This window comes from Oncorhynchus tshawytscha, linkage group LG09 (assembly GCF_018296145.1).
Source record: "Oncorhynchus tshawytscha isolate Ot180627B linkage group LG09, Otsh_v2.0, whole genome shotgun sequence".
Classification (NCBI taxonomy): Eukaryota; Metazoa; Chordata; class Actinopteri; order Salmoniformes; family Salmonidae; genus Oncorhynchus; species Oncorhynchus tshawytscha.
Window position 1 is genome coordinate 29,740,762 of NC_056437.1, and position 144,179 is coordinate 29,884,940.

General features: G+C 41.4%; 2 protein-coding genes across 4 annotated transcripts; both read right to left on the reverse strand.

Moving 5' to 3' along the window:
- Nucleotides 1–2,247: 2,247 nt before the first annotated feature.
- prps1a (phosphoribosyl pyrophosphate synthetase 1A) lies at nt 2,248–18,939 on the reverse strand. Of its 3 annotated transcripts, none has more exons than XM_024431583.2 (7): nt 18,509–18,939; nt 16,424–16,607; nt 11,492–11,590; nt 11,138–11,262; nt 10,628–10,801; nt 10,238–10,397; nt 2,248–4,347 (listed from the first exon to the last, which is right to left on the reverse strand). In XM_024431583.2, exons 1-7 carry the CDS (start codon nt 18,628–18,630, stop codon nt 4,255–4,257), a joined length of 957 nt encoding a protein of 318 aa, XP_024287351.1. In that variant the 5' UTR covers nt 18,631–18,939; the 3' UTR covers nt 2,248–4,254. The 3 variants fall into 3 exon arrangements, with proteins under 3 accessions (XP_024287351.1, XP_024287349.1, XP_024287352.1); XM_024431581.2 differs by having other exon boundaries at nt 16,418–16,607; XM_024431584.2 differs by lacking the exon at nt 16,424–16,607 and having other exon boundaries at nt 18,509–18,644.
- A 17,691-nt stretch (nt 18,940–36,630) lies between these two features.
- On the reverse strand, nt 36,631–118,610 carry LOC112257758 (neurite extension and migration factor). The gene is made up of 3 exons (XM_024431585.1): nt 118,199–118,610; nt 44,298–44,422; nt 36,631–43,301 (listed from the first exon to the last, which is right to left on the reverse strand). Exons 2-3 carry the CDS (start codon nt 44,371–44,373, stop codon nt 39,304–39,306), a joined length of 4,074 nt encoding a protein of 1,357 aa, XP_024287353.1. The 5' UTR covers nt 44,374–44,422; nt 118,199–118,610; the 3' UTR covers nt 36,631–39,303.
- Nucleotides 118,611–144,179: the final 25,569 nt, after the last annotated feature.

Consider the following 144,179-nt stretch of genomic DNA (forward strand, 5'->3'; position numbering starts at 1 on the left):
AGTGGTCTGTGGTCCCCACCTGCAGAACCACTCCTTTATGGGGGGTGTCTTGCTAATTGCCTATAATTGCCACCTGTTGTCTATTCCATTTGCACAACAGCATGTGAAATTTATTGTCAGTCAGTGTTGCTTCCTAAGTGGACAGTTTGATTTCACAGAAGTGTGATTGACTTGGAGTTACATTGTGTTGTTTAAGTGTTCCCTTTATTTTTTTGAGCAGTGTATATATATATATTACACACACTCAGCAAAAAAAGAAACGTCCTCTCACTGTCAACTGCATTTATTTTCAGCAAACTTAACATGTGTAAATATTTGTGTGAACATAACAAGACTCAACAACTAGGACATGAACTGAACAAGTTCCACAGACATGTGACTAACAGAAATTGAATGTGTCCCTGAACAAAGGGGGGGTGGGGGGTCAAAATCAAAAGTAACAGTCAGTATCTGGTGTGGTCACCAGCTGCATTAAGTACTGCAGTGCACCTCCTCCTCATGGATTGCACCAGATTTGCCAGTTCTTGCTGTGAGATGTTACCCCACTCTTCCGCCAAGGCACCTGCAAGTTCCCAGACATTTCTGGGGGGAATGGCCCTAGCCCTCACCCTCCGATCCAACAGGTCCTAGACGTGCTCAAAGGAATTGAGATCTGGGCTCTTTGCTGGCCATGGCAAAACACTGACATTCCTGTCTTGCAGGAAATCACGCACAGAACGAGCAGTATGGCTGATGGAATTGTCATGCTGGAGGGTCATGTCAGGATGAGCCTGCAGGAAGGGTACCACATGAGGGTAGAGGATGTCTTCCCTGTAACGCACAGCGTTGAGATTGCCTGCAATGACAACAAGCTCAGTCCGATGATGCTGTGATTGCAATTCCAATACCTTGACTTTGTTGTCCTTAAACCATTTTGCCACAACTTTGGAAGTATGCTTGGGGTCATTGTCCATTTGGAAGACCCATTTGTGACCATCTATTTTGTGAAGTGCACCAGTCTCTCTTGCAGCAAGCACCCCCACAACATCATCCTGCCACCCCTGTGCTTCACGGTTGGGATGGTGTTCTTCAGCTTACAAGCGTCCCCCTTTCCCCTCTAAACATAACGATGGTCATTATCCCTTTTTCCTCCAAACATTATGGCCAAACAGTTCTATTTGTGTTTCATCAGACCAGAGGACATTTCTCCCCAAAAAATACGATCTTTGTCCCCATGTGCAGTTGCAAACCGTCGTCTGCCTTTTTTATGGCGGTTTTGGAGCAGTGGCTTCTTCAATCTCTAGGAGACAGAATGAGTGTCCTTCCTGAGCGGTATGACGGCTGCGTGGTCCCATGGTGTTTATACTTGCGTACTATTGTTTGTACAGATGAACGTGGTACCTTCAGGCATTTGAAAATTGCTCCCAGGGATGAATCAGACTTCTGGGATGTCCAATATTTTTTGAGGTCTTGGCTGATTTCCCCATGATGTCAAGCAAAGAGGCACTGAGTTTGAAGGTAGGCCTTGAAATACAACCACAGGTACACCTCCAACCGACTCAAATGATGTCAATTAGCCTATCAGAAGCTTCTAAAGCCATAGCATCCTTTTTCTGTAATTTTCCAAGCAGTTAAAAAAAAAGGCACAGTCATAGTGTATGTAAACTTCTGACCCACTGGAATTGTGAAATAATCTGTCTGTAAAAAAATTGTTGGAAAAATTACTTGGGCCATGCAAAAAGTAGATATCCTAACCAACTTGCCAAAACTGTAGTTTGATAACAAGAAATTTGTGGAGTGGTTGGAAAAACTAATTTTAAATGATGCCAACATAACCATGTAAACTTCGGACTTCAACTGTAATTAATATATACACACACACACACACACACACACCTCTCCTATTCTAACAATAGAAATTGCTAGCTACACATTTTATGTATAACAATCAAATATATGGCACCATTAGTAAAAACAGTGTTTTTGTTTGATAGCCATTATTTGATACTCCTCACCACACAAGACCAGTTGATAACAATAGACAACCTGAGTCAGCCAACCGCCAAAGTCCCCCCCCCTCACCCTTACAGATTGTTCCATTTTTGTGTGATGCATATACCCCAAAATAAATGGTTTAATTACAGCAAAGGAATATAATGCATACATAGAAAAACAGCAACTTTAGACTGATCTCTGCTGACTGACAAGTTCCCCAATCATAGTTTCACTTTGAATTGCATAGATAAAAAACATAAATAATGAAAACGATTCAAACTTACAGATATCATTTTATTGTTCCAAGATCATAACCCAATAAATCCATTTCAAGTATCCATGTTGTGGAGGGCAGGATCTCTCATATCATGGAAGCAATGTTAAATCCTGCACATTTTCCACGTAAGGCAACAAGGATCCTCAAATCAATCTGCAGATGTCTTTCTTAGAGTTGACTGGGTTTTAAAGGGAGTTCGTTTCAGCTCAAAAATCAGACAAATTTAAACAGTAAAAACATCATAAAGATTTGATTCTGGGGTATAACGGCCTTGCAGTGTATTGCGCTTACCAGTTATTAAAGCAGATAGTTGTGTTTGAGAGTTATATAGCTGACAACACTTTATAAATCAATCAAAAAGAGAAAATATTAGGCCTTACACATACGCAGGATTTTGAGCTGCTCAAGCAGTCGTTTTCTAAATGGACGAAGACTAAACTGAAGTTGAAGGGGCGCATGCTACCCCAAGCGGCGACTGCCCGAAGGATTCCCGAGTTTGAGCGCTGAAGTTCCTTTAATAATTTGAACTTTCCAATACCTCGCAAAACCACTTGGGTTAGTAAAGCTAAATTAATGTGACAGCAACATTAGAAGCTCCATGCATTAAAGGCCTTATTGCTTGACGAATAAAAGATGGCAGATGTGCAAGAGACATTGAATCACATTCATTAGGTATACACGGTGTACAAAATCCTTCCATGACAGACTAGGGGGTTTCAAATTGATTCCACGGAGAGCCTAGTGTCCGCAGGTTTACTGTTTCCTTTCAATTAATCCCTAGATAACCAGGTGTGGGAAGTTTCTTGCCAATTAGTGACCTTAATTCATCAATCAAGTACAAGGGACAAGCGAAAACCAGCAGACACTTTGCCCTCATGGAATGAGTTTGACACCTGTGACATACTTGCCAGGTGAAAGCTAGCTCTTATTGAGATCACCTGTTAAATCCACTTTAAATCAGTGTAGCTGAAGGGAGGACACAGGTTCATGGATTTTTAAGCCTTGAGACATGGCTTGTGTGCCATTCAGAGGGTGATTGGGCAAGACCAAAATATTTTAGTACCATTGAATGGGGTATGGTAGTAGGTGCCAGATGCACCGGTTTGAGTCATGAACTGCAACGCTGCTGCGTTTTTCACTTAGCAGCGTCCCGTGTGTATCAAGAATAGTCCACCACCCGAAGAACATCCAGCCAAACTTCACACATGGGCCAGCATGCCTGTGGAACACTTCACACCTTGTAGTACAGTCCACACCCAGACAAATTGACTTCAAAAGGTGTTCCTAATGTTTTATACACAGTGTGTTCGCACCGCAAGTGATGCTTTGATTACAATTACATAAAACCATGCAACTAAATATTTAAATCATGGTATCAACATGCCAAGGCATAGAATTAAGGACACTTTAACGGAATTCTGAACAGCAAGCGCTTCCTAGAATATTGCATGAAAAACAAGCTTATTTAGCATAAAGACAACTGAAGACTAGCTTAACTAAAGCAAGGATGTAAACAATACACACTGCTTTATTCTTGAACAACTGTGCCAAAAGCACCTTCGTCGTAAAATTAAAAATACTGTCTAGGAAATGCAAGTGGGTAGCTTCACATTTCAAGTCCCCCCATATAAAAAAATAGTGACAAAAAACAAACAAGCTCATAAAACAGAACTAGCCATCTTGGAGCATTTCTCTCAAACTAGGGCGTCAGCAGCAATGTAAACTACGACTTTCAATCTTACAATAGACAATGCTTATATGTAACAACAACCTGGCATATTATTACACCAAGTAACTCAAATCTGCATTTGACAAGTCAAAAAGGTCAAACCTGTAGATAGCCAGTGCAATAACAGAATATTGGACAAAGTAGCCTACCCCACGGTAGGAATATTTACTAACTACTTCCATCCCTTGTCTTGACATGGGAAATGAATGAATGGGCTGTGATTGTGGTGCTCCAGACATCCCTCCTTTGGTACAGGTTCACCAGGTTCACCTTGTTACAAGGGAACATGGCTGAAGAGATACGACACAGACTCCCCGTTGTGTGTCCGGCGAATAGCCTCTGCCAAGATCATGGAGATGTCAATAACCTGAAATGAGAAAACTAATTAACAAACCAGAATCTCACTCAAGACTTCTTGAATATTGCCTCACGGATAACTTCAAACCGCCAAAGAAAACAATTGGTCAACTAAACACCAGTATGTGTGTAATATATCAGTGCATTTGGAAATTATTCAGACCACTTGACTTTCCCCCCATTTTGTTATGTTACAGCCTTACTCTAAAATGGATAACAAATAGTCCCCCCCATTAAAATCTACACACAATACCCCATAATGACAAAGCAAAAATAGGTTGAAATTGTTGCATAGTAAACCTGATATATCATATTTACATAAGTATTCAGACTCTTTACTCAGTACTTTGTTGAAGCACCTTTGGCAAAGATTACAGCCTCAAGTATTTTGGGGTATGACGCTACAAGCTTGGCACACCTGTATTTGGGCAGTTTCTCCCATTATTCTGTGCAGATCCTCTCAAGCTCGGTCAGGTTGGATGGGGAGAATTGCTGCACAGCTATTTTCAGGTCTCTCCAGAGATGTTTGATCAGGTTCAAGCCCAGGCTACTCAAGGACATTCAGAGACTTGTCCCAAAGCCACTCCTGCGTGGCTATGTGCTTAGGGTCGTTGTCCTATTGGAAGATGAACCTCCACCCCAGTCTGAGGTCCTGAGCACTCTGGAGTAGGTTTTCATCAAGGATCTCTGTACTTTGCTCCATTCACCTTTGCCTCGAGCCTGACGAGTCTCCCAGTCTCTGCCACTGAATAACATCCCCACAGCATCCTGCCATAACCACGGGGATGGTGCCAGGTTTCCTCCAGACGCTTGGCATTCAGGCCAAAGAGTTCAATCTTGGTTTCATCAGACCAGAGAATCTTGTTTCTTATGGTCAGAGTGTCTTTAGGTTCCTTTTGGCAAACTCCAAGCGGGATGTCATGTGCCTTTTACTGAGGAGTGGCTTCCGTCTGGCCACTACCATAAAGGCCTGATTGGTGGAGTGCTGCATAGATGGTTGTCCTTCTGGAAAGTTTTTGCTCTGATATGCACTGTGGGACCTTATATAGACAGGCGTGTGCCTTTCCAAATGATGTCCAGTCAATTGAATTTACCACATGTGGACCAATCAAGTTGTAGAAACAAAGGATGATCAATGTAAACAGGATGTACCGGAGCTCAATTTCAAATCTCATAGCAAAGGGTCTGAAAACAAAGTTCTGTTTGTAATTTTAATACATTTCTAAAAACCTGTTGTTTCGCTTTGTCATTATGGGGTATTGTGTGTAGATAATTATTTCAATCCTATTTTAGAATAAGGCTGTAACGTAACAAAACGTGGAAAAGGTCAAGGGGTCGGAGAACTTTCTGAAGACACTGTAGCATAGTTTCAACACAGTAAAGAGACGAGGACAATGCAATACACAGTAAGAATTCATCAAGCAGATACTGTAGTTAAGGCAACATGCTGAGCCATGGAAATGAAGATTGACAGCCTGCTGCTTAGATAATCATTGGACATTGTTTAAAAGAGGTTGCTATGGAGTGGAGGGAGGTTGGTATGTGTGCTCTGTACTGGTGTCATGTGATCTGCTATTTGTGAAAGCAAAACATTTGTCCAAACTTCAGCCACTTTCAGTGAATTTCTTACAGTTCAGAAAATGAACTACAATTAAATTATTTTAGAAAATATTATGTTCAAATTCCCGAAGTGACCTAAACCCTGCAACAACAAGTAAAGCGTTAGGTGCTGAGGCAGGGATTCACACCTAGGGCTGGGCGATTTATCAAATTAATTATGTTTTAGCGCGATATTCCAAACGCCTACGTCACAAGAATCTCTATAAAAAATGTTCTATGTATAAGCGCTTAAGCCCACTTGTTCTTATGTCTATATGGTCTTGTCGCTTTCACTTCTGCGATGGTGCACATTCCTGTTATCACACACAAACAAATATGAAAGAAAACCACTTGTCAGAGAAAGTTTCAATTTGCATTTGAGGTTTGGTCCAACAATCGGTCATATGGACACCGAAACACATTGAGAAATTATTTTACTGTAATAGACAAGAACTTAAAAAGGGTAACATTGGAAAGGTTGTCTCTCAACTCCTCAAATTCCTCGATGAGCAGACACAGGAAAAACAGGAGTATCAATGAATATTGAGTCTGGAAAATGAATGCTCAGTTTGTCAAGTGCGGGTTACCCCTAGCAGCATTTTAGCCAGACTTATTTTCTAAAATGTGCAATGAGCATAAACAACAATTATATAAGGAATTGGCAACTCGTTCTCATTCTGAGAAATAAGGTAGGCCACTTGAATTCAACATCTGAAAAAAGTGGATAGTCTGTCATGCTGTTAAAACAGTTGGAGACTGACAGAAGGGTGTGTTAATTATTCAACTGTTCTACCTTGTTAGCAAGCAAATTGATCCATTAGCTAGACTTTAAATATAAAGATTAGCTGGCTACTCCCTAGCACATGGACTTGTGCTTGAGAGATGTTTATGAGGCCAGTGTTCATTTTCTATATTGCCTGCTAAGTTGGTCATTATTAGTGAATGTGCATAGTTCTGGTTAAATTTGTAACCAAAATTAATCAAAAGAAATCAGCCAAGATCTCAGAAAAAAACATTGTAGACCTCCACAAGTCTGGTTCATACTTGGGAGGAATTTCCAAACACCTGAAGGTACCACGTTCATCTGTACAAACAATAGTACACAAGTATAAACACCATGGGACCACGCAGCCATCATACTGCTCAGGAAGGAGACGCATACTGTCTCCTAGAGATGAACGTACTTTGGTCCGAAATGTGCAAATGACTCCCAGAGTAACAGTAAAGGACCTTGTGAAGATGCTGGAGGAAACGGGTACAAAGGTATCTATATCCACAGTAAAACAAGTCCTATATCAACATAACCTGAACGGCCGCTCAGCAAGGAAGAAGCCACTACTCCAAAACCGCCATAAAAAAAAAGCCACACTACGGTTTGCAACTGTACATGGGGACAAAGATCATACGTTTTGGAGAAACGTCCTCTGGTCTGATGAAACAAATAGAACTGTTTGACCATAATGACCATCATTATGTTTGGAGGGAAAAGGGGGAAGCTTGCAAACCAACCGTGAAGCACGGGGCTGGCAGGATCATGTTGTGGGGTTGCTCTGCTGCAGGAGGGACTGGCACACGTCACAAAATAGATGGCATCATGAGGTAGGAAAATGATGTGGGTATATTGAAGCAACATCTCAAGACATCAGTCAGGAAGTTAAAGCTTGTTTGCAAATGGGTCTTCCAAATGGACAATGACCCCAAGCATACATCCAAAGATGTGGCAAAATGGCTTAAGAACAACAAAGTCAAGGTATTGGAGTGGCCATCACAAAGCCCTGACCTCAATCCTATAGAAATGTGTGGGCAGAACTGAAAAAGCGTGTGCGAGCAAGGAGGCCTACAAGCCTGAATCAGTTACACCAGCTCTGTCAGGAGGAACGGGCCAAAATGTACCCAACTTATTGTGGGAAGCTTGTGGAAGGCTAAACAATTTAAAGGCAATACACTCAATTAGTATTTGGTAGCATGTAAACTTCTGACCCACTGGGAATGTGATGAAAGAAAGAAATAATTCTCTACTATTATTCTGACATTTCACATTCTTAAAATAAAGTTGTGATCCTAACTGACCTAAAACAGGGAATTTTTACTAGGATTAAATGTCAGGAATTGTGAAAAACTGAGTTAAATGTATTTGGCTAAGGTGTATGTAAACTTTGACTTCAACTGTATATATTTGTAATAATGACAATTACAACAAAACTTAATGAATACTTATTTTATCTTAATACATAAAATCCATTTAATATAATCAAACGTTCAATTTGGTTTAAATAATGCAAAAACAAGTGCAAAAAGTAATATAATATAATAATACAAAAAGTAAAAGTGCAATATGTACCATTTGAAAAAGCTAACGTTTAAATTCCTTGCTCAGAACATATGAAAGCTTTTTCACGAGTCTTCAATATTCCCTGTTAAGAAGTTTTAAGTTGTAGTTATTATAGGACAATTTCTCTCTATGCCATTTGTGTTTCATAGACCTTTGACTATTCGATGTTCTTATAGGCACTATAGTATTGCCAGCCTAATCTCGGGAGATGATAGGCTTGAAGTCATAAACAGCACTGTGCTTCAAAAGCATTGCAAAACGCTGCTGGCAAACGGAGGAAAGTGCGGTTTGAATGAATGCATACGAGCCTTGCCGCTGCCTACCACCGCCTCAGTCAGACTGCTCTATCAAATCAGACTTAATTATAATATAATAAACACATAGAAACATGAGCCGTGGGTCATTAATATGGTCAAATCCGTAAACTATCATTTCGAAAACAAAACGTTCATCCATTCAGTGAAATACGGAACCGTTACGTATTTTACGGAACGGGTAGCAACCCTTAGTCTAAATATTGCTGTTACATTGCACAACCTTCAATGTTATGTCATAATTATGTACAATTCTGGCAAATGAATTACGGTCTTTGTTAGGAAGAAATGGTCTTCACACAGTTCGCAACGAACCAAACTGCTGCATATACCCGGACTCTGCTTACAATGAACGCAAGAGAAGTGACACAATTTCAGGCACTGCATTGGTTATATGTAACACAGGACAAGCTAGTTAAACTAGTAATATCATCAACATGTGTAGTTAACTAGTGATTATGTTAAGATCGATTTTTTAAAAACATTTTATATAAGATAAGTTTAAATGCAAGCTAGCAACTTACCACGGCTCCTTGCTGCCTGCACTTGCATAACAGGTGGTCAGCCTGCCACGCAGTCTCCTCGTGGATTGCAATATAATTGGCCATAATCGGCATCCAAAAACGCTGATTACCGATTGTTATGAAAACTTGAAATCGGCCCGAATTAAAATCGGCCATTCCGATTAATTGGTCGACCTCCAGTTGACACGGTCATTGATTTTTTTAGAATTCAAAGCACACTTAACCAGCATGGCTACCACAGCGATACGCCACCCCATCTGGTTTGCACTTAGTGGGACTATCATTTGTTTTTCAACAAAACAATAACCCAACACATCTCCAGGCAGTGTAAGGGCTATCTGACCAAGAAGGAGAGTGATGGAGTGCTGCATCAGATGACCTGGCCTCCACAATCCCCCAACCTCAACCCAATTGAGATGGTTTGGAATGACTTGGACCGCAGAGTAAAGGAAAAGCAGCCAACAAGTGCTCAGCTTGTGGGAACTCCTTCAAGACTGTTGGAAAAGCATTCCAGGTGAAGCTGGTTGAGAGAATACCAAGAGTGTGCAAAGCTTTCATCAAGGCAACGGGTGGTTATTTTGAATAATCTAAAATATTTAAACACTTTTTGGTTACTACTTGATTCCATGTGTTATTTCATAGTTTTGATGTCTTCACTATCATTGTACAATGTAGAAAATAGTCCAAATAGAGAAAAACCTTTGAATGAGGTGTGTCCAAACTTTTGACTGGTACTGTATGTAGAATATTGGCCTGTTGGAAATTACAAACTCCCTACTACATCACAGTTCAGGATGGGATCTGAATTATCTGTAGAGAAACTGTGCAATGTGCGTGCGCCTTGAGCTCAGAAGAAAAAAAAAAAAAAATGAAACTCAAACAAATTGAGTCAACTTCTGTCAGTTGTTTAAAAAACAAACAAAAAAATAATCTACATTTCAGTTAGTCGCTGAGCACTAATTATTAGTGGGTCTTATGGTTGTGGAAGGCTTATATTTTAGCCTAAGTATAATTTCACAAGCCCTGAATTCATTAGATTATTGCTGACTGTTTGACATGCAGTGTATTTTACCTTTAATTGTACAAAAAATATATATTGCGAATCTCCATATCGCCAAGCTCCAATCTGACCTGTATTTTTGAACAGTGTTTCATCTTGTCCTCCTGTGGGATGGTATTCGTCACAACCACAGCCTCAAAACAGGCATTGTTAATGCGGGTGATGGCAGGGCCTGAAAAGATCCCATGGGTTAGGATAGCGTAGACCTTTGTAGCTCCAGCAGAGACGAGCCTGGATGTCCAGAAGGAAAAAAAAGACAAACAAAAAAGTAAACTAAAATTAAAATAGGTTGAATTCACCCCCCTTTGTTTGTAAACAACCTTGCTATCCAATTGATATTTTCAGAGACTGTTCCCTAAACAAATGTAATAGTTTGTCAGTATCGGTTGTACATTTAAAGATTTTATATTCAGTCTCTGCTCTGTAAAGATCTATGCAGCTAAAACACAGTAGTGACTCACTTATCTGCAGCATGGCAGATGGTGCCGCAGGTGTCTGCCATGTCATCAACTAAGATGGCCACTCTGTCCTTCACGTCCCCCACCAGGACCATGCGGTCCACCTCGTTAGCCTTCTTTCGCTCTTTGTGGATGAGAGCGAAGTCCACATTCAGCCTGTCTGCTATAGAGGTGACCCTGCAAGGGGAATCCACAGATTGGCGAGGTTATGGTACTACAGATGATGTCAATTATTCCACAGAGTTACATCACATTACAATTAACATAGAATTATAAACCAGTTTCTTACTATATGATAAATCGCAAATTACAAACACATGCACTGATGACAGTATCAAAAAGTTTGTTGCCTAATTACAACTAAATGGTTGTAATAATGAACGAGGTGAAAGTAACAAACACCTTAATGAATTGATCCACAATCATCCTTTCAACATGCTGATATTTCTAACAACTAAAATCTGTCCCTTGGAATTGATGAAGCATCTGTAGGCCCATTGGTACCCGCTTTACCTTTTTGCTCCTCCGGCATCAGGAGACACAATGGTGCAATTCTTCCACTCATTGATGTTCTCTTTTATCCATTTCAGCACAGCTGGCTCAGCGTATAGATTGTCCACAGGGATATCAAAGAACCCCTACAGAGGCGTACAGAGAGCAAAATCATGATAAGATACAGGATCATTAGTCAGTGTCCTCAAACTTCCTTACTTGCAACAGCTTTTTGGAGAAAATGTAATGTGGCTCATTATAGTATGTAACACAAGTATAGTCTAATGAATATTTTGTACATCTTACTTGTGAATCCTACACCAGTGACTGCAATATACTGATGAAATGAGACAACTAATGTGCCAGATTGCTCACCTGTATCTGCGAGGCATGCAGGTCCATGGTGATAATGTGATTGGCTCCTGACACTGACAACATGTTGGCCACCAGCTTTGCAGAGATGGGTGCCCGACTCTGTGAAGAAGAACATTGTATAAGCATAGAGGTTAACAATGCCTGAAGGACCATTGAGCCACAATTATATATTTTTAAAATATTAAAAAGGAGGAATACCCATCTCTTTTCTGAATTAGCTTTGTCAGTAGGGGTGTAAAGGGTCCGAAACTTTCCGGTTAATTTCCAGAAATTTCTCATGGGGAAGTTAAGCCCTGGAATTTTGGAAATGTTGCTTAAATTCATCAAAATAATTAGCTTATAACAGTGAACCATTTTTTGTGCAGCATATTTTGGTTAAACTATCCCCAATTCAATGGAATTGTAACCCTCTGCATGCACAGTGCACTCTTCCATCACATGTACAGCTGATTCTCAAGATCTTGCACACTAATGAGATGCTATTTAGCCCACACTATTACACTGTCTGAGCCAAGGACTTACATTCTTTCTGGTCAGTTCTGATTACAATACTGGGTGGGGTGAATATATTTTATATCACATTTTTTGTTAACAAGTAAATAGTAGCCTACAGCAAAGTGTTAAAATAATTTCTAACTTGCTAAATTCTGCTAGTTAGTTTTTTCTACCATGGTTTTAGCTTGCTTGAGCCTGCTGACTGAAGTGTTAATTAACCTGTTTCCATACATGCTTCATTCAAAAAAAATATCTTAGAAAGGAGTTGTTTAATCTAACTGCTAAACTATTTCTGTACATCGAGTTATGACTTTTTTGCTCATTTTTTTTCTAATCTTTACAGGAAAATGCCACGGGCACTATCTGATGTGTGGAGACTTTTCACTGCAGCTAATGTAGAAGGAAAAGCTGTGTACATTTGCAAATACTGAGCCAAATCATGAAGAATGCAACAAAGATGCAGAATCATCTGGCCATGTGCATAAAGTTCCCTCAGCTCTCACAACCTCTGACAAGAGTCCCTCTACTTCTATTCGAGGTGAAAATTATAAATCAGACACCGTATCGATAACAGCTCATGGTCCTCCTGGAATCAGAAGTTTTTTGGACTCCATGGAGGAACGTAGTCAGAAATGCTGATGAATGTCTTATTCGAGCTGCGTATGCAACTGGTTCACTTCTGATGCTCACAGGCAATGTGTATTGGAAGAGATTTCTGAATGTTCTTCGCCCAGCATACACCCCTCCAACCAGACATGCTTTATCTACTCATTTTCTGGATGCAGAGTTCAAGTGAAGGTCAAGCAAATCATAGAGAAAGCAGACTTTTGCAATCATCTCTGATGGGTGGTCAAATGTTCGTGGGGAAGGAATAATTAACTACAATAATTAAATGTTTGACAGTCTCCTGGAGGGGAAGGAGTCTCTCCAAGAAATGGCCTTATCACAGTCTGCCATCAAGAGGATCCCCCTGGATGATGTATTTTGGGAGAGAGTGGTAAGCAACCTGAAACCTATAGCAGTTAGCCATTGAACAGATTGAGGGAGACAATGCCATACTGTCTCATGTTCAGACTTTACTTGCAGGTGTAAGAGAAGAAATCCGTACTGCCCTGCCCACTTCACTGTTGCTCCAAGCAGAGGAAACTGCAGTTCTGAGATACATCAAAAAGCGTGAAGACTTCTGCCTGAAGCCCATACACGCCGCAACGTACATGTTGGACCCCAAGTATGCTGGCAAGAGCATCCTGTCTGGTGCAGAGATCAACAAGGCCTATGGTGTCATCACTACTGTGTCTCTCCACCTTGGCCTGGATGAGGGCAAGGTTCTTGGCAGTCTGGCGAAGTACACTTCCAAGCAAGGGCTTTTGGATGGAGATGCAATATAGCAGTCGTGCCAACATATCTCATCAGCCATCTGGTGGAAGGGCTTTTGTGGATCGGAGGCTCTTCCCCTGTTGCCTCCATCATCCTCCAAATCACACCAACATCAGAGAGCAACTGGTTCTTGTTTGGGAACACACACACCAAAGCACGCACCTGGTTGACCAATACAAGGATAGAAAAATTGGTAGCCATCCAGGCAAATTTGAGCCAGATAATGAGCCATTCTCAAAGAGGATGGAAAGTGACAGTGAAGATGAGGCCTCAGAGTCTGATGTTCAAGAGTTGGACATTGAGGAGGTCCAGGGAGAAGACATGGAAGCCTCAGAGGAAGACAGTAAAAACTAAAGTTTTGGTTTTCATTTTACAGATGCACATTGAAAACGTTTTTGGGAGATGCGATGAATCATTTGGATCATTCAATATTCCCTTTCTTTTGATGTTCAGTGAAATCATCCCATGTGAAGAGTCAACTCATTTAATTAAAGTTCAATTCATAGCATTTTTTTTTCTATTGGAATGATTTAATAATTTGCAATTATGTCTACTTATGATAAACCTTTTACCTTATGTTTCTGTTTCCATATAATAATGGTAAATGTATGCAATGCAAAAAACACCTAAATGTTATTAATAATTTGCATATATTTCCGTTAATTCCCATAGAAAGTTTCCACCTCAATATTCCCCAAAATGTGCAACCCTAGTTAGTCCATTCAACCAAAGTGGTTCGTCCAACAGGGCATTTTTGAAAAGCAGTCAAATATTTGCTGAGATCAATCAAATCAAATCACTGACTGATTGATATTGATAGTGCAGAGCAGCGGTTCCCAAACTAGGGGTTACGAGCCCCATTTGCGGTCTCCTGATATTAAAAATGGGGTCGCGGGAGAATTTCATTCCCACTGTGAATTGCTAGGCCCGCTACGCTACGCCATATGAAACCACACACTATTGCAGAGACATTCATGTCACAGGACGCAATTGATATAGTGAAAACAATGTGTTGGGAGGCAGAGGTGCAGAAACTCACATCAATACCTTTGTCAAATAACACAGCTAAACTAAGAATTAATGCGATTGCTAGCAATCAAAAGAAAACTGACAATGACAAACTCCCCAGCTTATGCTCTCCAAATGGACATTAGCTGTGAGGGCCGAGATGCCCACGCATTGACTTTTGTTCTCTATACACGTCAGGGAATGCTATTTACCAGGACCGATTGCTCAGTCTCACGATTCAAGAGCATAAAACGGCAGAAGAGATGTTCAGTTTGCTGCGTGGCCATATTGACGAAAAACAAATTCCATGGGCTCAAACGGTGGACTTTTGCACAGATGGGGCTCAATCTATGGCGGGGCAGGGCAAGCCTCTGCACTCTAGTTATGAATGTCTCCCTCTCCCATATGGATATACTGAGAGCAACTGGCAGCAAAAGAGCTGAGCACAGAACACTGAGAAATTGCAGCAGGTAACTTTGATTGTATAAACTACATCCACTGCACACACACACCTGTTCGCAAAACTATGTGGAGATATGGGATCAGAGCATGACAATGTTCAATTTCACACCAAGGCGTGGCAGTTATCGAGAGGGAGTGTTGGAAAGATTTTTTCGCATTGAGAGATGAACGGTTGTCATGTAACAGACATATTTGGGAAACTGAACGCAAGCATGGAGGGGAAATACAAAAACATGTTACAGATGAGTGAATCAGTGGATTCAGAGGATAGAATTCTTATTGGAGAGTCCAAAGTGAACCATGACACCTTTCCTCAGCTGTGCATGTTTCTAACAGAAAACAGAATCAGTAAGTGTCCCACACGATTGATGGCTGCTCACCTCCAACACTTGGAAGAGCACTTTCTGACCTACTTCCCAATCCTGACTCAGTTGACATGCCGGTAAGTGAAATCAAACAGCTGATCAAGCAGTCATATGACCGAATGCTGCAGACAACGGAGGCGTTTTTGTTCCCGACTCAAAGGGAATTACCTGCAGTCTCCCTCTAAGCATTACAACTCATGGTACCCTTGGTACCCTTCGCCAGCTCCAGCAGGTGTATCTCACTGATCATCCCTAAAGCCAACACCTCATTTGGCTGCCTTTCGTTTCAGTTCTCTGCTGCCTGTGACTGGAACGAATTGCAAAAATCGCTGAAGTTGGAGACTTTTATCTCCCTCACCAACTTCAAACATCTGCTATCTGAGCAGCTAACTGATCGCTGCAGCTGTACATAGTCTATCGGTAAATAGCCCACCCATTTTTACCTACCTCATCCCCATACTGTTTTAATTTATTTACTTTTCTGCTCTTTTGCACACCAATATCTCTACCTGTACATGACCATCTGATCATTTATCACTCCAGTGTTAATCTGCAAAATTGTAATTATTCACCTACCTCCTCATGCCTTTTGCACACAATGTATATAGGCTCCCTTTTTTTCTACTGTGTTATTGACTTGTTAATTGTTTACTCCATGTGTAACTCTGTGTTGTCTGTTCACACTGCTATGCTTTATCTTGGCCAGGTCGCAGTTGCAAATGAGAACTTGTTCTCAACTAGCCTAACTGGTTAAATAAAGGTGAAATAAAAAAAATCTGTGTGAAGCTGCATTCAGTGATCTTGTCTGCATTAAAACCAAATATAGATCCAGGTTGGATGTGACAGCAGAGATTAGGTGCACACTTTTGACCACACCCCCTGACGCAACATGCATCAAGCACACCCATCTCATTAGTGGCAGTGAGAAGAGACATCAGACTAATTTGCAAATTACTGTCATAGCCCCATATTAAAAGTATGTGATAAGTTGAGAAGACAATCAGAAATAGTATTAGAATGTTTTTCAATTGACTGCCATTGCCCCAAATAAAATAAAAAGTTAACGTTGGCAGTTAATTACAACAAAAATGTCCACATGGTTGGGTCCGTGAGAATTTTTAGACATCAAAATGGGGTCGTGGGCCAAAAAAGTTTGGGAACCCCTGGTGTAGTGTGTTGGTGATGTGAATAAAGAACAAACGATTTAAGTTTCCCTCACCCCCACCTTGTCCTTCTTGTCTTGTCTTGCATATGGGAAACAGGGGATGACAGCCGTGACTCGTGAGGCAGAGGCAATCTTACAGGCATTGATCATGATGAGGAGCTCCATTAAGTTATCGTTAATCTCACCACAACCACTCTGGACAATGTAGACATCCTCTCCTCTGACACTCTCCCCAATCTCCACGCTGCAGGAGTAAATCATGTGGTGTCAGACAGTAGACTATCCATGGTGACAGGCCCATAACAGGTAGAGAACAATAAGATCATAGAATCATGGGCTTCCAGGTCAATGGATACAACTCAACGAATGAATGTTCTGTATATTCACAGTTATACATTTCTGCTCTACCAACTATTCTGTGATCTAACATTATACCAACATAACTTGAAAAAGAAACAGAGGATATTGAAGAACCCTATGGATGTCAACACTCAGGATGAGGGCTATTATTACAAACCTCCAGGTAAACAATATTCTTAAGCTTTTCACATGTCAAAGGCACCTGCTACTTATACCCTGCAACAAGCAAGCAAGTCCCATGTCTACTGTCAAACAGGATCATTTTACAACACTAGTAAAAACACAGTACAACTCAGAAGTACTAATATGGTTATATGAAAATAATTTCAATTGGTTTGATAAGACTGAACTCCTGTGATGGATGGAAAATAATTTGTTGCAAGAGTACATCGCCTACCAACTTCACCTACTGCTAGAGGGTCAGTGTGAGTGCTAGCATTAAAAGGAAGTAGAGTAATACAATTATAAGCTTTTAGCATGACAAATTGGCTAGAAGTCAATTAAGCAAAAAAAGATTCCCACTACTGGGAGGATGTAAAATTAGCTAGCCAAATGCCGCTTTCAAAACATCTGGGACCTCGGAAATCTACGACTTCAGAGCATTCAAGACAACTGGAACTCGGAAAACTGGGGGGAAATCGTTTAAAGGTAATTCTAATCGGAAACGCTGGCCTCTTGCCGTGTTCAACACTGGGAACTCGGAAAAAAACGATTTTAACGTTCATCCAACTCGGAAACTATTTGCAGAGCTCTGAATTTCCGACATGAAGATCACTGACGTCATGATAAACCTCGTATTTTTCCGAATTTACAGTTGTTTTGAACGTGGCATCTTTCTAGAGTTCCTACTTTCCGTCCTGAAGTACGAGTTCACAGTTGTCTTGAAACACCAACAGTCAACCTGAATAAAGGTGATGATGCCATGATCTCGTGCAGCGTTCAAGTAGTAGTCGGAACTAAAAAAAAAAAACTCGGAAATGTCAGACGAGCTAACTGGCTGTAGTTATACACGTGCTGCAAGTTAACAAACCATACATTTCTGAGTTCCGAATAGCACGTGAACGCGGCATCCATGCAGAAGTAGCGCATACTATTCACACGTGAGGGACAATTAATGGTATGTGATTCACTGTGAATGGTTTAACTAGCCCGCTCTGCTTGCTAGCCATTTATACATGTAAAGGGCCACGAAGGGGTTTCCACTAGATAGCAGCCACAACGTCAAAATCGGGTATATCGTAAAAAATGACATCGTAAAATGTTAACATTTGCTGTTTGGTCTTAATGTAAGGTTAGGCATAACGTTAAGTTTAGGTTTGAAATCACATTTGATTACGTATTTTAGAAATAGGCGGGGTTTGACATTGTGGCAACAAGTGACGATCCCATGAAAGGTCATTGAAATGACATCCCCACGACTACAATCCAAACGGTTTTTGGGAGTTGAAGTTCGAGGCCTCCTTCCCTTACCCGGTCTCATTTGATGGTAAATCTAAAATTGCCAACAACTAGTTAACTAGATACAAACCTGTACCAGTAGTAGATGCCAACCGCCGTTAAACTCCAATGCCCGGTTTGTGGTAAACTAATCGTAGCTACTATAGCTAGCAACAACGACCACTCACTCGCACTTTCAATTGGCCATGTGGGCTAATTTTAAACTCACCGTTATCTAACATTGGCAAACAATTACTACAAAATTCACACATTTGTCAAAAATAACTAACGTTTGCTTGCAATATAACTGGTATTCGGTAAAATCTCAATTGCTTAGACACAACCTACCATGTCTCCTGATTGCTGAATTTTTTAGTCACAACCTTCCCCAGTTCAAGTCCCAGGCGGTCCGCAATTTTCTGACCAAGGTCCGGATGAGAGCTGCCGCTGAATATCTTTATGTTAGGCATTTTGGACCTACGAGGGATACGATTGAAGTAGCCAAACACCCGTAATTACATAAATTCACGGCTAACAAGAAAAAAAACATACATAAATGCTAGCTAGATTCTCTTTAGCTAACCCACCAACAGCCAAGGAGGAGCGCTTGGGATGGTGAATGATTTTTTTTTGTCTATAGGTTGGCTGGGTTACTCTTACTATACGGTGCCCAAATTGATGACGGGGAAAGCTTGTGTGGTGTGAACTCGATCGGTTGAAATACTATAGGAGCGTTTACTTCAGAGAGCGCTCCGTAAACCACGCCCCAGTGGACAGAGCTAAACATGTTGCACCGGGACACGTTTTATAGCCTGTAATTTTGCTATGGGTCCGCGGTGGTTCTGTGTAAACTAGTTATGCTAGTATATTTGAGACCAATGTATTGCAGTTAATTTCGTTTCTGACCTAAGTAAAATATCTGAGTAGTAGTCCTAAATAGGGAAACAACGAGTCCCAAACAGTTCGCAACAGAACATACCAGAGGGGGCATCGTTTACTACCAGAATTATTGGGATCATTTGGTTACAACCTGTGTTTGGAATACATTAGAAATACAAATAAAGATGTCATTAAATTTGCTTTGAAATGACGGGCCTGCCTGAGAATAACATTCAGTTTTCTGCCTGAGTGTGGCGCTGTTAACAGCAATGTTTTAAGTCCATAATTAACCTATACTCGGCATCCATTATCTTACATACTACTGCAACAAATTGTCAGTTATTTGCCCTTTTATAGAATACCCTTTTTTGTATCTTTACTAATGACTCAAAGTTGTGTCAGCATTAACATTGGCTGCATATCCATTGTCCTTCTCCCAAAGTGTGGACTTGCACATTTCTTCTCATCTCAGGGATTTAATAATGGTATAAAGTATCTCAAGCCAATACTTACACCTGTCCAATGCTTGGATATCCACGAGGAGAAGGATAGACAATTGATATGCAGCCATTGACTTCATGTGGCTTCATCAACAGATGGACTGGACTGTGTCCCAAATGGCACCCTATTCCCTATACATAGTGCACTAATTTGTTTCAAGGGCCATAGGGCTGTGGTCAAACAGAGTGCATTATACAGGGAAAAGGATACCCATTGGGATGCATTGAACCTGTTGAGTCCCACCCTGCCTATAGTAAACCATTTCTCCATCCCATTCCCCAAATTAAGCAAATGAGGGGGAGAGGCTGCTACTATAAGTGATGTAGTAAATTACTTTTCCTGTCAATGACTTTGATTGATAAACTTCCATGATTGTGTTGGTGTGTGTCCCTTTTGAAGGTTTAATAAAACATTCTGTTAGAGCTGATATAGACATATGTATAAAAGACAGAACATTCAGAGCACCGTGTGTGTAAATATATGAATGTATATGTTGAAATATTAGGTACGTACCTTTCTGATTTATATTTACCTGATTGAGATATATTCCTTTTGTTAATAGTGTAACTTAGATTTGGTCTCCCCCCTTTTCCCATTCATTGTACTGTGGTAAGTGTGTTAGTGATAGGATAAAAGCAGGAAGTTGGGCCTTCGGGGGTGTGGAGTTCCAGCTAGACACTGGAGCGGTATAGGCTTTTGACCATACATATCTACATATATATTCAAGACTGAACAGTCATGAACCAATGAGATGAATTAGTTGCTTTGCAGTTGTTGCCATTCAGCCCCATCTAGCCTTGATATGGAGTAACTGATAACTGACTAAATACTTCAGTCTTAGGAAGTCATTGGAGAAAGATGTCACACTTCCAGTTTGTTGACACTAGTGGAAGGCATAGGAACTGCAATTTGAGTCCTAAATCAATGGATACTGTAATGGCATTGAATAGAAAACTACAACAACAACAATCCTACTTCCTGAATGGATTTTTCTCAGGTTTTCGCCTGCCAAATCAGTTCTGTTATACTCACAGACATTATTTTAACAGTTTTGGAAACTTTAGAGTGTTTTCTATCAAAATCTACAAATTATATGCATACCCTATCTTCTGGGCCTGAGTAGAAGGCAGTTTAACATGGGCCTGCTTTTCATCCAAAATTCCAAATGCTGCCCCCTACCCTAGAGAAGTTAACAGAAAAAACTAACCTAGTGTTTATTCGCATTGCTGCGCTAGTATTGTAACTGACATGTTTCATCCCCTCTTGACTGAGGTAGATGAATAACCTACACTAGTGAGTAGCTACCACAGCCAGGTCAGCTCTAGCCTCTAGTAATCTGTCAGATAGCTATATGTAGCGTTAAAGAGAGTTGGCCAAAAGTTGGCTCATTAGCTCTTGTTTTTGCCTCGATCAAACTACATCCGAATCAAATGATGAAAAACCATCGGCCAAACGATTGAAGATTGATATTCCGGCGTTTTTTCAGTGCAATGGGAGTTCTATTAGTCAGTATGTCAATGTAACGTTATTGATCTGTCAGTTTACCTAGCTAATTCCCTACTTTTCCCACTGACACAATAATAAACAGCTCTAAAGTGTTACAGGCTTCACTGTCATTGTGCACAGTAGAGGTCTGCCCTGGACCGATTTCTTCATCCCTCCGACTCCCACCTGCTGCAAGGACTGGTCCCAAACCCAACCGCATTCCTGCAATGTTATTTTAGGCGTATGTGACGCAGCTCACTTGCCAGCCATGGTCCCAGCTTTTTTGCGCCCTATAGGCAAATACAAATCCGCAAAGATAACTTAAGAAATAGGGTAAATTACCAGAGATTCTCACATGGCCCTTACATTGTATTACAGGGCTATATCTGCCAATATGCTAGATGTGCAGATTGAAGAGAGCAGAGTTGGAGAGACTTGCACTTTCTATATTTATAGCCTACTTTTTAGAAGTGGGAAGATTTTCAGAAATATGGGTAATCAATATTTAGGCCTATTTCTAGGCAATGTAGTAAACTATATCATAATCATAGGCCTATTTAGGAAGCACATTTCCTTGGAAAGATAAAACTGTCCCGTGCTTCTCAGCCCATGTATACATAGGCTAGCCTAATCTATTTAATTGAGACCACACGTGCACCTGATGTCGCAGGTATGGCTACTTAACTGGAGGCAGCAAGAAGTTGGTTGAGTGCCCTCCACTTCTTTTCATGATCAATATTTATTTACAGACACATATTGAAGTTAACTGCCAAGTGATTCTCTGCCCATGTAAGCAGCCTACTCTATTTCAATCAGACCACTATACTAGGCGAAATTGAACTCTCACGCCCAACTAGGAGAGGTTGGCTAAAGTGATGCAGCGAATTGTGAAAAATGCGAAACGTGATTTTAATACAATAGGTAATCTAACGCATACAAAGCAGAAAGAGGACCATTTCGAAAATAATCTGTGGGACAACAAAAAATATTGTAATCCCAAAATCGTCAGTCTGACCCCTGCTCCCAGCATGAAACAGTCTGGGATCTGAGAATAATGGTTGTTTCAATTATTGAACCATTGATTCTATTATTGGATAATATAATGTATAAATGTACACCAAGTTAATTATTTGTCATGTCTCATTTTAGGAGGATCAGATGGTGACAGGGGTCTCAGAGTCAGGCAGCCAGGGAAGACCAGTCTGACAGGTGAGGTGAATTTTTGAAAATACAACACTTTATTCCTGCCAGATGCTATTTTAAGGCAGTCTGGAGGTTTGTCAAAGTTGATTTCCAAACTGTATCAAGGGTTGAGACGCAGCTTCAGACGCAATCGTTAGGCAAGTGTAATTTCAGTGTAGGAAAGGATGTAACAGTGTCTGTTCCACCAGTAAGTACAGATAGTAACGTTAGTACAAATCCCCTAGCACGGTCCCCACAGCCGGACAACTTTCTCATGGCTTCTGGAGGGAAATGCTGTAGGAATGCTCAACCGGTGTCGCTCATTCAGCCGACAGAAACTTTCAACCGACAGAAACTTTCAACCGGTTTTCCCCATTAAAAGCGAGTCGGAGTCTGAGGCCGAGCCTTCTCTGGTCTCTACTCCTCCCGTTACGGGGTCTGAGACGCCGAAGCTTCCCACCATTAGCTCTGACAAATTGAAAACCCTAGTCATTGGCGACTCCATTACCCGCAGTATTAGACTTAAAACGAATCATCCAGCGATCATACACTGTTTACCAGGGGGCAGGGCTACCGACGTTAAGGCTAATATGAAGATGGTGTTGGCTAAAGCTAAAACTGGTGAGTGTAGAGAGTAGAGATATTGTTATCCACGTCGGCACCAGCGATGTTAGGATGAAACAGGCAGAGGTCACCAAGCGCAACATAGCTCCAGCCTGTAAATCAGCTAGAAAGATGTGTTGGCATCGAGTAATTGTCTCTGGCCCCCTCCCAGTTAGGGGGAGCGATGAGCTCTACATCAGAGTCTCACAACTCATTCGCTGGTTGAGAACTGTTTTCTGCCCCTCCCAAAAGATAGAATTTGTAGATAATTGGCCCTCTTTCTGGGACTCACCAAGCCTCGCTTGTTGAGGAGTGACGGACTCCATCCTAGCTGGAGGGGTGCTCTCATTTTATCTACCAACATAGACAGGGCTCTAGCTCCACAATGAAATAGGGTGCAGGCCAGCCTGCCAGTTTAGTGGAGTCTGCCACTAGCACAGTCAGTGTAGTCAGCTCAGCTATTCCCATTGAGACCGTGTCTGTGCCTCGACCTAGGTTGGGCAAAACTAAACACGGCGGTGTTCGCCTTAGCAATCTTACTAGGATAAAGACCTCCTCCATTCCTGCCATTATTGAAAGAGATCGTGAAATAGGGCTACTTAATGTTAGATCCTCACTTTAAAGGCAGTTATAGTCAATGAACGAATCACTGATCATAATCTTGATGTGATTGGCCTGACTGAAACATGGCTTAAGCCTGATGAATTTACTGTGTTAAATGAGGCCTCACCTCCTGGTTACACTAGTGACCATATCCCCTGTGCATCCTGCAAAGGCGGAGGTGTTGCTAACATTTACGATAGCAAATTTCAATTTACAAAAAAAAAAAAAGACATTTTCGTCTTTTGAGCTTCTAGTCATGAAATCTATGCAACCTACTCAATCACTTTTTATAGCTACTGTTTACAGGCCTCCTGGGCCATATACAGCGTTCCTCATTGAGTTCCCTGAATTCCTATCGGACCTTGTAGTCATAGCAGATAATATTCTCATTTTTGGTGACTTTAATATTCACATGGAAAAGTCCACAGACACACTCCAAAAGGCTTTCGGAGCCATCATCGACTCAGTGGGTTTTGTCCAACATGTCTCTGGACCTACTCACTGTCACAGTCATACTCTGGACCTAGTTTTGTCCCATGGAATAAATGTTGTGGATCTTAATGTTTTTCCTCATAATCCTGGACTATCGGACCACCATTTTATTACGTTTGCAATTGCAACAAATAATCTGCTCAGACCCCAACCAAGGAGCATCAAAAGTCGTGCTATAAATTCACAGACAACACAAAGATTCCTTGATGCCTTTCCAGACTCCCTCTGCCTACCCAAGGATGTCAGAGGACAAAAATCAGTTAACCACCTAACTGAGGAACTCAATTTAACCTTGCGCAATAGCCTAGATGCAGTTGCACCCCTAAAAACTAATAACATTTCTCATAAGAAATTAGCTACATTTTCTACATTGTAGAATAATAGTGAAGACATCAAAACTGACAGCTTTGCACACTAGCGGCATTCTCTTAACCAGCTTCATGAGGTAGTCACCTGAAATGCATTTCAATTAACAGGTGTGCCTTGTTAAAAGTTCATTTGTGAAATTCCTTTCCTTCTTAATGTGTTTGATCCAATCAGTTGTGTTGTGACAAGGTAGGGCTGGTATACAGCAGATAGCCCTATTTGGTAAAAGACCAAGTCCATATTATGGCAAGAAAAGCTCAAATAAGCAGAGTGAAATGACAGTCCATCATTACTTTAAGACATGAAGGTCAGTCAAAAGGAAAATGGCAAGAACTTTGAAAGGCCTTCATGGTTGAATTGCTGCAAAGAAACCACTACTAAAGGACACCAATAATAAGAAGAGACTTGCTTGGGCCAAGAAACACGAGCAGTGGACATTAGACCGGTGAAAATCTTTCCTTTGGTCTGGAGTACAAATTGGAGATTTTTGGTTCCAACCGCCGTGTCTTTGTGAGACGCAGAGTAGGTGAACGGATGATCTCCACATGTGTGGTTTCTACCATGAAGCATGGAGGAAGAGGTGTGATGTGGTGGGGGTGCTTTGCTGGTGACACGGTCAGTGATTTATTTAGAATTCAAGGCACACACCAGCATGGCTACCACAGAATTCTGCAGCGATACGCAGTGGTGGAAAAAGTATTACATTTTCATACTTGTGTTAAAGTAAAGATACCTTAATCTAAAATTTCTCAAGTAAAAGTGAAAGTCACCTTGTAAAATACTACTTGAGTAAAAGTCTAAAAGTATTTGGTTTTAAATATACTTAAGCATCAAAAGTAAATGTGACAATGGTCCAACCGCCTTGATTCAGGGTTATGTAGCAAAATTTGAAATGTTTTTTATTTTTATGTTGGATAAAAGCAGAGACACAGAGCTACAAAATTGTATTTCATACACTGCATTTGAGGAACAATGGGAAAGTAATTCTGCTTTGAAAGTTGATAAACTTGTAACCTAACTTTTGAGAAAATGGCTTTTGAATGTTTTGGTACCAACTGGAGAGCTCCTCTTTGTCTACACCCATTCAGCATAATTCACACCTTCTTAAGCTTTAGCCCAACCCATCTCTTCAAGGGTTGATCTGAGCGTTCTGTACCAGCAACAGCAGTCAAGCACCCAATCTAACTAGTCTCAACGTCAACAGTGAAGATTCGACTCCAGGATGCTGACCTTCTAGGCAAAGCTGCAAAGAAAAAGCCATATCTCAGACTGGCAAATAAAAGGACAAGATTAAGTAAGATGGGCAAAAGAACACGGGCACTGGACAGAGGAACTCTGCCTAGAAGGCCAGCATCCCGAAGTCGCCTCTTCACTGTTGACATTGAGACTGGTGTTTTGCGGGTACTATTTAATGAAGCTGCCAGTTGAGGACTTGTGAGGCATCTGTTTCTCAAACTAGACACTAATGTACTTGTCCTCTTGCTCAGTTGTGCACCGGGCCTAACACTCCTCTTTCTATTCTGGTTAGGGCCAGTTTGCTCTGTTCTGTGAAGGGAGTAGTACACAGCGTTGTACAAGATCTTTAGTTTCTTGGCAATTTCTCACATGGAATAGCCTTCATTTCTCAGAACAATAATAGACTGACGAGTTTCATAAGAAAGTTGTTTGTTTCTGGCCATTTTGAGCCTGTAATCGAACCCACAAATGCTGATGCTCCAGATACTCAACCAGTCTAAAGGCCAGTTTTATTGCTTCTTTAATCAGAACAATAGTTTTCAGCAGTGCTAACATAATTGCAAAAGGGTTTTCGAATGATCAATTAGCCTTTTTAAAATTATAAACTTGAATTAGCTAACACAACGTGCCATTGGAACACAGGTTGCTGATAATGGTTGCTGATAATGGGCCTCTGTACGCCTATGTAGATATTCAATTAAAATCAGCTGTTTCCAGCTACAATAGTCATTTACAACATTAACAATGTCTGCACTGTATTTCTGATCAATTTGATGTTATTTTAATGGACAAAAAAATTTGCTTCTCTTTGAAAAACAAAGACATTTCTAAGTGGCCCCAAACTTTTGAACGGTAGTGGACATATTACCTCAACTAACCGGTGCCCCCGCACTTTGACTCTGTACTGGTACCCCCTGCATATAGCCTTGCTTGTTATTTTACTGCTGCTGTTTAATTATTTGTTACTTTTATTTTCTTTGTAAAAAAAATGTACTTCTTAAAGCTTTGTTGGTTAAGGGCTTGTAAGCAAGCATTTCACAGTAAGGTTTACACACCTGTTCAAATGGCTCTCGTGTGAAGTAGTGACCTGCGACATATGCCTTGTTTCCTGAAATGGGTCACAAATGTCATTTCTAAAATATAAAGTAAAAGTATAAATCATTTCACATTCATTATATTAAGCATACCAGATGGCATGATTTTCTTGTTTTTTTAATATACAGATAGCCAGGGGCACACTCCAACACTCAGACATAATTTACAAACATAACATTTGTGTTTAATGAGTCTGCCAGATAAGAGGCAGTAGGGATGATCAGGGATGTTCTCTTGATGTGTGTGAATTTGACAATTATCCTGAATTATCCAATTATACTTTGTGTGCCAGGGAAAATGTAAGGAGTAAAAATAATATTATTTTCTTTAGGAATGTAGTGAAGTAAAAGGTGTCAAAAATAGAACGAGTAAAGTAAAGTACAAATACCTAAAAATACTACTTAAGTAGTCATATTTTTACTTAAGTACTTTACACCACTGGTGATACGTCAATCCCATCTGGTTTGCGCTTAGTGGGACTATAATTTGTTTTTCAACAGGACAATGACCCAACACACCTCCAGGCTATGTACGGGCTATTTGACCAATAATGAGAGTGATGGAGTCCTGCATCAGATGATCTGGCCTCCACAATCGCCCAACCTCAACCCAATTGAGATAGTTTGGGATGAGTTGGACCGCAGAGTGAAGGAAAGCAGCCAACAAGTGCTCAGCATATGTGGGAACTCCTTCAAGACTGTTGGAAAAGCATTCCAGATTAAGCTGGTTGAGAGAATGCCAAGATTGAAGAATCTCACATATAAAATATATTTTGATTTGTTTAACACTTTTTTGTTACTACATGATTCCATATGTGTTATTATATAGTTTTGATGTCTTCACTATTATTCTATAATATAGAAAATAGTCCAAATAAAGAAAAACCCATTAATGAGTAGGTGTGTCCAAACTTATGACTGGTACTGTATATCACGACAAGAGAGACACCATAACACTACATAGAGACCTAAGACAATAACATAATATGGCAGGACCACATGACAACACGGCATGGTAGCAACACAACATGACAACAACACAGTAGCAACACAACATGGGAGCAGCACAAACATGGTACAAACATTATTAACAGCACGATGGGCAAAAAGCTAGAGACAACTATACTCAGTAGAGTGTCCACCGAATGTAGAGGGAGATAAAACTGTCCAGTTTGAGTGTTTTTTGCAGCTTTTTCCAGTCGTTAGCTGCAGCGAACTGAAATGAGGAGCGACCCAGGGATGTGTGTGCTTTGGGGACACTAGAACCGCTAAAGCAGTCATTTTGACTGCTCGTGGTTAAACATTTTTATTACTCTGTCATTTTTTAAGTCATGCCCCCCTCCATCCTTGACTTTTCCAAAATAAGTCTATGTAACACACTGTTGGTGTTAGAATCTTAATCTCACAAACAGAACTGGTGATATAACCAGTTTTAGGAGGGCATGTCATTTTTTATGGTTTCCCCCTTTTTTGAACCTTTATTTAACTAGGCAAGTCAGTTAAGAACAAATTCTTATTTACAATGATGGCCTACCCAGTTGCCCCTCCTTCTCCGGACAATAGGGCCTGCTCTGCTCCTTCTTCCTACAGTTGAAAGTGCAGTGCTCAGCTGATAATCACCCTGATAATTGCCTCGAAACTGAACATAAACTATAGCAAAACCAATTTCACACATAACAGATTAAATACATTCAGTAAATTATGATGAGGAGAATGGGTGAATTGATGAGCGAGGAGAATCAAACAATGCATACCAGTAATTATGTAATCACCAGTTGTGAATGAAGAACAGGGCAGGCCATTCTATTGTATTGATCCATTCTAATTATAATCTTAAAATGTTGTGTACCCTATATCAGTCCAGCAAATCAAAGCAGTCGTATCCGTCTACTCTGGCCTACTTGGGGTACTGTAAGCTTCACAGTTAGAGTGTGCATAATTGTAGATGCTGAACGGATTTCAATAGCTGGGGGAAAAAAACGACAAAATCTACATCTGGCAGCAGGCGAGAGTGTCAGAGAATGTGGTGATGAAACTTGTGGAACAAGGGGAGAAATGTCATCATGGACAATTTCTGTACTTCAATGTCATTGGCAAGCAAGTTGCTTTCAAAGAGAACAAGTCTAGCCAGCACCATGAACAAAGTGAGACGGAAGCTCACTCCCTCCGCGCAAAATAAGGCACCTGCACAGCCTTTGTACTCCACAACGGTGCTGAAGAATGACAATATTACTCACTAAAACCAATCAAAGGTACGTCAAGGCGTGTCAAGCTGGTGAAAATCACTATTCACTATTCACCTCTCCTTCAACGGAAGAAAACCGTTACAGTAAGTTCATCTCCAGGAGACCGAACGCGTCTCCTTCCTGAGTGGTATGACGGCTGTGTGGTCCCATGGTGTTTATACTTGCGTACTATTTTTTGCACAGATGAAAGTGGAACCTTCAGGTGTTTGGAAATTGCTCCCAAGGATGAACCAGACTTGTGGAGGTCTACAATTTATTTTCTTAGGTCTTGGCTGATTTCTTTTGATTTTCCCATGATGTCAAGCAAAGAGGCAATGCGTTTGAAGGTAGACCTTGAAATACATCCACATGTACACCTCCAATTGACTCAAATGATGTCAATTAGCCTATCAGAAGCTTCTAAAGCCATGACATCATTTTCTGGAATTTCCCAAGCTGTTTAAAGGCACAGTGTATGTTAACTTCTGACCCACTGGAATTGTGATACAGTGAAGTATTGTCACGCCCTGACCATAGTAAGTTGTTTATTCTCTGTGCTGTTTGGGGCGTGATAGGGACTTGGGTGGGTCATCTAGGTGAAATGTATGTCTATGGTGGCCTGATATGGTTCCCAATCAGAGGCAGCTGTTTATCGTTGTCTCTGATTGGGGATCATATTTAGGTAGCCATTTCCCCATTATTATTCGTGGGATCTGGTCTACAGTTAGTTGCCTGTGTGCACACCAGTAGCTTCACGTTTCGTTTGTGCTTTTTTTTTTTGATTGAGTTTCAATTTATTAAAAATACAGTGCCTTGCGAAAGTATTCGGCCCCTTTGAACTTTGCGACCTTTTGCCACATTTCAGGCTTCAAACATAAAGATATAAAACTGTATTTTTTTGTGAAGAATCAACAACAAGTGGGACACAATCATGAAGTGGAACGACATTTATTGGATATTTCAAAAAATTTTAACAAATCAAAAACTGAAAAATTGGGCGTGCAAAATTATTCTACGGTCCGGAACCTCCAGCGACGGTCTACAGTCCGGAACCTCCAGCGATGGTTTGCAGTCCGGAGCCTCCAGCGACGGTCGGCGGTCCGGGGCCTCCAGCGACGGTTGGCAAACCAGAGCCTCCAGCAATGGTCTGCAGTTCAGAGTCTTCAGCAATGGTCTGCAGTTCAGAGTCTTCAGCAGTGGTTCTCAGTCCAGAGCCTCCTGCGACGATCTACGGTCCAAGTCCTCCGGCGACGATCCACGATCCGTTGCCTCCAGCGACGACCCATGGTCCGGAGCTTCCGGCGATGTGCCCCGCACCGGAGCCGCCGCCGACGCACCCTGTCATTTATCATAGTTGCCCACCCAGACCCTCCCCTACTGTGTCAGGTTTTGCTGTCGGAGTTTTTGCTGGGGGGTGGGGGGGTATTGTCACGTCCTGACCATAGTAAGCTGTTTATTCTCTGTGTTGGTTGGGGCATGATAGTGACTTGGGTGGGTCATCTAGGTGAAATGTATGTCTATGGTGGCCTGATATGGTTCCCAATAGAAGGCAGCTGTTTATCATTGTCTCTGATTGGGGATCATATTTAGGTAGCCATTTCCCCATTATTATTCATGGGATCTTGTCTACAGTTAGTTGTCTGTGTGCACACCACTAGCGTCACGTTTCGTTTGTGCTTTATTGTTTTTGTTAGAATTAGTTTCGATCTATTAAGAATATGTGGAACTCTACGCACGCTGAGCCTTGGTCTACTCATTACGACGAACGTGACAATTATAAGTGAAATAATCTGTCTGTAAACAATTGTTGGAAAAATTACTTGTGTCATGCACAAAGTAGATTTCCTAACTGACTATAGCCGGTTAGGACATCCAAAAACTATAGTTTGTGTTTGTGTGTTTGAAAAACGAGTTTTAATGACTCATGAGTCAGGAGTAGAATTTTAGCTAAAGAGACAGGTACTAGTAAAGCCAAAGATATTTCTAACTAACCCCTTGTGTCTGTAATAAAACCGTGACTTCATATCTGAATTCTGATATCTTTATGCACCTTCACCGTTGGAGTGAATGGCAGTAGAGGCATAATCCTGATTTTACTTATGCTGGAAAATAACAGTAAGGCATGTGATATATCTGAAATTGTGTAATGGAATTATAGTCAACCTAAAATAATTTCATATAATTATATGTACAGTTTATACAGGTTTTACACCAATTTTCTGTAGAAATAGCCTCTAAAATATATGTAAACAGACCATAAATGTCTAAATTGTGTTTTCCTGGAAAGCTGTGAATGGTATTATATGATACAATATCAGTACTTGTTGTAGTTAAAACTTGTCTACGTCCTATCTGCAAATTATTTCAGACAGTTTATGGCTGTAAATTGACTACATTATTTCAATGGAATGTTGGCATATTGACAGTTAATTAGAAACATTTATGGAATCATTCCTCTAAAATTGTCTGGCTGGCTAGCTTTTTTATTATTGATGAAAATTGAATTGAATGGCCTCTGAAGGTACATTTAGACGTATCCCAAACAATAAGGTTATACTATACTGGAAAAAATCAGTTATAAATGATTTTGTCTTAGTTAAAAATAAGTTGTCCTCCAGTAAACTTTGATTAAATATCCAATATCCCCGTCCACGTGGAAATTATATAAGAGTTATGTGATGGACAATTAGATGATAATCTGATCGCATTCTGTCTCCTATTAAAACTTTTTAAACCTTTGACGCAAGAGAGAAAGAGACAAGAAAGTAGTCAAGACGACTAGCTTGATTAAGTCTTCTCCATGTATATCTCACTAGGTCAGGGGTTTTTAGTCTCCAAATATCCACTATTTCTAATGTGTCCATAATATATTTGCATTCCTTGGTGATGATAGTATGGAGAGTGATTTCCTTTACGGTCCATTGAGGTACTTAACACTGTGTTATAGTCTCCTACCATAATGATTTGACCATTTGTTGCCTGTAAGTTCAATAAATGGGTATAAATATTTTCGAAGAAGTATAGATCATCCTGATTTGGACCATATAGATTAATGAGCCAAATCTCTTTCTCGTCCACTTTCATATTCAAAAAGATCCACCTTCCTTGCGATTCCTGACTATTTGCACATTCAGATTGACATTTTTGTTAATTAATATCATCATATCTTTTGAGTTCCTGTGTCCATGACAGAAAAATGTTTCACCACCCTATTTCATTTTCCACACAACTTAATCTAAGGATATAGAGTGAGTTTCCTGTAAACAGCATATGTTATATTCCTTTTCTTTTAGTCACATAATCACTGATCTTCTTTTTTTATAATCTGCTAAACCGTTACAATTATAACTGGCTATACTTATTTCACCCCTTACCTTAACTAGATACTATTCTCAGTCTAAACGGACCATAATTGGTGCTTGTAAAGTTACTGCCATCAGAGGTATTATGACAGTCAAAAGTAGAGCTTTCAAATGTCTGATATTTAAAATTCAAGAAATAGGTTCTAGCAATATTTGTTTTATTCCCTTGCCTGTTTGCCTGTGAGCCAATGCCACAGATGTTAGAAAATTCAGAAAATATATTATATGTGTAGTAAATCTAAGTAGGTTGGTTGATGTGCATGATATTGGATGTGATTTAGTGAGAGTGTGTACGATGTCTGTATAAGAGTAAGACTATAATGTGTGCTGTCCAAATAAATAATAACCCTGCCAATTCTCATGGTTGAGTGTCTATGTGTGTAACATGTAGTGCGTATAGCCTTAATATTCATGATGATAATTGTAATCCATATTGTATCACCGTCATAGTTGCATCATAATTACCTTTAACATCATTGAAAAACACATCCCAGCATTTCCATAGCAATTGATGTTTCACATGATCATGAAAGAGACCTTGCATTACTATAGAGATGCCTTCATTACAGTACAAATGTATTCTGTACAATATGTTATTATTCACCAATGCCCCTATTCTGATATCTTCCCCTTGCTTGTTGTAAACATATATAAACTTGTAGACAAATACATAACAAAGATAGACAAACAAGAAACATATTAAATTATTAAACAGTTCTCGGCAATAGAGAGTGGTGAGAGAGGGAGAGAAGAGAAGAGAGAGTGAGAGAAGAGAGCGAGATTAGGTGTGTGTGTGTGTGTGTAAGCGAGCATGTAATTGAGTACGTGTGTGTTCATATCCACTTCATAGTGTTCAGATATTTTTACAGTTCCCAAACATCTTTTTTTTGTAACCTGATGTCCCGGTATAATTTAGTACAGCCATGGTGTTATGGAGCTCTCTTGGAATAGCTGTCCATCTATAAAGAGTTTGTCCACAATGAGAAAGGCACGTTTACCTTTCTCCCTCTGTTGTCTCTGTACCGGATACAGTCTCTTAGGACGTTTGTTTATCTCCCTTGGAAATTGGTCATTGAGACTGAATTTGGTCCCTTTAAGCTCCCTTCCCCTGCTTTTGATCAGCTCCTTTTGATGTTAGTGTTCAAATTTTGCGATGATCGGTCGGGGACCCTTGGTCTTGTCGCGCCGATCTCCAAGTCTGTGTATTCGGTGGAAGCCACCTTGGTTACAGTCTCAATAGGAAGTTTCAAGGCAGATTGCATGAATTCTCTGATTGCATCATTTGGATTATTGAATGCATCTTCAGGAATCCCAGAAAAATATAGATTTTCACACATGCTACGACCTTGTATGTCTAGTAGCGACTCCTTCATCACCCTGTTTTCCCTGAGTAGAATCATGGATTTTAACCTTTGCTGTGAGTGCCTTGTTCTCTCCTTGGAGAGTGAGAATTTCACTCTGGCTAAACTCCAAACTCCCCCTCAGCCCTGTTACCTCCTCACACAACTTTTCCAGTGTTGCATGGATTCCAGCCAGAGCACTAGCCTCTACTTCAATGGTAAGTAAATCGTCCATGTCTGTAGATGAATCTGTTTTTCTTTTTTTGTCAGGTTAAAGTTATTTTGTGAGGTAGTCGGATCTTTCCATGATGGAGTATGTTGTTCCTCCGTAGAGTAAAGCTGTTGGTACTTGTCGATTTCCCTCAGGATCTCCTTAGTATCCTGGTCGGCTCTTTACTGCAAACAGTTTTTTACGAAAAGATAACAATGAGTCTTTCCCACGACAAAAACAGGTTTCTGTAATACAGCCAGCTAACACTCGCAGAATCCACGCTACTGGAGCAGCTGGCATGCAACTAGACCTTGTGTCAAACTCATTCCATGGAAGATAAGGAGATAGAAAACCCCTCTCAATGTGAAGCCCTTGGCGTAGAAGTGTATTGATCTGCATAGGCCAAAATGCTTTCGCCAGAAGCTGTCTAATCACTAGATTCCAAGTGAAATTATCTATTATTATTATCTCTGCATAGTCACTTTAAAAGCTCTACCTACATGTACATATTACCTCAATTACCTCAACACCTGTACCCCCAATATAAAGCCCCACTATTGTTATTTACTGCTGCTCTTTAATAATTTGTTATTATTTCTTATCTCGTACTTTTTAAGGTATTTTCTTAAAACTGCATTGTTGGTTAAGGGCTTTTCACCGTAAGGTCTGCACCTGTTGTATTCGGCGCATGTGACAAATACAATTTGATTTGAAAACCCTTGTTTGCACATATTATATCTCCTCCATCCATGCCTCCTAGTGGAAACGTTCTCTATGTGTAAGTCTCTCTTTTCCTTTGTGACTTGTCCACCCCTCCTTACCTTGAGGGAAAAGGAAGGATACAACTAGTTGTAGAATGCACCCTGTGTATTTCCATAGCTGTGTTTTTTTTCACCTCTTCCCCAGGTTACATTTAATAAATATTCAGTTGTCTTCCCCTCAGTGGTAGACATTCTTACTCCTCTCACTCAATTACTGAGCATGCTGACCTTGGGTTATGCTGTTACCGTAAACAATAGATACACAACATAATATTTTTGAATTTGGTTGGAATATTGTTGTTACATGCAACATTCACACACATTCCTATTTATCTGTTATTTAATTAAAATGTGTTCAGCAGTGGATAAGAAAAGTATATGAACATACCTATTGTGCAAATTATAATCCATGCAAACCATGTGTTACAAGACAATACACCAGGATAGTCTGAACTAATTCTCATAAAGAGAAAACGATTGAATGGTGCCATCTGCTGGACTAAGAGCTCTATCAGTTGCACTTCCTTGTGCCAAACCACTAAACATAACATAGGAATAGTTTACGCCATAAAGGATTTAAAAATTGTCTGGCCTACTAATTTATCCAGATAATTCAGACTAAACAGTTTTCACTAAAACTTGATGATAATTAGGCCACTAGTTTGACCGGTCCATGCAAGACTTCTAGAATCTAGAGTAGATTGGTGCGTGGGTAAAATCACTAGGGAAGCCAAGCCAGGGAAAAAAGCCATATTACAACATAAGTGTTGTGATAATTGTGTTGTTTGCTCTATAACCTGTTAATTCTTATACCTCGTTGCCACCGTGATATATAAGCCTAAGGCCGAGACAATAAGAAGACTCAGTGGCAGAACAAATTCAACCACACCTTTGTTTCATCACAAAACCAGAGATCAACCTCTGTCCGGTGGAGTCCACAAAGCATATTGCATGTAAAAAACAGTTGGTCAATGAAGTTGATGTTTCCATCACTACTAAACAACTATTGATTTAGAACACCGGAGTTGCTGCAAGTCACCAAGAAATCAGGAGCTGCCTCCACTATTCCAGGATCATTTCAACTTAAACATGTCAACATTATCAAATTACCTATGCTTAATCTAATTCAAGGACAACTAAAAGATTCCAAAAACAACAATGTAGTCCAATCAACGTAAACTAAATATCATGTGGCTTTCCATGGTACTGATTTCTGTGTGTGTGTGTGTGTGTGTGTGTGTGTGTGTTTATGTATGTAAGTAGAAAAAAACATGTTGACTCACCCTAATGCCATTGCCATCCTCCTCTCTTTCATGGATCAGAATCGCCATTGTAATCATTGGCCAGTACGGAGAATTAAGTAAAACCACAAGTTCAAATCCATAACTCCATCCATGGCTAATTTAGGACAGGGTCAATTTTAGCTAGCTAGCTAGTCACCAGAGGACAACAACACAACAAAATTTCTGTCTATGACTTTTGGCTATTGATGTGATGTAATTGGTGTGAAGCCAAATCCAAACTGGCTTCCCGTGACACTTTTTTTTGGTGCACTAGGACCATTCACAGTTGAGTTCACTCAGTTTGTTGATTGGCTATTATTTTATACATTTTTCTATCAAGGGAGGCCAAATTCTCACTTGCTTCCCTTGCATTCAATGACCAGACATCATCAGCTAGATGGGCTACACATACAGAAACAGAGGGGAGCTGTTTTGCACGCTCAGATGCTTTCTCCGGTGAGACACATTCAACCTCTTGTGAATTGAAGAAAAATAATGAAACACAAGAGAGAGAAAATATTTTATGTTTTTTTTGTGTTTTTGTAAATTTTTGGGGAAGCCATCCATGAATATATGCCACTGGAGTAGATAGATTGTAGTCTCTCTAAACATGTGCCTATTCATCAAAGCAAATATCTGAAAATAAAAATTATTTGAAGTAACATGTTTAGCATTTTGTGGAGTCCTGGGAATGCATCTATTTTCAGACATGCAAACACATGCACAGACTACAATAAATATTTTAACATTTCTTGAAATCTTCGAGATGCATGCAACATAAGGACTGTATACATTTTCAGGAAGAGGTCAATACAGTCCCTACATTGAAGAAAATGGAGACCTCATCTGAAAGCAGCAATCAAAAGCTAATTTTTATTTTATATTTATTCCATAAACATTATTACAAAACTCAGCAAGTTACCAATATTACATTGTCACCATACAGGCTTGTCCACAAATATTTAAACCTTTGCAACAGTTACAACAAAACAAAATAATACTAGAATGATTTACATGAAAATCTATAAAACAGCAATAAAATCACAAACATGTCTTTATTTCAGTTTTTCTTTTTGTTTTATCATACTTTTTACACAGTAGCACTACACTCCCACAACAAGATTGGTCTGATTACAAAACTTCCAACAAAATGTTACAACTTTTTTCCCAGTGTTTTACCCTCTTCTTTTTTGGAGTTTTTTTGTTGTCATGTTTGTTATTTTGGTTTTTAAAACCAGAGGCATGTCATTATGCATCCCTTTCACTGCCTGTAAAGGTGAAAAAAGAGTATCCACACTCACAAATACTTCACAGCACTTTCTAAGAAAAATATACACTTAGAAAATATTTTACAAATCGGCACACTGAAAAATATACAAGATTCATCGAGGACGTCAAGAGTTCTTCTGGAATCCCTCTGACAACAACTCTGACAATATTTATAAAGCTCAATATTCTTTTCAACAAAAAAAAAGGCAAAACATAATTTCAATTCATGTCAAAATCATGGCAGAATTAGGCTACATCAAACATAACAGTATCTAATACATTCATAAATAGGGCACAGAGGATTTCTTCATCCTTTTTTCAATGACCTGTAAATGAATTTGCTTTCAAGCACCTTTCACAGGCAGCTCAACAGTGGTACATCATATACAACTCTTGTTGGAGAGGAAGTACAGTACATTCAATTGACAATGGGCAGGGATGATATAAGGCAGTCTACTCCACACCACCTGGTGGTGACACTTGTCGTGATCCCACATCTAAATGACTAGCCTGGCAACTTGGAGAATATGGAGGGGAAGGGGGGTTGCGAGAGACAAAGGTCTTCACAATAAATATTGAGCTCTGATGGATAATATCAATTTATGTCAATTGAAATAAATTGTAGAAATGTAATATAGAGCTCCATGTTGGTGCAGTGGTAGGTGAATGCATGAGATTACATTAATCTGTGTGTTAATCTTGAGTATAGTACAAATGCAAACCTCAAGATTTTGAGCGCTTGGGACTATAAGGTTCTATCTGCAAAAATATGATTCTGAGATAATTGGCTTTAAAGTTCCGAACCCTCATTGGTTTCAATGGTGTCAGCAATATTTATCTTCTATTCTTTTGAACTTAACAACATGAATTGGTGTATTTACAGTACTATATAGGTAGAGAACATTGAACAGATCAAGGCTATGCCAATAACTACATTTTGACAAAAATGCAGATAGAACCTTGTAGTCCGATGATCTCGATTTAATTAACCTGTTAGAGCATATTTAATCCCCTTCTCTGTATCTCCATGCTGGCTGTTGATTTTGAGTTCAGATGGCAATCATTTCAGAAGAATGTATGAAAGAAAAGACAGTCATTTGCATTTTGGTAAAATGTGTATCACTGTCAGCTGCAGGTGCTTGGCAAACGGAATAGATCCCAAGTGTAAGATCTCTGGAATGTCGACCGGCCACCATAGTCCAGAACCCCCACCGCACAACCGTAACAAAAAGAACATGAAACAGCCAATATACATACAGATAGAAAATGTTTATACAGGTACTTGATCAACGTTTGGCACATTAATTCCATTTTCAACATTATAATTATTGTCATATTCTGCAAATAGTGCATATGTCTCTGTACAATAGCATTAACAAATTGCAATTTTGGGTACTTACTCCACTTACCCTCCCACCAACTCTCCCCAAACCATGGAAATAAGCCAATGACAAATAATACCATTTAAAGATATTAATACAATTAGGACAGTTTGATAAATTTGTCTTATTGTTAATACAAAAAGAGTCCCTTTTTTAATTCTGAAAAGTCTGGTTCCCAGCAGAACAGTGATACAGTTCTCCAACACCAGCGAAACATCCACAACTGGAATGGCAGGGTGATATCAGTAATGATAGGATAGGCCTACTGTAACTGTTCACTTATGACTCACTCCACTCTCTCTTCTTACACTGAAGAAAACCACTGTCTGAATGTAAGGACGGACAACCTTTGAACTGGGATTTTATTTTGTGGAGAGCCACAGACAGAATTTTGACATTATTAAGATGGGGCAAGCTGTTCTGCTGAAATGGAGAGATGAAAACACAAAGCAAACCACTAAGTATCACAAAAAAATATTTTCAAAGCAGTTTCAAGGCAATCTTTCTTATTATACAAAAGTAAAACCAAAAGTAACAAAAAACAAAACAATCTAAAGACCAAGAAAGGTGAATCAAGCAGCAGTCAGAAACAAAATGGAGCCACGGTAGTTTGAAAACCCAGTCAAGCTGAAGACAATCAATCACTCAATAGGTAGCTTCTCAGGAACAAATAAAATCTTACATGCAAGTTATTTCGGCTCTATTTAGGGTAAAATAAGCAGGTGGGGTAGTCAAGGTTAATGTCTTTGCCATGCAACACTTGGATTTAAGTCAAAAAGGGAGAGCAGTAAGGGAACCCAGGGAACTGAGCAAGGGGCAGGAGGAAATAGAGTGAGTGGGACATATTTTGCAGCCACCGGTACAAAATATTACCTCAGTTTCTCATAAGAGGCCATCAGAGCTACGTTCTTGCTCGAGTCCCGCTTCCCTGTATTGTTTTCGTCTCGAGCAAATTTTGCACCGGTTTTGTGACGATACATTTTCTTGTGTGCGGGTCCACAGATGCCAGGTATACCGAGGCTGGACTTGTTAAACATGTTGCAGTCCAGCATGAGAGGGGGGAAGAAGGGGTTTGAAGGAATTAACTTGGCTTGGTTTTTGGCTCCCATGCCCGTTGCCTTCCTGCCCCTTCCTGCCACAGGGGAGGTGGTATAACCACCCTTTTTCCTGGCATTAGCTGTTGTTCCCGCCAGAATTTTAAGTGTCTTAGTTTTAAGGCTGTTGGCATCTGGTGGCTGACAGAGTCCAGACATGGGGTCCCACAGTGGCTCGATTGACACCTTCATAAACCTCTGGACCTCTGCCATCCCAGAGGCTATGTTGGACAGGATGTTGGAGGGCTCTTCAAACTCTCGCTGGTCGTCATCCACAGGACTGTTGTTGTTGCCGTCTGCCCAGCCCCCACCATGCTCCTCCAGTAAAGGCCAGTCTTCTGACAGTCCAGCAAGGCCTTCACTTTCTTCACCTTTTGCATTTGCCTTTGCATCAAGCAGGGCTTTTAGCTTTTTGGATGAACTAGAATTCTGTCTAGGGGCTTTGTTCTTCTCTGTCTTGGGGGCCCTTGGAGCCTTGGTTTTCTGTTTACTGGTTGCTTTCCTTTTTGACTTGGGACCTTTAATTCGACCTCCGATGGATTCGGGCTGCTCATCAAAGACGTTGGGGCCATCAACCTTACATGTGCCGTCATTATCATTGAAAGTATGGAACTGGAACTGATGATTGTTTATTGCTCTGCCATCATGGTTTTGTGTTGGCAGGACATTACAGTCCCACTTAGTCCCATCAGGTGTAGTTGAGAGAGTCATGTCTCCTGTCTCTCCCTGAAACTCCCTGGCCTTTCCTAGGCTTTCCCTCATTTCTGTCCCCATCACCTGTGGGGAGAGATTTGGTGTGTCGGGTGGTGACATCTCTGACAACGGCGAGTGCCTGAACTTATCGGGGGTGAAGTTGGAGATGTCCAGTAGGTCTGTAGACTCCCTGAGGGGAGTGATTTCATCGGTACTTTGCTGGATCACCAGTTTGGGACTGCAGTGGGCCAGGAAGTTCTCGTTCACATCCTCTTCACTCTCCTTTTCACAGGACTTGAGACTCATAGAGCTGTAGTTGCTGGAGGTGGCAGACAGTGAACTCATAGAGTCATAGCTGGCCAGCCTGCCGTTCTCTGTGTTTAGAGTGACTCTATGGAACTGCACCTGTTCCTCTTCAGCTGACCGGCTGACTTGTAGGCCTGAGTCTAGTCCTGGTGGCTCCTCAGGTAAATATGCCTTATCATACAGCAGTCTGTTGCCATCTACATTGACTTGACTATATCCTGACAATGGCAAGTTGTTTGTCATTGGCAAAGAAATGGTGCTGGAAAAGACAGAAGGTTCAGGTTTAATATCAGGTGTAAATGATAAATGTTTACCTTCAGACTGCCATGATGTGTGAGTGAAGTTTGGCTCCATTTGATTGGAGCAGTTAGAGGGAGATTGTTGGAGCTCAGACTCTGAGGGTGGGGATAGAACACAGCTCTGGGCCAGCTGTAGGTTAGTGAATGGATTCTCCTCCTGGGAGAGGCCATGACGAAACTGCTGTCGGGGATGCTGCTGATGCTGCTGTGAGTAATATGTCAGCCCAGTGTTACTGGATGAGTCAGAGGCCTCTAGTAATGTCTGCAGGTAGCCTCCAGGGATGACATGTAGACCACTATTCACATTTACAGGATGGGTCATTGTACTGGAAGGGGAGCAGGGGGCTGGTGTAAAAGGGGACTTTTCATTGGGGTCGACACTGACAGTGGAGTCATCACAAAGCTGGGGGCTGCCTGCAGTGGAGTAAACTATGTCAGGGTGCTGATTTGGGGATAGTGGGCCAACCTCTTGTAGCTGTATCACAGTTTTACCATCCTCCCGCTGAGCCTCGTTCATTTTTTTCAACCTCAGTCTGGCCTCGCTTTTAAATTTCCTTATTTGCACAGTCTTATTCCCAAGTCTTTTCCCCTCCCTCTCTAGCGATCTGCTTTTTCCTGTCACACTGCCTTGGTCTAATCTAGCAGCACAGTCAGAGGTCGTTGTTGTTATAGATTCCATATCTGTACAGGCAGCTTCATCCTCAGCTGCGCCCACCTCTTGCTTGTGATCGGTGAGGTTTGGCGAGAGCTTTACAGAGTGAATTCTTTGAATCCGGACTCTATTTGCAATCCTGTATTTTCTTTTTGTCAGGCTCGAATTAAGGGAACGCCTGCAGCCATTTGGAAATGTGTTTTTATCACCAGCAGCCAGCATGCGCTGCTCCTGCATTTCCTGGCGCCTCTTTTGCCAGTAGTCTTTCAGAGGAGCCATTCTCTGGTACTTATGAACTAAGTCCTTACTTAAGCTTACTGTTGTCTCTGATGTGTCAATTTTGCCAAGCTTTAATAACATGTGCTTCTCCCCTTTAAATCGGTTTATGATGATGTATTTGATTATCACCGGAGGCTCTTTTCGTGAGGATTTTCTCCTCTTCTTTGGACACCAGTCGTCATCCTCCTCTTTTTTTGTACCCACCGTCTGCTTGTCTTTTTTCTCTGTGTTCCTCTCACTCTCTATAGAATCCACGTCGTACAGATAGTCGTCGCTGTATCTGACTTTCCTCTTGGACCTCAGCCCATAGCTCAGCTGGCTGGAGGAGCTGGAGTTCTCCCTGGAGAGGAAGCAGTGTTTCTGTTTGGTCTGGCAGGTGTCAAGGGAGGATCCAGTACAGGAGCTGTCATCGCTGTACTCTCCAGAGTCCACTGTGGAATTGTTGAAGTCAAACAGGTAGCTGCTCTCTGGACTGACATTCGGTGTCACCTCAGCAGAGCTGCTGCTGTTGTTTTTGTCAACCTTTTCTCCAGCCGCCCAGACTTCAACTATCTCTCCCTTCACCTGTGCCCCTTCAGCTCCCTTCTTCACTGTTCCCTCACTCTCCTTTTTGGCCACGACACTTGGGAAGAAGTTGAACTGGGTTTCCTCCTGAATGGGGTTGGTCTTTTCTCGGACGTTGTCCTGGAAGGACTCGTAGCGGATCTTCAGCGAGCACACGTCACTGCCCAGGGTGGAGTCCTCGTCCTCATCATCAAACATGTAGTTGTCTACGTCCTCTTCTGAGAAGAGGTTGACAGAGAGCTCGTTCTTAGAGCAGAGGTCCAGCAGCTCGATCTTACTCTCGCTGATAAAGGACTCAAAGCAGCCCCAGTCCTGGCTGGAGTTGGCCAGTAGAGCCTCCTCACCATTGCACTTGTCCAGGAGCAGGCCTTCGTAGATACTCTTCGACGTGGCGTCCTCCGAGTCGCTGTCCTCCGCTGACTTCTCATCATCTGTCTTCTCCTCTGCCCTGATCTTGTGCTCTGGGTAGCTGAGGAGCTGGTCTGAGAGCAGCTGATCCCCGTAGCGGATTCCATCCCCAGAACTCATGCACTGCATGGCCATGTCAGGACAGGAGACAGGACAGGGGTCGTAGTCCCGGCCCAGGTCCAGCCCTGGCTCAGGCTCTGTAGCGTCCTTGGTCTCAATGAAACAGCCCAGGCATGTGCGGCTTTGTGGCATGAGGCAGTCCCCTCCAGACAGGGCTGATACACTCCCTACCTCCATTATTGTGAAAGCTGCTTTGTTACTACAGTCCTCTGGAAGATCCCAGGGACTCACCTCTTTTGTTGTGCAAGAGGAGGTGTGGGAGATGGCATGGATAGAAGAGGAGTCATCAGTGGTAGTGGTGGTGATGCTGGGCTCAGAGGTCTCTGTTGGGCTGAGGGGTGAGAATGGGTTCAGTGAGGTCCTCTCACTCTCATGGCCTCCTTTTGGTTGATTGGCTGTAGGTGAGATGGCGGTGCTGTCTGGCTGCAGATTACTGTCCTGGATGTGTGATTCTGTAGAGCAGAACAGAGAGATGATATCAGATAATAACTAATTCACCAGTGAACTCACTGATGGACAATGTGAGAGTACTTTAATATACTGTCCTATATGAGAGGACATTTTAATATACTCTACTATTTCCTATCTTTAATAATTTTTCATTTTCAGCTCAATGTATGTTCCTAGCCTCTCTTACAGTTGATAAAATGTACAGGTCATTTTTTTTAACAGGCTGCACAAAGTAATCATTTTGTACAAAGACAAGGAATAATATAGCTAATTCAAGCTGAAAAGGTGAATTCTGCTTTTTCATGAGGAAAATGAAATGCTCATAATTTTCTCATCATTGTGTTTCTTGTGCTTTATAATTTGTGATAAGAATACATTGAGAATAAAATACCCAATAGAAAGTAATGGGACAATTATAGTGGAAATATACCATTAGCCTATTTTTCACTCTTAAATAAGGCCTCTGCACTGCCTCTTCTATTACTCTGGTTCATGTATTTAAAGGATACATGGAAGGAATGACAAACATAATAACCTTTCCCCTGCTCTTTGTGAGTGGTCTTCCTCCTTTGACATTCAGGATCATTAGGGGTGGGAAATGATGATAAGTACTTTCAGAAGTAAAAAATGGAGGAAAACATTCCACACGTTGGAACGTTTCTGATCACTGAAACATTGCTCATCCATTCAGATGCAGCAAAGGTTAAGGTCACTAAATATCAAGGCTGGGGCTTCTTGCCTTTCAGTTCTGTGAAGGTAACAGGCAAACTCAATAGCAGAGGAGGTGAAAACAATGCATAACATAAGAACTCTGTGCCTCCTTGTAACCAGCAGGACATCATGTACTGTGGTAATGTGACAGCATTCCCTCTGTTCCTTAATAGAAACATGTTAAAATGCTAAAACATACAGTATGAAGTGTTGATATACACCTGAGGTGAGGAATTACATCTTGGTGTGTCCATCATTTTTAAAATTCAAGTATGAAATGTCTTTACCATTCTCATCCTCTTTGTTGATCTGTTCCAGGTTTGGAGCCAGCACAGAAAAGTTGGGTTCTTGAAAAACATCCATCAATTTAGCTTGGTTCTAGTTGTCCCTTACACTTTTGCCACTATCCAACCTGCAAAAACACAGAGAAAGAGACACATGAAAAAATAAAAACACTGGAGCTGACAAAAGGAGAAGGCTTATTATGGCATCATAACAATATACACTGTCACGTACATCTCTGTTGACCCTCGTCTTTGTCAACTACAATGTATGAAAGGCTTCAAAAGTGCCTAGGGAATGGAGATTTTATGTATGAAAATGTTTTTTTAAAAACGATATTTCTCCTCAATAACATGGCTTTTTGCCGACGATTCTATTTCTTTGTTCCCCTAAAATATCTGTCCCAATCTACGGGCTATTAAGGGATATTGGGCACCAATATAGGAGACTGACATATATTGTATATTGTATCTAGTAGACTTTTCAACACCTGAGCCTCAGGCTGTATGCAAATTGTAGGCAAATCCTCCTGGCCTTTTGTATATTGCTTTAATCAAGCATTTCTCAGCTCTGAAAACTCCTCAATAACTTGCTTGCTTTATGAGAATTGCTCTAAGCAAATGTCAGAAGTAACAATAGTATAAAATCCCACCAACAAGATCCGATTTCTGTACCATATTCAATATTCTTAGCTCTCTAACTCTCCTGTTCACTCTTTCCCACTCACCGTCCTCCTCCAACCATCCATTTTCTTGCAACCAAGGAGCAAAAACAAATGGCCAGATTAATGAAGATGGAGAAGAAGCAATAAGAGGTTGCATAAAATTAGCCTTCTGTCTAACGATCATGTCCAATTTAACACCTTATTAAGCCATGTTGTTTCATCTCCTGGAGGCCATTTGCGACAAAGGTTTGTGAGCCGCATGAAACAAGACTTTCTGCCAGTGCAGTGCTGACTCACTGCCAGCTGGAATGATGCTGGTAACCTGGACTGGGTCTCTGTCTCTGTGTAATTAACCTGGGTCTCTGTGTTAACCTGGCCAACCATGGGTCTTTGTGTTAACCTAGCCTGAGTACTCTGTGTTAACTTGGCTATTGTTCTCTGTTTTAACCTGGCCATTATTCTCTGTTTTAACCTGGCCATTATTCTCTGTTTTAACCTGGCCATTATTCTCTGTTTTAACCTGACCAGCCATGGTCTTTGTGTTAACCTGACCAGCCATGGTTTTTGTGTTAACCTGACCAGCCATGGTCTCTATGTTAACCTGACCAGCCATGGTCTTTGTGTTAACCTGACCAGCCATGGTCTTTGTGTTAACCTGACCAGCCATGGTCTCTGTGTTAACCTGCCAGCCATGGTCTTTGTGTTAACCTGACCAGCCATGGTCTCCGTGTTAACCTGACCAGCTATGGTCTTTGTGTTAACCTGACCAGCCATGGTTTTTGTGTTAACCTGACCAGCCATGTTCTCTATGTTAACCTGACCAGCTATGGTCTCCGTGTTAACCTGACCAGCCATGGTCTCTATGTTAACCTGACCAGCCATGGTCTTTGTGTTAACCTGACCAGCCATGGTCTCTATGTTAACCTGACCAGCCATGGTCTTTGTGTTGACCTGACCAGCCATGCGTCTCTATGTTAAACTGACCAGCCATGGGTCTCTATGTTAAACTGACCATGGTTCTCTCTCTGTGTTAACCTGGCCATGGGTCTCTGTGTTAACCTCCCATTGGGCAAAAACTGTTTGAATCAATGTTGTCCACATAATTTCAACCCAAAAAATGTAACGTGATGACATTGAATCAATGTAAAAAAACTGATTGGATTTGCAAAATGTCATCAGTGGATCTATTTTTACCCAACCTAAATCCAATGTCAATGTGATTTCACGTTAGTTGGCAACAAAAAAAGGCGGTGAACTGACGTCTATGCCAGCGGGCTGGCCATGGGTCTCAGTGTTAACCTGATCATGTCTGTGTTAACCTGACCACGCGTTGCTGTGTTAACCTGATCACGGGTCTCTGTGTTAACCTGACCACGGGTCTCTGTGTTAACCTGACCACGGGTCTCAGTGTTAACCTGACCACGGGTCTCAGTGTTAACCTGACCACGGGTCTCAGTGTCAATATCAGAATGGGTATTTTGTAATCAAACATAACCATGACAAAAAGAGTACAAAATACAATAAATGTAAGTACCTGATGATAGACACAAGGAATCACATTAGATGTGCAGGTCAACAGTATGTTGATGGCTGTATGTTGATGGCTGTGGCACAACCCCCCTTGGGTTGTGCCATGGCGGAGATCTTTGTGGGCTATACTCAGCCTTGTCTCAGGATGGTAAGTTGGTGGTTGAAGTTATCCCTCTAGTGGTGTGGGGGCTGTGCTTTGGCAAAGTGGGTGGGGTTATATCCTTCCTGTTTGGCCCTGTCCGGGGGTGTCCTCGGATGGGGCCACAGTGTCTCCTGACCCCTCCTGTCTCAGCCTCCAGTATTTATGCTGCAGTAGTTTATGTGTCGGGGGCTAGGGTCAGTTTGTTATATCTGAGTACCTCTCCTGTCCTATTCGGTGTCCTGTGTGAATCTAAGTGTGCGTTCTCTAATTCTCTCTTTCTCTCTCTCTCTCGGAGGACCTGAGCCCTAGGACCATGCCCCAGGACTACCTGACATGATGACTCCTTGCTGTCCCCAGTCCACCTGACCGTGCTGCTGCTCCAGTTTCAACTGTTCTGCCTTAATTATTCGACCATGCTGGTCATTTATGAACATTTGAACATCTTGGCCATGTTCTGTTATAATCTCCACCCGGCACAGCCAGAAGAGGACTGGCCACCCCACATATGCTCTCTCTAATTCTCTCTTTCTTTCTCTCTCTCGGAGGACCTGAGCCCTAGGACCATGCCCCAGGACTACCTGACATGATGACTCCTTGCTGTCCCCAGTCCACCTGACCGTGCTAATTTCAACTGTTCTGCCTTATTATTATTGACCATGCTGGTCATTTATGAACATTTGAACATCTTGGCCATGTTCTGTGCACAGCCAGAAGAGGACTGGCCACCCCCATATGCTCTCTCTAATTCTCTCTTTCTTTCTCCTCTCGGAGGACCTGAGCCCTAGGACCATGCCCCAGGACTACCTGACATGATGACTCCTTGCTGTCCCCAGTCCACCTGACCGTGCTGCTGCTCCAGTTTCAACTGTTCTGCCTTATTATTATTCGACCATGCTGGTCATTTATGAACATTTGAACATCTTGGCCATGTTCTGTTATAATCTCCACCCGGCACAGCCAGAAGAGGACTACATATGCTCTCTCTAATTCTCTCTTTCTTTCTCTCTCTCGGAGGACCTGAGCCCTAGGACCATGCCCCAGGACTACCTGACATGATGACTCCTTGCTGTCCCCAGTCCACCTGACGGTGCTGCTGCTCCAGTTTCAACTGTTCTGCCTTATTATTATTCGACCATGCTGGTCATTTATGAACATTTGAACATCTTGGCCATGTTCTGTTATAATCTCCACCCGGCACAGCCAGAAGAGGACTGGCCACCCCACATATGCTCTCTCTAATTCTCTCTTTCTTTCTCTCTCTCGGAGGACCTGAGCCCTAGGACCATGCCCCAGGACTACCTGACATGATGACTCCTTGCTGTCCCCAGTCCACCTGACCGTGCTGCTGCTCCAATTTCAACTGTTGTGCCTTATTATTATTCGACCATGCTGGTCATTTATGAACATTTGAACATCTTGGCCATGTTCTGTTATAATCTCCACCCGGCACAGCCAGAAGAGGACTGGCCACCCCACATATGCTCTCTCTAATTCTCTCTTTCTTTCTCTCTCTCGGAGGACCTGAGCCCTAGGACCATGCCCCAGGACTACCTGACATGATGACTCCTTGCTGTCCCCAGTCCACCTGACCGTGCTGCTGCTCCAGTTTCAACTCTTCTGCCTTATTATTATCGACCATGCTGGTCATTTATGAACATTTGAACATCTTGGCCATGTTCTGTTATAATCTCCACCCGGCACAGCCAGAAGAGGACTGGCCACCCCACATATGCTCTATATCTCTCTTTCTTTCTCTCTTCGGAGGACCTGAGCCCTAGGACCATGCCCCAGGACTACCTGACATGATGACTCCTTGCTGTCCCCAGTCCACCTGACCGTGCTGCTGCCATTTCAACTGTTCTGCCTTATTATTATTCGACCATGCTGGTCATTTATGAACATTTGAACATCTTGGCCATGTTCTGTTATAATCTCCACCCGGCACAGCCAGAAGAGGACTGGCCACCCCACATATGCTCTCTCTAATTCTCTCTTTCTTTCTCTCTCTCGGAGGACCTGAGCCCTAGGACCATGCCCCAGGACTACCTGACATGATGACTCCTTGCTGTCCCCAGTCCACCTGACCGTGCTGCTGCTCCAGTTTCAACTGTTCTGCCTTATTATTATTCGACCATGCTGGTCATTTATGAACATTTGAACATCTTGGCCATGTTCTGTTATAATCTCCACCCGGCACAGCCAGAAGAGGACTGGCCACCCCACATATGCTCTCTCTAATTCTCTCTTTCTTTCTCTCTCTCGGAGGACCTGAGCCCTAGGACCATGCCCCAGGACTACCTGACATGATGACTCCTTGCTGTCCCCAGTCCACCTGACCGTGCTGCTGCTCCAGTTTCAACTGTTCTGCCTTATTATTATTCGACCATGCTGGTCATTTATGAACATTTGAACATCTTGGCCATGTTCTGTTATAATCTCCACCCGGCACAGCCAGAAGAGGACTGGCCACCCCACATATGCTCTCTCTAATTCTCTCTTTCTTTCTCTCTCTCGGAGGACCTGAGCCCTAGGACCATGCCCCAGGACTACCTGACATGATGACTCCTTGCTGTCCCCAGTCCACCTGACCGTGCTGCTGCTCCAGTTTCAACTGTTCTGCCTTATTATTATTCGACCATGCTGGTCATTTATGAACATTTGAACATCTTGGCCATGTTCTGTTATAATCTCCACCCGGCACAGCCAGAAGAGGACTGGCCACCCCACATAGCCTGGTTCCTCTCTAGGTTTCTTCCTAGGTTTTGGCCTTTCTAGGGAGTTTTTCCTAGCCACCGTGCTTCTACACCTGCATTGCTTGCTGTTTGGGGTTTTAGGCTGGGTTTCTGTACAGCACTTTGAGATATCAGCTGATGTACGAAGGGCTATATAAATAAATTTGATTTGATTTGTAGTTTCATGGTTTGTCTGTTAGCATGGAAATAACTATGATTTAGCAGGGACTAATGTGACCACTACCATCTTGAGCATGCTAGCTAGCTCGCTCTTACAGAAATAACATGCAAAAGCACATCCCAAGATGCTCCCAATATCTAACAGGTACTGTACACATATTCCTTCATAAAGTATTCACACTTCTTGACTTTTTCCAAAGTTTGTTGCCTTACAAAGTGGGATTCAAATGGATTTAATTGTCATTCTTTGTCAACAATCCTCACAAAATATTCTAATGTGGTAGAAAATGTGGAAGAATGTGGGAGAAAAATGTGGAAGAAAAATTCTAACATTTGTAAATCATTTATGAAGTATAAAACACTAATATATTTTGATTAGATAAGTATTCAACCCCTTAAGTCAATACATGTTAGAATCACCTTTGGCAGTGATTACAGCTGTGAGTCTTTCTGGATAAGTCTCTAAGAGATTTCCACACCTGGATTGTGCAACATTCCACCTCTGTCAAATTTGTTCTTGATCATTGCTAGACAACCATTTTCAGGTCTTTCCATAGATTTTCAAGCAGACTTAAGTCAACACTAACTCAGCCACTCAGGAACATTCACTGTCCTCTTGGTAAGCAATTCCAGTGTAGATTTGGCCTTGTGTTTTAGGTTATTGTCCTGCTGAAAGGTGAATTCATCTCCCAGTGTCTAGTAGAAAGCAGACTGAACCAGGTTTTCCTCTAGGATTTTACCTGTGCTTAGCTCCATTCTGTACATTTTCTATCCTGAAAAACTTCCCAGTCCTTAACAATTACAAGCATACCCATAACATGATGCAGCCAACACTATGAATAAAAATATGGAGAGTGGCACTCAGTAATGTGTTGTATTGGATTTGCCCCAAACATAACACTTCGCTTTCGGGACAAAAACTTAACTGCTTAACATCTTTTGAAGTATTACTTTAGTGCCTTTTAGCAAACAGGATGCATGTTTTGGAATTTTTAAAAATTTGTCCAGGCTTCCTTCTCGAAAAACATAATTCCACTTTGACATTATGGGGCATTATTGTGTGTAGGCCAGCGACAATTTTAAATTCCATCTGCAACACAAGAAAATGTGGAAAATGTCAAGGGGCGTGAATCATTTCTGAAGGCACTGTATACACATCAGGACATGTACGTAGTGGACTCGTACACATTGTAGAATATGTTATTTCAGAACGTGACCTACATGCTTGCATGTCAATATCAGACTGGGAATAATGTATTTTCGCGATCTCCCCCTATCTGCAAGCATGACTAATGGCATAACACCTTATTGATATGTAAATTCAACCAACCAATAGGAATACAGAAACATCGAATACATATTTCTGCAGTGTCAAGTGGAAACATAACCAACCCCATTAACAGGATCGGACCCTTTAAAAAGAATTATCGCCTAAAATGACATACCGAAATCTAACTGCCTGTAGCTCAGGACCTGAAGCAAGGATATGCATATTATTGATACCATTTTAAACACTTTGAAGTTTGTGAAAATGTGAAATTAATGTAGGAGAATATAACACATTAGATCTGGTAAAAGATAATACGCGTTTCTTTGTGTTTTTTGTTCCATTATCTTTCAAATGCAAGAGAAAGGTCACAATGTATTATTCCAGGTTAGGCTCAATTTTGATTTTGGACACTAGATGGCAGCAGTGTATGTGCAAAGTTTTAGACTGATCCAATGAACCATTGCATTTCTGTTCAAAATGTTGTATCAAGTCTGCCCAAATGTGCCTAATTAGTTTATTAATACATTTTCAAGTTCATAACTGTGCACTCTCCTCAAACAATAGAATGTTATTATTTCACTGTAATAGCTACTGTAAATTGGACAGAGTAGTTAGATTAACAAGAGTTTCTCCCATTCTTCTCTGCAGATCCTCTCAAGCTCTGTCAGGTTGGATAGGGAGCGTGGCTGCACAGCTATTTTCAGGTCTCTCCAGAGCCGTTCGATCGGGTTCAAGTCTGGGCTCTAGCTGGGCACTCCTGTGTTGTTTTGGCTGTGTGCTTAAGGTCGGTGGCCTGTTGGAAGGTGAACCTTCGCCCCAGACTAAGGTCCGGAGCGCTCTGGAGCAGGTTTCATCAAGGATCTCACTGTACTTTGCTCCGTTCATCTTTTCCTCGATCCTGACTAGTCTCACAGTCCCTGTCGTTTTAAAACATCCCCACAGCACAATGCTGCCAACACTATGCTTCACTGTAGAGATGGTGCCAGGTTTCCTCCAGATTTAACGCTTGGTATTCAGGCCAAATAGTTCAATCTTGGTTTCATCAGACCAGAGAATCTTGTTTATCATGGTTAGAGAGTCTATTGGTGCCTTTTAGCAAACTTTTACTGAGGAGTGGCTTCCGTCTGGCCACTCTACCATAAAGGCCTGATTGGTGGAGTGCTGCAGAGATGGTTGTCTTCTGGAAGGTTCTCCCATTTCCACAAAGGAACTCTAGAGTTCCGTCAGAGTGACCATCGGGTTCTTTGTCACCTCCCTGACCAAGGCTAAGTTTGGCCAGGCGGCCAGCTCTAGGAAGAGTCTTGGTGGTTCCAAACTTCTTCCATTTAAGAATGATGGAGGCCAATGTGTTCTTGGGGACCTTCAATGTTTCAGAAATGTTTTGGTACCCTTCCTCAGATCTGCGTCTCAACACAATCCTGTCTCGGACCTCTACGGACAATTCCTTCTTTGCTTTGACATACACTGTCGACTGTGGGACCTTATATTTTCAGGTGTATGCCTTTCCAAATCATGTCCAATCAATTGAATTTACCACAGGTGGACTCCAATCAAGTTGTAGAAACATCTCAAGGATGATCAATGGAAACAGGATGCACCTGAGTTCAATTTTGCATCTATTAGCAATGGGTCTGAATACTTATGTAAATAAGGTATTTCAGTTTTTTTTTAAATACATTTGCATTTATTGCATTTATTGTGTGTAGATTGCTGAGGATTTAAAAAAATGTCATCCATTTTAGAATAAGGCTGTAATGTAACAAAATGTGGAAAAAGTCAAGAGTACTTTCCGAAGGCACTGTAGTTGGGGCTAGCACCCCCCTTACTGGATCTGACTTTACTGATAGCTACCTTATTGACGAAAAAATGTACTTACAATGACTGTGATATGTGGTTGTCCCACCTAGCTCTCTTAAGATGAATACACTAACTGTAAGTCACTCTGGATAAAATGTAAATGTAAACACTTGAAATTCAACACAAATAAAACAACCAGCAGCACCAATGATACCATCGCTGTACATTACTTGAATTTAGAAGCCATTCCAATAGTGCAGTGTTTTAAACCTGTGATAATCAAACCTTCCATACATATCAGGAGGATTGTCAAGGCCAAGGAGGAGCTGCTTTTTTTCATATCAAAGCAGCTAATATAAATTTTGATAACAGAAGCTCTAATCCGTAAATCCATAATAGCACTTTATTGTGACTTCCACAAACAGTTTAGAAGGGCAGCATACATTTTTATTGAACAGGTGTACTACAGGATTTCAAAGGCCATCTGGGCGAGGGGCAACCTGGTACTGGAAATACAGAGTAGACAGGTAGGTTGCAGAGGTGGAAAACCTGCAGTGGAAAACTGGAGGTACTGAGGAGGAAAATATGTTTTATGCTTTTTATTGGTTATTTATTACCCCGACCTATACCATTACTTTGAGCATACAGACGACTATATCTGGCGTGTCCCTTCTGTCTTGCATCATATCATGATTCATTTAATCTACTTGCGTGATGGATGGACTACTCGCGCAGGCTCAAATTGACAGTCACACTTAGAGTACTAACTGTATATACACACATTTTGTGTGCGAGAGTGTGTCTGGTTTTCAACCTGGGGTACAGCAGGTGGTCTAGCCTTGTTTTTGTTTTTTTATGTTTTCTTCAAAAAATAATAACAGTTGGGAGTATTACCAGTATTATAAGCAGAGAGAGAGAGAGAGCGAGAGAGAGAGCAGATGAGCTCCCACATTTTTCAGCATGTTTTTAAAAAAATAGATAGATTTAGAGTTAGACAAACGTAGAGTATTTGGCAGGGACATATACAGGATGCTACGCTAAACAAAATAACTTTCACTCCAAGTCGAAACTCCAAACTTACAACCTGATTTTAGACGGAATTACCTGGAATGCTTATACAACAATAGTTATACAGCAAATGCTCTGACAAACAAACAGAAACCTGAAAACACCATCCAACCTGGAGCTGAGTGAGTAATGCTTAGCCTGAAGCAATTTCTTACTTTCAAAAGCCATGAAGAAAAATACTCTACAATGATATACAGTGGGGCAAAAAAGTATTTAGTCAGTCACCAATTGTGCAAGTTCTCCCACTTAAAAAGATAAGAGAGGCCTGTAATTTTCATCATAGGTACACTTAAACTATGACAGACAAAATGAGAAAAAATCCAGAAAATCACATTGTAGGATTTTTAATGAATTTATTTGCAAATTATGGTGGAAAATAAGTATTTGGTCAATAACAAAAGTTTATCTCAATACTTTGTTATATACCCTTTGTTGGCAATGACAGAGGTCAAACGTTTTCTGTAAGTCTTCACAAGGTTTCCACACAATGTTGCTGGTATTTTGGCCCATTCCTCCATGCAGATCTCCTCTCGCTGGCTTTGTATTCATGTTACCTGATGAAATTGCTGTACCATATGATCTTGTTGCCATCTAATGCCATCTAATGTTGATGATATTTGGAAATGTGCATGTACACCCTGGCCCATTACTGTTGCTAGCCCCAATTCTGACTTGTGCTCTGATATCTGCTTCACTGATTTCTGCTCTTGTAAAATCCTGGGTTTTCTGCACATTAACAAGCTTATTACCTAAAATGGATCAATTGAAAGTATGGGTTCACCACTCCAATCCAGATGTGTTGGTCATTACTGAGACGTGGTTAAGGATGAGTGTTTTGAATACTGATGTTAACCTTTCTGGTTATAACCTTTTTCGGCAAAAAAAGATCTTCCAAAGGTGGGGGAGTGGCAATCTTTACCAAGGATCACCTTCAGTGCTCGGTTGTCTTCACCAAGTCTGTCCCCAAACAATTTGATTTGATGGTTTTAAGTATTAAACTTTCAAATAGCTCTTTGTTGACTGTTGCTGGGTGCTATCGTCCACCATCAGCACCAGCCTGTACCTTAAGCTCTCTCCTGGCCCCTTACACTAAGTCTGAATTTGTCCTGCTAGGTGACAAACTGGGACATGCTTAAACCACCTGACCAAGTCCTAAAGCAATGGGACTCCCTACATTTTTCTCAGATTATTACCAATCCCACAAGGTAAGACTCCAAACACCCAGAAAAGGCTACTCTTCTTGATGTTATCCTCACAAATATTTGTGATAGCTATCAGTCTGGTGTTTTCTGTAATGACCTTAGTGATCACTGTTTTACAGCCTGTGTTCGTAATGGCGACCTGTCCTGATTCGTCATAGACGCTGGTAAAAAACTTGAATGAACTTTAACGAGAATCAGCTTGATCCCCCTCTGTCGAAGACGCTTGGACCTTCTTTTTTGATATTTTCAGTGGTTTGACCGTGATCTTGCAGAGTTACTCCACCACAAGAATTGCATTTGGCAAAATGCTCAGCACATGCATACTCGGGCTGAGAATGATAAATAAGTGCACTCAGGTTATCCGGAAAGGCCAAAGTTAGTTACTTTAAGGAGCAGTTCTCTCTCTGTGAGTCTAACCCCAAGAAGTTCTGGAAAACTGTTAAAGACCTGGAGAGTAAACCCTCCTCCTCGCAGCTGCCCATGTCCCTTAAAGTTGATGATGTGGTTGTTATTGACAAGAAGCACATGACTAAACTCTTTAATCACCACTTCATTAAGTCAGGATTCCTATTTGACTCAGCCATGCCTCTCTGCCCGTCCAACATTTCCTCATCTCCCACCCCTTCTAATGTGACTATCCCCAATGCTTCTCCCTCTTTTCCCCCTGCCCCGCTACAAAGGTTCTCCCTGCAGGCAGTCATTGAGTCCGAAGTGCTAAAGGAGCTCCTTAAACTTGACCCTAAAAAACCATCTGGGTCAGATGGTTTAGACTCTTTCTTCTTTAAGGTTGCTGCCCCTATCATCACCAAGCCTATCTCCGACCTTTTTAACCTGTCTCTCCTTTCTGGGGAGGTTCCCATTGCTTGTAAGGCAGCCACGGTTCATCCTTTATTTGAAGGGGGAGATCAAGCTGATCCTAACTGTTATAGGCCTATTTCTATTTTGCCCTGTTTATCAAAAGTGTTGGAAAAACCTGTCAATAACCAACTGACTGGCTTTCTTGATGTCTATAGTATTCTCTCTGGTATGCAATCTGGTTTCCGCTCAGGTTATGGATGTGTCACTGCAACCTTAAAGGTCCTCAATGATGTCACCAGTACCCTTGACTCTAAGAAATGTTTTGTTGCTATTTTTATTGACTTGGCCAAAGCTTTTGATATGGTAGACCATTCCATTCTTGTGGGCCGGTTAAGGAGTATTGGTGTCTCTGAGGGGTCTTTGGCCTGGTTTGCTAACTACCTCTCTCAATGAGTGCCCAATAATGTTTGTAACATATTTTGTGCTGCTACCATGTGTTGCTACCATGTTGTTGTCATGTTGTGTTGCTACCATGCTGTGTTGTCATGTGTTTCTGCCTTGCTATGTAGTTGTCTTAGGTCTCTCTTTATGTAGTGTTGTCTTTCTTGTCGTGATGTGTGTTTTGTCCTATATTTATATATATATATATATATATATATATATTATTTTATTTTTTTTTTTAAATTGTTAATCCCAGCCCCCTCCCCGCACGAGGCCTTTTGCCTTTTGGTAGACCGTCATTGTAAATAAGAATTTGTTTTTAACTGACTTGCCTAGTTAAATAAAGGTTAAATCCAAATAAATAAATAAGCAATTGTACATTAATTTTCACAACGCAAAAGGTTTAAAATAATAATAACAAAATTATTGTTGCATTCACTGATAAAACTGACTCCAAATTTGACCACCAATATATTTTATGTAAAAAAAAATCTGCGAATTTGTGAATGGTGGTCTTCAAGAGCTTTTGGCTGTGATTTGGTGGTCTCAGGTTTGGAAAGGTTTGGGAATCGCTGCTGTATAGCATATAAACAATAGCTGTAGGTGGGAGGTAGAAGTGATTCAGAATTCCGGTGCAGGAGGGCATCCTGACTAAGTTTAACTCCAAAGTGTTAAGATGCAGGCTGGGAAGGCACTGACTGACTGATTGATGCAACAATCGTATTTTCACTCCAGGGAAATAACCCCACAATCCACCTCACATACTATTACACTGACAGCCATCAGGACAGCACAGAGTGGGGATATGAAAGACTTCCCAAGTGATTCCACTACTGAGGCATAAACACAGGAAAAAATAATACAAAATAAAATGAAACAAAACTCCACAGAGGGCTGGAGAGGACGAAGCACCGCCCACTAGGGATTAGCATGGGTAACCGGGATCCTCGGGAACACTTCATATTTCCAGAAAAAAAGAAAGGGCAATACCCAGGAAATTACTAATAGTTTCCCCAATGTCGGCGCTAATGCAATTCCACAAAATACACAACATGCGCAGTATCAGATGATCAAAAAAATAAAATATAGCACATTATCCAAACAGGTTGTTGCATGGAAGCCTTTATCCTAGCGTATTTACTTCACACAAAATCGCCATAAATTCAAAGCGCACGCATAATTGACACTGCCGGACTGCACACGTAAACTGAAGGCAGTTGAGAAACCCTACAGGAAAGCTCTACAGTATAGTCTGGATAAGAACACGTGCCTATTTGAGCTGTCATTCTGAGTCTTTAGTCACACATTTCATAGGCCTATGAACAATTCACTACATAGGCATCTCTGTCACAGTCATGAAGTATGTTAACAAATCAGAGGCATGAGGGAAAATGATATCTCCTGTCCTATAGCCTAGGCTATTTTTCTGTCCAGTCCTAATCCCACTGATACTCAAAATCCTGACTCCTGTGTCCCATGAAAACTCCTAACTTTATTCTGTAATCCATAGGTTGCATTATCAAAGCACGTCTCTCTCCTATGCATTTAAAAAATACCGCTATAACATTTCCCCAGCTTCTCTGTGCTGTCTCGCACGTGCTGCCCATATGAGACCTTCGGGAGAGAATGTGTGATCAACAAACAGTATTTCAACTTCATCTCCCCGCTATTCCTGAGCTGATCTGTTATCTCCATATTCATCTCCCCGTTATTCTTAAGCTGATCTGTTATCTCCATATTCATCTCCCCGTTATTCTTAAGCTGATCTGTTATCTCCATATTCATCTCCCCGTTATTCTTGAGCTAATCTGCTATCTCCATATTCATCTCCCTGTTATTCCTGAGCTGATCTGTTATCTCCATATTCATCTCCCCATTATTCCTGAGCTGATCTGTTATCTCCATATTCATCTCCCCGTTATTTCTGAGCTGATCTGTTATCTCCATATTCATCTCCCCGTTATTCTTAAGCTGATCTGCTATCTCTATAATCACCAAGGGATCCTGAGCGGCGCAGCGGTCTAAGGTACTGCATTGCAGTGCTAGAGGTGTCACTACAGAACTGGGTTCGATCCTGGGCTGTATCATGATCCAGAGTCCCATAGGGTGGTGCACAATTGGCCCAGCGTCATCTGGGTTTGGGATGGGTTTGGCAGGGTAAATAAGAATTTGTTCTTAACTGACTTGCCTAGAAAAAATTGATTTTTCAAAATATAGGAGATATTCTGTCATTCATTGAAGGAGGTTATCTAGCAAGCTTAGCAACTTAGGTCATTTGACTTATGTTTGACTGCCTTTACAAAGTTAGAATGATTCGACAATGCACAAAGTGAGCTCCTGAGCACACTCTGTGTTGAGATAGCCTACTGCACTGGTGAACAAAGATAGTTACTCTATCATTACTAAATATCAGTTTAATTTGATTATTGCCAAGACGACAAGGTGGTGCAGTGCCCCTCTTATTTAGGGAGAACCCTGGCATGGTGACCATATGTTCGTTTTAAACACCATAAATGGGCACTTCCGATTTTTGCGGTATTTCCTGGGACTCTCTGGATAAATATGAATTATTTCCGGTATTGAAACTTGGTCGATTTAAAAAATATATATTTCATCCATACCACCCACATACCGAGCGACCAAGACTTTTCTGGCTGAATACACTTGAGTACTACAAACACAACATTTCAGCTACTTTATTACCATCTAGTATGACCCCATTGATACCTCTTTTTGCTGACTAGAAACACTGGGACAACAACCATTGTTTTCTATCTGTCATATCCTGAAACACCAGCCTCTCAATATAGGACCTGACAACGGATCATTTTGATACATATTGTACAGAGAAAGAATTTCCAGTGTTCAGAATAATCATTGCCCTTACCTTCCCTTCCAATTTGTGTGAATTACTAAGGAACAGTAGCTAGATAATATACAACCAATTTCTAGCTGTTACATTGCACGTAAAACCACATTTTAATGCCGGGGGCACTTAGTAAATGAACATACTTTCTCTGTCTGCCAGCTAATGTATGCACAGTTTGACATCACATTAGCATTGCAAATAGGGTTGGTCTAAAAATTACATCTCAATTTTATAAAACTTTTGGACGATTCACGATATACATAAAATAAATAAAATTAAAATATTTTTTTTTCTCTAAATAAACTTTGTTGCACAATTAAAGGTCAACTGCATTTCAAACCGTCCGGAATAATCAAATGAATTCAGGGCCTGTAAAATTTTACATATGCTAAATATAAGCCTTCCCCAACCATAAGGCCCACTAATAATTTCATTATTTTATCTAAATAGTTTAACCTGCTTTTTTCCCTTCAATTATCACTGATCTGACTTTTTAATCTGTTTATGAAAATGCAATTTTTCTTACAAATTTAACCAGAACCATGCACAATGCACATCCACTAATAATGACAACTTCTTGTAGCAGGCATTATAGAAAATTAACACAGTTCAATAACAATATCTCAAGCACAAGCCCACATGCTAGTGTGTAGCCAGCTAATCTTTATACAGTCAGGTCCATCAGTATTTGGACAGTGACACAATTTGCATAATGTTGGCTCTGTCCACCACCACAATGGATTTGAAATTAAACAATCGAGATGTGTTTTAAGTGTAGACGTTCATCTTCAATTGAAGGGTTTTGTCAAAATTATAGGAATTGTAGGAATTACAACCATTTTTATACAGTGAGGAGAACAAGTATTTGATACACTGACGATTTTTCAGGTTTTCCTACTTACAAAGCATGTAGAGGTCTGTAATTTTTATCATAGGTACACATAGGTACACTTCAACTGTGAGAGACGGAATCTAAAACAATTAATTAAATTAAGTCATTAATTTGCATTTTATTGCATGACATAAGTATTTGATCACCTATCGACCAGTAAGAATTCTGGCTCTCACAGACCTGTTAGTTTTTCTTTAAGAAGCCCTCCTGTTCTCCACTCATTACCTGTATTAACTGCACCTGTTTGAACTCGTTACCTGTATAAAAGACACCTGTCCACACACTCAATCAAACAGACTCCAACCTCTCCACAATGGCCAAGACCAGAGAGCTGTGTAAGGACATCAGGGGTAAAATTGTAGACTTGCATAAGGCTGGGATGGGCTACAGGACAATAAGCAAGCAGCTTGATGAGAAGGCAACAACTGTTGGCACAATTATTCAAAAATGGAAGAAGTTCAAGATGACGGTCAATCACCCTCGGTCTGGGGTTCCATGCAAGATCTCACCTCGTGGGGCATCAATGATCATGAGGAAGGTGAGGGATCAGCCCAGAACTATACGGCAGGACCTGGTCAATGACCTGAAGAGAGCTCGGACCACAGTCTCTAAGAAAACCATTAGTAACACACTACGCCGTCATGGATTAAAATCCTGCAGCGCACGCAAGGTCCCCCTGCTCAAGCCAGCGCATGTCCAGGCCCGTCTGAAGTTTGCCAATGACCATCTGGATGATCCAGAGGAGGAATGGGAGAAGGTCATGTGGTCTGATGAGACAAAAATAGAGCTTTTTGGTCTAAACTCCACTTGCCGTGTTTGGAGGAAGAAGAAGGATGAGTACAACCCCAAGAACACCATCCCAACCGTGAAGCATGGAGGTGGAAACATCATTCTTTGGGGATGCTTTTCTGCAAAGTTTCCAGCATGAAAACAACCCGAAACACACAGCCAGGGCAACTAAGGAGTGGCTCTGTAAGAAGCAAATATTTCTGTAGCAAATATTAAGTTATGCTTTTCTGATGTATCAAATACTTATGTCATGCAATAAAATGCTAATTAATTACTTAAAAATCATACAATGTGGTTTTCTGGATTTTTGTTTTAGATTCTGTCTCTCACAGTTGAAGTGTACCTATGATAAAAATTACAGACCTCTACATGCTTTGTAAGTAGGAAAACCTGAAAAATCGGCAATGTATCAAACCCTCTGTATTTACTCTGGTGAAATCTTCTCTTGATTGTTGACTTTGACACATATATGCTTACCTCCTGGAGGGTGTTATTGATCTGGCCAACAGTTGTGAAGGGGTTTTTCTTCACCAGGGTAATAATTATTAGGTCATACACCACAGTTGTTTTCGGTGGTCTTCAGATGCTTTATGGTGTTCCTGAGCGCAACAGTGCAATCTTTCTTTTTAAGAATGTACCAAATAGTTGATTTGGCCACACCTAATGTTTTTGCTATCTCTTTGATGGGTTTGTTTTGATTTTTCAGCCTAATCACGGCTTGCTACACTGGCAGTGACAGCTCTTTGGACTTCATATTGTGGGTTAACAGCAACAGATTCCAAATGCAAATTCCACACTTCAAATCAACTCTAGACCTTTTATCTGCTTATGTTTAAATGAGCTAATGAGGAAACAACACACACCTGGCCATGGAACAGCTGAACAGCCAATTGTCCAATTACTTTTGGTCCCTTAAAAAGGGGGGGGGGACCACATATAAAAAGTGCTGTAATTCCTACACCTTTCACCTGATATGGATGTTAATACCCTTAAATTAAAACTGAAAGTCTGCACTCATATTCATTATTTAATTTCAACTCCAATATGCTGACAATATGTAGACAACTAAAATAATTATAATGTCAATGTCCAAATATTTATGGACCTGACTGTATTTAAAATCTAGTCAACAAATCAAAGTTGATTTGTTTAATGGTTAACTAACATGTAGAACATTTGCACTGTTATGAATACACCCTCCTGTCTGTCTCCAACTGTTTGAACAACATAGCCTGTTCACTTTGTTTAGTTCAGGGATTGGCAACCTGCCGGCTCATGTAGCCGTCAGATCAATTTAAAATATGTTTTATTATTTTTAAACTCAGTCAGGGTCTCAATTTACTATTGCAAGTTAGAATAGTTGAATACACGATATGCAATTTTATCTTGTTATGTCAGTCACTGATAGTCCTTCAATTAGCCAATGTCAGCTCTGAATGATAAGTTAGTCTAAGACCAGCTATCTAAACGTAGTAATCATGGTCGAATTACTGGCCAGGGGGCCCCCATTGATTTGGTTAGTCAGTCTCACTCAGATTATAGGGATGTTGTGGTCATGACATTTTGTCAGGCGGTTATTGTCATGCAAAAGACTACCGGTCTCACTGTAATTTACTGCTAATTAACATAAACATGTTTAGCATTTCCAGGCCTCCACACATACAAGCTGCAAGAGTCTGATGCGTGCCTTTGGAACATCTACGTTTAAAAAAGTTGAATAAATCAATTTAATATAGACCTTCACAGTAAATCCATTATTTATTTTTGTCACGTCTTAAGAAACATTATGATATGAAGAAATTTCAGAAGAACAGAATATGAGTTGGCCTACTGTATGTTCTCTGGCCCTGCGCCATGCTTGGTCATTTAGCAGACAAGATATGCTTATAAATCCTGTGCCATTATGTTATATGTTATATGTATATATATATATATATATATATATATGTTATATATATGTTATATGATTTTATAGCAAGAAGAATATAATTGAACTTAGCTGAATAAAATATAAAGGATATTTTCCCCATTCCGGGAATGAGTGCCTATATGAATTGACTATATTGAGTGTAAAAGTGATAATTTGAAGTAAGTCCTATACACTAGATTTAGAGTTATTTGTTAACTTTAGTTGTGAATGATACGAACTTTAGAATGTCGTAGAAATCAAAACGTATATGGTCTGCATGATGTGACTATAGGCTATTGATGATTTTAGAAAGTCGCAAAAAAACTTGCGCTCTGTTCCTTACCTCAGGCTGCCCAGCTGATTTCTCATCAAATTATCATATTTTCACCCACCAGTCTATTCTCAATGTAATCTTGTGTTTATTAATTTGTACAAATAGTTTAGATTTAGAAAGCCATTATCAAATGGGCAGGAACAGGGGCAGGGGGAAAAAGACATTATCTGTATGCACTGGAATAGTGAATGGAGGCCTTGCGGTTTCCAGCCAGTCCGTTTTTCAATGATGCTGGGTAGGCTACTTCAGTTTCAAAGCAGAGCATGTACTTAATATGAGCAGCTGAGAAATAAATATAAGAACACTTAATTCACTCCATGCATCAAACACTGTTTGAGGAGCAGGCTCTCACTGCACGACAGGAGATATTCCGCCCAAAGTCTGTATACAATGGGCTCTCCAACCCTGTTCCTACAGCTACCCATCGCTTAATCAAATCAAATCAAAGTTTATTTGTCAAGTGCGCCAAATACAACAGGTGTAGACCTTACAGTGAAATGCTTACTTACAGGCTCTAACCAATAGTGCAAAAAAGGTATTAGGTGAACAATAGGTAAGTAAAGAAATAAACAACAGTAAAAAGACAGGCTATATACAGTAGTGAGGCTATAAAAGTAGCGAGGCTACATACAGACACCGGTTAGTCAGGCTGATTGAGGTAGTATGTACATGTAGATATGGTTAAAGTGACTATGCATATATGGTGAACAGAGAGTAGCAGTAGCGTAAAGAGGGGTTGGCGGGTGGTGGGACACAATGCAGATAGACCGGATAGCCAATGTGCGGGAGCACTGGGTGGTCGGCTCAACTGAGGTAGTATGTACATGAATGTATAGTTAAAGTGACTATGCATATATGATAAACAGAGAGTAGCATCAGCGTAAAAGATGGGCTGGGGGGGGGGAGCACAATGCAAATAGTCCGGGTAGCCATTTGATTACCTGTTCAGGAGTCTTATGGCTTGGGGGTAAAAACTGTTGAGAAGCCTTTTTGTCCTAGACTTGGCACTCTGGTACCGCTTGCCATGCGGTAGCAGAGAGAACAGTCTATGACTGGGGTGGCTGGGGTCTTTGACAATTTTCAGGGCCTTCCTCTGACACCGCCTGGTGTAGAGGTCCTGAATGGCATATGTGTTACTACCTTCCCTCACCACCTGGGGGTGGCCCATCAGGAAGTCCAGGATCCAGTTGCAGAGGGAGGTGTTTAGTCCCAGGATCCTTAGTTTAGTGATGAGCGTTGAGGGTAATATGGTGTTGAATGCTGAGCTGTAGTCAATGAATAGCATTCTCATATAAGTGTTCCTTTTGTCCAGGTGGGAAAAGGCAGTGTGGAGTGCAATGGAGACGCCATCATCTGTGGATCTGTTTGGGCAGTATGCAAATTGGAGTGGGTCTTGGGTTTCTGGGATAATGGTGTTGATGTGAGCCATTACCAACATTTCAAAGCACTTCATGGCTACAGACGTGAGTGCTACGGGTCTATAATCATTTAGGCAGGTTGCCTTTGTGTTTTTGGGCACAGGGACTATGGTGGTCTGCTTGAAACATGTTGGTATTATAGACTCAATCAGGGACATGTTGAAAATGTCAGTGAAGACACCTGCCAGTTGGTCAGCACATGCCCGGAGCACACGCCCTGGTAATCCTTCTGGCTCCGCAGCCTTGTGTATGTTGACCTGTTTAAAGGTCTTACTCACGTCGGCTACGGAGAGCGTGATCACACAGTCATCCGGAACAGCTGATGTTCTCATGCATGCCTCAGTGTTGCTTGCCTCGATGCGAGCATAGAAGTGATTTAGCTCGTCTGGTAGGCTTGTGTCACTGGGAAGCTCGCGGCTGTGCTTCCCTTTGTAGTTTGTAATAGTTTGCAAGCCCTGCCACGTAAGACGAGCGACAGAGCCGGTGTAGTATGATTCAATCTTAGCCATGTATTGACGCTTTGCCTGTTTGATGGTTCATCGCAGGGCATAGCATTATTTCTTGTAAGCTTCCGGGTTAGAGTCCCACACCTTGAAAGCGGCAGCTCTACCCTTTAGCTCAGTGCGAATGTTGCCTGTAATCCATGGCTTCTAGTTGGGGTATGTACGTACAGTCACTGTGGGGATCACGTCCTCGATGCACTTATTGATAAAGCCAGTGACTGATACGGTGTACTCCTCAATGCCATTGGAAGAATCCCGGAACATGTTCCAGTCTGTGATAGCAAAACAGTCCTGTAGTTTAGCATCTGCTTCATCAGACCACTTTTTTATAGACCAAAACACTGGTGCTTCCTGCTTTAATTTTTGCTTGTAAGCAGGACTCAGGAGGATAGAGTTGTGGTCGGATTTACCAAATGGAGGGAGAGGGAGAACTTTGTACGCGTCTCTGTGTGTGGAGTACAGGTGATCTAGAATTATTTTCCCTCTGGTTGCACGTTTAACGTGTTGATAGAAATTTGGTAGAACTGATTTGAACTGTTTCCCTGCATTAAAGTCTCCGGCCACTAGGAGCGGCGGCTCTGGGTGGATGGTTTCCGGTTTGCTTATTTCCTAATACAACTGACTGAGTGCGGTCTTAGTACCAGAATCTGTCTGTGGTGGTAAACAAACAGCCACGAAAAGTATAGCTGAAAACTCTCTAGGCCTTGCAATTTATCACAATATACTCTATTTCAGGCAAGCAAAATCTAGAGACTTCCTTAGATTTTGTGCACCAGCTGTTGTTTACAAATATGCACAGACCGCCCCCCCTCATCTTACCGGAGTGTGCTGTTCTATCTTGCCGGTGCAGCGTGTTTCCCGCTAGCGGAATATCCATGTCGTCATTCAGCCACGATTCCGTGAAACATGGGATATTACAGTTTTTGATGTCCCTTGGTAGAATATTTGTGATTGTACCTCGTCTAATTTATTGTCCAATGATTGCACCTTGGCGAGTAGTATTGATGGTAACGGAAGCTTTCCCACTCTCCTTCTCCGGGTCCTGACGAGGCATCCGGCTCTTTGTCCTCTGTACCTGTGTCGCTTCCTCTTGCAAATAACGGGGATGTCGGACCTGTCTGGTGTTTGGAGAATGTCCTGTGCGTCCTCCTTGTTTTAGATTTTTTTTGTTGTCTAATCCGAGGTGAATGATCGATGTCCTGATATCCAGAAGCTCTTTTTTGCCGTAAGATACAGTTGTAGAAACATTATGTACAAAATAAGTTACAAATAACGTGAAAAAAACACATAATAGCACAATTGGTTGGGTGCCCGTAAAACTGCTGCCATTTCTTCGGGCGCCATTTTGAGGTAATTTTGGAAACCAAGTGAAATCTGTTCAGGAACATCGACATTAACATGTTCAGCACAACTAAACATATTTCACTAAACTGTTGACAGCCCCTCAGTGGGCTCAAGAAAGGAAGCATAGCACAGCTGTTTTTTTTTCAGGTCTCTCCAGAGATATTAGCTTGGGTTCAAGTCCTGGCTCTGGCTGGGACATTCAGAGCCTTGTCCCGAAGCCACTCCTGCATTGCCTTGGTTGTGTGCTAAGAGTCGTTATAATGTTGGAAGACCTAACTGACCTAACTGAATGATAAGGAGGGTGAAGAGGTTGATTTAATTTAGAAAGACAATAGTGTAATGATGAGTTTGCAAATAATTTGAACGTAAGCCTTGCGGGTTGATACCATTCTCTTTTACATTTAACTTTGTAAAAAAGAGGCTGTTATGGGACTGTTGTATTGACTATAACTCTATTACTAATTAAATGTATTGTAAGGGAAATGAAAACATGCTACATGTTGCAGTAGGCCTTTAGAATAATGCAGTAGACCTTTAGAATAATGCAGTAGGCCTTTAGAATAATGCAGTAGGCCTTTAGAATAATGCAGTAGGCCTTTAGAATAATGCCACACATATCCTTGACTCTGTCCAGCGAAGCAAACGATGCCAGCCCACTGAATGAATGACAAATGGATGGAATGGACAATTATGGTGTAAGTTACTTCACAATCAAATTTAAATTGTGCCTAACTGAATGATGAGGTTGATTTATTTTAAAACAACAATAGTTTAATGATGAGTTTGAGTTATGCCTATTTATCAGTGTTGGCACTCATGTTAATATAGCAATTTGAGTGCACGCCTTGAGGGTTGATATCATTCTCTTTTACATTTTAAGTTGTAAAAATAAGCTGTTACATGACTGTTTTATTTAATGTAACTATATTACTAATCAAATGTATTGTAAGGGAAACTAAAACATGCTACGTGTTGCAGTAGGCCTTTAGAATAATGCAAAACAAAAGTTGATGAGCATCGAAACTACACCTAAACTATATCCCGAATCGAATTTCACACATAATAAGAGAGAGCCTATAAACCAGTGGAGGCTAATCAGAGGAGGAAGTGGAGGACCATCTTACTCAGTGAATTTCATAAAAATAAAAATGGTAAAACATCAAAAAAGTTAAACTTCTTAAATAAAACTCTAACAAATATATTCACGTTTTTGCTCTGCAAGGGCCGTGGCTTTTGTGGAGCGAACCCTTCGCTACCCATCGCTCCACAAAAGCCACGGCCCTTGCAGAGCAAAAACGTGAATATATTTGTTAGAGTTTTATTTAAGAAGTTTAACTTTTTTGATGTTTTACCATTTTTATTTTTATGAAATTCACTGAGTAGGATGGTCCTCCACTTCCTCCTCTGATTAGCCTCCACTGGTTTATAGGCTCTCTCTTATTATGTGTGAAATTCGATTCGGGATATAGTTTAGGTGTAGTTTCGATCCACAAAAGACATGTGCAGAGCGTCCCTGGTTCGCGCCCAGGTCGGGGCGAGGGGACAGACGTAAAGTTATACTGTTACATTGATGCTGTTGACCCGGATCACTGGTTACTGCGGAAAGCGGAGGTCAAAATGTGGGTGAGTGTAGCCGATGTTGTTTCAATCGGTGATGTCACTTGCTCTGAGACCTTGAAGTAGTGGTTCCCCTTGCTCTGCAAGGGTCATGGCTTTTGTGGAGCGAAGGGTAACGATGCTTTGAGGGTGGCTGTTAACGTGTGCAGAGCGTCCCTGGTTCGCGCCCAGGTCGGGGCGAGGGGACGGACGTAAAGTCTATACTGTTACACATGACACAAGTCATTTTTCCAACAATTGTTTACAGCCAGATTATTTCACTTATAATTCACTGATTCACAACTCCAGTGGGTCAGATGTTTACATACACTAAGTTGACTGTGCCTTTAAACAGCTTGGAAAATTCCAGAAAACGATGTCATGGCTTTAGAAGCTTCTGATAGGCTAATTGACATCATTTGAGTCAATTGGAGGTGTACATGTGGATGTATTTCAAGGCATACCTTCAAACTCAGTGCCTCTTTGCTTGACATCATGGGAAAATCAAAAGAAATCAGCCAAGACCTCAGAAAAAAATGGTAGACCTCCACAAGTCTGGTTCATCCTTGGGAGCAATTTCCAAACGCTTGAAGGTACCACGTTCATCTGTACAAACAATAGTATGCAAGTATAAACACCATGGGACCGACCATGCATCCGTCATACCGCTCAGGAAGGAGACGAGTTCTGTCTGCTAGAGATGAACGTACTTTGGTGTGAAAAGTGCAAATCAATCCCAGAACAACAGCAAAGGACCTTGTGAAGATGCTGGAGGAATCAGGTTCAAAAGTATCTATATCCACAGTAAAAAAGTCCGATATTGACATTGGCTCAGCAAGAAAGAGGCCACTGCTCCAAAACTGCCATAAAAAAGCCAGACTACGGTTTGCAACTGCACATGGGGACAAAGATCATACTTTTTGAAGAAATGTCCTCTGGTCTGATGAAACAAAAATAGGACTGTTTGGCCATAATGACCATCGTTATGTTTGGAGCAAAAAAGGGGGAGGCTTGCAAGCCGAAGAACACCATCCCAACAGTGAAGCACGGGGGTGGTAGCATCATGTTGTGGGGGTGCTTTGCTGCAGGAGGGTGTACTTCACAAAATAGATGGCATCAGGAGGGAGGAAAATTATGTCGATATATTGAAGCAACATCTCAAGACATCAGTCAGGAAGTTAAAGCTTGGTCGCAAATGGGTCTTTCAAATGGACAATGACCCCAGGAGTATTTCCAACGTTGTGGCAAAATGGCTTAAGGACAACAAAGTCAAGGTATTGGAGTGGCCATCACAAAGCCCTGAATTCAATCCCATAGAAAATGTGTGGGCAGAACTAAAAAAGCATGTACGATTAAGGAGGCACCAGCTCTGTCAGGAGGAATGGGCCAACATTCACCCAACTCAATGTGGGAAGCTTGTGGAAGGCTACCCAAAATGTTTGACTCAAGTTCAAAAATTTAAAGGCAATGCAACCAAATACTAATTGAGTGTATGTAAACTTCTGACCCACTGGGAATATGATGACATAATTAAAAGCTGAAATAAATCATTCTCTCTTCTATTATTCTGACATTTCACATTCTTAAAATAAAGTGGTGATCCTAACTGACCGAAAAAAGGGAATTTTGAGAGGAGTTGAGAGGAGGAGAGTGCATAGAAGCTAGAATGAATATAACGTGCCTGCTATGATCAGGTGTGTATTCATTCCGACGATTCTGTTGAAAAACGTTACTTAAATGGAAGCAAATGAAACAGGGACTGTTGGACTAATGATTACATCCTAGATAAACTAGATGCAGGCAAGATTGTGCCAGCTGGTGTTGAACTTGTCACTGTCTGTTATCTCAAATTTTTCTCTCGACCTGTGTGCACCTACGTTGTGAACTTTCATTCATAGGCTAGGTTGTAGCAACCACATGATGGGTATAGTGAAAATTAATGTACCATGTAGTAGCCTAAACTACGGTGTTACATTGAACTGGGTGAATGAAATATGAATGACAATCATCCAACATGCTGTAATAGAAATAAGGCCATGCTCATGGACAATAAAATTGTCCTCAATCATCATAAACGGCACTGACCGCTACTGCTATAGACAAGATTCAATTGACAATAATCTGATGAGTGACAATATTAGGCTTATCTGTTGTCAAATTGTACATGAAGTGAAGGACGCATCATGTAATTGACAGATGCATGGAAAGGACCATCACTTTATCAAATACTCCATCAGAGTCACATGCAGGTGAAACATGTTGATTTCTACAGTACCAGTCAAAGGTTTGGACACAGCTACTCCTTTAAGGGTTTTCTTTATTTTTTTAACTATTTTCTACATTGCAGAATAACACATATGGAATCATGTAGTAACCAAAAAAGTGCATTTTAGATTCTTCAAAGTAGCTAGTAGTAGCTACCCATTGCATTGATGAAAGTTTTACACGCTCTTGAAAATGTTGGGATATTTTATTTCTGCTCATGAAACATGAGACCAACACTACATATTGCGTTTATATTTTGCTTCAGTATATTATCAGAAAGAGCAGATTCTGCAGTTTCTATGACACTTACGTTTGTCAAATAACAAAAAAAATCACTTTTCCAAGAATATCGGTGCTGTCCATGCATTCAGCACATGACCATTCGCGAAGCAGCATTGCTCTGACAACTAAGCAAAAACTAGTAACATAATAAACTTAAAATTAAACAATGCTATTCTGTCGTCATTGGATGAATGGGCAATAGATCCAGCTAGAAACTGATAAAGGTGCATGTGAGGTGTTGCATGAACTGAATGATGAGGAGGGTGATTGAATTTAGAACAATAGTGTAATGATGATTAAGAATTGTGGGCAGTCTAATTATTTTATTATGAAAGGCTGGAAATGGTATATAATTACCCCTCGGAGATACAACATTCAATGTGTGTAGTTCACAATGGCAAGCCAAATCTTGCTCACATAAAACCCAGAAGCTGTATGCCGACTGTGGAGCCGAAGCATAAAGAGAAGACGATATTGATTCATGCGTAAAGGGACGCGTATAAGGGCACAACATAGTGTCTGATACAATCAACAAATGACTGTTTTATATCTTGTCATGAAAATATATCCATTCATATTTATTTATGCAATTCATCCTTCTTAATTGTTCATGCACTGGTGCTTTTGTTTAGGAATACAGCAAATTATTTCACCTGTGAACCTGGCTGGTTATATTATTATTAACTTTTTAGTTTCTACTTTGTCTAAAGAAGCTGTAACTGAACTTTATTAATTACTGTAACTCAATTACTAATCGAATCTTCAAATAAAGTTGATCAAATGGATTACACGGTAGAGTTCTTATTTTAAGGGAAAATAAAATAGGCTATAGGCAGTGGTGTAAGGTACTTAAGTAAAAAATACTTTAAAGTACTACTTAAATAGTTTTTTGGGGTATATGTACTTTACTATTTACATGAACTTCTACTTTACTACATTCCTAAAGAAAACAATGTACTTTGTACAATGTACCATTGTCACGTTCTGAACTTTATTTCCTTTGTTTTGTCTTTATTTAGTATGGTCAGGGCGTGAGTTGGGGTGGGCAGTCTATGTGTGTTTTTCTATGTTGGGGTTTTGAGTTCAGCCTAGTATGGTTCTCAATCAGAGGCAGGTGTCGTTAGTTGTCTCTGATTGAGAATCATACTTAGGTAGCCTGGGTTTCACTTTTGAGTTGTGGGTGTTTGTTTCCGTGTGAGTGTTTGTTGCCACATGGTACTGTTTCGGGTTCGTTCGGTTCACGGTTATTGTTTTGTAGTGTTCAGTTTATGTCTGTAAATAAACGTTATGGACACTTACCACGCTGCGCATTGGTCCTCCGATCCTTCTCGCTACTCCTCCTCAGAAGAGGAGGAAAGCCGTTACAACCATATATTTTCCCTGACACCCAAAAATACTTGTTACATTTTGACAGGAAAATAGTCCAATTCACACACTTATCAAGAGAACATACCTAAACACAAATGCTTCATTTATAAATTCATGTCTGGGTGTTGGAGTGTGCCCCTGGCTATCTGGAAGTACAAAAATATATACACATTTTTCCATCTGATTTGCATAATATAAGGAATTTTAAATCATTAATACTTTTACTTTTGATACTTAAGTACATTTGAGCAATTCCATTTACTTTTGATACTTAAGTATATTTAAAATCAATGGGGTTGAGGTCAGGGCTCTTATGCAGGTCCCTCAAGTTCTTCCACAGCGATCTCGACAACCCATTTTTGTATGTACCTCGCTTTGTGCAGGGGGCATTGTCATGCTGAAACAGGAAAGGGCCTTCCTCAAACTGTTGCCACAAATATGGAAGCACAGAATTGTGTAGAAGGTAATTGTATTCTGTAGCATTAAGATTTCCCTTCACTGGAACTAAGGGGCCCAGCCCGAATCATGAAAAACAGCCCCAGATCAATATTCCTCCTCCACCAAACTTTACAGTTGGCACTACAAATTGGGGCAAGTAGCGTTCTCCTGGAATCGGCCAAACCTAGATTAGTCCGCCGGACTGCCAGAAGTGAAGCGTGATTCATCACTCCAGAGAACGCATTTCCACTGCTCTAGAGTCCAATGGAGACGAGATTAACACCACTCCAGCAGATGCTTGGCATTGTGCATGGTGAATTTAGGCTGTTGTGCGGCAGCTTGGCCATGGAAACCTATTTCATGAAGCTCCTGAGGAACAGTTCTTGTGCTGACGTTGCTTCCAGCGGCATTTTGGAACTCAGTAGAGTGTTGTAGCCGAGGACAGAAGCGCTATGCGCTTCAGCACTCGGCTGTTCTGTTTTGTGAGTTTGTGTGGCCTACCACTTTGCGGCTAGGCGTTATTGCTCCTAGACGCTTCCACCTTAATATAACAGCACTTATAGTTGACCGGGGCAGCTCTAGCTGGGCAGAGATTTGATGAACTGACTTGTTGGAAAGGTGGCATCCTATGAAGATGCCATGTCTAAAGTCACTGAGCTCTTCAGTAGGGATATTCTACTGCCAATGTTTGTCTATGGAGATTGCATGGCGGTGTGCTCGATTTTATAGACTTGTCAGCAATTTCTGTGGCTGAAATAGCATAATCCATTAATTTGAAGCTGTGTCCACATAATGATGTATACAGTTGAAGTCGTAACTTTACATACAATTTAGCCAAATACATTTAGACTCAGATTTTCACAATTCCTGATATTTAATCCTAGTAAAAATTCCCTGTCTAAATAGGATCACCACTTTGTTTTAAGAATGAAATGTCAGAATAATAGAAGAGAGAATTATTTCTTTCAGCTTTTATTTCTTTCATCACAATTACTCTCTCCAGAAATAAGTCTCTCACTGTTGCCGCCTGCTACCGACCCCCCTCAGCTCCCAGCTGTGCCCTGGACACCATTTGTGAATTGATCGCCCCCCATCTAGCTTCAGAGTTTGTTCTGTTAGGTGACCTAAACTGGGATATGCTTAACACCCCGGCAGTCCTACAATCTACGCTAGATGCCCTCAATCTCACACAAATCATCAAGGAACCCACCAGGTACAACCCTAAATCTGTAAACAAGGGCACCCTCATAGACGTCATCCTGACCAACTGGCCCTCCAAATACACCTCCGCTGTCTTCAACCAGGATCTCAGCGATCACTGCCTCATTGCCTGTATCCGCTACGGATCCGCAGTCAAACAACCACCCCTCATCACTGTCAAACGCTCCCTAAAACACTTCTGCGAGCAGGCCTTTCTAATCGACCTGGCCCGGGTATCCTTGAAGGATATTGACCTCATCCCGTCAGTTGAGGATGCCTGGTCATTCTTTAAAAGTAACTTCCTCACCATTTTAGATAAGCATGCTCCATTCAAAAAATGCAGAACTAAGAACAGATATAGCCCTTGGTTCACTCCAGACCTGACTGCCCTCGACCAGCACAAAAACATCCTGTAGCGGACTGCAATAGCATCGAATAGTCCCCGCGATATGCAACTGTTCAGGGAAGTCAGGAACCAATACACGCAGTCAGTCAGGAAAGCCAAGGCCAGCTTATTCAGGCAGAAATTTGCATCCTGTAGCTCTAACTCCAAAACGTTCTGGGACACTGTAAAGTCCATGGAGAACAAGAGCACCCCCCCAGCTGCCCACTGCACTGAGGCTAGGTAACACGGTCACCACCGATAAATCCATGATTATCGAAAACTTCAACAAGCATTTCTCAACGGCTAGCCATGCCTTCCTCCTGGCTACTCCAACCCCCCCGCAGCTACTCACCCAAGCCTCTCCAGGTTCTCCTTTACCCAAATCCAGATAGCAGATGTTCTGAAAGAGCTGCAAAACCTGGACCCGTATAATTCAGCTGGGCTTGACAATCTGGATCTTCTATTTCTGAAACTATCCGCCGCCATTGTCGCAACCCCTATTACCAGCCTGTTCAACCTCTCTTTCATATCGTCTGAGATCCCCAAGGATTGGAAAGCTGCCGCAGTCATCGCCCTCTTCAAAGGGGGAGACACCCTGGACCCAAACTGTTACAGACCTTTATCCATCCTGCCCTGCCTATCTAAGGTCTTCGAAAGCCAAGTCAACAAACAGGTCACTGACCATCTCGAATCCCACCGTACCTTCTCCGCTGTGCAATCTGGTTTCCGAGCCGGTCACGGGTGCACCTCAGCCACGCTCAAGGTACTAAACGATATCATAACCGCCATCGATAAAAGACAGTACTGTGCAGCCGTCTTCATCGACCTGGCCAAGGCTTTCGACTCTGTCAATCACCATATTCTTATCGGCAGACTCAGTAGCCTCTGTTTTTCTAATGACTGCCTTGCCTGGTTCACCAACTACTGTGCAGAAAGAGTTCAGTGTGTCAAATCGGAGGGCATGTTGTCCGGTCCTCTGGCAGTCTCTATGGGGGTGCCACAGGGTTCAATTCTCGGGCCGACTCTTTTCTCTGTATATATCAATGATGTTGCTCTTGCAGCGGGCGATTCCCTGATCCACCTCTACGCAGACGACACCATTCTGTATACTTCTGGCCCTTCCTTGGACACTGTGCTATCTATCCTCTAAACGAGCTTCAACGCCATACAACACTCCTTCCGTGGCCTCCAACTGCTCTTAAACGCTAGCAAAACCAAATGCATGCTTTTCAACCGTTCGCTGCCTGCACCCGCACGCCCGACTAGCATCACCACCCTGGATGGTTCCGACCTAGAATATGTGGACATCTATAAGTACCTAGGTGTCTGGCTAGACTGTAAACTCTCTTTCTAGACTCATATCAAACATCTCCAATCTAAAATCAAATCTAGAGTCGGCTTTCTATTCCGCAACAAAGCCTCCTTCACTCACGCCGCCAAACTTACCCTAGTAAAACTGACTATCCTACTGATCCTCGACTTCGGCGATGTCATCTACAAAATAGCTTCCAATACTATACTCAGCAAACTGGATGCAGTTTATCACAGTGCCATCCGTTTTGTTACTAAAGCACCTTATACCACCCACCACTGCAACCTGTATGCTCTAGATGTCTGGCCCTCACTACATATTCGTCGCCAGACCCACTGGCTCCAGGTCATCTACAAGTCCATGCTAGGTAAAGCTCCGCCTTATCTCAGTTCACTGGTCACGATGGCAACCCGTAGCACGCGCTCCAGCAGGTGTATCTCACTGATCATCCCTAAAGCCAACACCTCATTTGGCCGCCTTTCGTTACAGTTCTCTGCTGCCTGTGACTGGAACAAATTGCAAATCGCTGAAGTTGGAGACTTTTATCTCCCTCGCCAACTTCAAACATCTGCTATCTGAGCAGCTAACCGATCGCTGCAGCTGTACATCGTCTATCGGTGAATAGCCCATCCAATTTACCTACCTCATCCCCATACTGTTTATATTTATTGACTTTTCTGCTCTTTTGCACACCAGTATCTCTGCCTGTACATGACCATCTGATAATTTATCACTCCAGTGTTAATCTGCAAAATTGTAATTATTCGCCTACCTCCTCATGCCTTTTGCACACAATGTATATAGACGCTCGTTTTTTTTTCCTACTGTGTTATTGACTTGTTAATTGTTTACTCCATGTGTAACTCTGTGTTGTCTGTTCACACTGCTATGCTTTATCTTGGCCAGGTCGCAGTTGCAAATGAGAACTTGTTCTCAACTAGCCTACCTGGTTAAATAAAGGTGAAATAAAAAAATAAAAAAATAAATCCCCAGTGGGTCAAAAGTTTACATAGACTCAATTAGTATTTGGTAGGATTGCCTTTAAATTATTTAACTTGGGTCAAACATTTCTGGTAGCCGTCCACAAGCTTCCCACAATAAGTTGGGTGAATTTTGGCCCATTCCTCCTGACAGAGCTGGTGTAACTGGGTCAGGTTTGTAGGCCTCCTTGCTCACACACGCCTTTTCAGTTCTGTCCACAAATGTTCTATGGGATTGAGGCCAACATGGTTGCTGTATGGACAGTGGAGAGGACATGGATGTCTCGTTTGTCATGCCACTTTACTGCCAGCTGTTGACATTTCTTATTTTGTATAATGGGTCATTTAGGATGGCAGTAGCATTGTTGATGAAATGCAGTCACCGCAGCAGAACTAGGAAGCAGTCTTGGGAAAAGAGGGTGGCAAAGAAGGGAGTTGCAAACACAGGATCTGTGCTCCAGTATTCTGTTAGGGAGTTCTTCTTTACTATCCCCATGAGAAGGACTGTCACCAGGAAGGTATACATTTCACTAATTGTGGTTGTCCCCCCACTCCTGACTCTCTCTTCTCCTGTAGCTCCAAGGCATAGCGATTGGTCTCTGCTATGTCTCCCACCAGCTCCTCTGTCAGAAACAACTTGAAGCACTCTGCCTCAGATGGAAATGGCAAGAGGCGTTGCACTCCAGACTGGGACTCATCAAAGCAAACAGCAGGGCCAGGAGGGGTGAAATGGCTGGCAGCATTCCAGCTACCACAGAACTCCTGTACTTCATCCACTGTCGGTCTGCCTCCCTCACCACCAGCATCTTCAAAGGGAACTGGGACTTTGTCAGTGGACAAGGTGTCCTCAGATTCAGGGTTCTCAATGGCTGGGGGGCAGCTCCTCACTGTCACTGTCAAAATTTGATTCCTGACTTTAATACTCAGACTCATTGTCAGAATTTTTTTAAATCTCCAGAATTTCTGCATTTGTGAGTTGTCTCCTTTTGAAAGACATTGCTAATGCTACAGCTTAGCTCACTAGCTACATACATAAACAACAACACTGAATGGCTCAGAGTGGGGATGAGAGGTTATGTGATTGACTGCCTGCACGCGCCATTTGTATCAATAAATCACTAACAGAAAATGTTTTGTGTGGTAATTATTGATATATTTACTGTTTATTCACGTTTTTCAAGTACCAGTGATAAATCATGCATTCCGATTCTTGCATAGATTGTAATGGGCACATATTATGTTTGTAAAATACTTTTTTGAAGCTTGTACTGATTATGATGAGCTAAGCTAATTCCGGCTATGTGTGGAGCCATGTTTGTTGATATACAATGCATTCTGGGTTTCACGTAATCGTCTGTCGGACCACTGCAAAGCGATGAGTGCTTCATCATGGTTTGCGTTTTAAACGCCACCATCAAATAGAGTATGTCAATCTCGAGAAACAGAAAATACATCCCTCCCTACTCAGTATTGAAGGCTTGGCTTGACAATCTCCAAATGTCATTAAACTTGTGTTTTTTAACAGATGTCTCTTTCCATTCATCGAATGGCCGATGCGCAGTTTGGATGCTGGAATTATGTTAAGAGTGACATGGATGAATGTGCGCAGGTAGTTTACAGTAGACTTTTGAAGTAGCCTAATCTGATTAAAACATTGTGACTGGTTGTGTTTATGCCACACATAAAAGGTAATACATTTTAAAAGTTAAATGACATATTTAGCCTATACTGAAGTGTTCAAGGTTACAGGTCAAGGAATAGCAGCTCGGATTGGAAAGGAGGCAGAATGCGAGTTAAGCTTTCCTGAATAACTGGGCCTGCTGGGAGCATAGGCCTATGTGACTACAGAACGACTTGGGATAATGATGATCTGCAACAGAAAGCGTTCAGTATCAGAAGTAAAAATACAGCCAGACTGTCCTGTACTCTGCCTTTCTATAATCTGTTGAGATTAGACCCTCAATTGGTCCAAATGCAATGAAACATTCAAATAACAGGGCTTTTGCGCCATTATTCAAATGACATTTTCACTGAAGTTTACAGCCGAGAGTAGAATTGTACTCACTTGAAAACAATAATGCAAATATTCATTGCATTGTGGTGTTGTAGGCTAGTCTAGGTAGGATAATGCTATTGTCCCCAAGGCCATACAAATGTATTTAACTGTGTAACAGATTTATATTGTTGAAAAGTGAAGCGAGCCAGAAAACAATTGTGAGGATTGTGACAAGGTAATTTTCAGGAATGACAGTGACAGGGTCTAGGGTTTGAGTCCCAGTCAGAGTTCCCACCTAATCCACTATATTGGTGTCAGGTGTTGGAGAGCACTATTGAAAGCATGTCGCAGCTGGGTTTTAGTTCCAGTACATCTGTGTTAGGCTAGCAGTGATTCTGTCAGGTTTCTGTACTGCACATGTGATGGTAGAGTATGCAAAACAAATGTACACCTGATTGATACAAATCATGATGATGTCATTAAGTCAGGTAGGCCTACTTTGCAATCAACATTTAATTGGGTAGGGTTTGGAGGTAAAACATTGAAAATACTGTTTCAGCATGCACCACAGATTTTATAGAGCCGATAGAGCCGTTGCAAAGTCCCATAAATATTATGTCCAAATCTACTTAAAGTACAGTGTTTTCGGGAAGTTTTCAGACACCTTTACTTTTTCCAAATTGTGTTACATTACAGCCCTATTCTAAAATGCATTACACAAACCTGTTTTTGCTTTGTCATTATGGGATATTGTGTGTAGGTTGATGAGGTGGAAAAAAACTCTGAATAATTTCCGAATGCACTGTATTTACAAAATGAGTTTTGCAGCAAAACAACTCCAATGGAAGGCTACAGCTACTTTATTTTAATTTTACTGTTGTCACGTTCTGACCTTAGTTCCTTTGTTTTGTCTTTATTTTAGTATGGTCAGGGCGTGAGTTGGTCCTCCTGCAAATTGGTCTTCTGTTCCTTCTCGCTACTCCTCCTCAGAAGAGGAGGACGAGATCCGTTACAGAAACACCCACCAACCAAGGACCAAGCAGCGTGGTATCGGGCAGCAGCGATCTCCGGAATCCTGGACATGGGAGGAGATACTTTACGGCAAGGGACCCTGGGCACAGGCTGGGGAATATCGCCGCCCCAAGGCAGAGCTGGAGGCAGCGAAAGCTGAGCGGCGGCGATATGAGGAGGCAGCACGGCAGCGCGACAGGCACGAGAGGCAGCCCCCCAATTTTGAGCCCACTCCTCGTGCGCTTATCGGAAGAAGCGCAGTACTGGTCAGGCACCGTATTATGCGGTCAAACGCACGGTGTCGCCAGTACGCGCTCATAGCCTGGTGGGCTATAGGCCAGCCCCCCGCAAGTGCCATGCAAGAGTAGGCATCCAGCCAGGGCGTGTTGTGCCGGCCCAGCGTGTTTGGTCTCCAGTACGCCGTTTCGGTCCAGGGTATCCTGCGCCGGCGCTGCGTGCTGTGTCTCCAAGGCGCTGGGAGGGTGCAGTGCGTTCTATGCCTGCGCTCCGCCCGTGCCGGGTGAATGTGGGTATTGAGCCGAAGGGAGAGGTGTGAGTGGTATGCACCAGAGCTCCAGTGCTTACCCACAGCCCGGTTCAACCTGTACCTGCACTCGGGAGGGTCCGGGCTAAAGTGGGCATCCAGCCTGGAGGAGTGGTACCAAGGCTGCGCACCAGAGCTCCAGTGCTCCCCCACATTCCGGTCCATCCGGTGCCTTCTCCATGCACCAGGCCTCCTGTAGGTCTCCCCAGCCTGGTGGGCCCTGTGGCAGCCCCACGCACCAGGCTGTCTCTCTGTCTCCTCCCTACAGGTGCTCCCGCCTGTCTGGCGATGCCGGAGTGTCCCACCTGTCCAGCGCTGCCGGAATCTCCCGTCCATTCGGGACCCGTGGCTTGGGTCCCCAGTCCGAGGTTTTTAAGAGGCCACGGAGGCAGAGAAAAACTATGGTGAAGTGGGGTCCACGTCTCGCGCCAGAGCCACCACCGCGGACAGACACCCACCCAGACTCTCCCCTATAGTTTCAGGTTTTGCGGCCGGAGTCCGCACCTCTAGGGGGGGGGTACTGTCACGTTCTGACCTTAGTTCCTTTGTTTTGTCTTTATTTTAGTATGGTCAGGGTGTGAGTTGGGGTGGGCAGTCTATGTTTGTTTTTCTATGTTGGTTTCTGTGTTCGGCCAAGTATGGTTCTCAATCAGAGGCAGGTGTCGTTAGTTGTCTCTGATTGAGAATCATACTTAGGTAGCCTTTTTCCACCTGTGATTCGTGGGTGTTTATTTTCTGTCTTTGTGTATGTCGCCAGACAGGACTGTTTCGGTTTTCGTTCGTTCACTTTATTGTTTTTTGTATTTCAGTGTTCAGTTTCGATTAATTAAATATTACATAATGAACACTTACCACGCTGAAAATTGGTCCTCCGATCCTTCTCTCTACTCCTCCTCAGAAGAGGAGGACGAGATCCGTTACAACTGTTTGCGATTCACAAATTATTATTTTGATTCCCATGATTCAATTGATTTAACCGGACCCTGAAGCGCATCATTCAATTTGTCAAAAATAATAGTTTAAAAATATTTTCATATGAATTAAATTAGTCACTATTTATTCATTAGTTTTTACTATTTTGAGAAATGTAAAGAGGGGCATGCGTTATAAATCAAATTTGTATGGCCTAAATAAAATAAATAGGGGAGTTTTTGTCTCTAGTCTTGACTGCTCTTTCATGCCCAATGCCTATCAGCTACCTCTATGTTCTTATGGATTTATATAGACAATTGGTGCAGATTTGAATGATTTTATGTGTGGTATGTTTAGGGCTGTGGTGGTCACAAAATTTCATCAGCCGGTGATTGTCAAGCAAATAACTGTCTCACGGTAATTGACCGTTAATTAACATAAACACATTTAGCATCTCCTGGCTTCCACACGGCCACAAGCCACTGATGCAGACCTTTGGAACATCTACATTTTAAAAAGTATAATAAATCCATGTAATATAGCCTACACCTTCACAATAAATCCATTATTTATTTTAGACAGTTCTAAAGAAGCATGATATGAAGAACACATAGCCTATTTCAGAAGAACAGAATAGCATACTCTGAGTTATCCATGTTAGGTCCTGATGTGGCTATGACAAATAGCTGTGGGCTAGACTAGCTCATTTAGCAGACAAGATTTGCTTAGAATTCCGTATCATTATTTTATACTATTCTATAGTATGAAGAATACAATTGAACACAGCTGAAAAAAATAGAAATTATATTTTCTCCAAAAGATTTGAGGGAGTGTGAACATGCGACTATTCTGTGTTGATCGGTTAACACCAGGTAGGCTATACTCCTGTTGTAAAGATAAGCAATGTGCTTAATATTAGGAAGGTTGAGAAATAAATATAGCAGGCCTATCCTATTCTTTTTAATGGAGGCCATCACTCTGCCTACAGAAATGTTGCGCAACATGAGCTCATGGGCTCTCATGAAGTGTTTGATTAGATATTCAATAACATTTGCATTGATGTCAGAGTGATTAGAGGGACAATATAGTGCTATAGTGCTGAGTACCAGGCAGTTAGTAAGTTAGGTACTACTAATGACCAACAGCAGCATCAGAGCTTGGAGAAGCCTAATTACCGTGACTAAACGGTCACGTAGAATTTGACTGCATTCATGAACGGGGACCGCCGGTGTGGCGGTAATATGGTCACCGCAACAGCCCTGGGTATGATTGCTAGTTAACCTATTGCAGATCTGGACAAACGATCCACTTACCACTATTGTCACTGTGGATAGAGGTCAAGATAGAGTTGACTGTATAGTTTGCAGAAAAGCTTAGTGCATAAGGGAAGTCCCAAAACACCTAGATAAGAGAGGCGCATGCAAGTACAAGAGGGAATTTGGCTATATGAAAGCAATGATGTAGTAAAATATGTAAAATGGGGAATGTAAACCACAAAAACTCCAAAGCAAAAAAATGTTTTATAACACTTCCTATTTTGGACCCCCCCAGTACATTTTGAACTGCCTCCAATTGCAAAATGATCTTGCCCAGAGAGCGGCCAAAAGACAGAGGGAGAGATACAATTGCTGTTGTACTCATACATACACAGCATATTTTCTTTGTGATCCTATTCATGGGGATGGGGATATGGCTGGAGAGTGAAAAAGATAAAATTACACTTATGTATCCTCCTGGTGAAATACCAGAGCTGCAACTGCTTTCCCTTCCTGGTGTGGGGCTGTTTATGCATGCAGGCTAGCTGAAATAGTCTAGTAATGCACTGGCTACTTAGCCTTCTGACTCCAAACATGTTGTCATTGAATAAGACTGACTGAGAGAGTTGCTGGATTCAAACTTCATATAATTGAAGAGCTAATTCCGAGACATTAAATACTTTTAGAGCCTTCAAATAAATACTGGATAACATATCCTGAAAGACGTCAGAAAATAAAGCAGAGAAAAAAAGGTTGTAGGCTAGTCGATATGTTTTGGTGACGATTGAAGCACATTTAAATCCTGACAGACTATATTTTGCCCAGTGTCTTTTGTTGGAAGCAAATAATTGGCGCTCCAATAGACACCCCCGCCCCCTCCATGCATGGTGTACTAGACTTGGAACGCCTGCCAATTGCCTGCCCTGCATAAACAAAGCAATACAAAAAAAGAAATCAGGTCTTAACAGCGCAGTCAAATGCATCCACCCTCAACTGTCAATTCACCAACTGACTTTTGGAAGGAAAACACAGCACAGAGAAAACACTTGCTGAAGTTATACTCCAAAGTTATACTCATCACAATACGGTTGGACTTTTAGTCTCAATTCTAGATCCAGGAATACCTCATGTACAGATGTTGTATCCTAATTTGATCACTCTGTTGTCACAGAGAATTGTACTGCGTAACAGGAAATTTAAATGATCCTTGCGGTTTAAATGAACTGAAAACCCGCAGTTATTTTTCTCTCACTACATCTCACACGTAAACTATAGCCTACAGTGCAGCCTATCAAAACTAATTTCCCATTAGAAATTATATTTACATACATTTAAAAAAAAAAAAATCCTCCTGCTGCAGGATTATTTTATACCAGCGAAAAAATGGGTCAAATTATGATCCGACACCTACATAGGCTATTTCAACTACCCATCCTCTGTATGACCAGATAGCACTGCATCCATCCAAAACGTTCCTCCATCCAAAAGTGAGTCCTCAGACTCACTGCATATGGGACCCTAAGTGACAGATCGGGAAATCCACATGGTCGACTGGTCCAGAACAGAGCACAGTCAGAGAGAACAAAAGAGAGGGACCACATCTAAAAACATCTCAGTAGATCAGCTAGAAAGCACTTGATTGGTGGTCCACATGCATCTCACTTTAGGAGAATGAACACAAGGCATTTGCGCATGACAAAGCAAGCCAAATGAACTAGCTAACATAGGTTTGGCTAAAAGCATAGAAGCATGTGCAATGATGATTGGATGGATTGGCCAAGATAAGATAAATGTAGGGCCGACATGTAGATCCCCATAAAATCCGCATCGCAGAAAACGTGGACGGAATCACAGAATCCAGACATTAAAATGGAATTTAACAATATTAGAAAATGTGTTAAACTTAGTAGGAAATCAACTATTGTTTTGAACTTATTCGAAAATACATTCAATTTCCCAAGTTGGTCATAAGACATGAACAAAATGAATCAGTGATTCTTATTTTCTTGCAACTTTCTGAAAAGGCACAGGAATGTCCTTGTCTGTGTGTGTGCGGTGCACACATACAGTATGGCTATGATGATGCTAATTATAACCTCCTTCTGGTAGAGATGGAAAGGCTTTCCCAAAAACGGTCTAAATTAAATGTTACAAAGTAGCCTAGTAGTCTATGCGTACCTGGAAGAATGATATCATGATTATTTGCAGCAATCCAGTGGCCATTTGTTTTGCAAACTCTGCATTCACATGAGTGCTACAGAAAAATTGCTAACCAAACAACGGTCTCTTTCTTGTTTGCACTTGCAAATTCCAAATTTCTTCTATTTTTCCCAGACCTCAGAAGTGGTCTCCTGATGCGGTTTAATCATTGTTGTGCACTTACAGTATCCAATTCTGTTGTTTTTCTCTTAAAAAAAGCGAACACCTTAAAAAACTGGTGGGAAAACGGTAACAGAATTTGGGAAAAACTAAACAGAATCAGGCAAAAAATACAACTGATTTTATAGGGCCCTACACATGTTAAAATATTGAAATCTGTAACTATCATTTTATTAAAGCCACACAGCAAGTTGGCCAGTGTTACCTAGTTTAGATTTTTCAGTGTAACATTTCTAGTGTTGATTCAAGTTTTAAATTAACTATGTGAGTGTCAAATAAACACTCATTGGTGTAAAAGAACCCAAGTGTTGGTGTTAATTTGGGTGCACGTTTTGTTTTTTGTCTTAGCACTACACGGCTGATTCAAATAAACAACTTATCATCAAACTTTGATTATTTGAATCAGCTGTGTAGTGCTAGAGCAAAAAATAAAATGTGCACCTGGGGGGGCCCAAGGACCGAGTTTGGGAAACCCTGGATTCATTAATCTTATGCTACTCAAATATTTTTTTTTAAACCATACATTTTTCTAAACAAATTGTCCCAGTTAAGATGGTTTAGGTAGTCTCATGTCTAAAGACTTCCCCACTCTGGATGGATTCCAAGAGGAATTACACTTCACTTTGCAAGCCAGTATAATGTGACTTGCAGGCCTGAAAAACAGCAGATTCAGGCCCTCAAAATAATGCCTTATTAAATAATTTTGTGTTGAATCATTTAATTTTAATGACATATTTGCTTAGGATCCCACTTGATGAAAGCAAAAGGACAGAAAAAAGAGACTGCAACGACCATGTCTCTGTCACTAACAAATACAGTCATGGGGGGTAACGCTACAATTCACCAGAAAGGCAAGGTACTCTGGGAAATTTGAAAATAAGCCTTTACACTAAGCAGTGTATTAATTTAACAGTGAAAAGTGTGGATCCGTATAGACACTGGGACAGTGTTAAATTTAACACTGTCAGTAGCTAGGTTTCCATCCAAATCCGAATAAAAACAATTTGCGCATTTTGCCACCAGAGATGTGTTTCCATCAAATTGACCTGTTGCGGATAAAAGGCAGTGCATGATGACTTAGTGCATATAAATACAATGTTTGTGGTTCAATTTCCATGTACAGAATTAAAGAATACAAGTTAAATGATCAAAATCCAAATCAACTTGATACCTTCACAATTTTCACCTCCATCTGCGATTAATCTGCGATTAACAAAACCTTCTTAAGAAGAAATGTCTTCTTAACTGCCAATTTTCCTTAAAGACTTAAGAAGAAAGTTAAGCAAGGTTGCTATTCCTCAAAAAGGTTCTTGGACATTTTATTTAGCTAATTCTTATGTTTCTCCTTAAGCAAAAAGTTAAGAAAAAATTAGATTATTGAAAATAACGTTCTTGAAAATGTTCTTGGTAATGTCTACTAATGCTCCTCCACTCCGGGCGTTCGACATTGCCGATTTACTAATCACAGGTCCTGGGAACCATCATTACGCTCTCCTGGCTTTCATCATTATGCGCACCTGTGCTTCATCATTAAGCACACCTGGACTCCATTACCTCACTCATTACCTTCCCTTTATCTGGCACTCCCTTAGGTTCCTTCTCCAGGCAGTATTGTTTTTGTTGTTCATGTCTAGATGCTATGCCTACAGTGTATCGTTATATTAAAGTTACCACCTGCTTCTCAGCTCCCAGGGTCTACATGACAGAATACTGCCTCACAAAATGGAAGCAGCAGGAAATCAGAACATCTGACGGTCGATGAGCAGGGATACCTACTTCAGCAGCACCACGACCAGCTGGCAAAACTGGGGATGGGTATGGAAGAGGTTCTTCAGTGTTCAATGCCTCAAACATACCCGAGAGGCGTTGCCTTCACCTAGCGGAGGATACTCTACCACCAGTCGAGCCAGCACACCAGCCCATTCAGTAACCTGCCCAGGCCAGCGATGCCCATTTGTCCCTCCCAGATAAATGATGGCACCCCATCTAAATGCTGTGGCTGTCTACTACAGTGCTCCCTCTACCTTGCGCACCAGTTGGGAGCTCCTACCACTGAGAGGTCCAAGGCTGCCACAGTTATTTCTCTGCTGACTGGGCGGGCGTTGGAATGGGCCAATGGGTGAGAGGAGCTGGATTCGTATGATGGGTTCATGGCTCGGTTCAGAGGTATCTTCGATCCTCCACCGGAGAGCAGAGAGGGGGGGGTGAGCGCCTACTCCAACTAGGGAAGGAGGACCAGGCGGCTGCCGAGTACACGCTAACCTTCCGGACAATGGCAGCATCCAGCGGTTGGAATGAGATGGCGCTTCGTACGCTATTCAGAAGAGGAACTGCTTGAGGAGGTTCAGACGGAACTGGTCTGTCGAGACGACAACCTCTCCTTGGCTGCACTCATCGCGATGGCCATCCATCTGGAAAACCTTTCTTTGGAAGCGTCGGTACTCATCACTTCTCTCCCTCCCTCAGTACTGTCACGTTTACTCCTCCCCCTCCGGCATTCAACATTGGCGGTTTACTAATCACCAGTCCTTACGTGCACCTGCACTCCATCATTAAGCACACCTGGACTCCATTACCCCCCCTTATCTGGCACTCCCTTAGGTTCCTTCCCCAGGCAGTATTGTTTCTGTTCATGTCAAGATGCTACTTCTACGTTGTATCGTTCCATGTTATTTCTTATATTAAACTTATCACCTGCTTCTCAACTTCCAGCGTCTACAGTGGTTCTTCCTTTAAAAGTTACGAGCTTATGCCGTTAGTGATAGATGGGGGGCATTCTGTCATTGCACTGCACTATCACAAGGGAGAAGTTAGACCGCTGATCTATCAGTAGTCTAAACTGTGGCACAAATTGACTATATTATTGTAAATTAATGGAGATGTTTTCAGTCAGTCTCTGGCACTAGAGTCCTGTATCAGGTAACAACAAACTGTTGGTAGTCCTGGAGTTAGCTTCTTTGGGATAGGAGGCAGTATTTGGAAGTTTAGATGAATGAGGTGCCCAAAGTAAACTGCCTGTTACTCAGGCCCAGAAGCTAGAATATGCATATCATTGGTTGTACAGGATAGAAAACACTCTAAATGTTCCAAAACTGTTAAAATAATGTCTGAGTATAACAGAACTGATATGGCAGGCATAAACCGGTGGACAATCCATCCAGAATGTTTTTCCCCAGCTCACCACGGATTATAATGGCCGGCAATGGGAATATAAAAGGAATACCTCCCAGATTGCAGTTCCTAGGGCTTCCACTAGATGTCAACAGTCTTTTGAAAGAGTTTCAGCTTGTTTTTGAAAAATTAGCTAGAATTTGTAGTTTTTGTAAGTGGCTCCCATTTTGGCTATAGTGTTTGTAGCGTGTTCCGGTGAGGGCGCACACTTCGTTATTTATCTCCGGTAATGAATATACTATTCTCCATCTTAAATTTGATAATTTATTTACATATTAAGAGAACTTGGGGGAATTACATTTGACATGTGGATTGACGATTTTAAAAAAATGGGCACGGTGGGCTTTTGATTTCTCTCCCTCTAAAAACAAAATTGTATATAACAAACTGGCTTTATTTACAAATTAGTAAGAATGTCTCACCCCATGTTCAAGAATGGCTTTTATTCAGATTACAACCGCTCACTTTCGGTTATTTGAAAATGAAATCTCAAATATATATATCTATATTTAACAAGCCATAGAAAGTTGCTTGCAATTTCAGTTTAATCCAGAAAAGACCAAAGAAATAATACAACCAATATTGTGATTAAACTTAAATATACTAATTGATCAAAAACTTTATCAAGTGGAAGGGAAGTAAAGAACTTGTCTGTCGGGCCAGCATTAAAGACCAAAATAGGTTAAAGAAAATTGTGATAAAAATGTATAATGAGTTCCGAGATCCGATCTATTATCCAACGCTTATTATTATTATTAACCCTGCATTATAATTATATAAAATCCCCTTAGTTATTCTGTTTTTATTTACAGTAGTGATGGACAGCTTGAGTCATTTTGTTTTTCACAAGCGTAGTGGGCTGTGAATTCTGCAAACGTTTCCAGGATGGGCTATTAGCAGGACAGCCTTTACCAAAAAAAGTCCTCTAAAGGTTTACATTTCTAACTCCAAACCTCATGCAACCGCAACATGTCGGATCAAGGATATACTGTACAGTATTTATGCTTTCGTTAATAAAATTATGACAAAAATACTATTTCAAAATGCAGATGTTTCTTTCAACTATCAGAAGGACAATAGGAAAAATTGATTGACAAATCAATCAGATTTTTATTTGGAAATGTTAGGATTATTTGGCTCTTCACTTGCAGTCATTTAGTAGCTTAGGCCTACTCCCGACTGGTCCCATTGTACAGTGACATATTTTCCTAACTGAAACCCTTAATTAAATCGCTTTAGCTGTGATTGTAAAATTAATCAGCTGATGCATTTGTCCAGAGCCAGGTGGTATTGGCAGAGAGTCACTCGTCATTGGCGGAAAGTCAGACTGGGAATGACGCATTGAAGAGGGCGAGGAATGGGATGGAGTCACAATCCATGCCAGGCACACCTGTGAGCTCTGGATCTCCACCTCCTGTTTGTGGACTCTGCAAACAACATGTCCTTGATGGGCTAGAATCGATCCACCCTTGATGGGCTATCAGCAGGACAATAGACTCTTGCCGAGTTTAGGGACTTTAAATGTACAGTATTAACTTCTTTGGGGTACCCCCCCCCCTTCTTCTCAATTTCCGCCTAAAGACATACCCTAATCTAACTGCCTGTAGCTCAGGCCCAGAGGCAAGGATATGCATATTCTTGGTATCATTTGAAGGGAAACACTGTGGCTTTTGTGGAAATGTGAATTGAATGTGGGAGAATATAACACAATAGATCTGGTAGAAGAAAATACAAGGAAATAAACATACGTTTTCTGTTTTTTTATTGTTGCTGCATCATCTTTCAAATGACCAAGAACAGCCAAACATACAGATAGAATGCTGTGGATGATTTGAATGAAGAACATAAGATGGCAACAATAGCTGAGCAAAGTTTTGGACAGATAACTTCAAAAATGAGCGAGCTACATAAGATTGAGCATGAAGTCACCCAGGTGTCCCACACAAATGTACCCATATGTACCCAAGTGGCCGAATTGGTACAGTGATACATTTTGAAGGAAAGAACTATATACAAAATACATAAATGCTATTCTAACACCCCCAATTTTTTAAAATATACAGTGCCTTGCGAAAGTATTCGGCCCCCCTTGAACTTTGCGACCTTTTGCCACATTTCAGGCTTCAAACATAAAGATATAAAACTGTATTTTTTTTGTGAAGAATCAACAACAAGTGGGACACAATCATGAAGTGGAATGACATTTATTGGATATTTCAAACTTTTTTAACAAATCAAAAACTGAAAAATTGGGTGTGCAAAATGATTCAGCCCCCTTAAGTTAATACTTTGTAGCGCCACCTTTTGCTGCGATTACAGCTGTAAGTCGCTTGGGGTATGTCTCTATCAGTTTTGCACATCGAGAGACTGAAATTTTTTCCCATTCCTCCTTGCAAAACAGCTCGAGCTCAGTGAGGTTGGATGGAAAGCATTTGTGAACAGCAGTTTTCAGTTCTTTCCACAGATTCTCGATTGGATTCAGGTCTGGACTTTGACTTGGCCATTCTAACACCTGGATATGTTTATTTTTGAACCATTCCATTGTAGATTTTTCTTTATGTTTTGGATCATTGTCTTGTTGGAAGACAAATCTCCGTCCCAGTCTCAGGTCTTTTGCAGACTCCATCAGGTTTTCTTCCAGAATAGTCCTGTATTTGGCTCCATCCATCTTCCCATCAATTTTAACCATCTTCCCTGTCCCTGCTGAAGAAAAGCAGGCCCAAACCATGATGCTGCCACCACCATGTTTGACAGTGGGGATGGTGTGTTCAGGGTGATGAGCTGTGTTGCTTTTACACCAAACATAACGTTTTGCATTGTTGCCAAAAAGTTCAATTTTGGTTTCATCTGACCAGAGCACCTTCTTCCACATGTTTGGTGTGTCTCCCAGGTGGCTTGTGGCAAACTTTAAACAACACTTTTTATGGATATCTTTAAGAAATGGCTTTCTTCTTGCCACTCTTCCATAAAGGCCAGATTTGTGCAATATACGACTGATTGTTGTCCTATGGACAGAGTCTCCCACCTCAGCTGTAGATCTCTGCAGTTCATCCAGAGTGATCATGGGCCTCTTGGCTGCATCTCTGATCAGTCTTCTCCTTGTATGAGCTGAAAGTTTAGAGGGACGGCCAGGTCTTGGTAGATTTGCAGTGGTCTGATACTCCTTCCACTTCAATATTATCGCTTGCACAGTGCTCCTTGGGATGTTTAAAGCTTGGGAAATCTTTTTGTATCCAAATCCGGCTTTAAACTTCTTCACAACAGTATCTCGGACCTGCCTGGTGTGTTCCTTGTTCTTCATGATGCTCTCTGCGCTTTTAACGGACCTCTGAGACTATCACAGTGCAGGTGCATTTATACGGAGACTTGATTACACACAGGTGGATTGTATTTATCATCATTAGTCATTTAGGTCAACATTGGATCATTCAGAGATCCTCACTGAACTTCTGGAGAGAGTTTGCTGCACTGAAAGTAAAGGGGCTGAATAATTTTGCACGCCCAATTTTTCAGTTTTTGATTTGTTACAAAAGTTTGAAATATCCAATAAATGTCATTCCACTTCATGATTGTGTCCCACTTGTTGTTGATTCTTCACAAAAAAATACAGTTTTATATCTTTATGTTTGAAGCCTGAAATGTGGCAAAAGGTCGCAAAGTTCAAGGGGGCCGAATACTTTCGCAAGGCACTGTATATATATATATATATATATATATATTTTTTTTTTAATTTTTAAATATGCAGTGGACTTGCTGAAGGCTAGCTGTGAGATGGGGGACTGTCCACAGCTCTTAGCCATTTCCTTCTGGAGGATGAAGGCATTCACCACAGCAATGTCAATGAAATGATAGAAAAATGTCTTGTACCATTTCATGGTCTTGTGGAGAACATTGTAGTATCCTATCAGCGCATCTGACAGGTCCACACCTCCCATGCTCTTGTTATAGTCCTTCACAGCAGCTGGAATGGGGACATTTTTTGTGGTCCATGCCCCGGCACCGTCCTTCACACGCCTGACAACGTATCTATCTATCTATTTCCTCTAAATCTGTATACCTAGACTTTGTTTTAGCTTTTCCTGATTTATTCGCCATATTTTAAATATATAAACTTGTTGAAAATGCTATTGTATATGTACTGCTATGCGTAACACCCGTGGCTCCGTCAAGTAGGATTTGCAATGGCGAATGAACCTGTTTTACGCCAGAGTTTACGACAAAGGCTGGTCTTCAAATGTATAACGATTACATATTGCCGTTTACCTCAGCTCATTGGCTATCTTCCAAGCTAGATTTCAAGATGATCAGTGGTCATTGGGCCAAAATACTGTCAATCAACGATAGACCAGTCCTACCATTGGTGCACAATGATGTCATTGATTGATGTCTTCAAATCGGTTGGTTTCGGTCAATATGTCCCGGGAAAAGAACCATCAAGTATGGTTGTGTTAGTAACAACCAGAGGATTGCAATGAAACCAACCATGGCTGGATAAACGTTTGTTTAGTGTGTGTAATTACCATGAACGCATCTTCCAAAGTTGAATGAGACTGAAATCATGATGCAAGCGGTTTACAAATGTTTCATGTTAGGCTATAAAAATGGATTTTATCAAACAAAACGAACATTCACTGTGTAGATAGGACACTTGGAATTGCCACCAGAAGAAGATCATCAATGGTAAGCAATTTATTTTATTGTTATTTCTGACTTTCATGATGCTAATGCTTGGTTGGAAAATGCTAGTAATACTGGTGAGGAGAGGTTAATGGATGTTTGCGAGGCATGTCACTTCTCCCATATCTTTTGCATAACCCACCAAATGCACTGTTTTCTTACCACATCTGGATGGATCCATAACGAATTACTATAGGAATAAATATCGCTGAATGACAGAGCATGGGGACTGGTCTTTATAAATTAATCAGATGTTTATGTGGAAATGTAAGGATTATTTTGCTCTACACTCGCAGTCACTTAGTAGCTTAGGCCTACTCCTGACGGGTCATGTTGTACAGCGTCATATGTTCCTAACTGAAACCCTTAGTTAACCTGTTGAGTGTAGGGGGCAGTATTTTGACGTTTGGATGAAAAACGTGCCCAAATGAAACTGCCTATTTCTCAGGCCCAGAATCTAGAACATTCATATAATTGTCAGATTAGGGTAGAAAACACTCTAAAGTTTCCAAAACTGTCAAAATATTGTCTGTGAGTATAACAAAACTGATATTGCAGGCGAAAACCTGAGGAAAATCCAACAAGGAAGTGCCTAAGGGAAACTAATCTCCTTGTTCCATTGCATGCCTTCCCTCCATTTAAAGGGATATCAACCAGATTCCTTTCTCTATGGCTTCCACATGGTGTGAACAGTCTTTAGACATAGTTTCAGGCTTTTATTCTGAAAAATGAGCGAGAACGATCACATCACGTCAGTGGATGGCTGGGTGCCAGCAGAGTTTTGCATTCGCAACAGCTTGGAGCAGACATTTTCTCTCTCTCTCCTATTGAAAAGGCTACGGTCCAGTTTAAATATTATCGATTATTTATTGTAAAAATAACCTCAGGATTGGTTATAAAAAACGTTTGACATGTTTCTACGAACTTTACGGATACTATTTGGAATTTTCGTCTCGAGCCTGTGGATTTCTGAACAAAACACGCCAACCAAATGGAGGTATTTTTGATATAAAAATAATCTTTATGGAACAAAAGGAACATTTATTATGTAACTGGGAGTCTCGTGAGTGCAAACATCCAAAGATCATCAAAGGTAAGCGATTAATTTTATTGCTTTTCTGACTTTCGTGACCAATCTACTTTGCTGCTAGCTGTTTGTAATGTTTTGTCTGCTGAGAGAGATGTCCTAACTTAAACGCTTGGATAGCTTTTGCTGTGAAGCTTTTTTGAAATCTGACACACCAGGTGGATTAACAACAAGCTAAACTGTGTTTTGCTATATTGCACTTGTGATTTCATGAAAATGTAATATTTTTAGTAATTTAATTTGAATTTGGCGCTCTGCAATTCAGCGGATGTTGACGAAAATGATCCCGCTAACGGGATCTAGAACATTCATATAATTGTCAGATTAGGGTAGAAAACACTCTAAAGTTTCCAAAACTGTCAAAATATTGTCTGTGAGTATAACAAAACTGATATTGCAGGTGAAAACCTGAGGAAAATCCAACAAGGAAGTGCCTAAGGGAAACTAATCTCCTTGTTCCATTGCGATGCGTCAAGAAGTTCAATCGCTTTAGCCGTGATAGTAAAATTAATGAAGGCTCCCATTGTTATTTAGTTTTATAACTAAAATGCTTGACTATATTTAAAGACATGGATGACTTGTATGTGTGATGACATACACAAATTAATGAGTGATTGATTGAAGTACTCTATATTTAAGTAGGCCTTCTTGCCAATAAGTAAGTTATGCTAAAACAGCTACAGTAACAAATGCATGTTCGTTTTCTTGGAATAGAAACACGTTGTACAGTGCCATATTTTCCTAACTGAACCCCATTAGCCTACAGTACATCAGCTACAGTATGAAATGCATTTTTGTTTTTCTTGGAAGAGAAAAACTATAATATTCATCAAATTAATTATGCTATATTTCTAAAATATCAATCCCATATAGTGTGTTCTATTCAAGGCTCCCTTTGACTCTTAGGCCTACAGCTATATGTATCTGGTGGGCAAACTAGCATTAGCTACCATTAATGGCAACAATGGCTGACACTTAAATAACGTGTCACTTAAATAGCGTGCCATAGAATTGTGCGGCTGCCCGCAAGCTGTGCTGCAGTATGACACCACTTATAAAGGAAGAACCAACATGTTTAATTAATGTAAGACATTTTTGAAGAAAATCATTAAATCTTAAGATTGTTGAGGAATTGCACTTGCACTATTTTTTTAATAAGCTTCTTACGTTTTTGCGTAAGAAGTGTTTTGTGAATCTGGACACAGATCCTTGGCTTTCATTGCCTATATTGGCAATCATCTACCTTGAGAGGGGCTGTTTCTACGCCGACTTAAAGGGAAATAATCAGAAATGCACAATGAAAACTGGAACTGCTAGTCTTCGCGGTGGGTGGATATTGAAATTCAGTCTGTTTGCTTTGTAAATATATACACTGCTCAAAAAAATAAAGGAAACACTAAAATAACACATCCTAGATCTGAATGAATGAAATATTCTTATTAAATACATTTTTCTTTACATAGTTGAATGTGCTGACAACAAAATCACACAAAAATGATCAATGGAAATCAAATTTATCAACCCATGGAGGTCTGGATTTGGAGTCACACTCAAAATTAAAGTGGAAAACCACACTACAGGCTGATCCAACTTTGATGTAATGTCCTTAAAACAAGTCAAAATGAGGCTCAGTAGTGTGTGTGGCCTCCATGTGCCTGTATGACCTCCCTACAACGCCTGGGCATGCTCCTGATGAGGTGGCGGATGGTCTCCTGAGGGATCTCCTCCCAGACCTGGACTAAAGCATCCGCCAACTCTTGGACAGTCTGTGGTGCAACGTGGTGTTGGTGGATGGAGCGAGACATGATGTCCCAGATGTGCTCAATTGGATTCAGGTCTGGGGAACGGGCGGGCCAGTCCATAGCATCGATGCCTTCCTCTCTTGCAGGAACTGCTGACACACTCCAGCCACATGAGGTCTAGCATTGTTTTGCATTAGGAGGAACCCAGGGCCAACCGCACCAGCATATGGTCTCACAAAGGGTCTGAGGGTCTGATCTCATCTCGGTACCTAATGGCAGTCAGGCTACCTCTGGCGAGCACATGGAGGGCTGTGCGGCCCCCCAAAGAAATGCCACCCCACACCATGACTGACCCACCACCAAACCGGTCATGCTGGAGGATGTTGCAAGCAGCAGAACGTTCTCCACGGCGTCTCCAGACTGTCACGTCTCTCACATGTGCTCAGTGTGAATCTGCTTTCATCTGTGAAGAGCACAGGGCGCCAGTGGCGAATTTGCCAATCTTGGTGTTCTCTGGCAAATGCCAAATGTACTGCACGGTGTTGGGCTGTAAGCACAAGCCCCACCTGTGGAAGTCTGGCCCTCACACCACCCTCATGGAGTCTGTTTCTGACCGTTTGAGCAGACACACGCACATTTGTGGCCTGCTGGAGGTCATTTTGCAGGACTCTGGCAGTGCTCCTCAGCATTCAAAAGTGACCAAAACATCAGCCAGGAAGCATAGGAACTGAGAAGTGGTCTGTGGTCCCCACCTGCAGAACCAATTCTTTATTGGGGGTGTCTTGCTAATTGCCTATAATTTCTACCTGTTGTCTGTTCCATTTGCACAACAGCATGTGAAATGTATTGTCAATCAGTGTTGCTTCCTAAGTGGACAGTTTGATTTCACAGAAGTGTGATTGACTTGGAGTTACATTGTGTTGTTTAAGTGTTCACTTTATTTTTTTGAGCAGTGTATTTAGTCCCTATTTAGTTTTGTATTCAGCGGATTTCATTTAGAAAAAGCTGATGTTTTCACTCACGAACCTGCAAGTTGTCAGTTGACATTCAAAGTTAGCGACGTTCTGCCGCAGAGCAGCACCACAGAGTTCTATGAGCAGTGACCACTTTTTGATCCTGCCTGTGAAGACATCGTATGTAACTTTTGAACCTTATATGGTAGAGACATGGGGTTTGTGCTATTGCTTTTCTGACTGAATGTTCTATTGAATGGACATATTTGTATAAACCTTGAAAATGACTCTATACAGGGTGTTCACCCATAAGAGGATAATTCATTCAAGTATTGAGAAAGGATTTCTGCTGAAGAACGCATGGAAAGTTTAACCAGAAAGAGAGCCAACAGAATGTCAATGTGATGTAGGCCTTGACAGAACCCAAAAGAGAGGCCAAAGATTATAGCAACAACCTTGTAAATTAGACAGTTTTGTTTTCAGCCATTCATTTTTCTCCATAAAACATAACGAAGCTAAGGTGACATATTTAACTTTGCTGTAAAGTCAAGACTTTAAAAGCCTCGGCTCTCCTCTGGTTCAATAAGCAATTATAATGGCTACAGTTTGAGGCATGAATCATGATTCTGGATTTCTCTCATATCTATATTATTTCTACCTTTTTGATATTAATTTAGAGAGAAAACAAATGGAGCAATAAAGGTTATTCAAGGACGCTAAATAGATTTTTATTTGAGATGAAATAACAAAAACGTTCAAACAACGAATCCACAATGTGACATTTTCTGGTCCTGTTTTTCCTGTCTGACGTCTCTTGTAGCTCAAGACTCTTTGGCCCATTTGTGCTGCTGTATTGAGAGGCAAAAACTCAAGCTAATTGAGATTCAGCCTCTCATCTCTGTACCCATACAACCCCCTCCACTAACCCCCTCCAGTTACACAGGCAGGCCACATCTCAAACAGAGTGGGGCGGGTAAGGAGGTGGATGGAGTGGGGCTAAGGAAGGGGAGTGGGGGGAGGGGTGTGTGACAGAAAGGGGGCAAAAGAACAGAGAAGTAGGGGGGTTGAATGCCGATTGCGCGATACAGCCCATATAGGAGATGTCCTGGGTAGAACTGGAGACGTGATGGTTGACCATGTTTTCGCCCTCTTCCTTCAGGTGGGAACTGGGAAGGAGTACAGCTACCTGATAAGAGGAGCCTCTGCAGTAAACAGGAGGAGCTCTTCCTTAATACAGTCAATAACACCTCCAGCACACAAACAAACCTAATACACACATAGTGGAAGGGTGCCATTCGTTATCACTCTGACCAGTTTCGGGTGTTAGATTTTGTAATGAAGACAACTGTCGACATTGCTGGCTGACCTGCCCTTTCATTCTCCCATACATCAGCCTCCTCTTGTGTTTCACTCCAAATCATTAGACAGCACGTCAAAATTAAAAGACGAATGAGCAATTAGGTTAACCTCTTATGAAACATACTGTATACAATGCATTATTAGAGTATAATCTAATAGAGTATATAATTTAGGCCTTCGTGTATTGTGTACATTTTGTACATCATTGAAGAAATGAATTATATTCTTCCCACATTTCCAGTGCAAGAAAAAAACCAAGTAAAAACAGAATTGCTGGTGACTGCATATCCCTTTGTCCTCCGTTGTCACAACTTATTTGTCATCATGCGTATGATTATCATTTTATTTCAGATCCAACCAGAGGACACAAGGAGGAAAAACATGGTGACTGTAACAAAGGAGCAAAAGCTCAATATGCTCATTAACATGCAAACGGCCCTCATCCCAGGGCTTTTGAAATTAGTTTTTCCTTTTACAGTCACAAATGTGATAACTTTTCCATTATAAAGCACAAAGACTTCATTCTAGGGTGCCTGATGCCACAAATGACAGGAAATAAAAACAACTCCACAGAGTGAGACATGTCTATCACAAATGAACTCGCCACTTCATCCGGTTTAGAGTGTATCTTTTAGAGGTCGACCGATTATGATTTTTTTCAGCGCCGATGCCGATACCGATTATTGGTGGACCAAAAAAGGCCGATACCGATTAATCGGCCCATTTAAATAAATAAAAATGTGTTGTTGAAATAATGACAATTACAACAATACTGAATTAACACTTATTTTAACTTAATATAAAACATCAATAAACTCAATTTAGCCTAAAATAAATAATGAAACATGTTCAATTTGGTTTAAATAACGCAAAAACAAAGTGTTGGAGAAGAAAGTAATATGTAAAAATATGTGCCATGTAAAATATGTGCCATGTAAAATATGTGCCATGTAAAAAAGCTAATGTTTAAGTTCCTTGCTCAGAACATGAGAACATATGAAAGTTGGTGGTTCCTTTTAACATGAGACTTCAATATTCCAAGGTATGAGGTTTTAGGTTGTAGTTAATATAGTATTTATAGGACTATTTCTCTCTATACCATTTGTATTTCATATACCTTTGACTATTGGATGTTTTTATAGGCACTATAGTATTGCCAGTGTAACAGTATAGCTTCCATCCCCCTCCTCGCCCCTACCTGGGCTCGAACCAGGAACACATCGACAACAGCCACACTCGAAGCATCGTTACCCATCGCTCCACAAAAGTCGCGGCCCTTGCAGCGCAAGGGGAATAACTACCCCAAATCTAAAAGCGAGTGACGTTTGAAACAATATTAGCGAACACCCAGCTAACTAGCTAGCCATTTCACATTGGTTACACCAGCCATTAGGCTGATAGGCTTGAAGTCATAAACAGCGCTGTGCTTGCGAAGAGCTGTTGGCAAAACGCACTAAAGTGCTGTTTGAATGAATGATTACGGGCCTGCTGCTGCTCAGTCAGACTGCTGTATTAAATCAGACTTAATTATAACAGAATAACACACAGAAATACGAGCCTTTTGTCATTAATATGATCGAATCCGGAAACTATCATTTCGAAAACAAAACGTTTATTATTTCAGTGAAATACGGAACCGTTCTGTATTTTATCTAACGGGTGGCATCCCTAAGTCTAAATATTCTTGTTACATTGCACAACCTTCAATGTATGTCATAATTACGTAAAATTCTGGCAAATTAGTTTGCAATGAGCCAGGCAGCCCAAACTTGCATATAACCTGACTCTGCGTGCAATGAACGGAAGAGAAATGACACAATTTCACCTGGTTAATATTGCCTGCTAAACTGGATTAGTAGTTATAACTAGTGATTATGAATGATTGTTTTTTATAAGATAAGTTTAATGTAAGCTAGCAATTTACCTTGGCTTCATCTGCATTCGCATAACAGGCAGATTACTCGTGGAGTGCAATGGTTAGAGCGTTGGACTTGTTAACTGTGCGGTTGCAAGATTGGAAACCCCTGAGCTGACAAGGTGAAAATCTGTCGTTCTGCCCCTGAAAAAGGCAGTTAACCCACAGTTCCTAGGCAGTCATTGAGGATAAGAATGTGTTCTTAACTGACTTGCCTAGTTAAATAAAAGGTATTAAAAAATGTAAATAAAAAAAATAATCGGCGCCCAAAAATACCGATTTCCGATTGTTATGAAAACTTGAAATCGGCCCTAATTAATCGGCCATTCCGATTAATCGGTCAACCTCTAGTATCTTTAGTATCTAGAGTTTTCAAAACATGTTTTCAGGAGGGCATTGTGAAAAGGACTAATATACTGAACAAAAATATAAACACAACATGCAACAATTTCAAAGATTTTACTAAGTTACAGTTCATATTAAGAGATCAGTCAATTCAAATAAAACTCATTAGGCCCTAATCTATGGATTTCACATGACTGGGAAAACAGATATGCATCTGTTGGTCACAGATAGCTTAAAAAAGGTAGTGGTGTGGATCAGAAAACCAGTCAGTATCTGGTGTGACCACCATTTTCCTCATGCAGCGTGGCAAATCTCCTTCGTATAGAGTTGATCAGGCTGTTGATTGTGGCCTGTGGAATGTCCCACTCCTCTTCCATGGATGTGGGAAGTTGCTGGATATTTGGCGGGAACTGGAACTCGCTGTCGTACACGTTGATCCAGAGCATCCCAAACATGCTCAATATGTGACATGTCTGGTGAGTCTGCAGGCCATGGAAGAGCTATGACATTTTTAGCTTCCAGGAATTGTGTACAGATTCTTGCGACATAGGGCTGTGCATTATCATGCTGAAACATGAGGTGATGGCAGCAGTTGAATGGCACGAGAATGGGCCTCAGGATCTTGTCACGGTATCTCTGTGCATTCAAATTGACATTGATCAAATGCAATTGTGTTCGTTGTCCGTAGATCATGTCTGCCTATACCATAACCCATTGACAGTACTTTGGTTTGACTTTCATTGTTGCTGAAAAAAACACACAATAAAGTGGTCAGGTCCCCCTTCATTCATACATTTCAATTTCTTTCCTGGAGCCGACTACTCCCACTTTATCTTCTGATATAATCATATTGTAACATATTCAGCATCCAGTAGCCTGGATTATGTTAAAATATTAAAATATTGTGATGAATTAAACATATTTGTTGTAAGAGATTAAATAAAATCCTAGACTCAAGGGTTTAAGGCCTCTGCCTCAGGATGAGATGTATTCTGAGATAAACTGTCCTTCTGGCCAATACGGTTCAAAGGACATACAGTACAGCTCTGGTGTGGATGTGTAACTGTGAGCATATTGACGCCCCTCTCAATCACTGTACCACAGTAAATATCTTCCTGGGTAAATAATGAGCAGGGGACAAGTTAACCACCAATCAGAGGTTAGCATGGGGTTAGGCATGTTGCATGGGAGGAGGTGTTGATTTCTCCTGATAGAGTACTGGACAAATACAAACAAATGAAGCATGGCGTGGTGACTCACAGCTCTAATGAAGCAGTGTATTGACTAAATTCCCCCTCTGTCTGCGAGGCGTGCATCCCAGCTGCCCTTCTGAATACCAATTACTGTACCGATGGGCTGCTCTGTCACTCAGCCCAAATGCCAGTGAGCTGGTGTGTGTGTGAGTATGAGTGTGTGTGAGAGAGAGAGAGAGAGAGAGAGAAAAAGCGAGAGAGATGCTGTGGGTCAAAAGCTCAGAGGATGCAGAGAGGAAGGAACAGAATGTGTGAAGCTAGAGCTTTAGGTTTGCCATCTAACTGAATTCCTTTTCAGTTCCATTTTCATATCCTATCAAACCACCTATCCTCCGAAGATCTTGGAGCGCCGTAATCTATTACTTGTCAGTGCTAGAGAACAAAATGCTGATGAACAAAGAGGCTCAAATTGCTACAGAACCTTTTTTTACTTATATTTGGTGTGATGACGTGCTGACATAATTAGTCAGTAGCATAGTGAGAGGAGAAGATGACATTTGGCATCTACAGAATCATCGGTAATTTGGATTGGTAAAGACTCTCATAATAGTACTGTACCTGAAGCTCAGACTGGGGACAACAATAACTGTTGTTCAATATTATAGCTCCTCTAATTCCCTCCGCACTGTTTTGTGGAAGGTCTTTGTTTGATTTCTCTCATCTTCGCCCCAAACAAAAATGAAGGAGCCGAATAAAGAGTGGGCAATATAAATAACGCTGAGCAGCCCAAGGGCAGGGCAGTACAAAGCCTAATAAACAGCCATTGATTTGAGCAGGGCCAGGGCCGGTCCTCTCTCCGAGGAGGTGCCTCCGCTTCTACTGATGGACGGACGGGCCTGACAGCAGCTCCTTCAGCAAACTCCTTTTTATAAAAAATGTGATTAATATTTATCCAGCATTAGAGCCATCCTTAAGACTGAAACTAGACGGACTAGACAGTCCCCCCCAGTCAAGGAGTTATGGAAGAAGGGAAAACCAGCTGAAAGTCATTATTCTTTTTCAAGCCTTGAAGATTTTTTGGAATCACAAGGCTGGAGAAAGGAATTTTAGGAATATTAGTTAATCCTCAATAAAAGCGTTATGCAAAGTCCTGACAGAATTACAGTACATAAAGGTAAATGTCTATGCCGTCAATTTCTTTGTGGGAGGTAGTATTTGCATTTTGTTTATCATATGCTCGATGTAGGGTTGAAAAGATGATACGTTTCTAGCAATTTTGCTCCCGAGTGGCACAGCTGTCTAACACACTGCGTCTCAGTGCTACCATCTCAGTGCTAAAGGTGTCACTACAGACCCTGGTTCAATCCCGGGCTGTATCTCCTGACCCCTCCTGTCTCAGCCTCCAGTATTTATGCTGCAGTAGTTTATGTGTCGGGGGGCTAGGGTCAGTTTGTTATATCTGGAGTACTTCTCCTGTCCTATTCGGTGTCCTGTGTGAATCTAAGTGTGCGTTCTCTAATTCTCTCCTTCTCTCTTTCTTTCTCTCTCTCGGAGGAGCTGAGCCCTAGGACCATGCCCCAGGACTACCTGACATGATGACTCCTTGCTGTCCCCAGTCCGCCTGGCCGTGCTGCTGCTCCAGTTTCAACTGTTCTGCCTTATTATTATTCGACCATGCTGGTCATTTATGAACATTTGAACATCTTGGCCATGTTCTGTTATAATCTCAACCCGGCACAGCCAGAAGAGGACTGGCCACCCCACATAGCCTGGTTCCTCTCTAAGTTTCTTCCTAGGTTTTGGCCTTTCTAGGGAGTTTTTCCTAGCCACCGTGCTTCTACACCTGCATTGCTTGCTGTTTGGGGTTTTAGGCTGGGTTTCTGTACAGCACTTTGAGATATCAGCTGATGTACGAAGGGCTATATAAATAAATTTGATTTGATTTGAAATTTGATTTGATATCACAACCAGCCGTGATCAGGAGTCCCATAGAGCAGCGCACAACTGGCAAAGCATCATCTGGGATAGGGGAGGATTTGGCCGGGGTAGGCTGTCATTGTAAATAAGAATTTGACTTGCCTAGTTAAATAAAATAAAAAAGGAGTAGCAGAACAGCATTGAGTACAACTTTTTATCCCTACACCGCTTAAAGTTTAATCCAACCTCTGACCTATGCACCACTGAACTTTGACCTACAGCGCTTTCAGAAAGTATTCAAACCCCTTGATTCAATTGATATTTTGTGTCACTGGCCTACACACAACATGCCATCATGTCAAAGTGGAATTTTGATTTTATACATTTTTACAAATTCATTAAAAATGAAAAGCTGAAATGTCTTGAGTCAATACGTATTCAATCCATTTGTTATGGTAAGCCTAAATAGGAGTAAACATTTGCTTAATATGTCACATAAGTTGCATGGACTCACTCTGTGTGCAATAATTTTTAATTTGACCTTTATTTAACTAGGCAAGTCAGTTATGTACAAATTCTTATTTTCAATGATGGCCTAGGAAGAGTGGGTTAACTGCCTGTTCAGGGACAGAATGACAGATTTGTACCTTGTCAGCTTGGGGATTTGAACTTGCAACCTTCCGGTTACTAGGTCCAACGCTCTAACCACTAGACTACCACTAGATGACTACCTCACCTATCGACCCCACACATGTCTGTAAGGTCCCTGAGTTGAACAGTGAATTTCAAATTCAGATTCAACCACAAAGACCAGGGAGCTTTTCTAATGCCTCGCAAAGAAGGGCACCTACTGTATTGGTAGATGGGTAAAAAAAAGCAGACATTGAATATACCTTTGAGCATGGTGAAGTTATTAACTACACTTTGGATGGTGTATCAATACACCCAGTCGCTACAAAGATACAGATGTCCTTCCTAACTCAGTTCTCGGAGAGGAAGGAAACCACTCAGGGATTTCACCATGAGGCCAATGGTGACTTTAAAACAGTTACAGAGTCCACAACTAAGAGGTTTTAATGTCCCCTGTTTTGGAGAACTGCTTGGTTCTGGTACTGGTTCCGACCAACATTTTCACTTTTAAATCGATCTGTGGACACCATAGATCAAAACGGCTTGCATTGAGCGTTAGCCCTGATTCTCACAGACGCAGGAGTATGTCTCTTTTGCCTGTGTGAAGCAGGATGTGAAATCTGTCACCACTAGAATCTGGAATGTCCCTCCTACTATTTCATTGGCTCTTCAGACTTTCCATCAACTCCTGACTGAACCCTACGTCACAGCCACAAACAATGCATAATCCTTGACTCATTACATCGTAGCGCAGCGTGGTTTTGTCGCTGTAGCACCTTCAGAGGTCGATTTAGAGCCAGTAGTCTAATATGAGCCACGATTAATATGAGATGAAAGGTGAGTTCCTAATGAGTTCATGAAGCCACACTAGAGCTCTGTGAGAAGTTGACAGTGGTGGGGGCAGATGTTTTGAACAAGAGAGACCTTTTGAAAATATGCACCTTTTCTCTAACTCTAGACATACAAATATGTATTTTACAGTTATAAGGAAGGTGAAATCTCATAGTTATTCAATTTATAATTTGATTATACTATATTCAAATCAAAATCAAATTTTATTTGTCACATACACATGGTTAGCAAAATGTTAATGCGAGTGTAGCGAAATGCTTGGAAAGCATATATGTCATTTCAAGCCTTAGTCATACAGTTTTGTAGAATAGGAAATACATCATAAAATATTTCATATTTTCATATTTGTATCATATTTGTACTGGATACTTGAGCTTGTGTCCTCAAAATTGACTACAGCAATTTATCACTTTTTCTACCAGAAAGGTGAGATTTTGTATGCAGCATTACTAGTTATTGTTTATGGCCCTCTCATAATAAATAATTATTTTTGGGGATTAAGTAGATTACATTTCCGGTTACATTTTGTTACATTTAACTGGTTAATGGCTGTGATAGGAGAAAACTGAGGACGGATTGTGTAGTTACTCCACAATACTAACCTAATAGACAGAGTGAAAAGAAGGAAACCTGGACAGAATAAACATTTTGCAATAAGGCAATAAATTAAAACTGCAAACATGTGGCAAAGAAAATACCTTTATGTCCTGAATACAATGCGTTATGTTTGAGGCAAATCCAACACAACACATCACTGAGTACCCCTCTTGATATTTTCAAGCATGGTGGTGGCTGCATCATGTTATGGGTATACTTGTCATCAGCAAGGATGGGGAGTTTTTTAGGATAAAAAGAAATGGAATAGATCTAAGCACAGGCAAAAACCTAGAGGTAAAGCTGGTGCAGTATGTTTTCCAACAGACACTGGGAGACAAATTCACCAGTCAGCACGACAATAACTTAAAACACAAGGCCAAATATACACTGGAGTTGCTTACCAAGACGAAATTGAATGTTCCTGAGTGGCTTAGTTACAGTTTTGACTTAAATTGTCTTGAAATATATATTTTTTAAGAATAATGTGCAAATATTGTACAATCCAGGTGTGCAAAGCTCTTAGAGACTTACCCAGAAAGACTCACTGCTGTAATCGCTGCCAAAGGTGATTCTAACATGTATTGACTCAGGGGTGTGAATACTTATGTGAACAAAATGTGGAAAAAGTCAAGGGGTCTGAATACTTTCCGAATGCACTGTATCAATACAACATGTATTTGAGGAAACACTGACTCTGAGAGACTGGAGAGTATAGTCATTTACTGAGAGGTTGACCTGAGAGGTTAACCAAAATGTTGAGGTGTCTGATTGTGAGAGACACTACATAACAACAGCCGTACCTTTGAAAACTTGGGCCCTATCAAAATGGAAACGTAAAACATTGCTGTTTTTTTTGTTTGAATGCAAGGAGGAACTTTTCTGATGACACAAGTCATTAATGGCTGGCAGAACAACTCCTCCCCCTTCACAGCTCTAGTGCATTAAACTGGAGGCTCCATTTTCAAGCGGGGGGACGACGACGACGACACAAAAACCTCCTGCCAATCCTCTCTGAATGCATGCCCCTACAACAACAGCAGTAGGGCCTCTTTACAGAAAGACCTCTGACGGACAGCCTGACATTCTGCAACAGCCCAGAATGCCAACATGCACTCAGACTACAATAGCAACACCTTCTCCCTAAATATCATTGTGAATCAAAGCCAATAGTCACATATTTGTTAATAATAGAAACGTGCAAGAGTCCTCAGCTAAGAGACATTGGAATAGGTTATTTAGCAAATAAGGATGGAGCTGAGAGAACAATCTAAAGGTACAGATGTAACAACTGTCTTCACTGCTTCAAAACTCTCTAATGCCTTAGGGAATCTACAAAATGTTAGTTCTTTTTAGAGTGTGTGTGCCATATTTATGCCTTATTAATAATACACTGAGTATACAAAACATTAAAAGGGATAATCCACCCCCAGAAATAAAAATCATGAAACTCCAGTTGATTTGGTGAAAGCCTACGTTCTGCCAGTGGGTAAAATAAATCCCTATGATTTAACTTCTAAGTCAGTGGTCGCCAACTGGTCGATTGACTGGTCGATCTTCCAGGCATTCCTAGTCGATCACCAAACATTTCTGGAGAAAAGCCAAAGATAAAGGGGCCAACAGTAGGTGCAAAAACAGGTCAGTCTCACAGGAGGAAAAGAAGGAGAGAACAGGGACCGTTAGAGGCAGACCCTCTGCTGCTCTCTTCCTCCCTCCACTGAGACTAATGCTGTGTTCAAAACAACTGGGAACTCCTATATATCCAACTTCAAACCTCAGTGCATTCAAGGCAACTGGGAAATCGGAAATAAAAACGAGATCCAACTGGGAATAATAGATTTGAACTCATCCAACTCGGAATTCCAAGTCGGACACTCAGGCATCTTTCTAGAAGGCAGACTTTTCAAACTGAATATCACCAACGTCATGATTTGAGTTCCCGCTATATGTACAAAATGAGTGGATTTGGCAATTTCAGCCAAACCCATGGCTGACAGGTGTATAAAATCGTGCACACAGCCATGCAATCTTCATAGACAACCATTGGCAGTAGAATCGCCTTATTGAAGAGCTCAGTGACTTTCAAAGTGTCACCGTCATAGGATGCCATCTTTCCAATAAGTCAGTCCGTCAAATTTCTGCCCTGGTCCACTGTAAGTGCTGTTATTGTGAAGTGGAAACGTCTAGGAGCAACAACGGCTCAGTCGCAAAGTAGTAGGCCACACAAGCTCACAATCAATTTGCTTACCGCCCCAATACAGACGATGCAATCGCCATCACACTGCACACTGCCAGGAATACCTATGTAGGAATGCTGTTCATTGACTATAGCTCAGCATTCAACACCATAGTACCCTCCAAGCTCATCATTAAGCCCAGGGCACTAGTGTCTGAACCTCGCACTGTGCAACTAGCTCTTGGACTTCCTGACGGGCCGCCCGAGGTGATGAATGTAGAAAACAACACCTTCTCTTCGATGATCCTCAACACAGTGGCCCCACAAGGGTGCATGCTCAGCCCCCTCCTGTACTCCCTGTTCACCCATGGCTGTGTGCACACGCATGCCTCAAACTCAATCATCAAGTTTGCAGATGCCACAATAGTAGTAGGCCTGATTACAAACAACGACGAGACAGCCTACTGGGAGGAAGTGAGAGCCCTGGGAGTGTGGTGTCAGGAAAATAACCTCTCACTCAACGTCAACAAAACAAAGGAGATGATCGTGGTCTTCAGGAAACAGCAGAGGGAGCACCCCCCTATCCACATCGACGGGACCACAGTGGAGAAGGTGGAAAGCTTCAAGTTCCTCGGCGTTCACATCACTGACAAACTGAAATGGTCCCCCCACGCAGACAGTGTATTCGACATCAGGAGGCTGAAAAAAAATTGGTTTGGTACCTAAAACCCTCACAAACTTTTACAGATGCACAATTGAGAGCATCCTGTCAGGCTGTATCACCGCCTGGCACGGCAACTGCACTGCCAGCAACCGCAGGGCTCTCCAGAGGGTGGTGCGGTCTGCCCAAAGCATCACCGGGGGCAAACTGCCTGCCCTCCAGGACACCTACAGCACCCAATGTCACAGGAAGGTCAAAAAGATCATCAAGGACAACAACCACCCAAGCCACTACCTGTTCACTACGCTATCATGGGACGGAGAGACTGAAAAACAGCTTCTATCTCAAGGCCATCAGACTGTTAAATAGCCATCACTAGCACCATAAGAGGCTGCTGGCCTATATACATCGACTTGAAATCACTGGCCACTTTAATAATGGAACACTAGTCACTTTAATAATGTTTACATATTTTGCATTACTCATCTCATATGTATATGCTGTATTCTATTTTATTCTACTATATCTTAGTCTATGCCGCTCTGACATTGCTTATCCAAATATTTATATAATCTTAATTCCATTCCTTTACCTTAGTGTGTATTGTTGTGAAATTGTTAGATATTACTTGTTAGATATTACTGCACTGTTGGCGCTAGAAACACAAGCACTTCGTTACACCCGCAATAACATCTGCTGAACATGTGTATGTGACCAATAACATTTGATTTTATTTGACAGAGTGGGACCGCCGAGTGCTTGAGCGTGTAAAAATCGTCTATCTTCGGCTGCAACACTCACTACCAAGTTCCAATCTGCCTCTGGAAGAAACGTCAATACAATAACTGTTCGTCTTCAGCTTTATGAAATGGGTTTCTATGGCTGAGCAGCTGCACACAATCCTAAGAGATCACCATGCGCAATGCCAAGCGTCGGCTGGAGTGGTGTAAAGCTCGCCGCCATTGGACTCTGGAACAGTGGAAACGAGTTATCTGGAGTGATGAATCACGCTTCACCATCTGGCAGACGAATCTGGGTTTGGCGGATGCCAGGAGAACACTACCTGCCTCAATGCATAGTGGCAACTGTAAAGTTTGGTGGAGGAGGAAAAATGGTCTTAGTTCCAGTGAAGGAAAATCTTAATGCTACAGCTTACAATGACATTCCAGGCTATTCTGTGCTTCCAACTTTGTGGCAACAGTTTGGGGAAGGCCCTTTCCTGTTTCAGCATAACAATGCCCCCATACAAAAAGCGAGGTCCATACAAAAATGGTTTGTCGAGATCGGTGTGAAAGAACTTGACTGGCCTGCACAGAGCCCTGACCTCAAACCCATCAAACACCTTTGGAATAAATTGGGAAGCCGATTGCGAGCCAGTCCTAATCGCACAACATCAGTGCCCGACCTCACTAATGCTCTTGTGGCTGAATGGAAGCAAGTCCCAGCAGCAAGTTTAAAAATATATGGCAAATAGAAACTGGATGGTCTTCATAGATAGATGGGAGGGGTTGAGCGTAGCTGAAGGACTAAAAACAAACAAAAGATAACTCATGTAAAATATACTGTGTCCGTAAAATGTATAGAGTTTCAAGTTTTAATGTCACATGCACAAACAAGTACATATAATATGTATCAGCCGGAAGTAGAAGTGTTGTTGTCCATTCGTTTACTCCAATTAGGGGAGGGGTGGCAGGGTTAGGGGAAAATAATAAAGGAAAAATATATTTATATACAGTACCAGTCAAGAGTTTGGACACGCCCACTCATTCAACGTTTTTTTTTTATTTGTACTATTTCTACATTGAAGAATAATAGTGAAGACATCAAAACTATGAAATAACACATACGGAATCATGTAGCAACCAAAAAGTGCTTTGAGATATTTGAGATTCTTCAAAGTAGCCACCCTCTGCCTTGATGACAGCTTTGCACTCTTGGCATTCTGTCAGCCTGTTTTGAGACCCGCATTTCATTTTTGGGGGGGGGGACTTGCCTGTTTTGCATGTTATTTTGCATTAATACGTGCTACATATCAGTTTGCAAACAATGTAAAAATATATATACACTACCGTTCAAAAGTTTGGGGTCACTTATAAATGTTCTTGTTTTTGAAAGAAAAGCACATTTTTTGTCCATTAAAATAACATAAGATTGATCAGAAATACAGTGTAGACATTGTCAATGTTGTGACTATTGTAGATGGAAACATTATTATCAACCATCACTCCTGTATTCCAATGGCACGTTGTGTTAGTTACTCCAAGTTCATAATTTTAAAAGGCTAATTGATCATTAGAAAACTATTTTGCAATTATGTTAGCACAGCTGAAAACTGTTGTCCTAATTAAAGAAGCAATAAAACTGGCCTTATTTAGATTAGTTGAATATCTGAAGCATCAGCATTTGTGGGTTCGAGTACAGGCTCCAAATGACCAGAAACAAAGCACTTTCTTCTGAAACTCATCAGTCTATTCTTGTTCTGAGAAATGAAGGTTATTCCATGCGAGAAATTGCCAAGAAACTGAAGATCTCTTACAATGCTGTGTATTAGCCCCTTCACAGAACAGAGCAAACTGGCTATAACCAGAATAGAAAGAGGAATGTACAAGTACATTAGAGTGTCTAGTTTGAGAAACTGACACCTCACAAGTCCTCAACTGGCAGCTTCATTAAACCTTTTAGGGATAGGGGGCAGCATTTTCACTCTGGATGAATTGCGTGCCCATAGTGAACTGCCTCCTACTCTGTCCCAGATGCTAATATATATGCATATTATTATTACTATTGGATAGTACACACTCTGAAGTTTTTAAAACTGTTTGAATTATGTCTGTGAGTATAACAGAACTCATAAGGCAGGCAAACTTCCAAACAGGAAAAGGAAATTCTGGGGCTGGTTGATTTTCAACTCATCGCCTATTCACATGCAAATAAGATATGGATCTGTTTGCACTTCCTGTGCCTTCCACTAGATGTCAACAGTCAGTAGCACGTGGAATGAAGCCGCTAGTGTGATGTGGGACCGGATGGCAGCTATTTGAGTCACTGGTCTGGCAGAATGCCAGTTCCTGGTTACGCACAGAACTTATTATATCGCCTTGCGTTCCATTACTCTGTAGACAAAAACGAATGCTCCAGTTGGAACGTTATTGGAAATATATGATAATAACATCCTGAAGATTGATTCTCTACTTAGTTTGACCAGTTTATTCGACCTGGAATATAACTTTTTGAAGTTTTCGTCTGAGTTCGCCTGGAACGGCGCCAGCTTTTGGACATGTGAGCTAAACGTGCTAGCAAAAGTAGCTAATTGGACACTAGTAATTAGAGGTCAACCGATTATGATTTTTCAACACCGATACCGATTATTGGAGGCCCAAAAAAAGCCGATACCGATTAATCAGCCCATTATTTTTATTTTTAAATTTGTAATAATGACAATTACAACAATACTGAATTAACACTTATTTTAACTTAATATAAAACATCAATAAAATCAATTTAGCCTCAAATAAATAATGAAACATGTTCAATTTGGTTTAAATAATGCAAAAACAAAGTGTTGAAGAAGAAAGTAATATGTGCCATGTAAAAATATGTGCCATGTAAAATGTGTGCCATGTAAAAAAGCTAACGTTTAAGTTCCTTGCTCAGAATATGAGAACATATGAAAGTTGGTGGTTCCTTTTAACATGAGACTTCAATATTCCAAGGTATGAGGTTTTAGGTTGTAGTTAATATAGTATTTATAGGACTATTTCTCTCTATACCATTTGTATTTCATATACCTTTGACTATTGGATGCTCTTATAGGCACTATAGTATTGCCAGTGTAACAGTATAGCTTCCGTCCCCTTCCTGACCCCTACCTGGGCTCGAACCAGGAACACATCGACAACAGCCACACTTGAAGCATCGTTACCCATCGCTCCACAAAAGCCGCGGCCCTTGCAGCGCAAGGGGAATAACTACCCCAAATCTAAAAGCGAGTGACGTTTGAAACAATATTAGCGCACACTCAGCTAACTAGCTAGCCGTTTCGCATTGGTTACACCAGCCATTAGGCTGATAGGCTTGAAGCCATAAACAGCGCTGTGCTTGCGAAGAGCTGCTGGCAAAACTCACGAAAGTGCTGTTTGAATGAATGATTACGGGCCTGCTGCTGCTCAGTCAGACTGCTGTATTAAATCAGACTTAATTATAACAGAATAACACAGAAATACAAGCCTTTGGTCATTAATATGATCGAATCCGGAAACTATAATTTTGAAAACAAAATGTTTATTATTTCAGTGAAATACGGAACTGTTCGGTATTTTATCTAAATATTCTTGTTACATTGCACAACCTTCAATGTATGTCATAATTACGTAAAATTCTGGCAAATTAGTTCGCAATGAGCCAGGCAGCCCAAACTTGCATATACCCTGACTCTGCGTGCAATGAACGCAAGAGAAATGACAAAATTTCACCTGGTTAATATTGCCTGCTAAACTGGATTAGTAGTTATAACTAGTGATTATGATTGATTGTTTTTTATAAGATAAGTTTAATGCTAGCTAGCAATTTACCTTGGCTTCTATTGCTTTCGCATAACAGGCAGATTACTCGTAGAGTGCAATGGTTAGAGCGTTGGACTAGTTAACTTTGCGGTTGCAAGATTGGAACCCCTGAGCTGACAAGGTGAAAATCTGTCATTCTGCCCATGAACAAGGAAGTTAACCCACAGTTTCTAGGCAGTCATTGAAAATAAGAATGTGTTCTTCACTGACTTCCTATTTAAATAAAAGGTATAAAAAATACAATTAAATTTTTTTTTTTTTTTAAATAATCGACGCCCAAAAATACAGATTTCCGATTGTTATGAAAACTTGAAATCGGCCCTAATTAATCGGCCATTCCGATTAATCGGTCGACCTCTACTAGTAATGGACATTATCGAACAAAACAACGATTTATTGCGGAACTAGGATTCCTTGCACTGCATTCTGATGAAAGATCATTAAAGGTATGGGAATATTTATGATGTAATATCGTATTTCTTTTGACTCCAACATGGCGGAGAAATATATTTACGTCTGAGCGCCGTCTCAGATTATTGCATGGTATGCTTTTTTCGTAATGTTTTTAAAAAATCTGACACAGCGGTTGCATTAAGAACCAGTGTATCTTTAATTATATGTAAAACATGTATCTTTCGTCAAAGTTTATGATGAGTATTTCTGTTATCTGACGTAGCTCTCTGTAATTACTCCGGATATCTTGGAGGCATTTCTGAACATGGCGCCAATGTAAACCGAGATTTGTGGATATAAACATGCATATTATCGAACAAAATATAAATGTATTGTGTACCATGATGTCATATGAGTGTCATCTGATGAAGATTATCAAAGGAGGGTGATTCATTTTATCTCTAATTCTGCTTTTGTGACTATCTTTGGCTGGGAAAAATGGCTGTGTGTTTTTTTGGATTTGGTGGTGATCTAACATAAATATATGTTGTGTTTTCGCTGTAAAACATTTAAAAAATCGGACACGATGGGTAGATTAACAAGATGTTTATCTTTAATTTGCTGTATTGGACTTGTTAATGTGTGAAAGTGAAATATTTCAAAAAAATATTTTTGAATTTCCCATGCTGCCTTTTCAGCGGAATGTTGGGGGGGTTTCGTTAGCGGAACCTGTGTCCTAGACAGGTTAAATAGTACCCGCAAAACACCAGTCTCAACGTCAACAGTGATCAGGCAAATCCAGGATGCTGGCCTTCAAGGCAGAGTTACTCTGTCCAGTGTCTGTGTTCCCATCTTAATCTTTTCATTTTATTGGCCAGTCTGAGATATGGCTTTTTATTTGCAACTCTGCCTAGAAGGTCAGCATCCCAGAGTCTACTCTTCACTGTTGATGTTGAGACTGGTGTTTTGCGGGTACTCGTTGAGGATGGCAACGAACCATCCTCAACAAGGTTGGAAAGTGACAGTGAAGATGAGGCCTCAGAATCTGATGTTCAAGAGGTGGACATTGAGGAGGTCCAGGGAGAAGACATGGAAGCCTGAGAGGAAGACAAACAAAGCTTTAGTTTCTAGACTATCATTCACAGATGTATGTTGAAAACGTTTTTGGGAGATACGATGAATCATTGGGGATCATTCAATATTCCCTTTCTTTGTTGTTCAGTGAAATCATCCCATGCAAAGAGTCAACTCATTTAATTAAAGTTCAATTCGTAAATTGTAAAAACTAAATTGTTTTTAAAAATGTATATTGGAAGCATTTAATCATTTTTTAATTGTGTCTACTTATGATAATGTAAAAGGTTTATGTTTCTGTGTCCATATGATATGGTAAATATATGCTATGCAAAAAACATCTACATTTAAATGGTATTAATATTGCTTTGCATATATTTCCATTAATTCACATATATACCCGTTAATTCCCATATATTCCCGTTAATTCTCACAGAAGGTTTCCACCTCTGAATATTCTCCAAAGTTTGCAACCCTAATAAGGCAGCTACAAAATGCCGATGTTCCAGCCTAGCTCAGTACTTTCTGTGGTGGTGGGGCAAGCCAGCAGAAGATACGGAGCGTTGCCCTTTGATTGGCTCAGTGTTCTGTCACTCATGGGAACACTACATCACCGCCAAGTCTAACGGTAGAGAAAATTCAAGCCCCTTGGGTGCTGCCATAGAGTTACATTAGAAGTGCTCATCCAAGAAGGCTCAAGGTCATTGGCCACAGACAAAATTAAGTCAAATCGCGTTATATCTACAGTAGCTTTGATTGGACTATGAACATCATACTTTCAAAATCTTAGCTAGCAGTCATCATCATGAATCAATTCGACAATCTACTGGCAAATCCTTTTAAATCCTTGTCATATAAAGATAAATAATTATAGATTTAACGTATCGGTGCTCATCGGCCATTGGACATAAACATTACACAACAAGTTGGAAATCGCAAATTCAACAATGAGTGGTTTGGAAGGAATCAGTGGATAACTGCAAGCATTGCAAAGCAATCCTTAGCCTGCTATTCAGTGGAGTGGCTGTGTGGTCCCAAGTCTAAGTTTAATGGTCTCTTTTCTTAGTTTAAAATGATATACATTCAACATTGGCCTTGCTGTCAATGAAGCATGATTTGTGCCTCGCTCAAAACAATTGTTAACTCAGAACTACAAAATCTGACTTTAGTGAGTTCAAGACAACTGGGAACTTGGGAAAAACGAGCTACAACTGGGAAGATAAGTTTTGAACTTTCATCCACCTCGGAATTGTAAATCGGGATCTCAGGCCTCTTTCTAGAGCTACGACCTGAAGATCAATGACGTCATCATGATTCAACTTTTTTTTGAGTTCCCAGTTGTCTTGAAAGAACCATAAATCTAGAGAATGCCAGACTTTGATGACAAAGTTTGATGACAAAATTTGCCCACGAAGGACCGCTGCGCCACCTTCCTGTTCAAGTGAGCACAGCACAACAAGGTGAGTCCAAAAATGTTCTGTATGCTGCTGCATAAATGATGTTCTATGCCAAGGAGATATGTATACTGTAGTTAAGAAAGTAATACTAAGTGTATGTTGTGTAGTAAGCTGTTAGTAGCCCATGTGCCTCACCCTAATAATTTGGTCTATTTTACCCTCTTAATTTCACCTACTGTTCTGACTTGGTGGTGCACAGGTAGCCTATAACCTGTTTTTGAGAAATGTAATCATCACATACTGTAAGAACTTTAATTGTCTGCTTATATGCCCCCTTTATTTATTCTATGGTTCTGACTTGGTGTACAGGGAGAACACTGTAAGAACGGCCCATGTTCTGAATTCTGTCGCTGTACATTTCAAAAGTGCTGAACAAATATACTGACTACGTACGTCCAAGCTTGCTCATTAATGTCTTAATCGAAATAACGGATTGCATCTTATCCGCCCTTATTCCATATTTTGTACATCTCAATTGTCAGTAGAAACCACATTTGTTTAAGCAAGGCAGTAAATGAGGCTGAAAGGCAGTAAATGAGGCTGAATTAACTGTTTCGCTGCCAGACAAGGCTCTGCTGATAGCCAGGTGTAGCAATGGTAAGGTGTTGGGACTGCTGTTGGGACTCTGCTGTTGGGACAGCTTTAGGTAGGCCCTAACAGTTTGTGGGCCACTGTTTGTCACCGTTATAGTGCAATTAATGTATTGTTTAGTGTTGTGTTGTGTAGTGGCTTTGCTGGCATGCATCCCACATTATAATGTGTTTGCTCCACCAAGATTGACGTGCTAAAATCGCCATTGGTTAACTCCAATGCTTCCCACAGTTGTGTTAAGTTGGCTGGATGTTCTTTGGGTGGTGGACCATTCTTGATACACACAGGAAACTGTGACAAAAACCCGTTGCAGTTCTTGACACAAACTGCTATGCCTGGCACCTACTAGCATACATTGTTCAAAGGCACTTAAATCTTGTGTCTTTCCCATTCACCCTCTGAATGGCACACATACACAATCCATGTCTCAAGGCTTAACAATCATTCTTTAACCTGTCTCCTCCACTTCATCTACTGATTGAAGTGGATTTAACAAGTGACATAAATAAGGGCTCATAGCTTTTACCTGGATTCACCTGGTCAATCTATGTCATGGAAAGAGCAGGTGCTCTTAATGTTTTGTATACTCAGTGTATAATACCATATGCAAAAGTCTCACAGAGGATATTTTTCAGTAAAGAAATACAGCAAGTGATTCCTTCATAATTTGACATAGAGAGACAAACCAGAGTCATCCAGGACCACAGCAGTGGGGTTGGTGTTTGTATCTGCCTGCCAGTGAGGAGGATAGAGGTTAGAAGCATTGTGAATGTTACAGGCTCAGCATGGGCAGCTAAAGATCTCAGCACTCTGCTCTGCTCTAATGTCTGTCTGTCTGTCCCACTAGAGAGGAAGCTCAGTTCAGACTTTTTCCCTGCGGTCATGAAAGTAATCAAAAAGGGCTGAGCCACCCATCTCACGGGGTCGTTACCTTTCTGTTAATTACAGCATGCTACCTCAACTCCCTCCGATGCCGAGCAGCGCCACAGTCACCGCAACAATGCAGTACTGAGCCGAGGGGGTTATCTCTGAGTGAATTAATGAATGACTGACAACCAGGCACAAAAACATTTGCCCACTATTCAACAGGTGAAATCATATGAAAAGATGTCTGTTCATGTTCTGTATGGTCATTTTAACTGGTGGGAAATACCTGTTTATACCATACATAGCGGCTCCTATATAGAAGACTGAAATGTGTTAATCAATGTGACGTCTACCCAGGTATTGGTACAACCTTTCACCCAACCTCCCAGGCAGCCTCACTCCTCCCCCTCTGGCACTACTTTCAGATAAACACAATGCAGTGCTGTGTGCAGCCCAGCCTTCAAGGACCTGCTCTCTCTGTTCTCTCTGAGAACATTGGGCTGCTGAAGTAAGGAAGACAAAAACCCATAGAACGGAGGCACAGAGGACTACATTAAGTGGATTGTTGTTGTCTCACCCTGAGCATGCCTAATCCTATTCACTTTCAAACATAATAGGCAAAATGGGATGGGGAAAAAACAGCATGTTTCTTGAAAACTACTTTAGTACCTTATAACATCAATGGAGCGACCTGGGGCTGGACAACCAAACAACACATTGGGACAGTAAAGGAAACGTACTAGGTCTGGCACTGGGATGGGTAGCTCTTAGCAGGAACCCTGCTTGAGTTGATATACAGACCTGATCAAATTAAAGGATTTTCAGTGCCTATTATTGGGGACACTCTGGGCTAAATTAAGAGGGTGTATTTCGTCCTCTTATCTACTGTATTTTCAAAAACATGAAACCAAAAAAAATGACCTTCAATTTCAAATGAACACTTGTGCATAATTAAGCCTGATAAACAATTCCCCAGACCTTTCACAAAGGAATGTTGTTGAGTTAAACTCTGCCTCTTAGGGACAACCACCTGTGAAGGATAGCTTTAACCAGGCATTATTCTGGAAAGATGGTGAATCATTTAGTTGTGCTATCCCTGCAATTTGGCAGAGAGCTCCATATATGTTATTGCCATCCATGGAGAAGTAGGATCGAGAATTAATCTTACAATGATAATAATACTGTAATAACAATAATGTTGAGACAATTTTTATTTGCTTGTCCTTTTTGTAAACACTAAGAGTGCATTTATGCGAGTGCGACAGGTCTGACCTTATGTCACATACAAATATGAACAGAAATTGAACACAGCATCTAACCACAGGGAAAGAAGAAAAGCTGGGAACTCCATGCTGAAAATAAATGAATCTGGGAGCACAGAGCAATGGTCGATTTCATGCCAAGGGGAGCACATTATTCAGTGAAATGTTCAAGTTTAAGCATCTTGTTTATTGAACTAAGCACTGCCAAATACTGCAAAGGTTGTCCAGGACCTGGACTGACAATTCTCATATTGCCTGTGTGTTGTGTGTCTGTGTGTTTTGGGGGATGGGATATGGGGTGCAGTTTGCTGGTACCTCTAATGCTCCAATGTAGGGTATCACTTTTTTTCTTAATAAGGAATGTTGTCTTTCAATGCATTTTATGACAATTGCTTTTCTGCACAGTTTAAAAGTGAAGTAACTGTATACAATTAAATACATTATTAAATATACAAACACAACAGATGAATGTTGATTTAACGTGATACATGAAATACCCTCCCCCCTTTTCTCTCGAATGCAGCCGAAGAAATTGTAGGCTATTTGACGTTGCATATTCTTTATGCAAGTGTGTTGCCCTGAACTGAGAACCATATTCGTCATTGTACAACATTTAACTTACCTCTCTTTTCACACGGGCTGCGCTTTTCCCGTCGTCATCATTCCATTTACAGTTATTTATTTGACAGATGGAAACTGTATCTTCTCCTCAATGCAGCGAGTGCGACCTCACCATGTTTTTCCCGAGCCCGGACTCCCTGTATCAGCAGGTGGACGCGCCTCCCTATGATGGAGACAGCGCGCCTTTGCCCCCCTACCACTCCATTTTATTGTACAATCTTCTTCGTAATCCAGCAAACAAAAAAATATATTGGCCATTCCATGTGTCGTGTACATTATGTTATATAAAGGGGCGCCATGTTCGTGTTCGTTTCCTATGACGCACCCTGGATCAATGTACACCGAAACTGGATGATGCTATTGTTATGTCCTATCTTTTTTTCCACAGATGCACCCCGTCCCTGACAACGACGGTAGGCTCGTGCCAGTTTGCTCCCCCTCTTTTGCGACGTGCCATAAAGAGCGCGCCCACAAATTTCACTCGGGACCGCGCTTCTCCATGCCCAGTTTAACAGGTGCAGTTTGGTTCTCAAGGAAATTAGCTATTACAATGCCATCACTCGAGTTGACACTTTAATTGACAAGCAGAGGTCTCTTCTCTTACAATTTATATTTAGCTAAACCGGAGCCTAGTTTTTGGGCTTTATAAATTGGATGGATTATATACTGAACAACAATATAAACGCAACATGCAACAATTTCAAATATTTTACAGAGTTACAGTTCATATAAGGAAATCAGTCAACATAAATACATTCATTAGGCCCTAATCTATGTATTTCACATGACTGGGAATACAGATATGCATCTGTTGGCCACAGATACCTTAAAAAAAGGTAGGGGCACGGATCAGCAAACCAGTCAGTTTCTGGTGTGACCACCACTTGCCTCATGCAACGCGGCATGTCGTTCGCATAGAGTTGATCAGGCTGTTGATTGTGGCCTGTGGAATGTTGTCCCACTCCTCTTCAATCACTTTGCAAAGTTGCTGGATATTGGTGGGAACTGGAACACGCTGTCGATCCAGAGCATCCCAAAATGCTCAATGGGTGACATGTCTGGTGAATATGCAGGCCATGAAAGAACTGTGCAATTCTCAGCTTCCAGGAATTGTGTACAGATCCTTTTTATTTTTATTTCACCTTTATTTAACCAGGTAGGCAAGTTGAGAACAAGTTCTCATTTACAATTGTGACCTGTCCAAGATAAAGCAAAGCAGTTCGACACATACAACAACACAGAGTTACGCATGGAGTAAAACAAACACACAGTCAATAATACAGTAGAAAAATAAGTCTATATACAATGTGAGCAAATGAGGTGAGATAAGGGAGGTAAAGGCAGAAAAAGGCCATGGTGGCAAAGTAAAAACAATATAGCAAGTAAAACACTGGAATGGTTGATTTGCAGTGGAAGAATGTGAAAAGTAGAGATAGAAATAATGGGGTGCAAAGGAGCAAAATAAATAAAATAGGGAAAGAGGTAGTTGTTTGGGCTAAATTATAGATGGGCTATCTACAGGTGCAGTAATCTGTGAGCGGCTCTGACAGCTGGTGCTTAAAGCCAGTGAGGGAGATAAGTGTTTCCAGTTTCAGAGATTTTTGTAGTTTTTTCCAGTCATTGGCAGCAGAGAACTGGAAGGAGAGGCGGCCAAAGGAATAATTGGTTTTGGGGGTGACCAGAGAGATATTCCTGCTGGAGCGCGAGCTGAGATACGGGGGGACTTTACCTAGCAGGGTCTTGTAGATGACCTGGAGCCAGTGGGTTTGGCGACAAGTATGAAGCGAGGGCCAGCCAACGAGAGCGTACAGGTCGCAGTGGTGGGTAGTATATGGGGCTTTGGTGACAAAACGGATGGCACTGTGATAGACTGCATCCGATTTATTGAGTAGGGTATTGGAGGCTATTTTGTAAATGACATTGCCGAAGTCGAGGATTGGTAGGACGGTCAGTTTAACAAGGTTATGTTTGGCAGCATGCGTGAAGGATGCTTTGTTGCGAAATAGGAAGCCAATTCTAGATTTAACTTTGGATTGGATATGTTTGATGTGAGTCTAGAAGGAGAGTTTACAGTCTAACCAGACACCTAGGTATTTGTAGTTGTCCACATATTCTAAGTCAGAGTCGTCCAGAGTAGTGATGTTGGACACGCGGGCAGGTGCAGGCAGCGATTGGTTGAAGAGCATGCATTTAGTTTTAGTTGTATTTAAGAGCAATTGGAGGCATTGAAGCTCGCCTGGAGGGTTGTTAACACAGTGTCCAAAGAAGGGCCAGAAGTATACAGAATGGTGTCGTCTGCATAGAGGTGGATCAGAGACTCACCAGCAGCAAGAGCGACATCATTGATGTATACAGAGAAGAGAGTCGGTCCAAGAATTGAACCCTGTGGCACCCCCATAGAGACTGCCAGAGTCCCGGACAACAGGCCCTACGATTTGACACACTGAACTCTATCAGAGAAGTAGTTGGTGAACCAGGCGAGGCAATCATTTGAGAAACCAAGGCTGTCTAGTCTGCCGATGAGGATGTGGTGATTGACAGAGTCGAAGCCTTGGCCAGGTCAATGAATACGGCTGCACAGTATTGTTTCTTATCAATGGCGGTTAAGATAACGTTTAGGACCTTGAGCGTGGCTGAGGTGCACCCATGACCAGCTCTGAAATCAGATTGCATAGCGGAGAAGGTATGGAGAAGGTATAGATATAGGTCTGTAGCAGTTTGGGTCAAGAGTGTCCCCCCCTTTGAAGAGGGGGATGACCACAGCTGCTTTCCAATCTTTGGGAATCTCAGACAACACGAAAGAGAGGTTGAACAGGGGGGTGGCAACAATTTCGGCAGATCATTTTAGAAAGAAAGGGTCCAGATTGTCAAGTAGTGATTTGTAGTGGTCCAGATTTTGCAACTCTTTCAGAACATCAGCTTACTGGATTTGGGAGAAGGAGAAATGGGGAAGGCTTGGGCGAATTGCTGTGGGGGGTGCAGTGCTGTTGACCGGGGTAGGGGTAGCCAGGTGGAAAGCATGGCCAGCCGTAGAAAAATGCTTATTGAAATTCTCAATTATAGTGGATTTATCTGTGGTGACAGTGTTTCCTATCTTCAGTGCAGTGGGCAGCTGGGAGGAGGTGTTCTTATTCTCCATGGACTTTACAGTGTCCCAGAACTGTTTTGAGTTTGTGTTGCAGGAAGCAAATTTCTGCTTGAAAAAGCTAACCTTGGCTTTTCTAACTGCCTGTGTATATTGGTTTCTAGCTTCCCTGAAAAGTTGCATATCACGGGGGCTGTCTGATGCTAATGCAGAGCGCCATAGGATGTTTTTGTGTTGGTTAAGGGCAGTCAGGTCTGGAGAGAACCAAGGGCTATATTTGTTACTGGTTCTAAATTTCTTGAATGGGGCATGCTTATTTAAGATGGTGAGGAAGGTATTTAAAAAAAATAACCAGGCATCTTCTACTGACGGGATGAGATCAATATCCTTCCAGGATACCCCGGCCAGGTCGATTAGAAAGGCCTGCTCGCTGAAGTGTTTCAGGGAGCGTTTGATAGTGATGAGTGGAGGTCGTTTGACCGCTGACCCATTACGGATGCAGGCAATGAGGCAGTGATCGCTGAGATCTTGGTTGAAAACAGCAGAGGTGTATTTAGAGGGCAAGTTGGTCAGGATGATATCTTAGAGGGTGCCCGTGTTTACGGCTTTGGGGTGGTACCTGGTAGGTTCATTGATAATTTGTGTGAGATTGAGGGCATCAAGCTTAGATTGTAGGATGGCTGGGGTGTTAAGCATGTTCCAGTTTAGGTCGCCTAGCAGCACGAGCTCTGAAGATAGATGGGGGGCAATCAGTTCACATATGGTGTCCAGAGCACAGCTGGGGGCAGAGGGTGGTCTATAGCAGGCGGCAACTGTGAGAGACTTGTTTTTAGAGAGGTGGATTTTTAAAAGTAGAAGTTCAAATTGTTTGGGTACAGACCTGGATAGTAGGACAGAACTCTGCAGGCTATCTTTGCAGTAGATTGCAACACCGCCCCCTTGCGACATGAGAGGACAGTTAGGACAGTTACTGTTTTCTAATGCCTCGCAAAGAAGCGCACTTATTTGTAGATGGGTAAAAATAAAAAAGCTGACATTGAATATCCTTTTGAGCACGATGTTATTAGTTACACTTTGGAAGGTGTATCAATACACTCAGTGACTACAAAGATACAGGTGTCCTTCCTTACTCAGTTGCCGGAGAGAAAGGAAACCGCTCAGGGATTTCACAATGAGGCCAATGGTGACTTTAAAACAGTTACAGAGTTTAATGACCGTGATAGGAGAAAACTGAGGATGGATCAACAACATTGTAGTTACTCTACTATACTAACGTAAATGACAGAGTGAAAAGAAGGAAGCCTGTACAGAATGAAAATATTCCAAAACATGCATCCTGTTTGCAATAAGCCACTAAAGTAAAACTGCAAAGAATGTAGCAAAGAAATTAACTTTATGTCCTGAATACAAACGTTATGTTTGGGGAAAATCCAACACAACGCATCACTGTTGCGGTACATGTTCAGAGCCATATCCCTATAATACATAGAGATGATCTCATGTCAAGTGTTCAAGTGTTGTAGTTGCAAGTCTACCTGCCTCATCTTTAGCCTATGATTTTAGGGTGTTTATATAGGCTGTCTAGTGCTAACAGTCAGTATCTAGATAATGTGTGTAAAATGCTTGTGTGTGCGAAGTTAAGCGGTCTATTTTTTCGGTGACCTGAACATTGACTGGTTAGCAACTAACGAAAACCTCTCTGGTCTTTGTGGTTGAATTTGTGTTTGAAATGTACTGCTCGATTGAGATACCTTACAGATAATTGTATATGTGGGGTCCAGAGATGAGGTAACTTGCAACTTATTATGTGACTTTTTAAGCACATTTTTACTCCTGAACTTATACTGAACATGAATATAAATGCAACATGCAAAGTGTTGGTCCCGTGTGTTATTAGCTGAAATAAAAGATCCCAGTAATTTTCCATTCACACAAAAAGCTTATTTCTCTAAAATGTTGTGTACAAATTTGTTTACATCCGTTAGTGAGCATTTCTCATTTGCAAAGATAATCCATCCACCTGACAGGTGTGGCTGTTTAATCAGCTTCTTGATATGCATGATCATTACACAGGTGCACCTTGTGCAAGGGACAATAAAAGGCCAGTCTAAAATGTGCAGTTTTGTCACACAACACAATGCCACAGATGTCACACGTTTTGAGGGAGCGTGCAATTGGCATGCTGACTGCAGGAATGTTCACCAGAGCTGTTTCCAGAGAACTGAATGTTAATTTCTCTACCATAAACTGCCAATGACGTTTTAGAGAATATGGTAGTACAACCAACCGGCCTCACAACCGCAGACCAGGTGTAACCACGCCAGCCCAGAACATCCATATCCCTCTTCTTCACCTGTGGGATTGTCTGAGAACAGCCATCAAAGAATTTCTGCACAAACTGTCAGAAACCGTCTCAGGGAAGCTCATCTGCATGCTCGTCGTCCTCACCAGGGTCTTGACCTGACTGCAGTTCGGAGCTGTAACCGACTTCAGTGGGCAAGTTCTCACCTTCGATTGCCACTGGGCACGCTGGGGAAATGTGCTCTTCATGGATGAACCCCGGTTTGAACTGCCTAAAGTGCGCAAAGCTGTCATCAAGGCAAAGGGTGGCTATTTGAAGAATCTCAAATATAAAATATATTTTGATTTGTTTAACACTTTTTTGCTTACTACATGATTCCATATGTGTTATTTTGTAGTTTTGATGTTTTCACTATTATTCTGCAATGTAGAAAATAGTAAAAATAAAGAAAAACCCTTGAATGAGTAGGTGTTCTAAAACTTTTGACCGGTAGTGTATATGAACTGTATGTCATTAAAATCGTATAAATTGTTGCAATTTGCATTTATATTTGTGTACAGTGCATTTAGGCTTTCCATAAGAAATGTGTTGAATACTTATTGACTCAAGACATTTCAGCTTTTCATTTTTAATTAATTAGAAAACATTTCTAAAAACATAATTCCACTTTGACATTATGGGGTATTGTGTGTAAGCCAGTGACAAAATCTAGATTTAATCCATTTTAAATTAATGCTGTAACAAAAAAAAATGTGGAAAAAGTCAAGGGTTGTGAATACCTTCTGAAGGCACTGTATATGAATGTTATCTGACGTTAGCAAGTTATTGATTTCATTAACCTTATCTCTAAGCAGTGGAGGCTCCTGAGAGGAGGAAGGGGAGTACCATGCTCTTCAGTGAATTTTAAATAAAACTATACTAAATATATTCACGTCACCAAATAATTGATTAAAACACACTGTTTTGCAATGAAGGTCTACAGTAGCCTCAACAGCACTGTAGGGTAGCACCAGGGTGTAGCCGAAGGACAGCTAGTTTCCATCCTCCTATGGGTACATTAACTTCAATACAAAACCTAGGAGGCTCATGGTTCTCACCCCCTTCCATAGACTTACACAGTAATTATGACAACTTACGAATGACGTCCTCCAACCTATCAGGGCTCTTGCAGCATGAAATGGCATGTTGTCCACCCAATCAAAGAAAATGTATTTAGTACTGAAAGCATAAGCTACAGCTAACTAGCAAAGAGAAATACTATAGTTGAAGAACAGCTTTAAAACAAAATAACTTCTTTAAAAATGAAGGATAAGCGAGAGAGAGAGAGAGAGAGAGAGAGAGATCGCTATATTTAGTTGTATTTTCTTATTTTCACTTTGACTTAGCTAGCAAATGCACCTAGCTACTTTAGCCTACTCAAACATCTGGCTCAGAGAGCGATGCTATGTTGCTAGCTGGCTATGGCTATCCAACACTGGAACTCTTCCAAGTCAAGGTTAGCGTTTGGTTTTATTTATTGCCACCGGGGCCCGCCGGTGTATCTGCTAAACTGCTTGCTGACCATACACTGTACTGCAAGATTGTAGCGGGTTTACTAAGGCATAAGTACTAGTAGCTATGTCGACTATGATGTTACTAATGTTAGCTAATATGGTGACAACGATGTAGGCTGTGTTTAGCGGTTAGCGGTTATGATACGAAGGTTTGGCTTGGAAATGTTTTTCCGCCTGGTCACTGACAGCTGATGTGTTGTGCACTGAATTCCACAAGCTAAGTAAAAGGTGAGAAGAGAGCACGTAGATGCGAGAAGGAATTGTACAACAAGAAAAACGTTCATGCTGTTTGTAAATGGCTGCTATGAAAGTGAACCATATTTACGTGTGACCAGTATTCTGTTGAAAAACTCTTAAACGGAAGCAAACAGAAAGAAACAGGAATAAACATATCTGAATTTGTCCAATAGAAACTCTAATTTGCAACTGTAAAGATTACACCCCTGATCAGCTGCAGTTGAAGTCAGAAGTTTACATACACTTAGGTTGGAGTCATTAAATCTCGTTAATCAACCACTCCACAAATTTCTTGTTAAAACTTGTTGGGGATAGGGGGCAGTATTTTCACTTTGGATGAATTGCGTGCCCATAGTGAACTGCATCCTACTCTGTCCTAGATTGCTAATATATGCTATTGGATAGAACACACTCTGAAGATTCTAAAACTGTTTGAATTATATCTGTGAGTATAACAGAACTCATAGGGCAGGCAATCTTCCAAACATTAAGTGAAATTCTGAATGCGGGTCTAATTTTAAGTCATCGCCTCTTCACTTCCAAATAAGATATGAATCTGTTAGCACTTCCTACGCCTTCAACTAGATGTCCTCATTCAGTAGAACGTGGAATGGAGCCTCTGGTGTGAACTTTGACCGAATGGGAGAGGAATGAGTCACTGTCCTGGCAGAATGCAATTTCCCTGTTGCGCATTTGTCTGTTGATATCACCATCGTTCCATTTGGCTGCAGATGAAAAAGTATGCTCTGGTTGGAACGTTATTGGATATATATGAAAATAACATCCTGAAGATTGATTCTCGACTTAGTTTGGCCAGTTTATTCGACCTGGAATATATATTTTTGAAGTTTTCGTCCGAGTTCGCCTGGACCAGCGTCAGCTTTTGGGCACGTGAGCTGAAAGTGGTAGCAAATGCAGCTAATTGGAGACTAGTATTGGACATTATGGAACAAAACAACGATGTGGAACTAGGACTCCTTGCACTGCATTCTGATGAAAGATCATCAAAGGTAAGGGAATATTTATGATGTAATTTCGTATTTCTGTTGACTCCAACATGGCGGAGAAATATATTTACGTCTTAGCGCTGTCTCAGATTATTGCATGGTAGGCTTTTTTCGTAACGTTTAAAAAAAATCTGACACAGCGGTTGCATTAAGAACCAGTGTATCTTTAATTACACGTAAAACATGTATCTTTCGTCAAAGTTTATGATGAGTATTTCTGTTATGTGGCGTAGCTCTCTAGATTACTCCAGATATTTTGGAGGAATTTCTGAACATAGCGTCAATGTAAACTGAGATTTGTGGATATAAATATGCATATTATCGAACAAAACATAAATGTATTGTGTAACATGATGTGATATGAGTGTCATCTGATGAAGATTATCAAAGGTTAGTGATTCATTTTATCTCTAATTCTGCTTTTGTGACTATCTGTGGCTGGGAAAAATGGCTGTGTTTGGGGGGGGTTTGGTGGTGGTCTAACATAAATATATGTTGTGTTTTCGCTGTAAAACATTTAGAAAATCGGACACGATGGGCAGATTGACAAGATGTTTATCTTCCATTTGCTGTATTGGACTTGTTAATGTGTGAAAGTGAAATATTTCTAAAGAATATTTTTTTCAGCTGAATGGGGGGGGGGCGTTCCCCTAGGGGAACGCTAGCCATAACAGGTTTTAACAAACTATAGTTTTGGCAAGTCGGTTAGGACATCATCTGTACAAACAATAGTACGCAAATATAAACACCATGGGCCCATGCAGCCGTCATACCGCTCAGGAAGGAGATACGTTCTGTCTCCTAGAGATGAACGTACTTTGGTGTGAAAAGTGCAAATCAATTCCAGAACAACAGCAAAGGACCTTGTGAAGATTCTGGAGGAAACAGATACAAAAGTATCTATATCCACAGTAAAAAGTCCTATATCGACATAACCTGAAAGGTCGCTCTGCAAGGAATAAACCACTGCTCCAAAACCGCCATAAAAAAGCCAGACTACGGTTTGCAACTGCACATGGGGACAAGTATCATACTTTTTGGAGAAATGTCCTCTGGTCTGATGAAACAAAAATAGAACTGTTTGGCCATAATGACCATCGTTATGTTTGGAGGAAAAAGGGGAGGCTTGCAAGCCGAAGAACACCATCCAAATGTGAAGCACGGGGGTGGCAGCATCATGTTGTGGGGGTGCTTTGCTGCAGGAGGGACTGGTGCACTTCAGAAAATAGATGGCATCATGAGGGAGGAAAATTATGTGGATATATTGAAGCAACATCTCAAGACATGAGTCAGGAAGTTAAAGCTTGGTCGCAAATGGGTCTTCCAAATGGACAATGACCCCAAGCATACTTCCAAAGTTGTGGCAAAATGGCTTAAGGACAACAAAATCAAGGTATTGGAGTGGCCATCACAAATCCCTGACCTCAATCCCATAGAAAATGTATTTGGCTGAACTGAAAAAGCACGTGCGAGCAAGGAGGCCTACAAACCTGACTCAGTTGCACCAGCTCTGTCAGGAAGAATGGGCCAAAATTCACCCAACTTATTGTGGGAGGCTTGTGGAAGGCTACCCAAAACGTTTGACCCAAGTTAAACCATTTTAAGGCAAAGCTACCAAATACTAATGGAGTCATGTAAACTTCTGACCCACTGGGAATGTGATGAAAGAAATAAAAGCTGAAATAAATAATTCTCTCTACTATCAATCTGACATTTCACATTCTTAAAATGAATGTGGTGATCATAACTGACCTAAAACAGTGATTTTTCACGATGATTAAATGTCAGGAATTGTGAAAAACTGAGTTTAAATGTATTGGCTGAGGGGATGTAAACATCCGACTTCAACTGTAGATGCAGGCAAGAGTGTGCAAGGAGGTATTGAATGTGTTACTGTCTGTCGCCTCGATTACTTACATTTTTCTCTTGACCTGTGCACCTGCATTGTAAACATTTGAGTTGTTTACATTTTTATTTATTTATATATATATATATTTAAATGTTTTATTGAATATCCAAAACATACATTATACTTGCAGTGAAGCCACTCAACAACTACACCACACCAGTCGTCCAACAGACTCCCATTCAGAGCGACACACAGAAGCTTCCAGGGTCAATGTCCTGCTCAAGGTTATGTTGACAGATGTCCCACCAGGCCAAAAGACATGAACCTGAACCCGAACCCTCCAAGATCCCCCCCCACAGTTCCCCAATAGCTGTCCCTCAAACATTCGAGACCCTTCCCACAGTCCCCTCCAAGAAGAAGAAAAAGGTACATATAATTAATACCATTCCCCACCCCCAAGAACCCCCCAATGCATCAACAACCAAGAAAATGAACTAAAGAGAGAAAAAGAAAAAGACAGAAGAAAACAGCAAACAACAATGCAGACAAACAACAACAGAAAACGAAAAAACAAAGGACATCAAGGACAACTAATATCGTACATGTAACACCAATGCCAACTGTATATGTTTGTGTGCATGTCTGGCACTATTACATGTATGTGTGTGTTCTTGTATGCATTTATTTGAATGAGTGTGTGTATACGCATGTGTACAAACACCTGCACGGCATCAGCCTCAGGGAAAACCGGCATTAGCTGTAAAAACACTGCCCCTCAGTGTCATTCAAACATACTTTTTATTATGTTTTATTTTTTACTTCTATCTTTGACCATCATTCTATCTCGCACAGCAACTCCATTCCCACTTGTCTCCAATTCGCCATCCCAACCCTCAGCTTCCCTCAGCCCATCCCACCTATCTTTGCTGGCCAACCTCTTCAGATTTCTAAGAAACGTATATCTTTCAACTCTGCTGTGATTTTTAACAAACAATTTCAATCTATCTAATCGAATATAATCCACAGATTGTGAGTTGAAGATAAATCATTTTACTGACACTGACTCAGTGGGTTTTGTCCAACATGTCTCTGGACCCACTCACTGTCACAGTCATACGCTGGACCTAGTTTTGTCCCATGGAATAAATGTTGTGGATCTTAATGTTTTTCCTCATAATCCTGGACTATCGGACCACTATTTTATTACGTTTGCAATTGCAACAAATAATCTGCTCAAACCCCAACCAAGGAAAATCAAAAGTCGTGCTATAAATTCACAGACAACACAAAGATTCCTTGATGTCCTTCCAGATTCCCTCTGTCTACCCAAGGACGCCAGAGGACAAAAATCAGTTAACCACCTAACTGAGGAACTCAATTTAACCGTGCGCAATACCCTAGATGCAGTTGCACCCCTAAAAACTAAAAACATTTCTCATAAGAAACTAGCTCCCTGGTACACAGAAAATACCCGAGCTCTGAAGCAAGCTTCCAGAAAATTAAACCTTCAAGCTGCATACTGGACCCTATTCCAACTAAATTAATGAAAGAGCTGCTTCCTGTGCTTGGCCCTCCTATGTTGAACATAATAAACGGCTCTCTATCCACCGGATGTGTACCAAACTCACTAAAAGTGGCAGTAATAAAGCCTCTCTTGAAAAAGCCAAACCTTGACCCAGAAAATATAAAAAACTATCGGCCTATATCGAATCTTCCATTCCTCTCAAAAATTTTAGAAAAGGCTGTTGCGCAGCAACTTACTGCCTTCCTGAAGACAAACAATGTATACGAAATGCTTCAGTCTGGTTTTAGACCCCATCATAGCACTGAGACGGCACTTGTGAAGGTGGTAAATGACATTTTAATGGCATCGGGCCGAGGCTCTGCATCTGTCCTCGTGCTCCTAGACCTTAGTGCTGCTTTTGATACCTTCGATCACCACATTCTTTTGGAGAGATTGGAAACCCAAATTGGTCTACACGGACAAGTTCTGGCCTGGTTTAGATCTAATCTGTCGGAAAGATATCAGTTTGTCTCTGTGAATGGTTTGTCCTCTGACAAATCAACTGTAAATTTCGGTGTTCCTCAAGGTTCCGTTTTGGGACCACTATTGTTTTCACTATATATTTTACCTCTTGGGGATGTTATTTGAAAACGTAATGTTAACTTTCACTGCTATGCGGATGACACACAGCTGTACATTTCAATGAAACATGGTGAAGCCCCAAAATTGCCCTTGCTAGAAGCATGTGTTTCAGACATAAGGAAGTGGATGGCTGCAAACTTTCTACTGTTAAACTCGGACAAAACAGAGATGCTTGTTCTAGGTCCCAAGAAACAAAGAGATCTTCTGTTGAATCTGACAATTAATCTTAATGGTTGTACAGTCGTCTCAAATAAAACTGTGAAGGACCTCAGCGTTACTCTGGACCCTGATCTCTCTTTTGAAGAACATATCAAGACCATTTCAAGGACAGCTTTTTTCCATCTACGTAACATTGCAAAAATCAGAAACTTTCTGTCCAAAAATGATGCAGAAAAATTAATCCATGCTTTTGTCACTTCTAGGTTAGACTACTGCAATGCTCTACTTTCCGGCTACCCGGATAAAGCACTAAATAAACTTCAGTTGGTGCTAAATACGGCTGCTAGAATCCTGACTAGAACCAAAAAATTTGATCATATTACTCCAGTGCTAGCCTCTCTACACTGGCTTCCTGTCAAAGCAAGGGCTGATTTTAAGGTTTTACTGCTAACCTACAAAGCATTACATGGGCTTGCTCCTACCTATCTCTCTGATTTTGTCCTTCCGTACATACCTACACGTACGCTACAGTCACAAGACGCAGGCCTCCTAATTGTCCCTAGAATTTCTAAGCAAACAGCTGGAGGCAGGGCTTTCTCCTATAGAGCTCCATTTTTATGGAACGGTCTGCCTACCCATGTCAGAGACGCAAACTCGGTCTCAACCTTTAAGTCCTTACTGAAGACTTATCTCTTCAGTGGGTCATATGATTGAGTGTAGTCTGGCCCAGGAGTGGGAAGGTGAACGGAAAGGCTCTGGAGCAACGAACCGCCCTTGCTGTCTCTGCCTGGCCGGTTCCCCTCTTCCCACTGGGATTCTCTGCCTCTAAGCCTATTACAGGGGCTGAGTCACTGGCTTACTGGGGCTCTCTCATGCCGTCCCTGGAAGGGGTGCGTCACCTGAGTGGGTTGATTCACTGATGTGGTCGTCCTGTCTGTGTTGGCGCCCCCCCTTGGGTTGTGCCATGGCGGAGATCTTTGTGGGCTATACTCAGCCTTGTCTCAGGATGGTAAGTTGGTGGTTGAAGATATCCCTCTAGTGGTGTGGGGGCTGTGCTTTGGCAAAGTGGGTGGGGGTATATCCTTCCTGTTTGGCCCTGTCTGGGGGTGTCCTCGGATGGGGCCACAGTGTCTCCTGACCCCTCCTGTCTCAGCCTCCAGTATTTATGCTGCAGTAGTTAATGTGTCGGGGGGCTAGGGTCAGTTTGTTATATCTGGAGTACCTCTCCTGTCCTATTCGGCGTCCTGTGTGAATCTAAGTGTGCGTTCTCTAATTCTCTCTCTCTCTCTCTCTCTCTCTCTCTCTCTCTCTCTCTCTCTCTCTCGGAGGACCTGAGCCCTAGGACCATGACCCAAGACTACCTGACATGATGACTCCTTGCTGTCCCCAGTCCACCTGGCCGTGCTGCTGCTCCAGTTTCAACTGTTCTGCCTTATTATTATTCAACCATGCTGGTCATTTATGAACATTTGAACATCTTGGCCGTGTTCTGTTATAATCTCCACCCGGCACAGCCAGAAGAGGACTGGCCACCCCACATATGCTCTCTCTAATTCTCTCTTTCTTTCTCTCTCTCGGAGGACCTGAGCCCTAGGACCATGCCCCAGGACTACCTGACATGATGACTCCTTGCTGTCCCCAGTCCACCTGGCCGTGCTGCTGCTCCAGTTTCAACTGTTCTGCCTTATTATTATTCGACCATACTGGTCATTTATGAACATTTGAATATTTTGGCCATGTTCTGTTATAATCTCAACCCGGCACAGCCAGAAGAGGACTGGCCACCCCACATAGCCTGGTTCCTCTCTAGGTTTCTTCCTAGGTTTTGGCCTTTCTAGGGAGTTTTTCCTAGCCACTGTGCTTCTACACCTGCATTGCTTGCTGTTTGGGGTTTTAGGCTGGGTTTCTGTACAGCACTTTGAGATATCAGCTGATGTATGAAGGGCTATATAAATAAATTTGATTTGATTTGATTTGATCATTTAAAGAATATTAGTATATTAGTAATTGACTGACCCAGTCTCTCAAGATCTCCTAACAGTAATATTTCTAGGGTCAATTTTAGACAAATACTATGCATTTTCAGCCATTCCTGAACCTGAAACCAGAAAGTTTTTTTTTTTTTTTTTTGTTAGTGGCAAGAATCCGATATAATAATTTTAGCTGAAAAGCACAAAGTCTTGAATCTTGCGTTGTTTTATATATCAACTTATAGACCCTGAACCATGGAATCGGTACATCAAAAATCTCTTCCCAACTATTTTTCAACCTGTATGGTACAGTTGTCAACATCCTGGTACTCAAATGAAACTGTAATACTTTCCTATTTATGCTGTTTTTATTCCTCCACCAGTTTTGATTCTTTATATTGGGCAAACAGACCAGTTCCCTACCTCCTCCCTCTGCCATCTGCCTCCTTCATTTTTGGGGTAATGCTTTAATCAATTGGTGGTACTCTTGGATTGAGCAGACTTTCCCGTACAATTCTGATAACTCCATGAAGGACATAACTCAACAATTCCAATTTACAATATAATTTAAGAACAAAATACCCTAGCAACAACATCTTTCCCATAAATACAGGTATTTTATCAACCAGCACATTTGAGTTCAGCCATAATATTTGTTGTAATATTTGTTCTATCTTTTCAGAGGGATGAAATTTAAATTGTAGCCAGCTCTACAATGCTTGTTAGAAAAGAGAGATACTTTAAAAAAAGTATACATTTCAATTAATCGAAAATGAGACATGGCAATCTGCACAAAGACAAAAAGGTCATTTTGAAACAATGGATAAGCCTTTCTTAGTGGTCTACTTGAGAACCATTTAGGGTTATAGTAAAACTTCTGAATAGGTGAAACTTTTAAAGAGAGGTTTTGTGCTTTTATATTTAATCATCTCAACCCACCCAATTCATATTCATTATATAGATAGGCACACTTTATTTTGTCTGGTTTAGCGTCCCAGAAAATGCAAAATATTTTTTGCTCATATGATGTGAAAAACAAATCATCATGAGTAGGCAAAGCCATAAGTAATTGAGTAAACTGAGATATGACTACAGGTATTTACCTCTCCAAGGTTGCAGGATCTTGTCTAGTTTTACATTTTCTATTGAAATTCACTGTGGAGAGCTTATTTATATATTTTGTGATATGAATACCAAGTATGTCTACTTCACCATCAGCCCATTTTATAGGTAAACTGCAGGGGTAATGTAAAAGTTGTATTTTTTTATGTAATATTGTGTACTTATCATAATTAGGTTTAAGTCCAGAGAATACAGAAAAGTTATCTAGATTTTCAATGAGACTAGCTTGTGGGCTTAATATAAAACTTGAGTCATTGGCATAAAAAAAAACTTTGTTTTTAAGCCTTGGATTTCTAATCAAAAATCTGGATCTGATTTTAGTAGCTAGCATTTTAATGGCCATAACGAATAGATTCAAAACAATTCAAAACTCTCTAAAGAAGTAGTCGCTATTTACTATTTTACACCTATATATTATTTATTTATTTGTTGAATTTGACCCCTTTTTCTCCCCAATTTCATGGTATCCAATTGTTTTTTTAGTAGCTACTATCTTGTCTCATCGCTACAACTCCCGTACGGGCTTGGGAGAGACGAAGGTTGAAAGTCATGCGTCCGCCGATACACAACCCAACCACTGCTTCTTAACACAGCATGCATCCAACCCGGAAGCCAGCCGCACCAATGTGTCGGAGGAAACACCGTGCACCTGGCAACCTTGGTTAGCGCACACTGTGCCCGGCTCGCCACAGGAGTCGCTGGTGCGCGATGAGACAAGGATATCCCTACTGGCCAAGCCCTCCCTAAACCGGACGACGGTAGGCCAATTGTGCGTCGCCCCACGGCCGAGCCAGAGCCAGGGCCAGAGCCAGAGCCAGAGTCAGAGCCAGAGTCAGAGCCTGGGCGCGAACCCAGGGTCTCTGGTGGCGGCTGCTTGCGGAGTAAGGAGTGAGAGTAAGACCACTGCGGGAGGCCCCCCATCATTCAGAGCCTGGGCGTGAACCCAGAGTCTCTGAGTCTCTGGTGGCACATAGAACCACACAGAGCCCTTAACCACTGCGCCACCTGGGAGGCCCCCCTATACACCGAAATTTAAAAAATCCAGGCATTTATAAATAAAATCCAATCTTACTTTATCAAATGCCTTTTCAAAATCCGCTATAAATACCAGGCCTGGCTTCTTGGATGTTTCATGATGTTCTATTATTTATAGTAGTTGTCGTATATTATCTCCAAGGTATCGTCCATGTAAAAAAAAACTGCCTGATCAGGATGAACAATACCTGGTAAAACCCTTTTAATTCTGAGTGCTATGCATTTCGCTAGTATTTTTGCATCACAACATTGAAGTGTAAGGGGCGCCAGTTTTTTAGATAGACTGGATCCTTATATTTTCCACCTGGGTCTTGTTTTAATAATAGAGAAATCAGACCTCCTGCTGAGCACCTGACAGACTACAATTTCTAAAGGAGTAGATAAAACAATCTAACAATGGATCTTTTAGTATATCAAAAAAAAGTTTGATATAACTCTACCAGTATGCCATCAAGCCCTGGGGTTTTTCCAGACTGAAAGGATTTAATAGCCTAAAAAAGTTATTCCTCTGTAATTTGGCCTTCTCACTGATCTTTCTGGACATTTGTTAATTTTCCATTTTTTATATTATTTGGAAAGAATTCCTTACCGTAATCTTCATTCAGTGGGAGAGGATGAGATAGATGTCGTGGAAAATTGCAAGATTATGTCATAATGCTTGTATTGCATTATAATGGTTGTTTTATTCGACAGAATATAGTATTCTGTTAACTATTGTGTGTATGTGTTCCACTGAGGATGGGCCTCTATGAGATAGCACTGACAGAGGAGATGTACGATGTCTTTGGGTAATAAAGCCTAAAGAGCATTCCAGATAACATGAGGTAATGTTTTTGTGCTATACCGTACCAGGGTGAGACGGGTTCCAGTTTGGAGTAGGAGGGCCATACACTGGTCTTTACAATGGAAACTGTTGACACAGCAGTTGCTGTCTGCTATATTTTATAGATATCTTTCATACAAATCTTAACCTTGTGCCATTCTATGTATCTGTTGTTTGTCATATAAGTTGAGAGGGATGTCTCTTGGCTCTAAAACATATTTGTACTTTTCTGTTGGTACTTTCAATGGTTCGTTAACGATAGCACATCATTGAAAGTCAAAAGGCTATTGCAAAGCTCTTATTATTATTAAAAATATAGTTTCAGTATAACTCTGACTGGTGTGTGAAGTTTGTAACTCTCCTCATTTGGTAAAGCAGAAATAAGTCACCACACAGAAAAGAGAACATCTGCCTACAATATTTACCTTCCTCTTATAAAATATAATTTGGAGAATCATAGATCACTCCGTCTTCAGTAACAAGTTTCTGCAAATTATTTTTGTTAGCGTTCCTGTATTGGAGATTCAGGAAGAACTTTGTGCATTTTTCTCCATATTCCATCCAGTTGGCTTTATTTTTGTAATATATTACATTAGATTGTTCTTGAATAAGTTCCTCAAGTTCTTTTTGTTTTTCCTCTAACTTATGTTGTATCTCTGTAGTATCGTTTTTATTGCTATCTACCTGTACTATTAGTTCATGTATTTCCCTTGTTAGTCTTGTCTCTTTAGCCAGAAACTGGTTTTTCATTATTGATGAATATTGAATTGAATGACCTCTGAAGGTACATTTAAACATATCTCAAACAATAAGGGGATTTGCTGAACCTATATTATACTGGAAAAATTCAGTTATAAATTATTTTGTTTTAGTTAAAAAATAAGTTGTCCTCCAGTAAACTTTTATTAAATTTCCAATATCCCCGACCACATGGAAATTCTACAACAGTTATGTGAAGCCCAATTAGATGATGATCCGATCGTACTCTGTCTCCTATAAAAAAAATGTTTAACCTTTGATGCAAGAGAGAAAGAGACAAGAAAGTAGTCAAGATGACTAGCTTGATTCAATCCCCCCTTAGTATATCTCACTAGGTTGGGGTTTTTTAGTCTTCAAATATCAACTATTTCTGAAGTGTCCATAATATTTGTGATTTCCTTAAGGGCACGGTGATAATAGTTTGTAGTGTGATTACCTTTACAGTCTATTGAGGTACTTAACACTGTGATAGTCTCCTACCATAAGTATGGATAAATCCTGATTTGGACCATTTAGATTAATGAGCCAAATCTCTTTTTCATCCACTTTCATATTCAAAAAGATCCACCTTCCTTGCGAATCATTCCTGATTGTTTGCACATTCAGATCAACATTTTTGTTAATTAATATCACATCTTTTGAGTTCCTTTGTCCATGACAGAAAATTCTTTCACCACCCCATTCCTTTTTCCACACAACTTCACCTAAGGATGTAGAGTGAGTTTCCTGTAAACAGTACATGTTATATTCCTTTTCTTTTAGCCGTGTAAAGACTGATCTTCTTCTTTATAATCTACTAAACCATTACAATTATAACTGGCTATACTTATTTCACCTCTTACCATAACTAGATACTATTCTCAGGCTAAATTGACCATAATTGGTGCTTGTAAAGTTACTGCCATCAGAGGTATTATGACGGTCAAAAGTAGAGCTTTCAAATGTCTGATATTTAGAATTCAAGAAATAGGTTCTAGCAATATTTGTTTTATTCTCTTGCCTGTGAGCCAATGCCACAGATGATAGAAAATTGAGACAAGATATTATGTGTGTAATAAATCTGATTAGGTTGATGTGTATGATATTGGATGTGATTTAGTGAGAGTGTACGATGTCTGTATAAGAGTAAGACTATAATGTTTGCTGTCCAAATAAAAAATAACTCTGCCAATTTGCATGGTTGTGTAACGGTTTTCTTTAGGTGAAGTAGAGGCGGACCAAAATGCAGCGTGGTGGTTATTCATGTTCTTTAATAAAGACACTAGACATGAATAAACTAACAAAAACAATAAATGTTGAAAACCAAAAACAGCCCTATCTGGTGCAAAACACAGAGACAGGAACAATCACCCACAAACACAGTGAAACCCAGGCTACCTAAATATGGTTCCCAATCAGAGACAATGACTAACACCTGCCTCTGATTGAGAACCATATCAGGCCAGACATAGAAATAGACAAACAAGACATCCAACATAGAATGCCCACTCAGATCACATCCTGACCAACCAAAACATAGAAACATACAACAAAACCTGAACCTATTGTGGAGGGTCTGGGTGGGCATCTGTCCGCGGTGGCGGCTCTGGTGCTGGACGTGGCCCCCACTTCACCGTAGTCTTAGTCCCCCACCTTGTCCGCTTCCGTGGCCTCCTAGCCATGGCGACCCTACTTAATGACCCCACTGGACTGAGGGGCAGCTCGGGAGGGGCGGCAGCTCGGGACAGGGGCGGCAGCTCGGGACAGAGGGGCGGCAGCTCGGGACAGAGGGGCGGCAGCTCGGGACAGAGGGGCGGCAGCTCGGGACAGAGGGGCGGCAGCTCGGGACAGAGGGGCGGCAGCTCGGGACAGAGGGGCGGCAGCTCTGGCGCCTCTGGGCTGAGGGGCTCTAGCGCCTCTGGGCTGAGGGGCTCTGGCGCCTCTGGGCTTAGGGGCTCTGGCGCCTCTGGGCTTAGGGGCTCTGGCGCCTCAGACTCCGGCAGCAGCACCGGACAGGCGGGAGACTCCGGCAGCAGCGCCGGACAGGCGGGAGACTCCGGCAGCAGCGCCGGACAGGCGGGAGACTCCGGCAGCAGCGCCGGACAGGCGGGAGACTCCGGCAGCAGCGCCGGACAGGCGGGAGACTCCGGCAGCAGCGCCGGACAGGCGGGAGACTCCGGCAGCAGCGCCGGACAGGCGGGAGAGGAGGAAGGCCCCGGCAGCGCTGGACAGGTGGAACGCACTGTAGGCCTGATGTGTGGTGCTGGCACTGGTGGTACTGGGCCGAGGACACGCACAGGAAGCCTGGTGCGGGGAGCTGCCATCGGAGGGCTGGTGTGTGGAGGTGGCACTGGATGGACCGGACCGTGAAGGCGTACTGGAGATCTTGAGAGCAGGGCTGGCACTAACCGCCCTGGCTGGATCTTCACTCTAGCCCGGCAGATGTGGGAAGCTGGGATGTAGCGCACCGGGCTAAGCACGCGTACTGGAGACACCGTGCGAACCACAGCATAACATGGTGCCTGACCAGCACCACGCTCGCCACGGTTAGCATTGCTAAGAGCACTGTAGTGCTGAGATGGCACAGGACGTGCAAGGCTAGGGAGATGCACAGGAGGCCTGGTGCGTGAGGCTGGCACAGTCTTCACCAGACAACTAGCACGCACCTCAGGACGAGTAATGGAGAGCTGACCCAGGTGTCATCAAATCCTCGACACGCTCCGTCGGGCGAATTCCGTGTCTCATGCACCAACACAGCAACTCCCTCATATCTCTCTCCTCCAATTTCCCCATTAACTCCTTCACAGTCTCTGCTTCGCTCACCTCCAACACCAGCTCTGGTTCTGAGCTCCTCCTTGGCTCCTCACGATAAACGGGAGGAGTTGGATCAGGTCTGACTCCTGACTCTGCCACATTCCCCCTGTGCCCTCCCCCCAAGATATTTTTGGGGCTGACTCTCCGGCTTCCGTCCGCGCCGCCGTGCTTGCTTCGCCAACCTCATTCTCCTGTAACCTTCCGCGCACTGCTCCATCGAATCCCAGGCGGGCTCCGGCACTCTCCCTGGGTCGACCGCCCACCTGTCTATGGTAGGACCCAAGTAGTATAGTCCATATTCTTGCCGTCCAAACCGTCCTCCCATGTCCATTCCATTTTTCGCTGCTGTTGCCCGTTGCCACGCCGCTTGGTCCTGTTGTGGTGGGTGATTCTGTAACGGTTTTCTTTAGGTGAAGTAGAGGCGGACCAAAATGCAGCGTGGTGGTTATTCATGTTCTTTAATAAAGACACTAGACATGAATAAACTAACAATAAACGTTGAAAACCAAAAACAGCCCTATCTGGTGCAAAACATAGAGACAGGAACAATCACCCACAAACACACAGTGAAACCCAGGCTACCTAAATATGGTTCCCAATCAGAGACAATGACTAACACCTGCCTCTGATTGAGAACCATATCAGGCCAGACATAGAAAAAGACAAACAAGACATCCAACATAGAATGCCCACTCAGATCACACCCTGACCAACCAAAACATAGAAACATACAAAGCAAACTATGGTCAGGGTGTGACAGATTGAGTGTCTATGTGTGTAACATGTAGTATAGCCTTAATATTCATGATGATAATTGTAATCCATATTGTATCACCATCATAGTTGCATCATAATTACCTTTAACATAATTGAAAAACACATCCCAGCATTTCCATAGCAATTGATGTTTCACATGATCATGAAAGAGACCTTGCATTACTATAGAGATGCCTTCATTACAGTACAAATGTATTCCGTACAATATGTTATTATTCCCCAATGCCCCTATTCTGATATCTTCCCCTTGCTTGTTGTAAACATATATAAACTTGGAGACAAATATATGAAAAAGATAGACAAACAAGAAACATATTAAATTATAAACCAGTTCTCGACAATAGAGAGAGAGGTGAAAGAGGGAGAGAAGAGAAGAGAAAAGAGACAAAGAGAGAGTGAGAGAAGAGAGCGAGATTAGGTGTGTGTGTGTATGTATAAGTCCGTACCTGTAAGCGAGCATGTAATTGAGTACGTGTGTGTTCATATCCACTTCATAGTGTTCAGATATTTTTACAGTTCCCTGAAGTCCCAGTAGAATTTAGTGCAGCCATGGTGTTATGGAGCTCTCTTGGAATAGCTGTCCATCTATAAAGAGTTTGTCCACAATGAGAAAGGCACGCTTACCCTTCTCCCTCTGTTGTCTCTGTACCGGATACAGTCTCTTAGGATGTTTGTTTATCTCCCTTGGAAATTGGTCATTGAGACCGAATTTGATCCCTTTAAGCTCCCTTCCCCTGCTTTTGATCAGCTCCTTTTGTTGTTAGTGTTCAAATTTTGCGATGATCGGTCGGGGACCCTTGGTCTTGTCGCTCCAAGGCTGTGTACTCGGTGGAAAGCCACCTTGTTTACAGTCTCTATAGTAAGTTTCAAGGCGGATTGCATGAATTCTCTGATCGCGCCCTCTGGATTATTGGATGCGTCCTCAGGAATCCCAGAAAAAAATTTTTTCACACATGCTACAACTTTATATGTCTAGTAGCTACTCCTTCATCACCCTGTTTTCTTGAGTAGACAATCCATGTTGGAATCGTGTATTTTAACCTTGGCTGTGAGTGCCTTGTTCTCTCCTTGGAGAGTGAGAATTTCACTCTGGCTAAACTCCAAACTCCCCCTCAGCCCTGTTACCTCCTCACACAACTTTTCCAGTGTTGCATGGATTCCAGCCAGAGCACTAGCCTCTACTTCAATGGTAAGTAAATCATCCGTGTCTGTAGATGAATCTGTTTTAATTTTTTTTGTCAGGTTAAAGTTATTTTGTGAGGTAGTCGGATCTTTCCATGATGGAGTATGTTGTTCCTCCGTAGAGTAAAGCTGTTGGTACTTGTCGATTTCCCTCAGGATCTCCTTAGTATCCTGGTCAGCTCTTTACTGCAACCAGTTGTTGCAGATAACAATGAGTCTTACCCACGAAGACGACAGGTGTCTGTAGTACTGCCAGCTAGCACTCGCGGAATCCACACAAATCACGTTTGGTATTTGTGTTTCATTAATAGCGGTTTCGTTTTAATCAAAACTAACAAACCAAGTGTTTTTCCAGCATACAGTGTTTCGCCCGTTGTAAACCTTATTTCATAGGCTAGGTTGTAGCAACTTCATGATGGGTATAGGGAAAATGTATCATGTAGTAGCATAAACCGATTGATGTTACATTGAGTTGGGGGAATGGAATATGAATGACAGTCATCCAATATAGTGTAATAGAAAAAAGGCCATGCTTGTAAAAAAAAAAGAAGATTGTCCTCCCTCATCTTAAACGTCACCGACCACCACTATTTCTAATGCGACATATGTTCAAATATGTTATTTTTAGCCCTTTCCTGGGTAGCTTATCAGAGATAGACATATGGAAAAGAACAAACAAAGCAACAACAACAAAGATTCAGCAGTCCATCAACCAGTTGGTGTGTAAGTGTTTGTGTGTTGTGGTGTTGACATTACGAACCCACAAGCTTGACTCTTTCATCCCTTCCAGGCTTTTGGGAGGCAGGGTGGACAATGAGCCTGTCATAGCGGATGCAAGCAATGTCCCCACGTGCTCTGCCAGCTTTTATGGCTGGGATAAGTTCTTCCTCTTCTGGAAAGAAGATAAAATAGACCCCTGGACTTGGCACCCTCAACTCAGACAATGATAATTGTCGAACAACTAGACCTGCAATTAGGATTATGTTAGGAGAGGCTGCAGGATCCGCTTGAATTAAGTGAACAATAAATGTATTTAATATGTCACGTAATAGCACTCCATACTAATCTATACTAACCTTTCCTCTAGCTAACAACCTTTCTTTCCTTTGAGCAGCCTTTTTCCCAGGTATCCTTGAGAGATCACATGAATGTACAAGGCAACTGAGCTCTCCTCATCAATGATGCCTGATCTCACTATAACCACATGATACATATTTTATAGAAATAACACCAAGAGAACTGAACTGGCAGTTCTGATAACCTCCAGTGACAGTTTGAGGAGAAAAATATATATATTGTGCAGATTCGTTGTATTCAATTTTATGATGACAATACATTAATATATTAATCCTGCTGAATGATCATCTTAGGGGTCCCCCCATTTCTATAGCACATTCAAGACAAATGTTTTTTTTTTAAGACTAATTCGAATGACATTTGAAAGAAATTAAAGGGTCTTGGATCAATGAGCGGAGCAAAGAAAAGCAACTGGTTGATGATATTGGTGCTCAAAAGCTTCGGATTTCAATATCAATCACCAACTGATTCAGTTGCATTGCAATCCTCCTCGTTTTGGTTAATACATCAGCTTTGTGTATACTCCAACACATCGACTTGCCAGCAATCTTTTCATAAATAGGAATCACCATGAAATCGATGATTCAGCGTTGCATAATATCTCTAAACTTTTGTTATTGTGATAACTTTCGCTAGACCACCAGCGTGATGCTGCCACCCTCTTTGTTTGACCAGTATGGTCCGGTGCCAAAGGATAGGACACTAAAACTCAACACAGATATAGCAAACAATGATCTTTATTAACTACATATTTCATAAGACAGAGTGCTTGCAATACTAGGCAACCTACTAAATATCTGCAGTCTCTGTAACCCAATCTGAAGAAGGTATAAAGCACTCAGGCTATTAAATGTGATAACACACTTAAACATGGCACTCCACACACTAGTGAGGTATACGGTTAAATAGACCTGAACATCCAAGGTTCTACTACCACTTCACTTCAAACTGAGCCTAGCCCAATGAAACGCAATTGTACACACATGTAAATTCACTGCACACAGGTGCATAATATCCTACTCACAATCCAGCCCCCCCTCCCTCCCCCCATGGGGTCTGGGTGTGTGCACCACCTCTGGGTTGATCAACTTGGCTAGTGGCAGACTGGCAGTGAATATGGTGTACTGAATAGGCTACAAATGGACAGGAACAACAACTAGGCTATACTCGGATTCAGGCTAATCACCATAGGTATAATAGTGGAGCGCACTACATTCGCAGCACGCTCTGTTTACAAACACTGATAAAGCCTAGCTAATTCATTTGAATGTCCAAGGACACGCTACAATGCGCAGCGCAGTCTCTTCCCAAAAGCCGGGTTGATGGCTCACACTCTTAGCAACCCCACTAGCTTATCTGGTTTCCAAAATTGCCCCTCACTACCTGTCTTCATCACCTGCCACCCTACCCAGCAGTGAACGACAACCTCCTCGTTAAGGTGAATGCAATGTGGATAATTGCAAAGGCTACAAGCCCAACATTCATCAAAGCACAGCTCCCCCGCCAAGACCAACCTAAACTCTCTGCCTTATATCAGTTTCCCAGAGTCCAAGGCAGTCTTACAAGCAGGCACAGGTGCGAGCAATTAGTTCATGATTTAGTGGCGACCTCCCTTACAAGCTGTCCCACAGCTTTACCACACTATGTCTCCATGTACTTTCTATATATTAACACTCCTGTTTCTAGCAGCGCACTCCCATTTGGGTTCAAAGTAGGAAGCTGTCATTCAGGAACCCTTGCGGGGCACAGCGGGGAGCCATCATGTGACCTCCATTAGTTTCAATACCATGGTATACATTTGCCAAACTGGCTGGGCAAGTCTCCAAGCTCAGTAAACAAAGCTGGCTGCTCAGTTCTCACCTCCCTGTGGAGAGGCTGGAGAGGGAAATTATTGCCCTGTCCTCATTGGCAAACATGCAGTCTGTCCACTCAATATCATGTTCACTGAGGCCTTGTCTAGACTTGGTGGTTCATGCAGCTTTAGTATTCAGAACTATATGATCGTGGAATTCCGAACGGGCATCTACACCTACATTTAAATGTGTCTACCATGTCCACAGTGTGTCCGGATGACCTTTTCCCACACTATATTCAAATGCCAGTATG

Excerpts from the sequence above, each read along its gene's own strand:
- LOC112257758 (XM_024431585.1), bottom strand. The coding sequence starts at position 44,373 with ATGGATGTTTTTCAAGAACCCAACTTTTCTGTGCTGGCTCCAAACCTG. Across the intron at positions 43,302-44,297 it reads CAACAAAGAGGATGAGAATG|AATCACACATCCAGGACAGT; the intron begins GTAAAGACATTT and ends TCTGCTCTACAG.
- prps1a (XM_024431581.2), bottom strand. The coding sequence starts at position 18,630 with ATGCCTAACATAAAGATATTCAGCGGCAGCTCTCATCCGGACCTTGGT. Across the intron at positions 16,608-18,508 it reads TTCAGCAATCAGGAGACATG|CGTGGAGATTGGGGAGAGTG; the intron begins GTAGGTTGTGTC and ends TTACTCCTGCAG. Across the intron at positions 11,263-11,491 it reads TGCATGCCTCGCAGATACAG|GGGTTCTTTGATATCCCTGT; the intron begins GTGAGCAATCTG and ends ACGCCTCTGTAG.